The 128,833-nt window shown below is 40.8% G+C and overlaps 7 protein-coding genes across 14 annotated transcripts; 4 read left to right on the top strand and 3 right to left on the bottom strand.

Moving 5' to 3' along the window:
• The first annotated feature begins 22,536 nt into the window (after positions 1-22,536).
• LOC139638324 (carnitine O-palmitoyltransferase 1, liver isoform-like) lies at positions 22,537-32,255 on the top strand. Its single transcript, XM_071512434.1, has 7 exons — positions 22,537-22,575; positions 24,398-24,562; positions 26,568-26,696; positions 27,816-27,971; positions 28,349-28,462; positions 28,699-28,791; positions 29,253-32,255. The coding sequence occupies exons 1-7, from the start codon at positions 22,537-22,539 to the stop codon at positions 29,391-29,393; spliced, it is 837 nt and encodes a 278-aa protein (XP_071368535.1). The 3' UTR covers positions 29,394-32,255.
• A 3,340-nt stretch (positions 32,256-35,595) lies between these two features.
• LOC139638325 (mucin-2-like) lies at positions 35,596-55,483 on the top strand. Its single transcript, XM_071512435.1, has 15 exons — positions 35,596-35,611; positions 40,082-40,148; positions 41,089-41,154; positions 41,782-41,838; positions 41,967-42,071; positions 42,165-42,288; positions 42,934-42,948; positions 43,229-43,267; positions 44,232-44,375; positions 45,128-45,265; positions 46,366-46,380; positions 48,037-48,143; positions 48,794-48,844; positions 49,167-49,223; positions 50,660-55,483. The coding sequence occupies exons 2-15, from the start codon at positions 40,110-40,112 to the stop codon at positions 50,738-50,740; spliced, it is 1,038 nt and encodes a 345-aa protein (XP_071368536.1). The 5' UTR covers positions 35,596-35,611; positions 40,082-40,109; the 3' UTR covers positions 50,741-55,483.
• A 1,913-nt stretch (positions 55,484-57,396) lies between these two features.
• pih1d1 (PIH1 domain containing 1) lies at positions 57,397-64,741 on the top strand. 2 transcript variants are annotated; one of them, XM_071512436.1, is made up of 11 exons: positions 57,397-57,478; positions 58,395-58,477; positions 59,725-59,782; positions 59,955-60,143; positions 61,139-61,200; positions 61,433-61,514; positions 62,964-63,060; positions 63,612-63,638; positions 64,097-64,175; positions 64,309-64,452; positions 64,622-64,741. In XM_071512436.1, exons 2-11 carry the CDS (start codon positions 58,397-58,399, stop codon positions 64,655-64,657), a joined length of 855 nt encoding a protein of 284 aa, XP_071368537.1. In that variant the 5' UTR covers positions 57,397-57,478; positions 58,395-58,396; the 3' UTR covers positions 64,658-64,741. The 2 variants fall into 2 exon arrangements, with proteins under 2 accessions (XP_071368537.1, XP_071368538.1); XM_071512437.1 differs by lacking the exon at positions 57,397-57,478 and having other exon boundaries at positions 58,391-58,477.
• A 10,138-nt stretch (positions 64,742-74,879) lies between these two features.
• Positions 74,880-84,521, top strand: tnnt1 (troponin T type 1 (skeletal, slow)). Of its 7 annotated transcripts, XM_071512426.1 has the most exons (14): positions 74,880-74,905; positions 75,052-75,065; positions 75,230-75,310; positions 76,579-76,596; positions 79,028-79,048; positions 79,728-79,749; positions 79,892-79,952; positions 81,459-81,575; positions 81,898-81,975; positions 82,586-82,699; positions 82,968-83,077; positions 83,319-83,409; positions 84,087-84,127; positions 84,271-84,521. In XM_071512426.1, exons 1-14 carry the CDS (start codon positions 74,880-74,882, stop codon positions 84,314-84,316), a joined length of 840 nt encoding a protein of 279 aa, XP_071368527.1. In that variant the 3' UTR covers positions 84,317-84,521. The 7 variants fall into 7 exon arrangements, with proteins under 7 accessions (XP_071368527.1, XP_071368528.1, XP_071368530.1 ...); XM_071512427.1 differs by lacking the exon at positions 76,579-76,596 and having other exon boundaries at positions 75,052-75,058; positions 75,253-75,340; XM_071512429.1 differs by lacking the exon at positions 79,028-79,048.
• A 4,900-nt stretch (positions 84,522-89,421) lies between these two features.
• syt5a (synaptotagmin Va) lies at positions 89,422-108,866 on the bottom strand. The gene is made up of 10 exons (XM_071512425.1): positions 108,771-108,866; positions 98,264-98,436; positions 97,490-97,504; positions 95,932-96,107; positions 95,547-95,633; positions 95,005-95,172; positions 93,739-93,906; positions 93,441-93,558; positions 92,073-92,206; positions 89,422-91,046 (listed from the first exon to the last, which is right to left on the bottom strand). The coding sequence occupies exons 2-10, from the start codon at positions 98,427-98,429 to the stop codon at positions 90,837-90,839; spliced, it is 1,242 nt and encodes a 413-aa protein (XP_071368526.1). The 5' UTR covers positions 98,430-98,436; positions 108,771-108,866; the 3' UTR covers positions 89,422-90,836.
• A 1,705-nt stretch (positions 108,867-110,571) lies between these two features.
• Positions 110,572-112,827, bottom strand: fthl27 (ferritin, heavy polypeptide-like 27). Its single transcript, XM_071512424.1, has 4 exons — positions 112,516-112,827; positions 111,839-111,985; positions 111,302-111,427; positions 110,572-111,011 (listed from the first exon to the last, which is right to left on the bottom strand). Exons 1-4 carry the CDS (start codon positions 112,615-112,617, stop codon positions 110,856-110,858), a joined length of 531 nt encoding a protein of 176 aa, XP_071368525.1. The 5' UTR covers positions 112,618-112,827; the 3' UTR covers positions 110,572-110,855.
• A 7,826-nt stretch (positions 112,828-120,653) lies between these two features.
• On the bottom strand, positions 120,654-128,135 carry LOC139638320 (aldehyde dehydrogenase family 16 member A1-like; the record flags this gene model as incomplete). The annotated part of the gene is given in 12 exon segments (XM_071512423.1): positions 120,654-120,857; positions 121,023-121,148; positions 121,387-121,572; positions 121,693-121,897; positions 123,776-123,843; positions 123,845-123,932; positions 124,557-124,690; positions 124,792-124,897; positions 125,177-125,252; positions 125,368-125,524; positions 127,636-127,794; positions 127,977-128,135. Coding segments are annotated over 12 exon segments (1,638 nt in total), but the record flags the coding sequence as incomplete, so codon positions are not given.
• Between the last annotated feature and the right edge of the window lie 698 nt (positions 128,136-128,833).

Below are 128,833 nucleotides of genomic sequence, written 5' to 3'. Positions count from 1 at the left end.
CCCCTTTTATTGCTTTTATAAATGGAATCATGGTCAATAAAATGTGGCTTTTTTGACAAGAATTTACCAAAAATAACTCTTTAATGTCAAAGTGAAAACATGAACAGCCCTTTTCAAGTTCAGCCACAAATTCTCTATTGGATTGAGGTCTGGGCTTTGACTCGGCCACTCCAGAACATTCACCTTGTTGTCTTTAAACCATTTCTGCGTAGCTTTCGCTGTATGCTTCGGGTCATTGTCTTGCTGGAAAATAAATCTTCTCCCAAGTCGTAGTTCTCTTGCAGACTGAATCAGATTGTCCTCCAGGATTTCCCTATATATTGCTGCATTCATTCTACCCTCTACCTTTACAAGCCTTCCAGGGCCTGCTGCAGAGAAGCATCCCCACAGCATGATGCTGCCACCACCATGCTTCACGGTGGGGATGGTGTGTTTGTGGTGATGTGCAGTGTTTGGTGTCTGCCAAACATAGCGTCTAGTCTGATGGCCAAAAAGCTCCATTTTGGTCTCATCAGACCAAAGAACCTTCTTCCAGTTGACCTTGGAGTCTCCCACATGCCTTTGGGCGAACTCTAGTCGAGATTTAATATGAGCTTTCTTCAACAGTGGCTTTCTCTTTGCCACTCTCCCATAAAGCTTTGACTGGTGAAGAACCCGGGCAACAGTTGTTGTATGCAGAATCTCTCCCATCTCAGCTGCTGAAGCTTTTAACTCCTTCAGAGTAGTCATAGGTGTCTTGGTGGCCTCCCTCACTAGTCTCCTTCTTGCACAGTCAGGTTTGTGAGGACGGCCTGCTCTAGGCAGATTTACACATGTGCCATATTCCTTCCATCTCTTAATGATGGATTTAACTGAACTCCAGGGGATGTTCAATGACTTGGACATTTTTTTGTATCCATCCCCTGAATTATACTTTTCAATAACCTTTTCTCGGAGTTGCTTGGAGTGTTCTTTTGTCTTCATGGTGTAATTGTAGCCAGGAATACTGATTAACCAGTGACTGGACCTTCCAGACACAGGTGTCTTTATACTACAATCACTTGAGACACATTCACTGCACTGAGGTGATCTCCATTTCACTAATTGTGAGACTACTAGGACCAATTGGCTGGACCTCTGTTGAATTAGGTCAGTCACTTTAAAGGGGGTGAATATTTATGCAGTCACTTATTTTGCATTATATATTTTTAATTAATTGACATTACATTGTAGAAGGGTTTTCACTTTGACATTAAAGAGTTTTTTTTTTTAATTCTTGTCAAAAAAGCCACATTTTATTGACCATGATTCCATTTATAAAAGCAATAAAAGGGGAAAACATCCAAGGGGGTGAATACTTTTTATAGGCACTGTATATCTTGGCTAGTGCATCTTTCTCAGTCTACCATCTTTGTTATCTTAGACATTTTAGCTTTGTGAGTGTTCCTCGATTAGAGGAAGCCAGGTCCTCAAGTGTGCCTGTGGTTCCTTGACAGATCCAGTTCCCTGCACTCGACATTCGTCTGTCCTACAATGACATTCAGCTTTTCCTGGCCATCGCCAAGTCCATCCCTACTGCCGGTGCTCCGCTGCCCAGCAACTCTGCCAGCACTTCTACAGCCAGCACCGAGCCGCCTGCTACACCGAAAGACATCTTCAGGCACAAGACTGAGGCTCTGATAGGTATGTATAGTCTACCTCACCTAGTCCGTTTTTGTATCAGGGAACAGAGCGATATGCATCATTGCATAACTATTCCATTGCAGTCAGCAGGGTTAGACTGATATTGGGTTGCCTATAGATCAGACCACTATATTATTAAAAATTTTATATCGGCAAGTAATTGTCGTCCGCCTCTGATATAATGGATATGATGCAGTTTGTTTGATTTACACTTTTTTTAATCAATACTACACTGCCATTAAAACCCTTACAATACAATTTCATTAGATTCTGCATAATTATGCATGACTCTGTAAAACTTTGTCCTCCCCTACAAGAATAAAATTCATGAGAAAGACTGAATACTTGCAAGTTTTTGAAATTTTTTGGCACAAAATAGTTTCATTCCAAATATTGGCCATAACATATATATAATATAGGCCAATATACTGGCCTTCAAAAAACGACCAAACCCTGGAATCAGTCTGGATAAATCCTGAATTTTTTTTTTATTATTTTTAAATTTAATTTTACTTGGTAGTGAGTTAGAGTTGGTCAGTTTTTAAGCTACTCACTTATTAATCTATGTGTTGGGTTTGGGCAACGATGTTCATCGACTTCCATTCCTTTTGGATGTTCATTCACTTTCGATCGCTTATATCTGTGGCAGTTATCTCTACTGATCAGTAGATGGCGCTGTCTCCGTAGCATTTAGCATAATTCAGGTTGCTTTCCAAATTTTCACTGTTGTGTGTTTAGTGCTTGCTATTGTTGTTGGTCGCTTGGCTGACATACCTGTCATATGTCACAGCAAGCATTTCATCTCAGGTTAGATAGTACATATTATGGACATTATTATTACAGTTGTCAACTCTGACTCATCTTCCTTGACTAGGTTTTAACTTGGAGCTAAACACAGGTCTGTGTCAAAAGAAATAAAAAATGTATGATTACTAATTTCTACTAATGTCAGTGTCCATGATTCATTGACATTTTATTGTTGTCGCTGCTGTTGTCGGCATGATTGATTGATTGATTGATCTCTCTCGGATGATCAGGCGTCAGGGTTCCTTATGTGAAAAAGCTACTTGACAAGCTTTTCTGAATACAGGGATAGTTTTAATAGTAGCCTTAGCTAAACAGGACCTGGACACATCGGAATCTTTTACAAAATAGAGAACAAACGATATGTTTGTATGACTATGCGGGGCATGCAATCAGAGGTCCCATTTATGAGGGGTATGCTTTGTATCCACAGAGGGCCAGCTGACCTGCTTGCAGGACCTTGGCTTCAGGAAAGAGGACTGCAAGAGAGCTCTGCTGCACTGTAAAGGTGAGTCAAGCCTTGAAACACGACTGTCCACAGGTTACCACTACCACTTTCAGTTTACAGGTGCCTCCTATTTGGATATGTATTTTCTGATATGTTGAAATGTGATTGCCTTACATTTTTGGGGGTTTTGGGTGAACAATTAAGGCTTGATGATGAAGATAACATGAAACTTTAATGATTCCAATGGGGAAATTGGGTCGCTACAGCAGTAAATTGATTGTTGAATATCTTTGCGTCTTCTAAATTATCTTTAGCCCATGAATAAAAAAGGTTCTGCATTGATTGAATTGCTTTTTCATCCGCTGTATTACAGTCGGAAGTCAATAAACATTCTGTTGTGTATAATCTAGAACAGTGGTTCTCAACGTGGGGTCCGGGGACCACCACGGCTCCTTGAGGGCTTCCCAGGGGGTCCCCAGCAAATTGATGAATCGTTAAAATTTCATTATTTCATTTACAAGAACAATTATAGAATGTAGGAGACTGACTATTTTGATCATAGTTTCTCTGTTATCTCTCTACCTGCAATACAGATGGTCATGGAGTTCTGGACACAATCATATCTAACAATAAAAATATTCTCAGATTTGGGTCCGAGGGACAAAATCGCATCAAATGGGGGTCCGTGGCCCTAATGTGGACTAAATTAGGGCTCCTTGATATGAAAAGGGTTGAGAACCACTGATCTAGGAGATAATGAGGTGAATATTGGACTGGATTTTTGGGTGAACTATCCCCTTAAGACAGTCCTCGATATTTTCCTATTCTGAATCTATTCAAAAATCATTTTACTGTTTTGGTTGGTTTGGGTTAGCGTCATCAATAGGTTCTCCTTATCGCCCCTTTAGAAAGAAATATTGAAATTCTCTGATCTCATGTTTAGAGTGAATATCGGCCGATTTTGATGGCAGAAACGCGCGTGTGTGTGTGTGTGTGTGTCCACCAGGCCAGCTAGACCAGGCCGCCACATGGCTGCTGGAGAATGCCGAAACCATGGCGGGCCATCCCAGAGCCAGGGCCGACTCCGACTCCGGCAGCCACTCGGCACCTCTGTCCGGGGTGGAGGTCAAGGCCGAGAGCGTCTGCATCTGCTTCATCGACGACTGTCTGGACTGTGACATCCCATTGGCCGAGCTCACCTTCTCCAGTGAGTCTGAGATTCAGTTAGCCTAGAACTGTGTTATACAACAAATGACTTGGTAATGATATTGGTCTGATTTCCCCTTAAAACAAACTGTTTCCTGTGGCAGGGCTGTATGTGCTGCAGCGTATTGGTTCCACCCAGGAGGGCAACGCCAGCTTTACTCTGTCTGGAGACTACTACAACCGAGAGTTGTCAGGTAATGACATTTACTTGCAGCAGCTACAGCAATGGATCCTAGGCGCCACCTGCTGTTGAGAGCTTATGAACGTTCCCATTCAAGACCCCAAATGGCAAAAATGTTCATAATGTAGCCTGTCCCAGTAGGATTTAATCGTAATACTAAAAGAAAGAGTATTCTATCGTTAAAGTGAAAGCTCCAGTTCGACAGTTCTACTTTTCGACACATACATGAAGGAGATTTGTGGAATTTCCTGCAAAGATAGCTAGATTTTAGATTAGAAATAAAAAAAATAAAAAAATAAGCATCAGTTCATTCATTCATTGGCAAGAACGCAAAAATAAAGCAAATAGAAAGCACATATTCTGTGTGCTATATCTACCATATTACTCTGTAAAAACTACATATATATTGAAATTCCAGTATGAGCCGGGAAGTGAATTTGGAAAGCCAGAAATCTCAGCGCCTGGCCAAGGAATCAAAGAAATTTGGGTATTGATCAACAACCCTATCAACCCCGTAGAGATACAGTATTATGGTTATTTTGAGTTAAAAAAAAAATTGCTAATTACCCCTTTAATTTCAGTCTTAAAGGTCCCATATGGTGTAAAACAGGATTTCCCTTGCCTCTTTGATTATTAAGGAGTTGGATGGTCTATCTAAACATGGTGAAAGTATCAAAACGCACAGTCAGCAACTAAATCCACACAATCCAGAAAACCAAGCCTCTAAACGAGCCGTTTGGACTTCCGTAACTTTGTGGCGTCACAAAAGTTTGCCCATTATGATTTTTGTAAGAAATAATAGACTAACAAAGTGTTTTTTTCAAAGCGGTTGAGCAGTTGTCATTGTTTATTACCGGAGAGTTTTCCCTACCTGTAGCTGCCTGTAGCTGCGGTGTCTCACGTTTCACTCTTGAAACGGGCATTAATATTAATGAGCCTTAAAGACACAGCGACAGAAACAGCCTGTTCTTGGTAAGGCTCAGAGAGATGATGGAAAATGAACGTGGAAAAATGGATTGAGAGTGTTTTTGGTGCATGAAAATACAAAATAAAACACTGGAAAGTGGAGAATATGGACCTTTAAATTTGATTTTCTGAAACCCACAGATACCCTAGGTTCAGTTCTCTCTTTCTCACAGTTACCCCCCTCACCCTTATCCCATCTCATCCACTGGTGTGTCTCAGTAGAAATCATTGCTTTCTGTGTGTGTGTGTGTGTGTGTGTGTGTGTGTGTGTGTGTGTACCAGGCTGGGAGCCCTTCATCGAACCCTGGCCTTGTTTCCTGACGTGGCAACAGCAGGCCGCGGGCCGCCTCCACCCTCCACGTCTCAAGATGGGAATCCGCGCCAAGCAGAGACTGGACATCAACATCACTTCTGTCCTGTTGGGTAAGTCACAGAGCGTCTCCACCTGTATTCATTATGTACAGTACCGTGCAAATGTCAGAGACCACTCTGTCGTTTATTTAATTTCCAGTCAGAACGGTCATTAAGTGCAAGTTTTTTCTTTTTCAGTGTCAGAAAGAAATGCAGGAAACATACTGTATATTTAACATAAAATTGCATGAAAGCCTCCTCAGCTAAATATAATATCACATCTTTCAGTATTTACTGTGTCCACCTTTTGCCTTTAATACAGCTTCCATTCTTTTCGGGGGACTTTTTCAGATCTGGAGCAAGAGTGGAGCTTAATGTTTTTCCTATGTTTTCCTCTATTTTTATATCGAAGCTGCTGATAAGATAGGGCTGGGCAATATATCAATATTATATCGAAATCGTGATATGAGACAAGATATGGTCTTAGATTTTGGATATCGTAATATGGTGATATGGCATAAGTGTCTTTTCCTGGTTTTAAAGGCTGCATTACAGTAAAGTGATGTCATTTTCTGAACTTACCAGACGGTTCTAGCTGTTCTATTATTTGCCTTTACCCACTTAGTCATTATATCCATATTACTGATGATTATTTATCAAAAATCTCATTGTGTAAATATTTTGTGAAAGCACCAATAGTCATCCCTACAATATTGTCGCAATATCGATATCGAGGTATTTGGTCAAAAATATTGTGATATTTGATTTTGTCTATATCGCCCAGCCCTACGATGAGATATTTTGCGCAAATTTTCAAAATCTTTCCATTGTGCCATTTCCATGCCAAACAATTACAAGTATCGAGTGTTTCCCCCAGAATTTTAGACACTAAAACTCTCCATTGACTAAGGACATTCTTCTTCTTAGGATTTGCAGCTCTTTAAGGCAGAGCGACCCACCCCATTATATCCAACTGAAGGGGAAACTCCGGGATACATTACTGCCTTTAATTCATAAAGAATTGATTTACAAAAAAATATTATTGAAGAATTGAATTAAGGCTGGGTATTGGCAAGGACTTCACGATACATGGGTCACGATACGATTGTATCACGATACGTTGCGATACGATACATATTGCGATACATTGCAGTACACTACATAATTTACTGAAAATGTAAAAATGGAGCTGAAAATACAACTTGCTGTGTACCACCTGGGTAGTCTAATATGTACATCACATTATATTGATAGATTGATATGATTGATTTTTAATGTATCGATACGATGGGCTGGAAAATCGACACAGTATCATAAAAAAAAATATTGCAATACTCAGCTGTATCGATTTTTTTGCACTAAACTTGAATGAATGCTCAAAGAAAATAATGTTTAATTCATATCTACAGGCTTTTTACATAGCTGTGGTCTGGCAGAAACCTCCATCATATCGGATATCGACACTGACTGCTGATATCCAATAGTTAATAAAAAAGAAAACTTGCTTTCTGTGTATTGAAGTTCAAACCGTTTTAAACTCCAGTGTGTTTAAATGTCTCTTGATCTGCTGCTTCCAGAACAGTACAACACCACCAAAAGCTCCTGGCTGGCTGACTACTGTAAGGAGGAGGAACAAACTCCACAAGCGTCGCCCTCCATGCCCTGGATGGGCTCCTCGGTCGACCCGCCCACAGTCTTCGGGCAGAGTGAGTTCCACCTATGCAACACACACCAGCACACACACTCTCCACTGGGTAGTGAAGCGCTGTGGTAGCTGAATTTGCTATCATTTCTAACTAACATGCTAATGTGTCAGCGCAATCTGGATGACATTTCTAGATTTCTAAATTTATTAGGTTAGTGTTACAGTTAGTATGACTACATTTAAAAGAAAAAACCCTAATAATAAACAGCATGGAGAAGCCACAGTGTATCCCAAAATGTACCGCCATCTCTCACACTTTACCGGCCGACTAAGCTTTTATGGTTTTTATGGCTGGTAGAGGTTTGATAGGACAACCTTCTCATGCCAAAAGTTAGACATTGTTTGAATTTCGAAGAAAATGCGCTTCTTGAATTGACCGAATAGAAAGTGGATTGAACCCAGTTCTGCCCCACATCATCTCTGTAGCTTATTAATGTGACTACCTTGGTAGTCCAGCAACCATGTGTTCACACTGTGAGCAACTCGGTTGATTGGTCACTCTATGCTGACTGTTTTGCCTTTCATAACATTACATTGTTTTTATGAGTTAACATAGCTAGCAAGCACTAATTAGGTAGCATCATTTCAAACAGAAAACTCTCAATTCAAATTACTTAATTGACCCCAACATTGGATGCAACCATTCTCCAAGCATCAATTTTGAGATGTTTAATCCTCTAGTCTTTGAAATATAACTTGTGGAGAACTGGGAAGCTTTGAATGCCTGTGATCAACCTCTTGTCCATGTTCCACTTTTGCTCATGAAACAAAATATCAGTAAACAAAGTATCAGTAGGGAAATAAGCAAGCCCGGAAATCTGCTGTTGACAGCTGATGACCGCAAAATCTTAAGCCATGCCAAAGTTTTTCTCAGCCAACGAGCTTGTTGACCTTCCACACATCTGCTGAGCTTCCCTGGTCGCTCAGCTTTATAGGAAATGAATGCACTTCCAGTGGCGTGTTGATCATGTTGCTTGCAGTGTGAACACAAATTAATAGGGGGGCGAAACATCAATTACACTATCTATAAAGGTGTTTTTTTGCATCGGTCTGCTGATTGCCAACATAGTGTAACATAGAGTACAGATACCAGGATGTTGACCCTATAACCCTCTTGTGTGCTCCCTCTGCATGTGTATCTGTTCTGTAACTGTGTCTCTCTGCTGTCAGGTGCTCCTCTTGCCTACCTTAGAACTAGGAGCACAGCCAGCTTGACATGCCTTGAGCAGCAGATTCACTCCAGAGGTACAGTCCAGAGTTCAGTCACCCAGACAGGTCTCCTCCGGCAGCAGAGCCAATATCAAATCCTTCATTCATTCCTGATGAATTATTCCCCCAAGAGTGCTTATACAGGTGGCAATTTTGGGGGGGGGGCAATGTAGATCGGCAGCATACCTAGCAAGAGGCAATACAATGAGACCCAGTCAAAAATCTATTCAAATGTTTTCCTGGCAGCAAAATCTTCATATGTGATCAAAGCAGAGGTGTGACCAAGTCAACTTTGCTCGGGTCCCAAGTCAGTCTCAAGTCTTGAGGGACAAGTCTCAAGTCAAGTCCCAAGTCTAAATGTAGACTACAAAGTCCAAGTCAAGTCCATGTCATTAATGTCAAGTCTCAAGTCTAAATGTAGAACAGCAAGTCAAGTCAGAACAAATCAAGAGTCCAGTATCAATTTAATATCTTAAAGAAAACTAAATATCTAGGACTTTTCAATGCAATATGGTTTTAATAGCATAAGAACTTGGTAAGAGCATCATGAGTTTGATTTCTATAATCAGTTTCAACTTCAATAAATTCAATCATTCCATACAAATTTAGAAAACAGAATTTAAATTCAGTCGTCAACTGGAACAAATCTCATCACTTTCAGTCTAAGTCATTTACACAAACACAAGATCTCAAGTCACGACTTTATAAACCTTTTCAAGTCATCAAAGTCAACGTCAAGTCCCAAGTCACCAGAACCCAAGTCAAGTCTCAAGTCTTCTCTCCATGCATCAAGTCAAGTCTCAAGCAATTCAATTTGTGCCTCGAGTCTGACTCGAGTACAAGTCATGTGACTTGAGTCCCCACCTCTAGATCAAAGCATTAGATTTCAACTGATATGGGTTTTTAAAGGCTGAGATCAGTACCCATATTTTTGGATTGGAGCTGCTGATATTTGCCAATATTTTGTGCCAATATTCAATATCTTTACTTTATTTTTTACTTTTTTAAAAACACTTTTGGTCCTAACTGTTGCCTATGTTCACTAACTGAAAATGTTGTCAAAGCAGCAAGGGTTCATAAACCTTTTGAATTCAGGACCCAAAATTTAGACCCAGATTCACTAAACGTTTGCGCATGGAAGAGTGTGCTATATCGTCAAAATGACCAAATTAGAAAGCTGTGCTATTCGCTGACCATGCACGTTGGGCCTCATTCACAAAACATTTCTTAAATTTTTGTTCTTAATAAACACGCCTAGGAAAACAACAATGTGAGATTCATGAAACGTGCGCAGACAATCAATTTGTGTATCCATGTACTACTTACCAGCAGCACCCTGACCACACCGCAGTTCCGCAGCACCGAGTCATGGCTCCCTCCAGGCCAGTAAAAAAACACATTTAGGAGCTGTAGGTTGGTAATTGAATCCTATGGAGTGGTGTTGTTTGCGATCTAAATAGGGAAATGCTTTTGGAGACAGTGCTTTGACGCGCACATATGTAGCCTACAGTCTATTCCTCCTATGATGTTTGGCAGGCCAACAGTTACGGTGGCCAAGACGTGTGGAACGAGCTGCATATCCAAAACGCTTTGCAAATTTGAAAAGCACAAGTGCATTAACGGAAAACACAAATGCAAAAATCACAACACAAATGCAAAGGCCACAACATAACAACGGAAGTGAGCAACAACGGATGTTGACAATGAAACGGGCCAACTATTATTGCCGGTGGACTATTATTGCCTGCACATGTGGATTTGTGTTGTGGCTTTTGTGTTTGTGTTGTGGCTTTTGCATTTGTGTTTTCCTTTAATGCGCTTGTGTTTTTTGAATTTGCAAAGTGTTTTGGATATGCAGTTCATTCGACACATCTTGGCCACCGTAAACAATAGCATGGAAATCTCTTTTTATTTGAGTCTGTTCTACTGCAGAATATGGGACTGGTATATTATGGTCCTCAGGCTGCTCCAGTAACGGCAAATGTGCCATTGTTGGGGTTGGCTGCGCGCTCGTTGGTCTTTATATCATAATCAATCACTTTGGTCAATCGGCTAAATGTGTTTCCAATTGAATAGAATTGCCTATGAATTTGTTCAAATAGGCATAGCTTTGTTAATATGCGTATTATCAGTAAGCACATTTTGTTGTCAATATGAGGTCTGTAATGTTTTCGCCCTGAGCCATCTGTCTGTCTGTTAGCAGGATAACTAACGGATTTATGTGAAACTTTGTGGAAAGTTTGGTCATGGGGCAAGGAAGAACTGATTAACTTTTCACACCGATTGGCCACAGGGGGCTTCTCATAAAAAGGCATTTAACTTCCGAGTGGCTATACATAACACCATCAAACTTTGTGTACCTATCAGCAGACAGAAGAACAGGCAAGCTCTCCATTATTGGACCAATCAAACAATATGGAGGCATGGATGGCACTGGAGAGCTCATTTCCGGTTTAGACATAACCACTCTGACAATTTTTCCAAAACTTGGTCCAGTGGTAGAAGGGCAGCCCTAATGGCCACTGAAGAGATATAGAGCTGAATGGCCATGTGGTGTCGAGATAATCGGCTAAAATGCTTAAAAGAAGGCTAGAATTTGAACAGGCATATCTCATGTCCTATTTCAGGTCAAGAAAATGAAAAGTGCATCTCCTGATGTGAAACAAGTCGGTAATGTGGAATAAAAAAAATTATTAACTTTTGGCGGAGGTATGCGCTCTACTGAGTATGGAGGACCACAAGTGTCACGGAAATAGTAATAAAGCATTTAATTAATAACTAATAGTTCAATAAAAATAGGCATTAATACATTTGTTTGCAAATTAATTTATTAATCTATGAATAGACTAAATTACAAAGTAATTCATTATTTGATATTTTAATGGGCAATAAAAAGAGGAATTATAAAAATAATTTACAAATGAAATATTAATCCATCAATAAATAGTTCAAATTAAAAAGGGATTTACAAAAACAACCATAAAACAGTCAATAAGTACATCATTTAAAAATACATTAATGAATTTATAAATAAATAATGGAATTTAAAAATCTATTTGAAAATGCAGTTCAAAAAGAGAAATAAATAACTGGATTCACAAATTGAATTAAGAATACAGATTTTAATCAGGCATTTAAAAGGGTAATTTCCTTTCCCATATGCATTTCCATTTCCCCGCTGCTTTTCCTTTTCCTATTAGCGATTCGATTTGCTTAGTTTGCATACAGATTAAAATCTGTATTCTTAATTCAATTTGTGAATCCAGTTATTTATTTCTCTTTTTAAACTGCATTTTCAAATAGATTTTCAAATTCCATTATGAATTCATTAATGTATTTTTAAATGATGTACTTATTGACTGTTTTATGGTTGTTTTTGTAAATCCCTTTTTAATGTGAACTATTAATTGATGGATTAATATTTAATTTGCAAATTCTTTTTATAATTCCTCTTTTTATTGCCCATTAAAATATCAAATAATAATTACTTTTTTAATCTGTAGTCTATTTATTCATAGATTAATAAATTAATTTGTAAACTAAAAAAACTAAAAAAATGTATTAATGCCTATTTTTATTGTACAATTAGTTATTAATTAATGGAATGCTTTATTACTATTTCCGTGACACTTGTGGTCCTCCATAACTGAGTGCCATCTAGTTACTTAAAGTGACTTTGCATAAAGAATTAAACTTTCTGAGTAGAAACCTCTTCAGCTTATCTGCCCTCACGCATTTTACCAACCACACGTACATTTTGATCGTATCAAAATGCAATTCAGGTAAGAAAAAAAAAGATAAATGCCAAAATGTTCTTGGAAACATAAGTGCACTTTAAGATGAAATCTGATCGTGCTCATGTTTCGTGAATGAGTCCCAATGAGTGGAAAGCTACCTAACAGCGCTGGTCAAAAAATCCTCTTTGCATCTGTGGTCAAACATATGTAAATTGTACACATAATATTTATTTGTAGGTGAGGTGATGCAAATTGAGATTGCAGTCAATTCACCAACACTTTGCAACACCAACTCCCCCAGATCATTGTAGCATATATACAATCTTTTGAAAGGTGGCGTTAAGACTTTGTGCATAGAGTTTGCCTGTTCAGAATGGAGAAGTGGGGAGCAAATAAGGCAAATACTCCAATTATGAAGAGGCTTTAGGGTGTAAGGGTGTCAGTCTAGGTGGATTAGTCTCAAACCTGCAGCATACAGTTTATTCTTGCAATTGCTGATGAAGAGGGCTATTTGCTTGCACAGTGCTCATTTTAAGGGCTTGCTTGCACCACAGCTTGATTTTCAAAAATCACTGTGAATGAATAGAAAGATGAATAGGTGACAACTCTGCGCTCTTAACTTAAGCAACAGCGGTGCAAAAAAAATGCACAGATTTCCCTTGCAACACAGCCTCAGTGAATCTGGACCTTGGTTTTGAATGAGATCCTGGCTCATAAAAACAGACGCTTGTAGTTTTGGGACCCAACCGCAACAGGCCTGCCACCCATTTGGACCCTGACCCATAGTTTAAGAAATGCTGCTGTGAAGAATTCTTAAAACTGGAATGTAAAGGAATTGAAGGCAATACAGCAGGAGTCCTGTCTGGTGCTTGGGACTACAGTTTGTTTAAATCTGCTGCACAACTGAATGATGTTGTAGACTACAAGTCAAATGTTCTCCCATAATAATCAGCTCCCGAAAAATGTTTTGGTGACACCAAAACTAAGATAACGTAATTCTACCTCACTGGAACGTGATTTTGTTGGATTAAATGTTCAGTTGTGTTGCAGGTTTAACTGCCAATGACTGTAGTATTTAAAAGGTTATTAAGATAAGATAAGACAGTACTTCAATGTCTGTTTGCACAGAGATTTGTTCTGCATTTCATGCTCCAACAATCAGTTAAAACAACCTCATCCCACATGGACAAACAACATAGACATCTGAAGTTTTGTTAGATTTCAAGCTAGTGCTAGCATTTCCCGCCTTTTCCTCTTTTTCAAGTTCTGTTTCAAAAGACCTGTTTGAGTTTCTTTTCTATTTTGTCTTATCAAAGGCAAACGTGTCATAAGAGCATGGTTCACCATTGTCATTTGTTTCCACTACATGGCCACTTGCCTTGGTGTGTGAGTCTAAAATTCACTTGTAATAAAACTCAGCTAATTCAACTGATGAGCATATCATTATGGCACAATAGTTATGTTTTGACTGTTGTGCATTGTGCAGCATTTGATATTGTGCGTAGTGTTTTATTACGGTTTGATTTAATCAGTTAATTTTAGATTCCCATGGAATATAAAGGAATGCACATACTTTTTGTTGAGTTTACTGTCTTTATGTCCAGTATTTTTGTGCTATAATATATTTGGAATGATGCAAAACAAATGTTTGCCATCCACTAAACTTCTACTGTGTGCTAAAGGGTTAGCATAGCCAAATAAATTAATACTGGACACACAGAGGTAAAACTGCTACCAGTCTTTCTTTGCAGAATGGTAAGGAGTTCATATGGTATGGTAAGGAGGTAAAAAGTTCATATGCCAAAAAGTCATTGCATTCCTTTAATAATACCAGAATGCATAACATTTGTGTGTTTCGTTCAATAGCATTTGAAATACTATGTCAATGGTATATTATTTGGACATGACAATACATTCTGTTTTTATCTCCAAATTGCCATTTGTTTTTATATACATGTAATTCATAGTTGACTCCATATGTATTGATGGCTGCACATTGGTATAGAACATGCTAAGTGAGCCTTGGACCAAGCAAACCCAAAGACAAATGAATGGAAATTCACAAACATGCATTAGCAGTTTTCTCAATTCCAGAAAAGTTGCCTTTTTGGAAATACAGTTTTTTCAGGTCGCTCATGTCATGTTGGCTTGCATGTCTTGCAATCCAAGAAAAAAGCAAGCACATCACTGTTTACAGTTTGTAATCAACATTGCAAGTCATGAATTCTTTGATTTGATTTTTTCTTTTTTATGACTTTGACCATTTTCATTTCCAGCAGATGTCAAGCTGTCCAAGAGGAGGCAGCCCTTCGTGCCATACGCCCTGCGCAACCACACAGGATGTACCATGTGGTTTGCCACTCTGACTACCACCCCCACAAGGTAAGTGTACCCATCGCCATCTCTGCTGGTACCTGGAGATATCATGCATCGTTTTTTGTTGCTGTTGTTTTGAGGAACTTGCATCAATTCAAATTTACATTTAAGTTCAATGTAGTGAAGCGCTCCCCTGTTGACAGACCAAACAGCGCTTTCAGTGTGGAAATTTATGTCAGATGAGTGTCTAAACGCCACAGTCCCATGTAATGCCATGTCCCCCGCAGGGTGGCGCTGTCCCATAGCAGCAGTGCTGACTCCATCTCGGACGTCCACGGTACAGGAACAGACGACACTCACAACATCAGTCAGTGGAGGGAGGTGCTGCCTGGGGAGGAAATACCCTTTGAGTTTGAGGCCCGGGAGAAACTTCGCCACAGGTACAGCTTTGCTGCACATTAAAATGTCTGCTTTATTTTCTGGGTCCACAATTTCCTCATAATGTCCTAGAAAGGAACTGTTAATTTTGTAGGAAGTTTCCAGGAAAGAACCATGAAATGATGTAGTAGTTATACAGAAAATGTAAGCAGTCTGGTGGAGTCGATAAAATACTGTACATTTCTAAAAGAGTTTCCTGGAAAGAACTGCAACTATAAACTATTTATTGGAAAAGTAATAGGAAGAGGTCAATTATCAGAAGCTATTATTTATATATTATTCATTATATAATATAGTTATTTGTTGAATTCTTAATTTTAGTTAATTTCTAGTTTTCTATGTAACTACTACATAATTTCATGGTTCTGTCTTGGAAACAACAGAAGAAATCGCTTACCAACTACCATTGAACTTCTCTATTATCCCTGTAATTAGTACATAATGGTACATTATGGTTCTTTCCAGGAAACTTCCTAAGAAAATAACAGTTCCTTTTCTAGGAAATTATTAGGAAATTGCGGACCCGGAAAATAAAGCGTTACCAAATATCTTCGCTTAAACAGAGTTGCTCACACTCCCTTTTTTTTTTTTGCTAGCACTGGTAGGAAATTCAACTCTATAACTGGTAGTTGATACAACACTCCTTTTTTGTCTTCTCAATGTCAAACACAAATACATTTTTACTAAAAACATTTAAAAAAATTGTTTTAATTCATTAAAATCAATTTTGATCATGATTTCCTCCAGCAATTTTGATTATTATTATTTTTTTTATTTTTTTTTACAGTTTTGAGTCTGTTATAATTTTTTTTTTTTGTAATTAAATGTTTTTTATTTTTAGATTTTTAAGTTTCCCTTTTAGAGGGTGAATGACATACATAGGAGCATACAGAATAGTGCAGATTACATTACATTTCACCCCCTACCCCCCACCCCCCTCCCACCAACTGTCCCTCCCTTCAAGGGGCACACAAAACAGAGAGAACAGGTCCTAAAATAAAAGAAGCAATATCCAGTTAAATGTAAAATAATCAGGCTCAGGGTATTAAGTACATACAAAGTAAAATTGCAGTTATACAAAGAGGAAAAAGAAAAAGAAAAAGAAAAAGGGGGGGTGAAAATTCAAAAGGACACTTTAAATTCATGCCAATAACATAGTTTTAACATTCTCGGCAGCATTCCTCCACATGTCCAATGTTTGTGTTTTAACACTATTAACCCTTGCTGATGACAACTCCAAGTATATCACATCAAGGAGAGCTTGTAACCAATGCTTTAATGACAATTGGTGGGGAGGTAGCCAACGTAAAACTATGATTTTTTTTGCTGCCGTCATGCCAGCCAACCAAAGTTTGCGCTCTCTCTCTGAGATCTCGAACCTGGAGTTGTCACTCAACAGGAGGAGAACAGGGTCTAAGGGGAAGCGTTTTCCCACCAAGTTAGACACCTTTTTCACTACCTCAACCCAGAACCTTTGCACATCTGGACACTCCCATAAGACATGCATCAGAGTACCCAAAGTCCCCTGACCACAAAATGTACAGTATGGGTGGGGGGCCAAACCCATCAAGTGTCTTTTACGTGGAGTCAAGTATGTTCTGTGACAGATTTTATAGTGAATTAACTGATGATTTGGGTTTTTAGATGCGCAAAAGACATTATCCCATACAACACTCCAGTCTATGACCCCTTCACACTGGGGCAGATCGTTCTCCCACATCCTAAACCCAGATATTTTTGCAGAGGGATGTGACATAAGGCAGTCATAAATGTAAGAGACTATCCCCTTTTGTGGTGCTTTCTCTATCAAAGACACTATGGGGTGATTAGCTAAGTCTGGTCCCCAGGGAACTTTGTATGCCCTAAGAGCTGATCTCAGCCTAAAGTAGAAAAATAACGAGTTTCTTGAAATACCAAAGCGGGATATCAAGTCTGGGAAGTCAAGAATTGATTGCTGACCTGAAACATCATCCAATATTCTTATGCCTTTTTGGGCCCATGATTCCACAGCAAAGGGTTTGCCATCTGACAACAGATTTAAGTTATGCCAGATAGGTGAATGTTTGTGCCATTTTGACTTGAAGCCTAGGTATCTCTCCACATTTGCCATGGTTTGTATTGTGTACGATATTATTGGTCCATATTGTACAGTACATTTCCTATGATTTAGCCCAGAGAAGGCCACATCCCGGAGCCTTAAGGGTGAAACCAGCTCTTGTTCTAAGTATTTCCAAGGACAATGCATCTCTGTATCAAACCAGTAGTGTAAAGAGCGCAGCACAAAAGACCAATGATAAAGCTTAAAATTTGGGCAGGCCCACCCACCTTGAGACTTATTTCTTTGCAGGGTTGACCACTTAATGCGCGGTCGCTTTCCATTCCAAACAAAATTCTTTAACAATGAGTCAAGCCCACCCTTTTAAGTGGCAAGCTAATGCATCTTTATGGCATCGAGCCGAGATATGTACGCAGGTCCAGTCTAGTTCCAGTGTCGGGACGTGAGCGAGGAGAACATTGCTAAAACCCAAATATTATAAGCTGCCTATCCACCGTTTATTTTGACCAACAAAAAAACCGGTTCACGTGATGAAGATCCACGTCGGACTGGAAAATTGTTCGTTTTCGTCACAATAAATGGGCAAAAGTTGGCTAGTAGTGTGTGTGTAGTAGCGTTCCTAATAAGGTTTTATCATTTTGTTCTGGTGCTCTTATGGCCAGAATCATAATCAGTGGCACACAGCCATGGGGTAATGGCATTGACAAGAAACCACACACAGCTTCCTGTCATAATCACAATTGATGAGTCTAAATTAGCAGGAGTGTGGAGGGGGAATGAGGGTGCTCTGCTGATAAGAGGCAAAGAAAGTGAGGAGTCTGGAAAGATAACAGTCTCTTTTGTTCGGCACTTACGGTGTAATAGCACGAGTCATGGTGGAGCCCAACTCGGAGGGCCAGACCGCACACTGGGGCTTGTCGGACAGTATTTTATACAGTAGTTAGCTTGTGTCCTAGGGGCATTCATTTTCATAGGAAACGTGAAAAAGTGTATGAAGTATGAAGGATTATTGATTGCCGCTCTGATTGCGGTAATAAAAGCCACATTCCATCTGATATGACTCCATTTATCACGGCCGTCATTGCGATTGCAGCATTAGCAGTGCAAGGGTTAGGTTAGAAGATTCTGACACCACTATACGGCCCATTGTACTGACAGACAGGCGTAGACAAGTTGTTAAATATGTAAAAAAAAAAAATATGTGTATCTAAAAACGACTAGACCTATGTTATATATTTTGTTGAGTCGTGTACTTACATGATCCCAAATGTTTCCAACAATGTTCAAACCCAGAGAAACACGTAATTTTATGAAGTTGTATGAATGAGCCCCACAGTGTTTGGCATTCAGATTAGACCTGATAGATAGTTTATTCGTGTGTGCATGCGTCTGGGCGGTGGTACTCCTGAATTGAGGCAGGGTTAAGTGGTTTTCCCCTCCGTTGCCTCCCTACTGCATTTCATCAGGCTGTGAACTGACTTCCTGAAAGCTCAAACTGCAGACTCATAATTTAGCCTATGCCATTTCCCCTAACCCTGACAGTGTTAGTGCCATACTGTACACTGAACTACAGCTACTTTTTTTTTTTTTTTTTGCATTCTCTCTTTCCAGTGGCTTACATAACTGTTTGAGTCTTGCAACAAGTTCAGTACTGCAGATGTTGTGTTCATGCAGTTACCTTCACATAGATTTCTAAGTGAAAACAAAATCTGGAAAAAGTAAAGGTGTGTGTGCAAGCTTTGGCGTGGATGCATATATTGAACAGCTGTCGAAAGTAGGCAGGTAGGTAAAACATATTTGAGTACTGAAATTCAGTGATATTTAAAAGGGCCAACGACCTGGGAGAAAGAGGTGGATGGCGAGGGAACACACACACACACTCCTGGGAACTTATCTTGTTAAACACTGGGCATCTTCCCGGGATCGGATTGACGTTTAAACAGTGATTCAGTGGCACAGGACTAGTCGTTACAGAGGGAGAGGAACTGCTTGTTTACTTACCCCGCCCAGATTTTTTTTTTCCTGCTCCCCCTCGGCCCGCAACGGCCCCCGACGCTTCTTTTTTTTTTTTTCGGGTACGCTTTCTCCCTCGCAAGGAAAAGTACACTCAGGGATCGGCGTTTGCCCAAAAAGCGGCCAACTGCAGCCTCGACTCACCGAGCGCCGGCAGTAAACAAACTCATTTGCAAGGCCTTTACGGGGCACTCGGCGTCCAGGAATGCTCGGCGTTCAATTGAAGTGGGCTGTGTCATTACGGCCGGGCCTGAACCACAGTTCCATTTTCAACCCGAGGGAGAAAAAAAAAAAAAGTGCAGACAGCAGGAAGGAAGGAGCCTGTTGAGGGAGAAAAAACACAGAGAGACGGGGCAGCTGAGGAGGATGAGACCGAGATTGGAGGTGATTATCACATCCAAGAACGCCAAGAACAGAAGACTTGTTAGTACTAGTTTTAAGTCGATGTGTGCTTGAGGCCGCGTGATCAATTAAGTGACTCCGTGCTCTAGACCGGCGCACCGTTTGGGCGTGACGTCTCATTCTTGAAATGAATCTCGGGGGCTTCCCATTCAAACTCAAAAACTCAAAAACCTCAGCCAAGTCACCGCCCAATGCATCTGCGGTTGGCAAGTTAACTTCCAGGTGCCTACTATGCGACCTCCGTCCTTAGAGTTCTTTTTTTTGTTATCATACTGAGGCCATGAGATATTAAGCCAGATTTGTCATGGAAGACAAGAACGCATATGGAGAAAGGGCCATGGAACGTAAGGAGGAAACAACATGCCCGATAAATTAAAAGATATAAAGAGGGGTTTGGTGTCTTGCTCTAGGACGCTTTGATGGCTCATGTGGCTGTCGTGGGCATCAAACCAGCAATCATTCTGTTATGGGATAGGCTCTCTAACCACCAGTCCGACCTGCCATGCCCGAGCAAACCTCCCCAGCAAATCATTCGTTTTCCCCATCAAAGCTGGTTTGGCCGTATTTTTCTAGGTTGTATTTTTGCCGAGATAAATGAGCAGCTTACAAAGTTACACAGTACTTAGAGACCGTGCCAAGCATGTATTTTCTTACCAACTTTGCACATAGGCCTACTATACTTGAAATGAACATCTGACCCATACTACTGTGCACTGCGGGTATGAGCAGCAGACAATAATAGATCAGTGTTCATCCTCCCATTGAGTATGCAGGGTTTCTCACCCTGTAGAGGGTTTCACTATCTAACTCTGCACGAGAGCCTTCTCTTCCTTTCCTCCACGCCAATATAAACACCTGCGGGAAACTTTTCGATTGTTACAAGAAAAACATAATAATCAAAGATAACAATAGTGCAGGGTCAGGGTAGGAAAGGTATGCAGAAAGAATTTCACAATCAGACAGAGCCGAGCAGTCTGGTGATGCTTGTCTCCCAACTAAATAACTACATTAAAGCCGCAGTGTGTATCTTTTTGATGAAGAGAAATCAAGGGATGATTAAAGAGGGGAGGAATTAAAAAAAAAAAAAAAGGCTGGAGAGATGAAAGGGAGGGAGCACGAGGTAGGGAGGTGATATCGCCTTATCGGTAGCGGAATGCCAAAGAGTGACCCTGCTTGTTTCTCAAACTCTGCTTCTTGTCGCAAAGAGCGGATGTCCCCGTTTGCTCCGGCATGGGAAGCGTGGGGACGAGCGGTGAGAGATGGATAAAGGGAGGTAGAGACGGAGCACGCTGTACAGTGAGACAGAAAGAAATAAACAGAATGTGTGGGAGTAGAGGAAGGGCAGTCAAAGTGAGCGGGCAAAAGCATGCCATTTTGTTTCCACTAACCAGTTCAACAGAAACTGATGAGTACAGAAAAATCACTCAATGAAACGATACCCGTATCATACTGAACATTCCATCTCAGTTTTCCGGGCTAACCATTGATGAATGACCAAAGTCCAAAAAAAAACCCATGTCGACCTGATGGAGGGTGTGTAGGTGTGTGTGCATTTGTGTGTGTGTTTTTGTTTTGCATGTGGGTATAAGTGTTCATTTTTTATTTTTTATTTTTTATTCTTTTCGAAAGTGTGTGTTAATGTGTGTGGGCATGTGTACAGGTGTAACAGTTGCCTATCACCATCATTACAAAAAAGCAAATGGGGTCAAAAAGGGAAAAAGCCATTTCCGGGTTCCTGGAATATGGAATAATATGCATTTAAAAAGTCCATCATAACATGTTGTTTAGTGTCATATTCAAGTGTCAGTGGCTTGAAACAAGGCTAAATAGTATCAAGAATACGATAAGCTGATTTGCACTGGAAACAAGGCAAATTATCTCACTCCATTGGTAGATATTTTTCACCAGTTTAAGAAAAATTTGTCAATGGGATTAGATAATTTGATTTATTTATGCTTATACCGGATTAAAGGACTTCTTAAGATTGATATTTTTAGACTGCATGTCATCAAATCCAAAACCTAAAACAAGTCGCAATAATTTGAAATAAAGCAGATCGCTTGTTCTTCACTTGCTTTGAGGAAAAACAAGATTTAAGGGTTAGATACCAGATACACTAGATAAAATATTTTGTTGTGATATTTTTTTTTTTACAGTGCATGGATGCTCATAATTCAACGCGGTCGGTGTAAATATTAACCGTTGGAAGTAACTAACCAAACAAACCAAACCCGCGGTCTGAAATCTGAGGTGCTTTCCACCCTCGAAAGTCCCCCGGTGCCCCCCCCCCCCCCGCCCCCCCCCCCCCCGGCTCCCAAGCAGGGAGCTGCTTGGGACTTTGCACCCAGAAGATGTGCGCTGCGCTGTGGGGAGAGTCAGGGATTTTCCCCAGCACTCTCGCTCAGATCTGGCAGTTCGCCTGCCTAGCCGGTCGGTCGTGTATCAGAAACACATGACAACAAAGACACACGCACTCAAAGGAGGAAAATGTGTAGCTTTTTAAAGAGTTTGTTTGAAGACTGTGAAAGGAGAATAACAGCCCATCTACTAACTGTCTAGTTTACATTTCCCACGATCAATTTTGAAGCGCATGTAAAGTGTGTAATTAGATTCTTTAACGTTTATTATAACGTTGTTGTTTTTTTTTCTAAAATACAGAGTTTAGTGCCAAACCTTGCTTGAACTGCTGTCCCCGGGCCAACAAACACGACCCAAATAAGACACGGATGTGAGTGGGCTAATTAGACAAATAGAGGAAGGATGGATAGAGACGAAGGTCAAAGGAAGTTGGCATAGCCTTGTCTTCTGCCTCGTTCTTCTTTTCGCTCTGCTAGGCATTTCATGGGCGTCAGGGGGGGATTTCCTCGCCTGTTTTTCTGAATGAGTCTGATTGACAACCGTGATCCCGGCCTAAACTGTACAATACGAGGGCCATGCAACTGTGTGTGTGTGTGTGTGTGTGTGTGTTTGGGAGCTGGGATGTAGGGGAAACGCATCATCACACTGGCAACTGTTCCCACCCGCGAGGTTTCTTCTGTCTCGATGGAAAAAGGCAACGATGACGATAAACAGATCTGCCTAGTAAGGTTTTCTCTGGACCCTCTTGATGCCTTGGGCCTAATTCAGATCCTGAGTACTAACGTCAGTAGCTTGAGTTGAACTGTACTCTTTAGTATCAATCCATGTGACTCAGTAGACCTCAAAAACAAACACTTCTGCCATTCCTTCAGGGATTAAAGAGCCAGCTGAGGGGATTCGTCAGTGGAGCGATAAATTCACGTCCATTAATGCTACAGTATATATCTTTACTCTAATGTGTCTTCACTGGTCTTCATTCCAGTTAACAGGACATGAGGAAATAGCTGAATATGAAGAATATGAATCACAGTCTGGGCTGATGTTCAGACTGTGGTTTGCTCCCCACAGTTCTAGTAAATGCTAATAAAATACTCTCATGGAGTGTAATGGGCATTTGTTTGCACTGTGTCACTGTGGTTGTATTTGTTTTGAGATGTCAAAGCTACATGATTTAGCACATGGAAGTAGTTCAGTTTGTTCAGCGTTAAAAGAAATGGACTTGGCTCGCAGCGCAATGTCAACTTTTAAAGGAATAGTTCACCCAAAAATGAAAATTGTGTCATCATCTCCTCCCCCTCATGCCAGGTGAAACACAGGTGAAGTTTGTTCATATAACACACAGGGAGGTTGCAGCACAACTCCATAGCAGCCTTCTCCAAAACAACTGAAGTCAGTGGGGACCAGTTCTTCAGAGTTCCAAAAAGACCTACAGTATATTTACACCATCATTTAGTGCAAATCTGAACTACAGCTGATTGATTTGCAACAAATAATGGTGTATAGGTCTTTCTATTCACAGTGTGATTGTTTGGCTGTTTTTGTTGTGGAGCTCTAAAGAACAGGTCCCTATTGACTTCAGTTGTTTCGGAGAAGGCTGCTACCAAGGTGTGCTGGCAACCTCCCTGTGTGTTATATGGACTAACACATTTCACCTGTGTTTCATTTGGCATGAGGGGGAGTAGATGATGACAGAATTGTCGTTTTTGGGTGAGCTATTCCTTAAATTAATATCCTGGTGAACAATAGGCCTATTTCCTTTGTACTGCGGTCTGAACTTCCCTTTCCAACTCCAGCATGTTTACAGTACGCATGCAGAATTCCCAAGTCACCATGATGAGTGTGTGTGTGTTTGTGTGTGTGTGTGTCACTTAATACTCCAGTATTAGTGCCAGCACCACTAACCACAGGGCCACTTGTCCAGTGTGTCCCATCAAAGGAAGATTACATTTCCCAATTCAATTCACTGAATTAAAAAGAATAATAATTTATCCCCCCCCCCCCCCCATATCTGAAAATGTGGCTCGTTTTGTGAATGATAGGGAATCGCATGAATCTTTGACAAAGCATGTTACACCAGTGAGTATTACTCATAAATCTGTCTGGACATAGAGGAAGCAGAGCACAGAGTCTGTGTGTGTGTGTGTGTGTGTGTGTCCATTTTGTTTCCGGCTGCCAGATTGTTTGCCTGATATGCGGCGTACAGCACACAACTTGCATCAGCTTGCACGATTACCTCATCAGCTTGCATCTGGAGGCCTGGAAGGGAGCAAAGTCTAGATGGAGTGTGAGAACGGCCCAGTAGTACCCAGACCCACCACACACCGACCACGTTTGGAGCGGTTTAGTTTGGTTTGTTTGGCTCAGCTGAGAACAATGGCATTCAAGTTCCCACTCCAGCTTTTCCTCTATGGTTTGGGACAGCTAAACAAACCGTAGATACGATCGTTCCTTAAGGCAAATGTAACGCCAGTAAAAGCGCAATGTAGCTTGTTAACCACCTCGGTTCCAGTTGTTCTCACTGGTCCTCCCTGTCTCTCTCTGTCAGGTCCAGGCCCAGGTGTCCAGCTCCCTGGCTGTTGCCCAGGCGCTGGCAGACGATGTGGACTGCCACGTGTTCCCCTTCAGGGAGTTTGGAAAGGGCCGGATCAAGAAGCTCCGCATCAGCCCCGACGCATTCATACAGATCAGCTTACAGCTGGCATACTACAGGGTAAGACACACACACACACACACACATACATAGCGCACACTGGAGTCTTCGTTACACAAACATATATAACATTTGCCAACATTTTCCAATGTATCCACACATGCACACACAGTAGGGCTGCAGGATTATGGCTCAAATGGCATTATGATTATTAATCAAAAATATTGGTGTCATTGATTCAAGGAATAAATTATTTTAGTGAACTTTCATATCAACATTTTGACTATTTTCAGCTACAGTGGACGTTAAATGAAATGGTTCAATATTGTCTTATGCTAATATTCAACGATTTTTACTTGTGTAAAATACCGATATATGACTATAGGCGATTAATCGTGCGGTCAAACACTTGGGCAGCATACACAAACATTCACACACACACACACACACACACACACACACACACACACACACACACACACACACACACACACACAAACACACACAGGGAAACAATAGCAAAGGCGGAAGTGGAGATTAAACATTTACAAGATCCAAGATAAAATACTGTTTACTCTGGAAGTTTTGCTTTCGAAACATGCCACACATCTCACACAACAGTGGTGGACAATGTATCACCTTCACTTGTTCACAATATTCAAAGATCATCACAGTAAAGAACATGCTGCGGGGTATCATGGCTTTAATGCAACAGAAGTCAATGTCTGCGTGCTGTCCAGACATGGGAATAAACAGTACAGATTCTGTATAGACGCCACAAGCAATAAGGAGATCCATGGCGATGACATACACTTCTTTGTGAAGAGGAGGAGAGGATTGTGGGAGTAGTGTGAAAAGTCGCAGCCAAGGTGTGAACATTCATAGATAGTTAATCTTAGAAGAATTTGCGGAAAATCATTTTGCAGTAAGCCATGACAACAGATCCCTACCTAGCTCCCTAGTTACCACCGGTGTTGACATAGCACCGAACACGGGCTCATGGGAACAGTTAGAACACGTCTTCGACCAATCAGGTCGCTTGGCTGAAGCTACCAAATTGCGCAACACAGCACCCTGTCTTGTACACAAACCGATTACAGCAGCCAAATAGTCTCTGTGCACTCTCTTTTAAAGCAAATGAACTAAACCGCAGTGTCGATCACAAAGTCAAGTTGTTCACATTACACTCTCTCTGACTGTGAGCCAATCAAACGAAAGCAAAACGATGTTATTCCCATGTGGTGACGCACAGCAGCTGTGAGGACACCGAACAGCAATAACAGATCCATTGTATAAATGAGTGAAGGTTTTCTTGTTTCACACAGTATCCGGTTCTATGCGTAAAATATCATTGAAAACCGGCAGGGTGACATAATATGAAATGCATATTAATTATTTTGGCTGGTGAAACTGATTCTGCAGGATAAATGTCTGGAAATGGAGACTTCTTCGATAACTACTGTCGTACACTGACTGTTGGCAGACCCGCTCCCTGACCGCTAATATCAATCCTACTAATGGCGATGCCAACGCCATCGACAGAGTGAAACCGAAACCTTCCACTTCCTGTTGCCCTTACAATCGGTCTATTGTTGGCACATGACACCTCGCGTAATGGAAACCGTGGGCAAATCCGCAAATCAATGCAGTGACATTATCTAAACCTGCCAGTTTCCCATGTTTCCCCACCCACGAGGAAAACACTTTGGCTTTCTCTTCAGGAATGTTCTCAGTCCAGTGGGCTCAAACCCAGATTGTGTGTGTGTGTGTGTGTGTGTGTCCAGGAAACCGGGTTGAGATAAAGAGAGAAAACAGGGGGTGGAAAGTGCTGGAAAGACCGGCGGTTGTATTAAATCTGACACTTGGGTCTACTTGGCTGAGAACATAGACTCCAAAATCATCCTTGTGTCCCCGGCAGATGCTGTCATCCACCCTCCTCCTCCTCCTCCTCCTCGTCTCTCCTCCCGTTCTCTCTGCACTTGCCTGAGAGGTGAAGCGTTAACCAGACTCTCCTCCTCCTCCTCCTCCTCCTCCTCTTCCCTTCCTCCTCCTCCTCCTCCTCCAGGATCGCGGCGGCTTCTGCCTGACCTACGAGGCCTCCATGACCCGTCTGTTCAGGGAGGGCCGGACGGAGACGGTGCGCTCCTGCTCCAACGAGAGCTGCGACTTCGTCAAGGCCCTGGAGAGCGGAGAGGTACTGTGCTTTTTTTTTTTGAAGAAGAAGAAGAAGAACAGTTCAACCCCCCCCCCCCAAAAAAAAATTAAAAAAAATCACCAAGCTCCGTTGAGGCTCGTGCGACCATCAAAGACACAGTTTCCCCTCACAATTGCACTATGAGCCCAAAACTCCACTTGGCTAAAACACAAGGGGCTCAACAACACTGCAAAAAATAAAAATGAGTTGAAATTGAGCTAGTCATATCAGTTCAGTTCAACGAGTTATTTTAGTTCAGTTCAGGTCATTTTGGTTCTTTCAGTTATCAGTTTAGATTCAGTTTTTTCAATCCAGTTGTATCTTTGCTGGCCATTTTGAATTTGTTTTCTCATTGTTTTCTTTCTTTCATTCTCTTGTTTTATTTAAGGTTTTTAGAACCCTCATCACAATCACATTTTATCACTGTGTTTTTATCACTTTGCTTTTATGTTTTACCAGTGTGCAATTAAACTAAAGTAAAGTTTATTTCAGCTAATTCGGCTCAGGGTAATTTTTCAATGCAATCGATTCTGAACAGGACAATTGACTTCAATACTGTTTATTCAGCTTATTTAAGTTTCATTGATTCAGTTAAGCTCAATTTAGCTGATTCAGGCCAAGTCAGATCAATTTGTTTCAGCTCAGTTCATTTTGATGTATTCAGTTCAGCTGAGTTCACTTTCAGGTCTGTTCACTGACTGTGACTCACTGACTCATTTAGTTCTGAAAATTGAAATTTCTATTGCAAGAATGATATGCCAAGACCGCCATCACACTGGTTTTTGCATTCTAAATCACTCGGAAAAACCAGTTGTATGACCTCGGCTTTCACCTCAGGAAATCTGAATTGCTCAGAGGGCGTAATACATTTTCCCTTATTCATTCACATGCTTGGTAAATTGGCAGCAAGTTCCTGTGGCATTGCCAAAAGGTGAAACAATCTTATCTCCATTTCTGTTTATATCGGCTGCCTTACACACCCACCAGCCTGTATTCGTGCTGTCTTATGCTTGAATTCATTTCTATAGTGTCTTGTGCTGTTTCATCTGCATTCCACTGTCAAGAACCATTTTTTTTTTTTAAGCATGTCAAAGAGTTCGTTTGATTTTGGTTGGACAGGGGGCGGAACAATGCAGGCGGCTCTTCCGATTGGCCGCGGAGAAGCACCAGAACCTGTACCGACTGGCTATGACGGGCGCCGGAATTGACAGACACCTGTTCTGCCTGTATGTGGTCTCCAAATACCTGGGGGTGGACTCCGCCTTCCTCAAAGAGGTAAGCTGCTCGTATCTATTCTAGGTTGTAACCAGTTTCCAGTAGTAACAGTAACAAAAGTTTCACAAGCCTTGCATCTGGTTTTATTCCCAGGCTGCAGCTCCGATTTTCCTTAAGATTCAATTTATTGAAGTTAAATTGAGTTGAATTGACGCATTAAAAAAACTCCCTCTGCCTTCATCCTCTGCCTCGTTATCTTTATTTTTCCGTAACACCCTTCCTCATATCTCTCTCTCTCTCTTTAACCCTCTCTCTCCCTCTTTATCTATCTCTCTCTCTCTCTTTAACCCTCTCTCTCCCTGTTTATCTATCTCTCTCTCTCTCTTTATCTCCCTCCCTCTCTTCCTCTATGCCTCTCTCTCTCTCTCTCTCTCCAGGTTTTGTCGGAGCCGTGGCGTCTCTCCACCAGCCAGACTCCGGTTCAGCAGATGGAGCTTTTCGACCTGAAGAACCACCCCGAGTTCATATCGCTGGGCGGGGGGTTCGGACCTGTGAGTAACACACACACACACACACGCACACACACACACACACACTTTTGGTTGTAAGCCCCATTTGAGCAGAGGTTGAAGCGCTATGATTGCAAACACACTGTAGATGTTATATAGTTAATTCCTCTGGGGTAATGGTATTTACTTAGAAGCAGAAGACTCTCACACACACACACACACACACATTGTTGTATTAAGCTTACACTAATCTACTCTGATCCTTGTGGTCATGCCAGGTTGCAGACGACGGTTACGGCGTTTCCTACATCATCGTGGGCGAAGATATGATCAACTTCCACGTGTCTTCCAAACACTCCTGCAACGAGACCGTAAGCAACCCCGTTACTTTTTGATAATCACCTCCGTTTTTCACAGGACAGGGTTTGTGCGGTTTTCACACCAGCTCACTTCTCTAACCGCAGGAGCACACAGAACAGAGAAACGTCAAAGTCACAGATTGAGTTTCACTTCTGACGGATAGCGTTTGACTCTCACTTTCTTGTCTGTCAAAGAATTGTTTTTTCTTTTTTTTCTGTTTTCAGTTCCCTTCAGAGAATTCAACATGTCACAGCGTCATGTGTTTTTTTAATTGTATTGTCTATAACCTTACCTGCCTTTCCTCTGTTTCCCCTTCCTCTCTCCGCCCCCTCCTCTCGCGCTCTTATCGCCCCTTTATCTCCGTCTCGCCCTCTTCGTCTTCATCCCCCTCTTTTTCTCCCCCGCGCTCTTGTCTCTTCTCCCGCCGCCACGTCTCTCTCATTCTCTCTCTCTCTCTCTCTCTCTCTCTCAGGACTCCCACAGGTTCGGGGCCCAGATCAGCCGCGCCCTCCAGGACATCTTGGCTCTCCTCTCCTCCTCCGAAGCCAAAACCTCCACCTCCTCCTCTTCCTCCAAAGGTCCGGCCCAGCCTCAGTCCAAGAAGCTCCTCTGAGCACGGGTGAATGTCTCTTCCCGTGTGGACACCCCCCCCCCCCCCATCCTCCCCCTTAAACAGAAACACATCTCAACACATACGCATTGCTGAGTGTACAAAACATGAAGAACCCATTATGTTGAGTTGCGCAACCCGTGACTCACCTGTCTCGAGGTTTTTAAAAAGCGTTCTCATACTCTGACTGAGATGGATTTACAGAACCATCCCGGTGTCACGTATACTTGCCATTACTCCTGACCATTTTCCAAAGCATACCACACTTGCAGAGACTTGCTTGAGATAGGTAATCCACCACAAGGAACATCCCGCCCTAGTTTATCGTTTTTTCTTTTACGGTGATGTGTTCACACGCTGGTGGGAAGCTCCGACGTCCGGGACTTCAATGTCGGCCGCCACGTTTCAAACAACAACAAACGACGAGTAAACATTGGCACCGTGAAAAAGGATGATGTGGATTTGACTTCTTGCTTTTAAAAAAAACCTGGCGAGCTACCAAGTAGGAGATTTGCACCATTCCTCATGTAAGTCTCCAGGCAGAAAATAGTCCCAGAAGAAAAGCTTTTACGAACTAAATTCAAAGGTCAGCGACTTCCAAACCCGGGGGAAGGAAATGTTAGCCGGAGCAGCAGAGGATTTTAAACAGGGAAATCGAGTAAATATTCCAAAATCTGACACGGTATGGTATGCTTTGGAAAATGGTTGGTAGTGATGGTAGAGATGAGAACACCGGTATCGTCCTTTTTTAATTCGAGAAATCCATAAGGGATCGCAGCTTTCACCGGGATTCAGTGGAATTCACGGAAAGAGCAGGTGGTTCTGATTCTTTGTAAACTCAAGTGTATTTATGGACATTTACATTCATCCACACATCACCCATTTAAAGACGTTTCATATTAACAGATGTGTTTAGCATTAACGTATATGTTTTGACAGATATTTACCATTAACACGCAGACATTTGCTTATTCGCATCGAGGGACTGTTCATTTTCTGAGGTGCTTTTCACGTCGCGTGTCGTGCCAGATTGAGACCAATCTCACTGAGGAGCGAGGGGGAAAGAGTCGAGAGGCCCTTAAATCTGAATGAAACCGAAGTTAGTTTTTCAAGTCGTATGCAGACACCAGTGCGAAATGACGCTCCGGTGCTACTCGGCCCCTTCCAAAACAATTCCGAACAGTTTTATGTTCAGCTGGAGGAGAGAACGATGGATGAGGAGGAGGTAAATCTCAATAAACACGAAGGGAAAGAGCGGGACGACACGTTGAAAAGCTAGATGACGAAAATGCCAGTCTGAAAATGCCAGTTTCCCCTCCCCCCCCCGGTTAATTTTCATGTTTACTTTTATCCCAGCTACCAGAACCTGGGTCATTTATTAACTACTTACTGCCTTTTCAATAATATGTTTAGTTCCACAGAGGGTGTTTTTGTACAGTAATTATGGGAACGATGGTGATGCAGCAAGTAAAGCACGTCCTAAAGGGTGTTATGGCTTTTATACAACAGTTACCAATGTATGTGCATTCAAGCAATTTCTTCATATTAGTAACAGGACAGATCACCAACTAGCTCCCTGGCTGCCAGCCACCATTAAAACACAGCTTGGAATTTGAATTTGTTGTAATTCGTTGAAACCCTGTTGCATAAAAGCCCATTGATCTTTTAGTGTTTTCTTCTGGAGTGCAGGAGGTTTTGGAGGAGTGTAGTGACCCCCAGATAAATCTGATCTGAGGACAGTTCTTTTGTTCACACTAATGAAAAGCAGACTGACCCAGAGTTCTGCATGACCATTGACCCAGGCAAGACTACACCGTGGAAAGAGATTAGTACCCGGACAGATTGTATTTCCGTTGCATGAATTTGAATTTGTCATACTCATGTTGAACTGTTGAATTTCAAATAATGCATTTGTTTTTTGATTTTTTCATCAATTATTTCTTGATGAAAGAATACAAAATAGGATTCAGCATACAAGACGGTGAAGAAAGGGTTAAAAGGATTATGGAGAATAATAAAAGATATCGCTAAATAAAAGGGAGAAAATAAAGATTTCAAAATGACTTGAAATTGAAAGCGATCGCAGTTGAATTGAACGTTTAACTATCATTTCGGATTATTTTTTAATGAAAAAACACACTGAATTTGAAATGAGCTGAAAGTTAAATTCAGTAGTTATCGCATCCAATTTCAAATACCGTCTCTGCTGGCACTAATCTCTCGCCATACTTAACAACCCGAGAGAATGTATTCTTCAAGTTGGATTCGGACCCAGATCTGGCGATACTCCCAATATAACACTAGTGTTTTATGTATGCCATGCATAGGGAGGAAGAAAGAAAGGGAGGGAGGAAAAAGAAGAGAAGAAATAACTGTTTTTTTTTTTTTTTTATTATTATTTTTTGTCGTTACTGCTCTTTTTTTTTACTCTTGAATGTCAGCTCAGCTAATTGTTTTACTGTGGTATGTGTTTGACATGGCTGAACTGCACTGTGTATTCAACTCGGGTCTGATGTGGACTACTGCTGTTCGGTATGCAGTGTTGTTGCTTTGTCAGTTTATTTATGTAAGTGAGTCATCATTCAACCTCAACCATTTAAGAGGGAAAATCCATCGCAAAACAGAATTCACTCGTTAACATTTCAGAAACATTTGTTAACTGCTTTGATGTCCGGACCGCTTGGATGATTTATTGAACAAGAAACTAAAGAAACGGGATTTACAGATCTTTACATCATAAAAACCATCTGTTCCTCTGGGAGACGTTCCTTCATCCTCCGAGGTGGACGCTCTTCCACCGAGAAGAGAAATCGAAGCGAAGTCTGTTTCGCATTGGGATTTCCCGGAAAGCTCTGCAGACGGGGGGGAAAAAGAGGACAGCAGCGTGGGGGGGGAGGGGGGTGGGGCCGGTCTGGAGAGAGAAAGTAAGAGAGCAGAGGAGAGAGAGAGAAAGAGGGAGAAGAGTCTGCTGATGACTCTGCCTTTCCCCCCTGCAGCACACACATCTATTTCCACTCTACATTGTATTAAAAGCAATAGAACAACGGACTTGGCAAACAGCAGGAACTATTTTTGTCTGTTTTTTTTTTTTTTTAAAAGTCCGAGGCCGTGACAGTTATACCAATAAACGCATAGCTTTTAAATCGGTGTAGTTTGGAAAAAACCCGTGTGGCCGGATTCAAGTATTCATTCAGTACGACTTCTTCAATGCAAAATTTGAAATCAATGCAATTCCTTAAGGAAATCTTGTAGCCCCTGGCTCTCGAACTGTCTTTTTCTCTGTGTGTTTAATACGAATGTACAGCTGTCGGCCAGTTAGCATCATCAGGAGAGATGCCCATGTGCAGCGATGTAGCGGTAAAACAAAAAGCATACAACCACCAATACGTATTAAAAACCATACTTCTGAAATATTCTCCTAAAAAGACCAAAATGTTCATGTAACACGCGTCAGCCTCATCTACGATTTTTTTTTTTTTTTTTTTTTTTTTTTGTCGGAATATGTTTAGATCATGAAAACGGTTCCCTTTTCCACTACACCTCTGCTCATGTATGGCCGCTATACTCTTAACTGTATTGTATCTCTTTGTGGAGAGACTGTTAGGAAATTGTTGGCTTCATATCTCCATAAGCTCAGAACTCACTGCCGCTTGTGTTCCTGTCTCAGGTTGAACATTTAGCCGCTCATTTCCCAAACTGCCGACTGCCAAAGCTGTGATTCGTTTCTCGAGATATTAAAAACGCGATGTCTACAGTTGCAGCGACTCACAATAACAACCTTTTCTACCTCTCTCCTCAGCTCTTATTTCTTTTCCGAACACTTCTAGCGTTGCACTCTGAACGGGAGTGTCAGTTAAATGCCTAACTCGTGCTGCAAAAGTCATTTAATTCTCACTATTCAGCATTTTCTCTTGCTTTAGCCTACATCATAGACACCAGTCGAACCAATCCTGTGCCTCAATCTGCTCCACTGTGACGCTCCGTATTATCTTTGCTGCACCTGCATCTTTTCCAAACGGAGACACTAAAACAAATGAGATGTGACCGAATGAGGAAAAGTTAAAAAAAAAAAAAAAAAAAAAAGTGGCTTTAGGCGTTTGAACATTTTGGGAAATGAGCTCCATATAAATTGCCACTAACATTTAGTAGCAGCTTCAGAATTTGCCTTGTTTTTAGGGCTACAGGTTAAGACTCTGACATTTCTTGTTTGTTGTTTTGCTTTTGGGAGAGTTTGCTTTTTTTTTTTATCATCACTTTCCTAGTAACCTGGTACAACTGCTGTTTTTACTCTGTACATGTGATGCTTGAGTATATTTTGATGGATCTATGGGTATTGTAGTTAAACTCCTGTATTGAAATGATCTAATAACCCATGTTTACTGATTTTACACTCCACAAGATGCTTATTATTACTGTGTCATTGTCAATCATTTGCATTTTAAAACTTCTTTAAATGTAAATTGTGGACCGTGCGATAAAATGCCTTTTATTAATGGTGATGGTGGGCTATATAAATTAAAATACTTAAAGACCTACGGTGCATATGGCTATGGTTGATCATTTGGCGTGCGTCTGGTCTGCGTTTCCATGACGATGTGGAAAAGTATGACTTTAGTGGGGAAAGCGCATAGGCTACTGAAGGTGTGGGATGTGGAAAAGTCTAAAATTTCCACGGCGGGTAGTCGACCATGTATGATGTGGAAATGTATATAGGCAAAGTAACATTTTGACTGTCCCCTAGCACGAAGGGAGGGGGAGAACTGTGTAGGAGGAAACACGTTCGATCACTGTTGCGTTTCCTACTGGTCACCAACAGAACAACAAAGGTCACAGATTACTTAATGCGACAAGCCCTTAAGACGGGTTTCAAGGGGTTTCCCGAGCAAGATGAGGAATGGTTCACTTTCATTACTGTTTCCATTCACAAGACATACATGCACTTACAGAATGTATAAAAATAACTGTTTTTGTTCATAGGCTCCCCTCTCCCTCTGTGGTTTTCTCTGCAACTACAAAATAAACTGCTCTTATTCTTAAAGAAGTCTTAAAAAAACAGGGGTCTAGCCTATATAGGCTGTATACATGTCTCATTGTTTCCTCTTTTTCATCCCCTCAGTTATAGTTCATTTATCTTATTTAGTTGTTTTGTAAAGCTCTTTGGAAAGTTTTTTTTTTTTTGTTAAAGCGCTATATAAATTAAGTTTATGCGTAGGGGAGAGCGGGGCAAGTTGTCACATGGGGAAGTCGTCTCAGTGGCTTTGTTTCTGAAACGAAATATTTTAGAGCCAAAAGTACAATTACGCAATTACACACCATGTTTACTCTCTTAATAAGAGGTTACCTATATCTTTACAACAGTCCAAGTCAAAACCTAAGAACAATTTTGGTTTTTGATACCTGAAAGTAAAGTTTTTCTTCTCATTTTTTTTTCTTTACTAAGGAATCCAAATAATTCAAATCCAATTCTGTAAGCGACTAAGAAGCCATTTTGCATCATAAAACATCAGATTAAATGTACATTAATATATCATACTGTTAGAAATTGTATTAGAATTTATATCTGTGTATCCCAGGATGGTTAAGGGGTTATTTTACCTGGTGTGTGTTGATTTCTGAGATGAAATTTCTCATGTTATTATACTATTTATACTTCAAAGGAGATGAACACAGCACACTTATCTATGTGACAACATGCCCTGACCTGGGGTAAGTTGTCACGTGCTATTTCACCAGTAATAACTTTTGCTTCAGGTAAGTTATTCAAAATGTAAAAAAATGCCATCTAGCTAGAAAAAATATAGGTAGTGAGGCACTGCTGAGAAATACACCAATGAGTAAAATGGGTGACAACATGCCCTAGTCTCCCGTATTATTAGGCTACACAGCCCGCAGTGACCCGCAGTGGGGAAGGGCTGAAGAAAGGACGGAGCATTACAGCTGCGCCCCTCCTTTGCTCCATCCCCAGCTCTGTTAGTCACTTGAAAGTCTATCCATGCCTGTTATTACTTTCACCCAACCGGTGAGGTGGGAACTCCCTGTGTGAGATGATGATGATGATGATGATGATGGTGAGGTGGAGGAGGAGGAGGAGGAGGAGGAGGGTGTTCGCCCCAGGAAGCGTCGGCGAAGGACGAAAAGTGAAACTAAAATAAAGAATGGTTGCACGCCCCGGAGCGCAGCAGCCACACACACCGCGCCACCACCGCCGCCGCTGCTGCACGGTAGGTCCCTTTGCTTTCATATTTTTCATCCCACCCAGCTGGAGAATTGAATGCGTTCTCATACGAAATGGAGCTAATCCTCTCATAGACTGTAGGGGAACTATGAAAATAGCCATAGGGGTATTATAGTAATACCGCAGGAGATATAAGTTAGCATAAAGTCAGTGTGAAGTCACTACGGAGCACCGCGGACGCGCTTCATACAGGCTGCTGTTGGAACGTGAGCGTGCCTCTTCACTCGGAGCGTAACCGACGCCGTGGAAAGTTTTTTTTTTTTTTTTTGCGGGACCACGGGCAGGCTCGGTTGGAACATAGGAGCACATGTATGAAACTGTGTAGATTCGAGACTTAAAAAAAAAAAGTCGGTGCGTGGACAACACTGGAAACATGCACAGCCTACTCGGTCTTTAGAAAGCCCTGCTTATGTGGTATTCACTCGGTTTCGTCGCGCGCTCACACAAGTGGGCACTTGATGGATGTGGACATAACGCTTCGGAACGTGCTTTGGAGATAACCGTTGGTCATCGTCACATTGGAATATTGGCAACGCCCTCGAGCCAAGCCAAAGCAGCTGCTGTATTACTACGCACCGCTGTATATTGTCACGCGCCATAATATCCTATTGATTGACCCGGTGTGTGCGTCCGAACATTTTGCATCTGTTTAAGCTGCTACACTAGCTCCGTTACACCGTCGTGTGCTGGCTGTGTTGAGTCTATCTACATTTTACCTATGGGTAAGTGAACACACTTCTCTAGTTTTGCGTGTTTCTGTCTTTCATTCATGTAGGCTCCTGCTCTACTTAATGTTATCAGTGTGTCTAATGTAGCCAGGCAGAAGGCTTCTCAGCGGCTCCATCGATAACCTCGTCTCCAACATGTGCAACGTTAGTTAGGCTACTGCACGATTTGGGTGACAAGATGTTTGGTTATCTGTTTGTTATGTTTATTTACTGACCTGCGCTTTACTTCTTACTGTGAGTCCTGGTATTTTATTTTATTTTTTCTTCTCAGTCAAATAGTGGTGTCTTGTTTGCTTATGACATCTACAGTGAATAACTTACCATTATCCACTAGTATTTAGTAGTATTTAGAGTAACACTTTATCTAACCCTTAATTAACAGTTAACTAATGTGTCATTTACTAATGATGTTCATGTATAAATGAATACCTTAGTTAATATGAACACCATTAGTAAATAACACATTAGTTAACTTAATTAAGGGTTAGTTAATGATTATTAAGCATTAACTAACCCTTATTAAGCATTAACTAACCCATAAGTTAGTGACCCTTATTGTAAAGTGTTACCTTATTTAGTTATTTCAATGCATTTTTTTTTTTTGGCAGTAATTTGCAACTTGAAACAAGATATTTTAGGCATGAAGTCGGAGGGTAAATCCACCATAGCTCAGTTTACCCACCTTTTAATGGGCAGGCTTGACTGGGCTGCTGATGTGATACAAATACATTTGATTTACTACCCACTTTTTAAGCTGACAGAAAAATCAATATATAAATTCACAGTACAACTCATATTACACAGTATCCAACTGTTGTAAGTTATGTGAGGATCAGGCTCTTTTAAGGAAAAAGTTTGGTTGTTCTGCCTGCAGGTCACAGTTTACTCACCGTCTAATTTACCACAGAGTCATGACTAAACTTCCTCTTCTCTCTCTCTCCCTCGCGCTCTCTTTATCTGCCGGTACATTGCTAACCATCATTGAACTCTTACCAAACCACTGAATGGCTTTAATGAGTGGACTGGTGTGATATGAGAGGAAAACCACCAGGCCAAGACACAGAAGCTAAGTGGCCATGGCACTGATTAGGAAGTTGGTTTGCAAGTCTGCCACAACACAGTGAGAAATGATTGGCACCACAGGTGAATAGGACAAAAAAATTCCCATTATCCTATGAGAGTGAAATTTTACCTGATGAATAAGGACACAAATACAAACACTTTTTGTATTAGGACTTTTATATATTTTGTTATTACCTATGGAAATTAGAGATAGTTCCTTAAAAATACGCAAAATTTTATGTTACTTAAAGCATTTTTTTTTGTCAATGGATTAGATTAAATTTGATGACTCATGTACAAAACCCTGTAAATGTGATGATTTGTACCTATTTTTTCATACAGAGTATCTCATAAAAAAAGGAATGACAAAAGAATTTAAAGAAAGCTTCTGTGTGCGCATCTGGTATAAAACGAGTGAACTATCTATTCGTAGCTATTTTCTATTATTGTTTTGTACAACTTATGAAACTCTATTGGAAGCAAAATATGACAACATCTCAAAATTGACCAATTCAGCCAAAATCACCATTTTCCCCTGTGGTGCACTGGCAAAAATCTGCAATTCTGAACACAATCCCAGTTATTCTGACAAAATTTTAGATTTATCTTGAATAATATTATTATGACCACAAAAGTAAATTATGGGCAGATACAGTATATGGATATCTGCTGGGTTGGAAATATGAGCGTTTACTGACTTCACGTCACATGATTGCCAACATGTGAAAATTGCATAGAGCAGCTATAAGATGACACTATTTAATAACTACTAACTATTTGAATGACTGTAATGTATTATAATGAAATGTATACTGTGTTGTAATGGGTATCATGTCAGTTTTATGCACTCTTCTCTCCTCTCCTCTCCTCTAATCTTCTGTCCAGTCCTGTTGATTCTTATAACCTCAATGATTCTAATAACCATAATCGTTTTATTCCGCAAATGCAGTACATGCACAGGAATGTGCTGTGGTGGTGTTGCTGCAGGAGCATATTGACCTCTCCTGCAGCAACATGACAGTGCACATATCACACATGTCCGAGCGGTGCTTCAGTGGTTGTACTGTGTAGGGTTGCAATGCATAGTATCAGTCAGGAGCCTGGCATGGGGGATTTGATCATAAGTCACGGTTTTACCGAGGTGGAATGTGACTTTCACTCTCCCTGTTCGGAGTCTTGTGCCAAAATATGTTTCCCGTAAGGAATATCCCTGGCAGGGCTCCATCGTTTGTTCTCGTTTGGTGTGTGTTGTTGTTTTGCCTGAGTAAGTGATCGTGGGGAAAGTGCACTTGATAAATCACATACAAGCACGATCTCTGGTCATTAGGAGTCAACTAGGGTTACGTTTCTGTAGGCTGCTTCTTTGTAATCCCATGAAACATTTTTTCAAACATCGTTGTACCATTTGAAAAGCCAGCCATGGGTACACAATCCACAAAAATTTAAATTACTATTTTTTCTTCCCTGGTATGAAATTGCGGCTGAGACACAACAGGGGAAACACAATTTTGGGAGGGACACAAATTACGCCTGGTGGCAAAGAGACAAGGAGTGTCTTAGGCCTTGAGCGTGAGATACCAAAACAATAGGACAGGTCCTAACCCTTACCTCAGACACACAATGAACAACACATTCCGCCTTCATGTCCTAATCTTATCTGTTGACTGTGTTGACCTTTACTCAACTGCTGCATGACTCTAGTCTTTAACTTGGCTGGAGGACAACAGATGGTCGGTTCATGAATGCTGCGATCACTATGTCAATGGTTTGGTCCAAAATGCTGGAAATCAGAGGTGTGACCGAGTCTACTTTGCTTGAGTCCCAAGTCAGTCTCAAGTCTTGAGGCACAAGTCTCAAATCAAGTCTCAAGTCTAAATGTAGAACAGCAAGTCAAGTCAGAACAAATCAAGAGTCCAGTATCAATTTAATATCTTAAAGAAAACTAAATATCTAGGACTTTTCAATGCAATATGGTTTTAATAGGATAAAAACTTGGTAAGAGCATCATGAGTTTGATTTCTAGAATCAGTTTCAACTTCAGTAAATTCAATCATTCCATACAAATTCAGAAAACAGAATTTAAATTCAGTCGTCTGCTGGAACAAATCTCATCACTTTCAATCTAAGTCATTTACACAAACACAAGATCTCAAGTCAAGACTTTAGAAACCTTTTCAAGTCATCAGAGTACAAGTCAGAGTCAAGTCCCAAGTCACCAGAACCCAAGTCAAGTCAAGTCTCAAGTCTGCTCTTCCCGCATCAAGTCAAGTGTCAAGCTGGAAATACAGTAGTTCATGCCTTCTGTTTTTGTTTTTTGTTTTTGGATATGGATCAGCCTCTGTCCTTCCGTTTGTTTGTACGTGCGCCCATTTGTTTACTTGTTCGTTCATTTGCTTGTTTTTTGCTTATCCGTTCAATTGTTCGTTCATCCGCTTCACTCTTCACACAAAATATCTCGCACACCACTGATTGTGTTCGGACAGAACTTGGGGAAATGATGCATCTCACTGCTGCTGCTTTGTTCAAACGGTGGATATCTGGTTTTGGAATAGAGATTGCTATGGTATTATATTGCACCTTGTGTGTGTGTGTGTGTGACCTGACAACACACCCCGATGCTATTGTATAATGTGCCTCCCTCTTCCTCTCTCTGCCTCTCTCCCCAGTGAGAATCTGGATGGTCGCGATAGCAACATGATGTCATCGAGATGCTTAACCTTGCCCTTTCTCATTGTAAGTCTCACTTAATGGAGTTTCCAGTATATTAGGTAGTGTATTAGGTAGTATATTATATATTATTTACTTCCCAATAGTGAGTTACAACAGGTGTTCCTCAATGTTTTGCATACTCAGTATGTATCCAATTACAAAACAGGGGCTGGATTCACAAAACCTTTGTAGGAACAAAATATCTTCTTGAGCGCTATTTTAAAAAGCGCTTTTATTAAAAAGTTAAGACAAGTGTCTATACATGAAAATAGTTCTTAAGTATTTTCTTCCTATTTTGCTTTCTAAGAAACAACTTACAAATAAATGGGATTCCTGGAAGCAAAATTATCAGTTTTTTTCTTAACTTTAATATAACTTTCCACTTGTGTTAAAATAGTTGCAGTGAAAAAGTAAGCCTCTAAATTCATTCATTTAAACACACATTCTATACAATTAAGTAGGTATTCACTGTTTTGCATTTTAAACTCAACATTTCAATACCATTTATACCATTTACAACAGACAGAATGCATTAATGTCGTCAAACATGTCTATTTAAATTACTGAAAATACATTTGCGGTCTTTTTATGTTTGTTTACACCGCAGTTGCAGCCCTATTTAAAAAGTTTGTACGTTAAGAAACCAAGAGAAGTTCAAATGACACATTAACTTCATCATTCACTATCTCAAATGATCTAGAAAATCCAATGTCTATATACGGTATTTTATTTTATTTTTTCTGGGGGTAGTTTATTTTATTTCTTCCAAATTACATCAAATTTCTAGGCTATAACAATAATAATTATTATTAACAGTCTAGAAATTTGGTCTTACTATTCAAGCATTGGAGGAAACAATGGCCAATTGGTATAATTTGCTCATTCCTGCTATTTCAAGGAAAAACGGGCTGATTGTTTTTTCACTTCATGTATGATTATTTTTGTTTTTTTATTATCCTACCAGGTGTTCCTGTGGAGGATTCATCGTTCGGAAGAGGGATGTTATGATCATCTCTTCAAGAAGGAGATGGTATGTTCTTCCATCATTTTTCATTTGAGGAGATTTTTGATTTTACGTGGGGAGATAACAACAGCGAGTATGTTGAAATCAAACTAAGATCACCACAAAGTACAGATGGGACGATACATCGAAATTCAATATATCCTGCTACAAAAATGTGCCGATACATATCGCGGGGCAGAAAAATATTTCACATTATTAGCTCCATTTTATTCTGCTGTAGTAATCACAAATGAGACGCTTGACCATCCCAATTTCACAAGCTCTCCATCCAAATTATATTATTTACACTTTGTAATGACACTTTGAAATTGTTTACATTCTAGCAAACCAATGCCATCGCTAGAAAGATTTGTGGCTCAGAAATAAACAAAATTCAGCACAGTCAGACTTTGTCGTCATTTTATATATTACATTGTATCGTGGTTGTATCAAATCATGAATCCCATATGTATCGTCTCGTATCGTGAGATAAGCATATCATCCCATACCTACTATAAAGTATATCAAAACAGTCATCCTTGTGCATTCTCTCACTGTGCCAACTTCGAAATGAAATTAAAATGAAACCACTCTTCTAGTTCGCTGTGATTGGAAATGAATTTGACTTTTGTTCATTTGCCTTTTCGTTTCAAGATGTCAAATCTGTCCGTAAACCATATGATTCGGCTGGAAAGAACAAACAGTACGCAAGTAAGTATGAGGATACTGTCTAGAATCTATGTGAATATACCTAACATGCATGTGGCTACATAGAGACGGGATTGGTGGCTTTAAACTGAATTACATTTGACTCAGCGCACGTCCTCTTTCCCATGCAGGACGATGCCGTGGTGGTCGAGTGCACCCTAAAGAGATGGTGCGATGGAACCAGTCGTGAGAGCCACATATGCCATATTTTGGAAGACTGCTTTGACCCGCAATTGGTGAGTAGAGAGAGAGAGAGAGAGAGTAATTTTGCACTGTCCATCAGTGTTTTTAACGGACTGACCTCTGTTTGTTTCTCCTCTGCACCGCAGCCAGAAGGAATGTGTAACAGCAATGCTCTCAACGCAGTGGGACATTCTCCATCTGGCCCTGAGATGATCTCTGTCTCAGACTTCAACTGCTTGACTGGCCAAGTAAAAGGCATTCCTTTAGAAGGTAATGCATAGAATACTGAAACTGATACTGATAATACCACTACTACTACTACTACTACAAGTAATAGTAACACTAACACTATTACTTCTACTAATAGTACTACAATTACCACTACTATTGTTAATACTACAACTACTACTACTGCTACTAATGATACTACTAATACTACCGCTACTACTACTCATGCTAGTACAACTACTACTACTAATGATATTACTACTACTACTACTACTACTACTACTACTACTACTATTAGTACTATTAATACCACTACTACCACTACTACTACTAATACTACTACAACTACCATTACCACTACTACTAAAATAACAACAGAAACTGTTTTGGCCTCCCAGCAAACAAGCTCTATAACTACAAGAAGTAAAAGTAAATTCTCTGTTAAATGCAAATACAGTACGTGGGTTCTCAGTTGTGTTACCATATTACTGTCACCCATTCATTTTGTGGTGTTGTGATCACGGATAAGGGAAGCAAGATCTGTCAGGTGCTTGAATTCAGGGGTTAACTGGACAAAACGAAAAATTCAGCTAGACCCTCATCTTGCTCAAAAATCAATTTCCATCTGTGACTGTAATCTTTGTGTTTTATTTCATCATTTTCTTTTCTTCCCTTCTTGCATTACAGACTGCCCCAAGAACGGTGAGTACGGATGCTGTGGAGTGAGTGTCAATGTTATGGATGTGACGAAGAGGATGGGGATATTAAGAGTTGAAGTGTGTGTGTATGTGTGTGTGTTTGTGTGTGTACATGCTGTTGGTAATAAATTAGTTAATGGGATCAGTGCATCTACACACATTCATTGTTTTTTTCTATAATACAAATATTGTATATATTTTTATAGAACAAAAAACTAAAGTACTTTACTGTAGCTTGGTTCTGCAATTGACTTTTGATGTAACACTGATCTAATCTTTTTCAGAAACTTTTTATCAATGTTATCAAAAAGCACCAATCACCAGTGAGTCCACCTTCTGTTATTTATAACCGCTCTCTAACTAAACACTAACTATAACTCTATTTATCTAACAACAAAATCTAAAAATAACCAAGCTGTGAGAGTATGCTAACGCTCTACATTTCAAATCCCAGAAATCATCTATTTTACAAGAACCCAATGTCATTTTTGCTATTGCATAATTGCATTATTTTGTTTCATTTTCTGAATGAGCCTGAATGACAGAAATGTTCATCCATTTGTAACCTCATTCCAGTCGCCTGCCAAGTCTGCGCTTTAATGATCTTATTAAGCAACAGATTTTCCTGGAGGGCTTTCTCTCTCAGTAAACAAAATCAAAGACTGTCAAATCTTAGATGAATTATAAATCATAATAATTACATAATATAATTATTATAATGTGTTACTGTGATTTATAGTTACTAATTATTATGAATATAATCATAAAATGGCATCATAAATAATTGTACCTGATTGTTATTGTTATATTTTTACTATAATTCTAATAATTTTAATTCTAAATAATCACTACAATAATACAAAAGATAATCAGAGGTCAAATGAGCAGTTGAGTGATGAGTGTTGAGGGTTTTTCTTTTCTGTAACTTTTAATTTATATCTTTTTCTGTAACTTTTCCTAAGTTCTCCAGATAATTAACCGTCTAAACACTAAGGCCTGTTTTTTAGGGTGTGTGTGCTGACTTCCATTGGGATGTGATGCTTGGGAAAATCTCACTCAGATTTGTGTGATAGCATGTCTTTTTTTGTATTGTCTTGTGCATCGTGTTCGCCTGTTAACTCAGTTTAACCAAGGATCTAATGGCGATAATAATTCCTACCACTACCACGACTACTGCTGCTATCACCAAAGCTTCTACTGCTACTTCTACTAAAACTACTACTAGTGCCTACCAGGCCTACACTGTAAGTAAGATTTTGCTCTTGACTGAATTGCCTGCTGTTTTAGCTCCACCTCCCACAACTGCATCCAACCAGCCACAGTTAACAACAACGACAACACTGGCTCCAGTGAAAGAACCAACAACAGCAATGGCAGCTACATCACTTCTAACATCGACCGGCACACAAACAGCATCTGAAATCGGCCAGGGTGAGCAATGTTAAAGGCGCATTGTTAATGAATCATTCATTTACACATAGAGGTTACTATTATTATTATATTGCTATTTAAAGGATAGTATCAGTGTTTTTTTTAAGTTTGTGCCAATCATCCAGGTTGCCCCTCTCCGTTCATTTTTGCTATTGCATAATTGCATTATTTTGATTCATTTTCTGAATGAGCCTGAATGACAGAAATGTTCATCCATTTGTAACCTCATTCCAGTCGCCTGCCAAGTCTGCGCTTTAATGATCTTATTAGGCAACAGATTTTCCTGGAGGGCTTTCTCTCTCAATAAACAAAATCAAAGACTGTCAAATCTTAGATGAATTATAAATCATAATAATTACATAATATAATTATTATAATGTGTTACTGTGATTTATAGTTACTCATTATTATGAATATAATCATAAAATGGCATCATAAATAATTGTACCTGATTGTTATTGTTATATTTTTGCTATAATTCTAATAATTTTAATTCTAAATAATCACTGCAATAATACAAAAGATAATCAGAGGTCAAATGAGCAGTTGAGTGATGAGTGTTGAGGGTTTTTGTTTTCTGTAACTTTAATTTATATCCTTTTCTGTAACTTTTCCAAAGTTCTCCAGATAATTAACCGTCTAAACACTAAGGCCTGCTTCTATCACCAAAGCTTCTACTACTACTACTAGTGCCTACCAGGCCCACACTGTATGTAAGGTTTTGCTCTTGACTGAATTGCCTGCTGTTTTAGATCCACCTCTCACAACTGCGTCCAACCAGCCACAGTTAACAACACTGACAACAACACTGGCTCCAATAACAACAGCAATGGCAGCTACATCACTTCTAACATCGACCCGTAAACAAACAGCATCTGCAAACGTCCGGGGTGAGCAATGTTAAAGGCGCATTATTAATGAATAATGCATTTACACATAAAGGTTACTATTATTATTATATTGCTATTTAAAGGATAGTATCAGTGTTTTTTTTAGGTTCGTGCCAATCGTCCAGGTTGCCCCTCTCCTTTACATTATTCCCGCTGGCATCTGCACACAGTCAGTGTAGTTGAAGATTTCAGGTTTCCACCCTTCAGAAGAAGCCATTTGCTGCCGTTCATTCTTGCACAGTATGAAAAATAACTTCCACAGAGCGAGAGAATGCGTCACAGTAATCTTGAACCATTCATTTGGTTTGGTCAAACTTCATGTTTTCTCCTTATTTCATTGTGCTGAGTTGAGTGTTTTCATATCAGTGCGGCGTTACGTAACGCTCTGGTCCCAGGAAATAATCCCTCAAAAACATGTTGCAATCTTTACTGTCACATCCATGTCTTTTTTATTCCGGGTGTCTTTGTTAGCAGGGAGAGCAGTTAACTTCAAGCTAGGTTTGACACCGTAAAGTTTGCATTAAAACATCTTATTACATACAGTGCGGCATGTGGCAAGTGACTGGGGGAAATGTAAACTAGACGTGGACAGAAGAAAAATGGGCTAGGACTCTAAATGACATCGGAATTCTCCTTTAAAAGTTGCCATAAACTATTGTTCCACTTAAGTGGTTTGTCCCACTTTTGGGTCAGAGCCCACTGACTGAATAACGCAGTTTATTCTCTCGATCACGTTATCATTACTGAGGTGATATTTTCACATGTAAATTCAGCTGCATGATGGGAACGCGCATGTGCATGACCTACGTGTGTTGCTGTGATCACCCCAGATGTGTGAATTCATTGCTCTCTAATTGAAGTTTTCTACTTTATTTTGTTGAACTTCTCAAATAGACAGAAACCAGCAGACATCCTATGATTGACATGGTTCACGTAGCTCAGAGTGAAGTTAATCAAACATGTTGGCTGTGTCTTTCTCATTTGTTACAATTGGCAATATTGAATGAGATTGTCAAACATTACCATGTATCCTATATATGTTGTCTTACATTGTAAGTCTGCAGTTACACTGACATCATTTTTTTTTTATCTTTCCCTAGACAAACGCACTCAAGGTAAGCATTTTAAAATTCCCTCATAACATTTGCAGATTTGAGTTTCAGTTATTCAAATATTTCTCACAGGCAGAGCTGCTCTTGAGGCAGAAAGTTTTTTTTATTATAAAATGGAAATTACTTTTTCTTTCATTACCATGGCATTCATGATGTTGGAAGGTCAGCAGCTAGATAACTAGCTTACCTTCATAGCTACAGGCTAGTTTGAACATGGAAGGTCAGCTAGGCTAACTAGCTAGCCTAGATAACTTTCATTATTTCCATTCGTAGCAAGAGCTCTAGCCTTCATAATATTAGCTTCTTCCTCCTTTACCTTTTGCCTTTTTCCACTGGACTTCAGTCTGTCACAACCCCGGCTCAGGGGAAGGACAAAAATGGGAGACCACGCATTGAATCAAATGTTTAACATAAGATTTATTACTCAAAATATATAATTAACCAAATACGTATGCCAATCAGTAACATCAGTAGTGTATGCAGTGCATGGATGAGTGAAAGATGTAATGTAAGTGGTAAAAAAGAAACCAAAAGAAAAACCCAAAGCAACAGCCAACCACCTAACGGCCAAGGGAGAGAGAATGACTGAGTCAGTCAGCCTATGTAGATAAAGAGCTGGCCAGCACAGGTGTCAGATATTACACTGACGATCCAGTCACCTATAGGAGGAACATCGGAGCAAGTCTAATGGTGCATTCCACTGGAAGTCGGAGGTCGGTAGTTCCGAGTTGGAATTTCCGATCTAAATGCGTTCCAGTGCGTCTTCTCAGGAAAACATGGACGCAACAGCCTTTGCCCATTAACGTTAACGGCGGCCATTAATGCTCTAGTAATACTAGCAAAGACTTCTATCTCCTAACGAAGTACAAGTCAACTGAATTACGTTACAAATGAAAACTACCAAGTCATTACAACACATTTTCCTAAGGCAAAAACTACATATCAAGTAAAATTACGTTTTATGAACTACAAATTGATTTTGTGACGTCAGCTGTGTTTATGTCGGAGAACTCGGGCGGAAAGAATCTTGCCCGAATTTCCGACTGGGAATTCCGACTTGAACGACCGTTCTGTTGCATTTTTCCGTGTTGGAAGTCGTTTTTCTCCGAGTTCCGAGCACAATGGAATGCACCGTAACACCGCTTATCCAGAAAGAAAACAAAAAACATTGCAGCTTAACTCAACCAATGACATTAATTCTGCCTCCAGAGGAGCTCTGCCCCTAAAAGATTCAAATTCCAATCTGCCTTATTGTCATTTCCTTTCCTTTTTGAATTTTCAATTTTCAGTTTCAATTCTAAAATGACTTGTCAGTCAGATCCAGATGAAACGCTGAGATATAGCTCAGAGTTAATGCATCCTTATGTTACATTATGTAAGTTTATATCTCTAATGATAACAGTCAGAAAAATGAGTATTTCATAGAGACAGAAAAATATTATATTTTCCAAAATTACTATTTTGGATTTAGTGTCTCTGCTGTACCTCAACTAATCTAGCCTGATACATGCCTGTAACAGCAAAGTTCAAATAAAAAAGCTATCCAGCTTGGGGCTTTCCGTACTCATTGATTGGGATATACATAATTCTGATTTATTACATATTCTTTACTTGGTGGGATGATGTCGGCTAATGGGAGTTGTCTCTGGTCTTTTCTAGAGGTGACCATGCCAACAGCACTGGGCATCTCGCTGATAGTCAATGTGATCCTTTGCCTCGTTTGCCTTTACCTACTATACTCGAGGAGGACATACAACAGACAGTGGGTGAGTGTGAGCGCATGCATGTGTGTTTGTTTGCTTGTGTGTGTGTGTGCGCGCACGATTGCATAATGTACAGCACATGCATCGTTCCATGTGTCCAGCTAACACAACATCCATATTAACGCTTCAAGGTTTTAGGCCCAACTGTCCTACACACGCACTATTTCTGTTATCAGCATCAGTGACACTGTTGCTGGACTGGTTTGAGGACTCTTGGGAGTGCATGTCCACCCTTGTCCAGTCAAAGCTGCTGTGATATTGTGAAATTTGAACCTCAGAAATATCAGAAAAAATGAACATGGCTGAATAAATACATTGCTGAAGTAGGGAAAATGGATGGCTGTGGTGCCTTTACCTTCCCGCCACATTTACAGTGAAGCGTCTTTTAGGCTTACTGTTGGTTCACTTTGATTCCAAGGGACATTTGTTGGCTATGTGATTTGCAATAGGTTTGAGGCTATTACTTGCAAATAAGAGTCTTTTTTTTTCTTCTGCCAAACCCTCATAGGGCAGCATTAAAGCAACATTCCACTTAGATTTAACATGGGGGTTATTCGGCACTTGACCGCCATGAAAACCAGAATATAAACCAATCTGGAATATTGCTTTAAAGTAAAGTTGAAGCATCTTTTCAACCCTCTTGTCTCTTTCAGCAGCCACCTCCAGCGCTGGATGAAACCTCACTAACTGGGGTTGAGGTGCAGGTACGGTAATATTGCTTTTATACAATTTCACAGCAGTAGGTATTTCACAAGCTCTCCATCCAAATTATATTAGTCACTTTGTAATGACATTTTAAAATTGTTGTTTACATTCTAACAAGCCAATGCCATCGCTGGAAAGACTTGTGGCGCAGAAATAAACAGAATTCTGCACAGTCAGACTTTGTCGTCATTGAACTTTTAATTATTAAATCGCATCGTGGTTGTATTGAATCGTGAACCCCATATCGCATATTGTGAGATAAGCATATCGTCCCATCCCTGCTGTTAAGTGATGAGAACTTCACACTCTTCTCTCTTCCAGCCAACCACAGCGTTGCCTGCAGGAGGGACCACAGCAGAGACCACACAATTGGTGCAGGTAATTTGAACCAACATCTAATATATGAAAAGTATCCTGCCCAAAACGATGCCTTTATATGAAGTTTAAAATAAATTTCACAGCGTAGTGTATCTTGCCTCATACTCATTGAGTTATAGTATCAGAATGCTAGGATAATGGAGTTACCTAATGAATGCATAGGACTTACACTCCACACAGCAACCACATTCAAGAGCAAGCCAATACACTGTGGCTCCCAAAAGCTATTGGAAACGGTATCAAGCAGTTGACCTCTGCTAAAGGCTCTGGGTGTCTTGACACCAGAGAACAGTGTTTCGTTGTGGGCAGGAAAACATGGGTGTGAAGTGGCTTTGACAAAGCTTTCTGTTATTCACTCGATGATAGTCAATTCAGTTATCGTATATACAGTCGTATACAATATACAATACAATCTTAACAGCCTCCAGCCGAGAGTCTTGTCACGCACGCGTTTCAAAACAAGGCTCATTCAAACAAGGGGCTCCTTTGAGTCGGCGTCACTCCTATGGCAGCGCTCTGGATAGACAGCATGCTGGAATGAAACATCACATGTTCGTATCACACTTTTAAGACCGGTGGTTCTCAACGTGGGGTCCGGGGACCACCAGCGGTCCTTGAGGGGGTTCCAGGGGGTCCCCGGAAAAATTTGTAACTTGTTAAACTCACTATTCTTAAGTTAACACTATTATAGAATGTAGAAGAATGACTGTTTTGATCATAGTGTCACTGTTATCGCTCTACCTACAATACAGATAGTCATGGAATTCTTGACAAAATCATATCTATCAATAAAAATATTCTCAGATTTGGGTCCGAGAGACAAAATTTCCTCAAAGGGGGGTCTAAATTAGGGCTCCTTGATATGAAAAAGGTTGCGAAATCACTGCTTTAGACTACTAAAGGTTATTCTACACTCCCAAAAAGGATGTGTGATGCTTTCTGACAAACCTACCAGTCAAACCCTGGTAACCACCTACAAATTCTGCACGGTAAATCAATGAACAAGGCAACAATCCAACCTATGGATTAGTGCAGTGTGTGTGTAGGCTACTCTTCACACAATCTCAGTACTAATTAGGTTTGGGCGATATCCAAAAATGGAATATTGCGATACTCTCCCGCCAAAATATCGCAGGATTGCCGTTTCCAGAAAAAACGGGCTGATCGTGGAAAACGGGAACTTGCTTGAATTCAAGAGACACATTTTTCACTTCAAGTATGGATATTTTTTTTTTTTTTTTTTACTATCCTACCATTCGTAGATTTAAAAGCTTGTACAACTGTGATCGAAGCAACACATGGCGCCATATTCGGTATCGCGGGAAATCGGATATCCTAGCCAAGCCTAGTTCTGATATGCCTTTAGGAGCTGGACTCTGATCGTTTTATACATGGTTTACATGCTAATCTCTTTCTCTCCCTCCCTGTTTTGCCAGCGCAGTCACGCGTCCAACGGTGAGGCTCGCCACTGCAGCTTTGAGACCGGCGCCAGCGACGGCGACGACACCTATGTCTGACCGGCCTGCCGTCACCTCTCTCTCTCTCCTCCTGTTTCCCCAACACGCTCCGTCCCTCATCCCCCCTTCGCCGCCACTCCATCCATCAGACCTCATGCCTCTGACGGTTACGGACGCGTTCAAGAGCCTCAAGAGGGACGCGCGTTCGCCTCCGCTCCGTGGGCAGCGCAAAGCCGGATTAAGGAGACTTACCCACTAACCAGCTTTCAGTATTATTATATCATCGCTCGTTCTGCTGTACGCGCTGAATGCAACACGGGTCGCTGGACGGAGCGAAATTGGAACACGCCTGTCGCATAGGAGGACACGCTGTTGGATTTAAGGGACGAGCGCGCTATATCGCCGCGAGTGCGAAAGCGCATGAGGGGGATGGATGCACCCGAAGGCGAGGCTCGGGGAGAACAAGCCGCGGCGCGTTCCCTCCGGGGATCAAGACGGAGTATGGCGCTTCACCGCAGCACTAAAACAAAGTGAATCGAAGTGTATCGAGATCATCGGGGCATAAGAGAGACGTAATGCGCCTGGGCCGAGTCTTGAGGAATTTGTCTCTCTCTCTCTCTCTCTCTCTCTCTCTCTCCCTCCCACGGCCCTTCTCGGATGTGTTTTTTTTGTTGGGGTTTTTTCCGCGGTCCCCCGGAGCTGACACGACAGGAATAGACTTGGACAGCGTAGATGAAAGGTCAAATGGGAATCTAGTGTTCGGAGCTATCCACCAGGCGGATCAAGGTATTTTCCAGTAAGCAGTGAACAACGGGTGTCATTGAGGGTGTCATTCTGTATGTCTTGCGATGTTAAACTCCCGATCCAGAATGTAGAAATATTAAGTCGATTCTTCACGAGTCTTAAGTCTGGCAAAATAAGCTTTCGGCAACTTTCATCATAACCCACTGTAACTCCAATAGCACGTTTAGGTGTAACAGACAAATGAAGCACTAAGACCGGGCCGGACCACACTCAGACGGTCGATGCCTGCCAGAAGTTTTTAAGGACTCTCCACTATCATGTTGAGATGTTTTCAATTTCATGTTGTTAGCTCTTCTCTGTACAGACTTTTCCTGTGCCTTGTGTAGTAAATGTGATTTCTCTGTGAATTTGCTCACACACAGTAGTTGCTCAGCAGAATCGACTGACATGTTTTCGGGTAAAGAGAGGATATTTTCTCCAATATGTTTCGGACAAGTGAGAAGAAGTCCCATTACACACTCACGTATGTACTTACTATTTATCGACATTATCGAAATTATAACGTATTGGGCGCATTAATAACGAGATCATGCTGTGCTGACAAAAGGAGAGGAAAGGTGGATATTGAGGAAGTGGGCGACGTTTGGTTTAAGAGTCTGTTATTGGAGGTGTCAGTTTCAGTACTGGCAACCGAAGGGGCAAGACAGTAGGAATACCAAACCAATGACTGTAAAAAAAATGAACTATTGTCAACTCCAAACTTCACAAGAGCCCCATTATAATCACCAAAGACATTTCAAAATGTAAATAGTTTAGGCCTTAATAGGGATGGGACCCTAACCCTAACCCTAACCATATTGAAATTCAATATATCGCGATACAAAAATGTGACAATACGTATCGTGGGGCAGAAAAATGCATCGTGATATCAGCTCCATTATATTCTGCTGTAGTAATCACAAATGAGACGCTTGCCCGTCACGATTTCATTAGCTCTCCATCCAAATTCTATTGTTTACACTTTGTAATGACATTTTTTACATTGTTGTTTACATTCTGGCAAGCCAATGCCATGGCTAGAAAGATCTGTGAACAGAATTCTGCAGTCAGACCTATGTGACACGATCTGATTACTTTTCCCTGTGATTAAGTTCTTTTCTTAACCACACGGTCCTCCCACTGGCCAAGGATTTCACACCCTTTATCTCCCGTGACTCACCTGTTCTGTCTCCTTGCGTCCCGCCAACTGTCCGAATGCATAATAAAACAATACACAAGTGGAGTAGATTGCCGCTCTCTCCCGTTTTCAAGAAGGCAAACAGCTGTAGCAGCAACAACTGTAGCCATTACCAGACCTTTCCTCATGCATCTGTTCAGCGCTTCTAGCTAAAAAACCAAAGGGAGTTCATGGACACAGGGGCTGTAACAGGGTCTGACAATAATTGGAGTTTTACCTTGGGCCATTTGCAGCTGTTTGGCAGCATACTTCATACTGTATGAAATGAAGATTTCTCATGCTTCAGCCTAACCCACAGCGGGACCGGTGCTCTCAGCGGGACAGATCTCTGGGCCGCTTGTCCAAAGAAGGCACTGGAGCAGAGTTTATTTATTCAGTACAAGGATTAAAGTTTAGTCACTTGGACTTAGTGCTGAAACAATTAGTTGATTGATTAGTCAATCATCAGAAATGTAATCGAGTACAATTTTGATAACTGATTAGTCATTTTACAGCTTCTAAAGTTTTTTTGGTTTTTTTTGCTTTTCTACGTTTCATATCACTGTAAATGAATACTTTCCTTTTTTTTTGGCTGCTGGTCAGACTAAACAATTTAATAACTTGCATTTGTCATTTTTGACATTTTAATGACTGAATTGAAACAGTCTTTGCACCAAATAAATCAAATTTGAACTATGCGTGTGCTCCAGTGCCTTCTTTGCATAGCTGCCCAGACCTTCTCATTCATCGTACTGGGTTAGGGTTGGGTTGTAGCCAACATTGTCATTAAGGAGTAATGAACAAGTATAATAATAAGCTACCTGTGGTGCTGAAATGTGTTTTTAATACAATCCGTCCCATACCATTGCAGCCAGCTGTGACAGTTTTTTTCACATGCTGTGAAAATTCAAGCTAAGCTGGTTCGTGGTTCTGGATCAGTTCTCCTATTCTGGCAAGCTTCATGAATACTTGTCCCATACACTCTGTGTTTAGTGAGGGAAAGATAATAGGGATGCACTAATAGCACTTTTTCACTGAATCTGATTAATATACAGTCATTTTTCTTTCAATGGAAGAAAATCAAGCAGTTTTGATTTTAACGTTACATACGGCTCTCCTACACAGATAACCTTTTACAGCCTTGAATAATGTTATTGGAATATTATAATAATATTGGAATCAGTGTCTCCCTAAAGATATATGTTGCGTGCCTTGTTCTGCCATGCATTTTCTGGTTATGGCTTAATGGTGGTGGTAAAGTCAAGTCAAGTCAAGTTGGTAACACTTTACAATAAGGGTCACTAAGTTAAGGGTTAGTTAATGCTTAATAAGCATTAACTAACCCTTAATTAACAGTTAACTAATGTGTCTGGTAATAATTTACTAATGGTGTTCATGTTAACTAAGGTATTAATTTATACATTATTTAATAGTCATCTTTATAAGCAATTAAATAATGTATAAATTAATACCTTAGTTAACATGAACACCATTAGTAAATTACACATTAGTTAACTGTTAATTAAGGGTTATATTAACCCTTATTAACCCTTAACTTAGTGACCCTTATTGTAAAGTGTTACCGTCAAGTTTATTTATAGTGCGCTTTAAAAAAACAATAGGATTGCCACAGTATGTGTGTATATGTGTGTGTGCGTGTTCAGGGGTAGTTCTGTAACTATAACCAGGAATACTGTACATGGTGACTGGTGTTGAATGCAAAACTACACTAGTGGTTCTCAAACTTTTTGACCCCTTAAGATGAACCACAGTTTTTCTGGCTAAGTAAAGTTAGGCGGCATTCACACGGGACATTTGGCTTCCGTCATATTGACGGACAGGAATGTGTTGAAACCCCCTAGGTTGTGTTGTTGTGGGCGGGTCTTGCAACCTTTTGACGCAGTGTAAAAATTTCATTGGATGAAGTTCGTTAGCGGATGACGTTTACCGGCCGGTTGTGATATTTTCATGCACAATGCTCTGTCAATTCATGTCATCCGTCAACACAAGGCAAGGAGGAAGCTAATATTATGAAGCTTAGCATTCTAATCACAAAAATGCAATCTACCTATACTAAGTTTTTAATAAGGTTAGGTTAGCTAGTTAGCCTAGCTGACCTTCCTATTTCAAACAAGCTATACGAGCTTGTAGCTATCTAGGTAAGCTAGTTAGCTACCTGCTGACCTTCCAGCATCATGAATACCATGTTCATGAACGAATGAAAATAGAAGCTATGTCTATTTACATTTTTTATGTATATTTTTGACCAGAATCTTCTTTGCCATTCATGTCTTCCAGTTAGCTAACTTGTGCTCTGAAGGTGGATCTTTGGCTCCGCCCACTGAGGTTTAACTCAACCAATGAGATTATTTCTGCCTCCAGAACAGCTCTGCCTCTGAAAAATGTTTGTAGAACTAAAACTCCCATCTGCCATACTTGAGATGAAGATTCAAAGTTAAGCATAGGAAAGGGTGATTGTTTTGTATTTATCATTTAGGCAGCACAATGCACATCTAAAAGGGAATTTATTCCATCATTTTTGAGCAAAGACAGTTGTTGTTGAGAAGTAACCTATGTATGCCTGTTTCATGAAGAATATGGGTAAAGCAGGAATATTGTACTTATTCCTGCTCCCAAACTAATTTGGGAGCAGATTTTGAGTTTGCTCCTTTGCTATGGTAAGTTATCATGCTAGCAGGCATAGGACTCATGGGTCGGAGAGTTGGATTTGTATTATGTGACTGTGGTGGCATTGTTTGTATTATATTATTTTTGTAAAATGTGAAAAAATGTCCTCCTACTGATTTGTTATGCCATATTGCCTGACAAATAAAATTGTTCTATAGGCCTATCTGCTGCTGTTTCTTTTGTGACCATAGAGTTTTAAAAAAAAAAGCATATTCCAAACAATATTTGCTTGAATATTTCTCTCTGTCTTTATTTAGGGGGACCAGCTCCCTGCCAATCCCTCTTGTATTCCTATGTAGGCCTATTATTATTATTCTATCTTTCATTCTTTCTTTCTTACTAAAACTGCCTTAGCTCCAGTCCCATGCCAAACAACACTCACTGACACTCACTCACTGTCTTCTTACTGTATTATTTCTTCATATTTCCAATCACAAACACATAATTGAGTAGGACAAACATTTCAACACATCACCCATTCACCCTCCCCACCCCAACCTGTGGCAACCCCCCATCCCACCCCTAAAGAAAAGTAACATAGACAAACATTATATATAAATTACAAAACAGTAGGAATCTATAAAGTATAGTCTATTGTCCTCTCAGCCTGTGACCATGAATTCTAAGTTGCTGCTCCAGCTCCATCAATTTCCACTAGTTCCATATATAAAACTTAAGCGAACAATTTAGTCCAGTGAGACGTTGACAGCTCATGTGGTTTCCAACATTTCCAACACAGAGCTAGCAATGTTTTGGCTTGTAAGACCTGCCAACCACACAATTTTTCCTTTAGTGACAAGTTTAATTCAGAATCATCCAGCAAGAGTAGCAAAACCATTTAATATTTATGTCTCCCCTTTGAACTCCATACACGACTTTTCCTTTTTTTTCTGCATGAAAGTCGAGTGATCTTACAATTAGAAAAAGTGAAACATTTTTATATCAGCTTTACACTATCAGGGTACAAAGATTGTTTTCTTGCAATAAAGAGAGTCAGGGGTGGTTCAGTACTTGTCCACTTATGATGTACATTTTACAGTAAAACCGTAAAGCAGTTGTTGTTGATACGTGACAGGTTGTTTCTTCATCCATTTTGGGTTAAAAATTAAATGAAGAGGCTTTATAGGCCTACTAGGAGTGAGACCGGGTTCGTAAGTATGGAAGCCCATTTCCGCCAGTGTGATGAAAAAAAAAAGATCCTGTAAGTCATTATAATGAGAAACTTTCTCAAAATAATGACTTAGTATCTCAAAATAATGACTTAATATCTCAAAATATTGAGAAACTTTCTCAAAATAATGACTTGGTATCTCAAAATAATGATCTCAAAATAATGAAAAACTTTCTCAAAATAATGAGTTAGTACGGAAGCCGAGAACAGCCGTGTTTACAATTATTTTTTTAATGCCGTTATCTCGAGATCACGAGTTAATCAACCCGTTATCACGAGAAAACAAAATGTCGTTTCCTTCTATTACTTATAATGTTTATCAGAGATCAGGAGTGCCATGCCAGCATGCATAGGGCGTTTTGACAACTGTAGCAACTGATTTTTAAGCTGGAAGTGTAACTGCAGCAAACAAAACTACACATTTATGCTTCCTGTTCAGTTCTGAATCCTCCCCGACAGTCATGACAGTGATCTTGAAGGCTGACATCAGGTGTGATCAAATGAACCAGACACTCTTTCGAGTTCTCCATATTATCCCGTGATCTCGAGAAAACAAAAGTTGTTTTCTCGTGATAAATTATCTCGTTATCTCGAGAAAACAAGCTTTGTTATCTCGAGATAACGAGATAATTAACTCGTGATCTCGACATAACGGCATTAAAAAAAATAATTGCAAGCACGGCTGTTCTCGGCATCCGTAAGTTAGTATCTTTGAGATACTAACTCATTATTAAGTCAGAGATACTAAGTCATTATAATGAGAAAGTTTCTCATTATAATGACTTACAGGACCGTTTTTTCATCACACTGGCGGAAATGGGCTTCCATACATATGACCCAGATATCTCAAGGGTTAATGGTAGTTGGGACTTTTATTTTGAAAACGCAGCGTCAGGGACTTCGACGTCAGAGCGACCAGGAAGTTGTGGATTCAACGTCTAGCTGGAACAAGGAGGTTGGAAGCTGTGCTTGTGGAAAGGTAAACAACCGTTTTTTTGTACAGTGTGTTGAGAATAGGGAGGAGAGAGTGAAATGATTTGACTTAAGACAAAGCGCAGGCAGCCAGCTGAGGTGTGCACTCCCAGTGAGCTAATGTTAGCCTAGCTTACGTTAGCTCCTGTAGCAACGTCCATAGCAACACATGCTCTTTCAGCCAAAGCCTTGTGTACAAACCTGTATGCTGTCTGTAAAGTGAAGTCTAGAGGTGGCTTCTGAGCTGAACGTTACACCGTGCATGTATTAAACTACATTAACATTGCAATGTCATTATACTTCACCATAATTCACTAAAATTACCCCTGGTAGTGAAGGTGTAAGAATAACTGTTGTACTCTCAATACTAAATCAACAATACCAAAATCCATTTGTATCCCTGGGACAATTTCTTATCACATGCCTGTCTATTTGTCATGAAAACGTTGAAGAGCCTCTGAAAAGCGAGGAAACCGGTGTTACACCGAATTTGGTGACCCATCAGTTTCTGTGACCTGCCCTGATATTCTTACCCTAACCCCAACCATCTCACTCCTCATGCCTAAACCTAACCAACCTAACCAACACTGCAGGTCACAGAATCTGATGGGTCACCAAATACGGTAGAACACCGGGACTTTACAACCATAAATACTGCTGACAGCTACGTTTAGCTATTGTTAGAGTTCATGACCATGTAGAGTTAGGCTGATGTTGGATATCAGTAACGTTAGACCACCAGTAAATGAGCTTGGGTTACAGAGAGAATCCCAATTTACTCAATTTGGCTCCCAGGCTGAAAAAGTTACAGAATATGTAATACAACATGGCACTGCAGCACTATACCTGTATCTTATTATATATTATTTATGGTGTAATTATTTTACAATATCATTGATTCACTGACTGATTTGTGTCCGTAGCCATGGCGACAGACTCCTCCCTCCTCAGCTCGGAGCTGGAGCTGCAGCAGCAAGAGGAGCTGTATCAACAGCTGCTGCTACAGGTGGGTTAGCTGCTAAATGAAAGGGTTTAAAGGGAAACCATGACACGTGTAATTTCAGTCTGTTATATTTTCCTCACTTGGCACCAAAAAGCTTTAGCAATACTTGGGGATGGGACAATATGCTTACAATTCGATACACGATATGTGCTTCACGATTCAATACAACCACGATACGATGTCATAAATAAAAGTTCAATGACAACAAAGTATGACATTGGCATGTCGTTACAAAGTGATAATAATATAATTTGGATGGAGAGCTTGTGAAACTGTGATGGGCAAGCCGTCTCGTTTGTGATTACTACAGCAGAATAGGGCTGGGCGATAATTCAATATTATCTATATCTTTCAGTGGAATCATATTGTGATGATATGAAGATATTTTGATATCATGACACACATTTCTGCTGTCTGAATTGATGATGACAAGGAAATTTGACTTAAAAACTCTGATAAAATGAGGTATGGTAGGAACATTATTTGAAAATGTCACCATTCGGTTCAATGAGATGAACATTAATTTGATTATTTAACGTGATTTTGCATACATGAACCATATTGTGATATATATTGATATCGAGAAAAATCCTTACGATTATCATGATATTGATTTCAACCATATCGCCCAGCCCTACAGCAGAATAATTTTTCTGCACCTTTGGTAAGACTCTAAGTGGCTCTACCAGCCACTTTGGCAGTTAACCAACTATTGTTCTATTCAATTCTAAAATCCCATGGCTTGTAAAAAAAAAAAAAAGAATTGTGGAATTTACCAGGCAGCCTGGCCAGTGGGCCGAAACTGTAACTTTCTTTCCTGCTAGGGGAAATTTCCAGCACAGATTGTACTGTAGCCTGGCTCTGCCAAGACTGTTGCAGCTGGTGGTGACATGCAGATGCCTCAAGAATGTTAAACCGAGCCTTAATAGGGACAAATAACAGTGTAGCAATAGAGGCTCTGTCTCCTTAGGCCAAATGTAAACTCTGCCAAGAAACATACTGTATCAGTCATTTGTCTTCTGTTGCGTTCTAATAGAGGCTTGACATGGCAAGGTCTGTCTCTCTCTCCTCATTCTCTTTCCCTCTGCTCCCTCATGCTTAATATACACTCTCTGGCACTCAAGCGTTTTACCGTTCCGTGCTATTTCATTGACATGCGTGAAGTTATTGCCTCTGTGTAAAGTGTGCCAACGGCTCTCTCCACTGGGAACCATTAATGAACTGAAATAAACTGTCCTTTCTGTTTGTAGACAATGGGAAAGATGCAAAGTGAAAGTCCAGACTCCAAAGTGATCCGACCACAGCCTGGTTAGTGTCTCTGCAAAACACGTTCTAATCAACCGATCTGAAACACACAAGCACACAATTACGCAGCAGAGTTTCATTTGGAAGACTCCGGTACCCATTTAGTTCGTAAACATGAATCAATCTCTCTCTCTCTCTCTCTCACACACTCACTCACTCCCCCTCATCTCCGCAGGCATGTGTGTGAAGACCGTGTCCCAGCCGGACCAGCAGAAGATCTTCGTCAACGTCTGTCAGTCGACCTCGGTCCCGCCCCCGCCCGAGCTTTCCAAGGAGGCGCTGGTGGAGCTGCTCCAGTCAGAGGACCCCACCGGCTACAGAGTTCCCATGAGCCTCGGCGAGCCGCACACAGAACTAGACAACAGTAAGTAGCCGAAGTGGCCGAAGATGTTGTTTTCACTCAGGGGATAATAAGAGATATTTTCATGACGTGTGGTCCGGGTGATTAATAGAAGGCGGATCTCAACACCACATCCACTGATAAGGAAGATGAAAACCAGGTTATATTCAGCAGGGTTGAGCAGGGTTACACTATGGATTTTTGGACAGCTGCAACTCACAAATGTTTGGATTTGGTGGTTCCCATGTTTATTTTGTTGGACTTGAATCCCCATTTTCCCATGACCAGAACATCCCTTGTATCTAAAGAGCTCTTAATCCTTTTGAAACTACACTTAACGTTGTATAAACTAAATAGGAACCCAGCTTATCAAATCATACTTATTTATAAAGCACTTTTCTTTACAAAACAAGAGCAAAAACACAAGCATTTCAATGACGAACAAAAGAGAAGCAAACCTAAAAATTCTAGAATATGAGGTGTGGGTCATCAACCCAGGACCTGACTTATCTAGTACAGTGATTCTCAAACGTTTTCATATCAAGGACCCCTAATTTAGTCACATTAGAGCCACGGACCCCCATTTGATGAGATTTTGTCTCTCGGACCCAAATCTGTGAATATTTTTATTTATTTATTTATAGATATGATTTTGTCCAGAATTCCATGACTATCTGTATTGTAGGTAGAGAGATAACAGTGAAACTATGATCAAAACAGTCATTCTTCTACATTCTCTAATTGTGTTCACCCAAGGAACCCCCTCAAGGACCCGTGGTGGTCCCCGGACCCCACGTTGAGAACCGCTGATCTAGTATACTTTAAAAAAGTGACCATAAGTTCTTGCTGAGAACTCAAGCAGCCAAGGCAGACTCAGTTTCTGCAACATCACTGTTTTTTATTGAAAGCAGAACATCATACTTCCTCATCCCCCTATCTTGACTCCTCATCTCATCACTTTCTCATTCCCCCCGTGATCTCTCTCTCTCTCTCTCTCTCTCTTTCTCTCTCTCTCTCAGACTCACAGGGTTGCACAGCTTATGACGTGGTCGTCAGCCAAGAGTTCTTCCAAAAGTGCCAGGTGTGTGTGTGTGTGTGTGTGTGTGTGTGGTCTTGTAACTCCACACTTAATCAACAGAATGTCTCACAAAACCATATTAGGAAAAATATTTTTAAATGAGGAGATTCTGTTAGTCCTCAGTTTGGAAAAGCCCTTTTTAAAAAAAAAAATGTTAATGTTGAATGCAAGACAGTGGAATATCCTCACAGGTAGTCTATAGTAATACGTGTGTGTGTGTGTGTGTGTGTTACAGAAGGATCCCCTGTTCCAGCAGTTCCTTATCCTGGTATGTCTGGAGGGTTTAGAGAACAAATACAGCCTGGAGCTGAGCAGAGGTAGGTGTTTTCGGGAATGCTGATTTGTGCACAAACATCATTGCAAGCCACATATTTCCTGATGAGATGAATTATGAGAGTGTCTACCAGTGGCACAACCAGTTACAACCCCAGAATTCTGAACTGTTTTCCTGTCGTGACTGGGAGACCGTTTAAATATAAAAGATCTAAGGTTGATCATAGTGTTGGGACTTAACGAGGCATATATAAGTCTCGGCTTACGGTATTGGTGGGTGGGTTGGTTGGTTTTTAAACCTTATTTTAAGCTTTATTGGTTCTACTGCACTGGAGCAGTTAGAGGTTGAGTGTATTGGTCCAGGGGCCTACACTACGAAGCATGTTCAACATATCCAGGATGTCTTAACAACCGCTATCATCGGTCTCACGAAGGTGGTCATCAACTCGTTAACTCAATCCAGGCTTTCCCACTTGAGCTATGTGCGCGTTCACATAAAAGAGGCGGATTTTTTTGGAACAAACAGCCAATCACATGCGACACGGACAGATCCAGAGCGGCGGATTCAAGATGAAATGAAATATAATCGAGCCCCGTGAGGAAATTAGATCGTCGTAGCAGCAAAAGTAAAGTTATTCAGCAGGGAAAATCAAATAGAATACAAGCACACATGTAGAATCTAAAAGTAGTATCAAAAATAAAATAAAACAATAAAAGCAATAGCCTAAACTAGACTGAACAATTGTGGGGTTACGTAAATATAATGCTGCCGACAGTTTCAACACATTAAGTAGACTGTAGAAGTGGGAAGTATGTGAAAGAAATGGATTAGGCTACTAACATTGTTTTTTCTCTCGATAAGAACATATTATTATAATGAATAAATATGAGCAATACAAAAATACAACAGCGAAAAGTATATGTGTAATGTGTCGGTAAATAGACTTATCACTGCCTGTCACATGCAATAGTAAATTGAATTCACTATTGATAACTATAGCCAGCTATTGTAAGCTACCCGCTATTTGATAGAAGCCCTCTTTTATAGCCAGAGTGGGCAAATCGCCTGGAATTATTATCTCTCGAATATAATAAATCCTTCTGGAAATCCTTACCTTCTTACTTACTTCAATAGAATCCCTTTGTACAGTTATTTTTTCATTTGAATGCAATGATTTTATTCATATCTGGTTTTGTTAATCTTGTTAAAGATTGTTTAAAACGATGACGCCAAATTGTCCAGGAAGCTGATTGGTGAGGAGGCTTTTTATCCGTTTCGACCCGGTATCCTGAACATAACCTGCTCCGGAGCGGGTTAGCCGTTCAGCATAAGTTGCTATGGCGACATACAAAAAGTAAGAAGTAAACCACCTTCGTGACACCGAAAACCCTGGATTAAACCTGAAGTTACCTCGCTAACGCCAAACCCTGCTTCGTAGTACAGGCCTCTGGTCACCTCGTCAGTTTGTGTGTGTGTGTGTGTGTGTCCGCAGACTGGAAGGTGCTGAAGAACAGAAAGTTCTTCGGCTCCGTGAGCGAGCAGAACATCCGGACCAAGAGCAGGCCGGTCATTCAAGAGCTGCAACCCGAGTACGTCCCCGTCCCGTCTCTCTCTCTCTCTTCCTGCGTCTCTCTCTCTCCCTCACCCTTTCTCTCTCTGGCTCGCTTACATGGCTGCGTGCGTGTCTTCCCCAGCTTCACCACAAGATGGCGCTTCAGACTCTTCAACTGAAATCACCAAACCAAAGACAGTTTTTGTTATTGCCTCCATGTACTGACATTCTGCTGTGCTCTTCCTGCCATATTGGTGGCATCATAGATATATGAGGGAGGAGCCTGTAGTCAGCTCCACCAATCAGAGGCAACGCATTTTTAAACCTCGATATATCATGGTCATACCTTGGTACAATTACCGTAAACAAACGAGACCACAGTCGGCCTCTGTCTCACAGTTAGTGCAAGTGATTCTCAAAATTAAGACTACATTTCCCATAAACCCCACTGCTTCCCGTCAGACGTTTTCTCTTAGGCTTTTGCTTTGAGCTTTGAGCATGTTTAATGGTCTTCAGCTGCCACGAAAGGAAAGTCTGGAAAACTTTGGAACTTTAAAAAACGGTTGTGTTCCTCTTTTTCCTTCTTAGGGAGAGCTCCACTGCTGCCGCCAAAAGGTAAATCCTCTTTTCTGCATTTTTTTTAAATTTTTTTTTACGCAAAATCAAAGCCACTTGTCAGATACGTTTTAGATATTTCTCTCGCTTTCTCTCCATCCCTCTCTTCCTCCTTTGTCCCTCACTGTTTTTCCCCTTCCATCTCTAAAATAACTTTCTACTTTCTCCTCTTTCTTCATCACTTATCTCTCGTCATTCTCTTCGCTTTCATCTGTCCCCCCCGTCTTCCTTTCTTCTACCCTTGTCATTCCCTCTTTCCCCCCCGTTGCATCCCTTTCCCCTGTCTTGCATCTCTCCTCCTCCTTTCTCGGCGGCCTTCCTCTCATTTCCCCCCCCCTCCCTTTTCCTTCCTTTACTCCCTTTCATTTTCCCTCTGCCTTCCGTCTCTTCCAACCTTCTCCCCCCTCCCTCTCTCTTTTTCCTGTCTCTACTTCCTCTCGTCCCTCTTGTGCCCCCAGACCAGAGTTCAGTCTGCTTGTGGAGCCCCCTGCTGGTGACCCTGAGTACCTCATAGCAGAAATACAACTACCTGGCGTGGTGAGACATACATACATTTTTGAAGGCTGATACCGATATTATATAATATTTTGAAGCTGCCGATCGCGAATATTTTGTGCTGATATTCAATATCTTTTCAAATTTGACCATATTCGCTGTGTCTCCTGTCCAGCCGTCGTCTCGCTCTCTGGTTCTGGACGTAGGAGAGGACCGGCTGGTGCTGACGGCCCGGCCCTCGCTCTTCCACCTCGACGTCTTCCACCCCTTCCTCATCGACCAGGAGAACAGCGTGGCACAGTACAACACCAACACACAGGTACACAACACACCTAACATGTAATACACACACACATATACATACACACACTTTGAGCAGCAAAAAGCAAACACAAATACACTAATGCACACGTATTGTACCACATACAGATACCAGCGCATGATACGCTACATCCTCTTTGTCTCTGGTTTCTTGTGCTCTCTTTCAGATTCTTACAGTGACCATGCCTGTGGTGTCTTCATGAAGCAACAGAGTCAACGTCCAACTCCATTTTTGTTCTGTTAAAGAATGATGTTATGAAAATAAATGTTATTTTTATAAGGTAGAATTACTGTGTGTGATGTGATTCATGAATTGAACCCCAACTACCGTATTTCCTCTAATAGTGGCCGGTAGTCAATTAAAAGCCGGGTCTCCGATAATGGCCGGGGCCGTGGTCGACACGAACAAATAAAGGCCGGCCCCAAATACAGGCCGGGGGAAAAAAACAAAGGAAAAAACAACGGTGGATACCGGTAAACTCCTGGTGCCTGTTATATAATGTAACTGTAGTTTGTAGTAACGTACAAGTGCCACAAGATGGCAGTATGCCACAAGATGGCTAGGCCGGCGGAAGTCTCTGGAGCATGCCGTCGTCGATTACCGTAATTGCAGTAACAAAAAAACGGCTACCTAACGTACCCCAACAGAAGCAGATCAGAAAACAAGGAGGCGTCGTACTAAAATATGAGCAAATATACTTATCAAACAGAGGGAATTAGAAATAAAGGCCTGTCTCTAATATAAGCCTGCTTCCAATAAAGGCCTGGTACCCTCTGCAGAGGTAAATAAAGGCCCGGACCAATATTAGAGGAAATACAGTATCTGGCATTCCATCCAGGTTAAAACAGGGTGTTTGCGGGTCCTGGAAAAGTCTGAAAGAAGTCTGTCAAAGAGATCACCCCCCCATCACCTTAGCCACCTTTATTCTTTTTTGCGCAATCATGTCAAATGATTAGCCTATTCTAAGCAAGATAATGTACATTGTTGGCTGTACATTGGCTTTAAGGATAACAAATTATTTTTCTTTTGTATCACTAATGAGTTTAATACTATCTGCTTCAAAACACGGATGCCAAAATTACCTAAATCTGTCTGTCGCACCTTGCTAGCTAACTTCACTGATCTGGGGAATGTTAGCTAGTGATGGAGACCTTAATTAGCCAAACACACTGCTATAAACAGCTGGGCTAGCTTATCTTAGAGCTCTCCATCTAGTAAAAGCTAGCCTAATGTTGCTACTAGTTTCTCCTCTTTCTTTGTCTGAGAGCTTTTTAGACAGAACGAGGCTTTTTTGGTTAGTAACTAACGGAATCTAATTTCTCGAATCTCGAACCAGAGATGTTTCGTCCCCATGTTATTGTTAGGGAGTCATTCCTATGTTCCCAGGGTCCTATGTTCCCCAGTTCTACATATGTGCTCTCCCAGGGTCCTATGTTCCCAAGATCCTATTCCCAAGGTCCTATGTTACCAGGGTCCTATGTTCCCCAGCTCTATATGGCACATAATGGCAACCTGAAAAAGATGTTCCCCACCTCTGTATTTGCTTAATATGGTTAGTTAGGGGTTAGGGTTAGGGTTAGGGTTCGCGTTAAACATAGGACCCTGGGAACATAGGACCCTGAGAGAGCACATCTGTAGAACTGGGAAACATAGGACCCTGGAAACATAGGACCCTTTGTCATGTTCCCATTATGTGCCTTATAAATCTGGGGAACATAGGACCCTGGGAACATAGATACACTCCCATTGTTAACACTTTTGAAGAAAGCAACAGCAATTTAGTGAATTCCGAGCTTGTAGAGATGGTTGGAGCTAGGAATTGTAAACACCAAGAAAATAGCCTAGCAGACTGGCTGCGGTGCTGGTTTTCCAGTGCAGGCAACTAGCCCATACAAAAAAGTTCCATGGTAATACTATCAAAACTACCTTTTATAGTACAACGCCATGGTAAAACCATGATATACCAGGGTACTGTACTATCATGGTTGTAACCAAAAAACCATTCCACTGTACCACCATGGTATACCTGTATGGTACAGTGGTAGGCTACCGCAAATAGTACATACTGTAGGTCAGTGGTTGTCAACATGGTCCGGGGACCACCAGGGGTCCTTGAGGGGGGTCCCCAGCAAATTGATGAATTGTTAAACTTCACCATTATTTAATTTACAAGAAGTTAACACAATTAGAGAATGTAGAAGAATGACTGTTTTGATCATAGTTTCATGGAATTCTGGACAAAATCATATCTAACCATAAAAATATTCTCAGATTTGGGTCAGAGAGACAAAATCTCATCAAATAGGGGTCCGTGACCCTATAGTGTGCTAAGTTATGGGTCCTTGCTATGAAAAAGGTTGAGAATCACTGTTTTATAGAGTACAACGGGTAGTGACATCCCCTGGCACAAAGACCAGCCAGTAGCAGATGGTTGGGTTTGTGTCAGACAGGTTTGGGTTTGGTGGAACTCTTTGGTGTAGCCATGAACAGCACAATGACTTCCACAACAGACCTAAGTTAAGACCCTCACTCCAATCAATGAACAGGATTTATTGCAGCCTAAACTACTGTAGTCCCATTTAGTCGCAGAGGATTTTTCTGTGGCTTCTCTCTGTCTACATGGGGATCTCTCTGTGAAATGGAAACCTCCCCTTTCACGGAAAAAGAAACTGAATAAAGCTGTCACTCCTCTATTTCTGGATCTGCTCAGCTCATCCCTCTGTCTGCCTGTCTGCAGTCTCCTCCCTCCCTCGCTCCTCTTTTATCTCTCTTTTCCTACTGTTGCTGAGCATCCATTCCCTCTCTCTTCTCCCTCTCTGTGGTTGCTCACCATACCTGTTTCATTTTTTCCCCTTTCTCTGTCCATCCTTTTCTCTCTCTTCCCCCCTTCCCTTGTGGTTGGTGATCATCCTCCACCTTTTTCCACTCTCTCTCATTCTCTCTCTCAGTCTATCAGCCTGTATACCTCTGCCGCTTCCTCTTCCTCACTCACCTTCCTCTTTCCTGCTGTGGTTATTCATCTCTTCTTTCACTGTCCCGCCGCTGTCTTACTTTTCCAGCTCTCTCTGCCCCTCCCTCTCGCTCTCTCTGCCTCTATTTCTCTCTCTTCTCGTTTGATTTTCTCTCACTCTTTCTTTCACTCGTTCATTTTACTGTCTATCTTTACTGTGATCTGCAGCTATGAATGAACGAATGCGAAAAAAGAAACGGTCGTGTCTCTCCGTCTCTCTTTACCAACTGCCTCTTCTCTATCTCTCAGGCTCTCGTCTGCCATCTCTCTCTCTCTCTCTGTCTCTCTCTCCATCTATCTGTCACACCCTCCCTCTTCCCTTTGTCATCCCCCTCTCCACCTGCCCTGTTTGCACCCCTCCATTTGTCCGGTGAGGTCAGCCCCTCCGTTCTCCCTAATCCTGCGAGGTGCTCGTCTTTCTGCCTCCGCTTAATCCGCCTGTGGCCCCCTGCCCTGGACACACACACACACACACACACACACACACACACACACACAAATCTGCACATTTGTGCACACACAGACTCACAGTTATTCTTGTAGTGCACACTCCAACACTCAGTAATTCTCACAGCATGCATACACACATACAACACACACCAACACGGTGCCGGCCCCCCTCCCTGTATAAAACTGCCATTGTCTCCCTCTTCTATTGCCATTCTCTTGCCTGTCTCTCTATCCCTCTGTCTGTCTATCTGTCTGTCTGTCTGTCTGTCTTTCTTTCTCTCAGCCGGTAAAACCCCCACCTTCATACAGGTACGTTTGTCTCTCTGCCATTTTGTCTCTCTTTCTTTCTGAGTTCTCAAGGTTTTGGTTCTCGCAGGATGACAGCAAGGATAATCTCAAAATGGTCATTTTTCTTACTGAAAGCTGATAGGAAGAGGGCTTTCCTGATATTCAGTTGCACAATCCTTCTTTACGCTGCCTCCCTCCCTCCCTTCATGACTGAAGTGGATTTAACAGGGGAACATCAGATCAGCAAGAGAGCTGGATTCAACTGTGTCAGTGTATTTCAAGGGGGAAAAAGCAAGAGTTTCTAGTATTTTACACCACAGTTTCTATATTACCAGCATCATGTGCTTAAACCGAGCCAAAATGTCATATGCCATTCCCATCTATCTATCTGTGCTTACTTTTACTTTTCGTGGCGCTTAAAGGAATAGTTCACCCCAAAAATGAAAATTCTGTCATCATCTCCTCCCCCTCATGCCAGTTGAAACACAGGTGAAGTTTGTCCATATAACACACAGGGAGGTTTCCAGCACAACTCCATAGCAGCCTTCTCCAAAACAACTGAAGTCAGTGGGGACCAGTTCTTCAGAGTTCCAAAAAGACCTACAGTATATTTACACCATCATTTAGTGCAAATCTTAACTACAGCTGATTTTTGTTTTGGAACTCTAAAGAACAGGTCCCCATTGACTTCAGTTGTTTTGGAGAAGGCTGCTACCAAGTTGTGCTGGCAGCCTCCCTGTGTGTTATATGGACTAACAAATTTCACCTGTGTTGTTGGCATGAGGGTGAGGAGATGATGACAGGATTTTCATTTTTGGGTGAACTATTCCTTTAAGTGAGACAGACGAGCGTCCAGCTTGAGCGAACCTCTTACCCGCTTCCATCTGCATCTGCAGTGTGTGACACTGGTGTGTTTGTACTTTCACACATTTAGAAAACCATGGCCACCCTGTGTATCTTTGTAGGTGGACATACTGTATATTTATATTTATGTGCATTGTGGTCCTTTATAGCATGTCGCTAACACTGCCAAAAATGAAATGTATATTCTTAGTACTGAAAGGCACTTTGGATAACAGCATCCAGAAAATGGCACATATGATATGGTATTTTTGGTGTTTTGATCCAGTTCAGGTGTGGATTCAGTAGTTATGACCCATTATGTGCTATATAGAGCTGGGGAACTTAGGACCCTGGGAGAAAACATATGTAGAACTGGGGAACATAGGACTCTGGGAACATAGGACCCTTTGTCATGTTCCCATTATGTGCCATATAAATCTGGGGAGCATAGGACCCTGGGAACATAGGACCCTGGGAACATAGGAATGACTCCCTTTAGATCTAGCTGTGAACCGGCCGTGCCTGACAGCTAGTTAGGGGTGTGTGTGCTTATGTGTGAGCATGCCACCCTTCACATTGTTCCTTAACCCCCGTTGCTCTTTGATAACCACATATACACACATGCTAGCACTCTGATGTCAGGCTAGCTAACTTTAGCCCTCAAAGAGGAGAGAGGAGGGTACTTAACAGGTGTCTGCATGCACAAATGTGATCTATGCAGTTGGTAATGTGTGTGTGTGTGTGTGTGTGTGTGTGTGTGTGGTACAGTAACAGTGGCTGGTTGAGGTCGCTGCCCTCTGACAGAGGTTCCTAGTTGTCGCTGTAGTTAATGAATGAATGAGTCTTTTCTCTTGTAGCTTAGTGAGTGTCACATTTTCACATCCCTCCCACTCCTTTAATGCCATAAGCTCTCATTTGAAAAGCAAACACACACTTGACACACACACACACACTTGCTTTTTTTTTTAAGGTGGTTTCTCTTATGCCTCTGGACTCCATTGCAGTGTCATTTGCTACAGAGACGTAAAGTGACTACTGCTCGAAATGGGACGCTGGATATCTGGCCTCCAAATGTCTTCAATTTGAGGAGTTTTGTTGCAAAATGCGATATCCAACGTTTTAAAAAAAAAAAAAGACAAATGCTCATACAAAAACGATTATTGCCATGGAAGTCAAGCACATTATGGGTGACTATTACTAATTCTGTGTGATTTTAAGGCCTTCGCTCAAAATAATAGCTGTCATTTGTTATACACAAAAACATTTCATTTTCATTTTCATTTCATTTTCCTATGGTCCAGATAGGATTATTAGCATCTATTAGAAGAGAGGAGAGTTGGCACTTTAACTATGAACATTAACTTTAATTTATCACCTCTTGCAGCACTTCAGCACAACAACAGCAACGTTCACATTTGCGAAATACATTTATGAACAGGTTGAAATTTTGATGAATTTTCTGAAGGGATTTTATTGATCTGTAGAATTTCTTTTAGCAAAAGGCTGTAAGATAAAATCACGTAATCATTTCTATTTCTGCTCTTCTTTGTATTCCTCTTCCTCTTCTCTTTCCTCTCAAACTTTCCTCTTAGTTCCTTCTCTCCATTTTTTCCTCATTCTCTCCTCCCGTCCTTCTATTTCTCCTTCCATCCCCCATCTTCCTCTTTGTTCCTCCCCTCCTCTCCTTTCCTCTCCTCCTTTCTCTTCGTCTCTACTCTCCTTGTTTCCTCTCCTCATCTCTTCTCTCCTTGTTTCCTCTCCTCTCTTCTCCTCTCCTCTCCTCTACCCTCATCTCCTTCTCTCCTTGTTCTATCTAGAAACTATGAATACAATAGGCGCTCTTTAACGCTAATGAGGTATTGTGACTCACCCGATCTCCTCTACGGCACACACACACACACACACACACACACACACACACACACACACACACACACACATCGCCCTTGACTAAAATTAACCCCTCAGAATTCCCCAGCTAATCCGGGTGTAACTCGACTCTTCTCCCAAATCCCCTCGTTCTTTCTTTCTCTGTTTAGCTCCGAATGGGATGGTTTCCCGTTGCCCCGCCCGGCCCCACCCCGCCCCGCCCCGTCCGTCCCACCCCGCCCCGTCCCGACGGAGGTGTCGAAATGCGCACCTCTCATCCCTCCGTCCCTCCATCCATCCATTCTTTCCTTCCTCCCTCTCACCCTCTGTCCATATTCCTTACCCTTTCCTCCCTTGAGGTTACAGAGCCTTTCCGCTCCCTTTTTAAAGCTGCGCTCTCACCGCCTTTGAATAAGGCACTAAACCCCCAGTGGCTCCTGTGAAGTCAATGTGTGTCAATGGAAAAGTGCCTGGGTAAATACAAGGGTTAAAAATGATTCATGAGGCTCAATATTTAGATTTCACTCATTTTTGTTCATGTGGCAAAACACTTTTAAAAGGGATTTCACTTGTTTCTCTAAGTGGAGTTTTCATTCTGTCATTTATGTTTTTTATAGTTATTTTTTAGCTGTTTTTTTTTTTTCATGCTTTGTGTGAACTACTGTTACTCTTTTTCCTATTTTTTACTCATTTTCATTTGTACGTCAATTTCATTTTAATTCTTATTTGTAAGTTCATTATTTGTAAGTTCATTTGTCATCTCACAATCCTTATGGGGTTTTTTCAACTCGACAATCTTAATTCATTCTTTCTATTGACATTTTATATTTTACTTTCTCGCACAAATAAACTAAACTAAATGGATTTTTTCCTAAAGGAATCAGGAGTGTCTGGTCTTGTTAGCTTCCAGGTCGAGATAAGTTTGGAAATTGCATAAAAAGTTTGGAAAAATATGAAAAAGTGTTATTTACCGTCCCAAAATACATTTGCCTACACAATTCCTGTGGTATTAGAGCCACATCATCTCACACACTCTTGATATTTGGGGCAAATCATACTCAACACCAACCAAAATCTTCAAATCAGAAGAAATGAATGTGGAAAAGTCCATTTTGACTCCATTTTGACTCCATTTTAACTGTAGGAAACCTGGAATTCATGACTGCATCAAGTTAAAAAAACAGACAGAGGAAGAGACAGAGTGGAGAGACAGACATATAATTCACTTACATATGATGATGGACAAAAGCAGAGAGTTGGGACAGACGGACAGAGGGTCAGTGGGAGGGCATGGGAGATGAGGGGCTGATTGATCTGCCACTGAAAGGCCTGGCCGGTGTCCGGTTGGGCGGCCGGGCACGACAACAGAGAGGAGAGAGAGAGAAGGCGGAACGTCCGATGACAGTTACCGCCTCTATAAATTCCCCCCCCCCCCCCCCCCCAATGACAGCACCCCCTATAAATTGCTCCCGATGACAGAAAGATGGAGAGAGAGAGAGTGAGTGGAGGGAGAGGGGGGAGGGGGGGGGGGGTATGGAGGGATGATGGACGAAGGACTGACATGAGAATTTTTCTCTCTCGAATCACTGTGATTTTGTCTCTCGGACCCAAATCTGAGAATATTATTTAATGTCAGATATGATTTTGTCCAGATTTCCATGACTATCTGTATTGTAGGTAGAGAGATAACAGAGAAACTATGATCAAAACAGTCATTCTTCTACATTCTCTAATGGTGTTAACTTCTTGTAAATGAAATAATACTGAAGTTTACCAATTCACAAATTTGCTGGGGACCCCCTGGAACCCCCTCAAGGACCCCTGGCGGTCCCCGGACCCCACGTTGAGAACCACTGAGCTAGACAGTCTAATTAGCAGTTATCTTTTAACACACTTTTAATATAAAATCAAAATACCTTTGCAAGGAAATGTGTATCTATACCCTTTCTTTTGTTCTGATGCTTTGTGTTCATCAGTCAGTTCCTAAATCATCCCATCTAGTTTGTCAGAAACAGGAGGATAAAGAGAGAGAGAGAGAGAGAGAGAGAGAGAGGGAAACTGTAGAAAGTGACAGAAACTCGATCTCTCTCTCCGTCTTTCTGCGTTTAACCCCTTGTCACATTCTCACCTGTTGACGCTCCATCAATCTCGCCGAGTCCCTGCCAGGAGGGTGTCAGCACCCACTCGTGTGTGTGTGTGTGTGTGTGTGTGTATGTGTGTGTGTGTGTGCATTTGTGTCAGAACAATGGCAGCTCAGAGAGGCAATTTATAGCCAAAAGCATCCCAGCGTGCATTGTCTCTCTCTGAGCTGGTGTGTCTGTGTGTATATTTCTATCTCCAAAGTGATTAATCACAGGAAAATAGTGACTGTGGCCACCTGTGGTTTGGTGATGATGACTCACTCACTTACTTAAGTACAGACAACACAAAAACACATGATATATCGTCTAAGACAGTGATTCTCAACCTTTTTCATATCAAGGACCCTAATGTAGTCCACATTAGGGGCCACGGACCCCCATGTGATGAGATTTTGTCTCTCAGACCCGAATCTGAGAATATTTTTATTGTTAGATATGATTTTGTCCAGAATTCCATGAATATCTGTATTGTGGGTAGAGTGAAGTGAAACTATGATCAAAAGTTTCATAATTCATCAATTTGCTGGGGACCCCCTGGAATCCCCTCAAGGACCCCTGGTGGTCCCCGGACCCCACGTTGAGAACCACTGGTCTAAGATGTAGGCAGAGTTTAGAGAGTGAGGAAAAATAACTTCAAATGTGATATTCACATTATTGATGTTTCATGCTATTTCAATCAGGTCCAGTCAAGTAATGTTGGGAAAACCATGACCTCCAATTGGTGATCATCATAAGGCAAACAAAACAGAAACAAAAATAAATTATACTGTATTTTCAGAAAAAATTAAATATAAGAAAATTAGATTTAAAATTATATATAAGTATTTTTTCTTTGAGAACCCCTATCTTCATACAACTTACATCAGTTTGATACTATTCACTGTGATTCCTGCATATAAAAAGCTGGGTAAACCGAGTTACCCTATACTACATTCATGATTATGAAGTACAAGCTTACATTTATGTATCACCAACTTTACAAGCATCCCAAACTAAGTGCAAAAGTTCCTGCTACTTGTTATGTTAATAGTCATTTTCAATTTCATTTTCAATTTCTCAGTATTGCAGTCTTCAAAATTCATGATGTAGTAAATAAAGTATGTCTGTGCAGAATTAGGTTTATTTCTGGCATTGGTTTGCTAGAATGTAAACAACAATTTAAAAATGTCATTGCAAAGTGACAATAATATAATTTGGATGGAGAGCTTGTGAAATTGTGATGGTCAAGCGTTTCATTTGTGATTACTAGTTAATATCACCATTCATTTTTCTGCCCCACGATACGTATTGTCACATTTTTGTATCGCGATATATTGATATATCGATATATCATCCCATCACTACTTGCTATTGAAATTGCCTTCAAGTTTATGTAGTCACACTCTTATGCAAATTCACACCTGGGAGCTGCCCAGTACAACCGCTGGCTTCAACGGTTGGTCACTGAGCTGTTCCACTGGAGCAGCTGGGTGTTACATGCCATGCTCAAGGGCACCTTGAGCATGGCTGTAGGTACTGAGGAAGGGGAACGTTTCAGTCATTCAGTTTTCCTGGCCAGGTTTTCCCAGCTGATCCTGGGATTGGAACGGGCAACTTTCCAGTCCCAATCCTTCATCTCTAACCTTTAGGCCTCTACTGCTCCCACTGCCTCATTTATCCAAAACTTCATGAATCGTGCTAGAAATGTTGGAATCAAACTTCACTGGTTCAAACTTCTGGTCCTAATAAGTTTGTTGCACTTCAGTTTGCTGCATTCTAGGTCTTTATCAATGATCATCTCTTCTTATTGATTTGATCAATTATTGTTTCTCTTTACTGCAGTCATGTCAGATGTAGAAGAGGAGTACGAGTGAGTAGAACTACATGTATCACTGTTTGTCATTTGGTGTCCTTTCTCACTTGTTAATTCCAATGTAAATGCACAGCATAGCTAATAACTTAGTGGTAATGTTAACTGTCATATTTCTCTTTATCTTCCTTTTCCTCTTTCTGTAGGGAGCAGGCAGAGGGTAAGTTGAGTGGCATATGACATGAAACTATTCATTGAATCTGAAGGAGACTTCAAATTTCTATCTCATTGGTCACTTTGTGTCCTATTTCTCTCCCTGTTTTGGTGTCTTTCTTTTCTCTCTCTCTCTCTCTCTCTCTCTCTTCTTTTCTCTGTCTCTCTCAGAGGCTGAGGAGGTGGAGGTGGAGGCGGAGGCGGAGGTTGAGCAGGAGGAGGAGACCGAGCAGGCGGAGGAGGATGGGGGAGGTAAGGACAGAGTAGACTCCCACATGTACAGTAGACTTCCCAAAGACGGGCCCGATGAATTTACATGTCTGCACGTTTTCTGCAAGCTCAGCTATAGGTCAACTTTATTATCCCAACAGGAGTAAGACAACAAGATTTATTTATAGGGAACAAAGGAGCTTTTGTACATGTCTCTGTGTGAGCACCACCACAGCGATTAAAGGGATTCTGGTTCGGTCCCCTGAGATTTTCGTGAAATAAGCACGAATTCTTAAAATGCGAATATGTGCTCCGTGCACTTAAAATGAGAGAATTACGTTTTCCCACCACAAAAGGGTCTTGTGAAGGAGGCAGAAGTTGACATTGTGCGGAGGGAGCGTTGACATTGAAAACAGCTGACACTGAAAACCAAAAGTCATGGTTGAGGGGGCGGGGCTATTTTTTTCTCCAACTAGGGCTGGACGCAAACAACTCCGGAGAACCGATGACAATGTTGAATTCTCCAAGTGGGGAGACTTGGGGTTAGTAATGGGACATTGAAATAGCGTTGCGGTGGATGGGCGTAATTCGCCTTCGATTCTGACAACCTGGGTTTGATTCCCAGCTTCTAGCAGGAAGATCTTTACTGTGAGTGAAGTTTTGATTTTTAGCTAAAGTTTTTCTTATTTAAAGAGTAACTATACCAAACCCAAATCTTTGGTGCCAGGTGATGTCACCTTCAATAGAGTACAACAGGTGGTGACATCACCTGGTACCAAAGATCAGCCAATAGCAGATGGCCAGTTCAGTTCCCTACCATTACCTACACCACTAGGTGTCAGGCTTCACCACAGATTTAGGTTTGGTGTTTAGTTACTCTTTAACCATGACCAAAGCATTGCCCTAACTTTAAGTTGTTTTATGCTGCTTTTCCACCGCATGGTACCGGCTCAACTCTCCTCGACTCGACTCTACTCACTTTTGGTAGTACCACTTTGGTTTTCCACTGCAGATAGTACCCCCTCAATGTGCTCTTCACATAATTTGTGTCCACAACACCTAATCTGCGTTTCAGAGTTCGTGCTCATTTCACAAAATTTTATGAGATTACGTTGTTCAGGTTTTTGATAAAAGACATAAATGCCATTGCGTCTTGTTTGAAGAAACTCTCAAACAGACCACCGGTGTTCCCCCTTTTCCTTCTTCGTAACGGTGTGAGTAATGTGTGAGGCTGCACTAACTCTGACCTGTCAACTTCCCCTCGATCCTGCTTTCCCATTGGCTGAAACTGTGCTGGCCCGGGGTATCAGAGCAGCAAGATTATCAAGGTAGGGTGAGAGCACACCATCATGTATCACACTTTAAGACACCATTTACTGCTGGTGTTAAAACCCAATGCAGATGAAGTTACCTGCATTGCAATTTTAATACCAAATCTAAATGGTGTTTTGCATTTGTAGGCTATTACTGGCACATACAGTACAGTATTTCTTTAAGACCTTTCCACATGTAAGGATAAAATCATATATAATATCATTGCATATTCCCACGGACATATTCATCAAGAGTTGTAGTATTGTCGACATTTCACTGTTTTTCTCTTTGCTCGCTGTTGCTTCTAATCTTTTAAAGGGGAAATTCACTCAAAACAGAATTCAAATATGATATTCTATGGTATGATCTTGGTCATTTCAGTCAATATTTAAAGAGTCAATAGTTTGTTTTTTGTAATTTCATCTCTAAAATACAGAGGGTTCACTCTGAGTCACTGTCAAACAAGAGCTTAAGTAGACCTAATTTTGTTTAAATCTGTACTATCAATAATTTTGTAAGGGTAAGTTACTTTTTTCAAATAGTATATGCATCATTTTGGAACAAATCTCTTTATTTTATGAACATGAATTGAGCTCTGGTTTGAGCTTTTACAAATCAGCTTTATTTCATTGTAATGAACCATTACAAACCAGGAAATGTGCCAACAGCACAATGGCACCATCTCTGGTACTGTCACTGCATTGACAGTGTTGGTTTCAAATAGTCAATGGGGCAGCTTCAGGATTTGACTCAGTGATATCAGACAGTCATGGCTGACCAATTCAAGATCATAGAAATAGTTCTGTTATGGAACATATTTTGCTTTTAAAAGCTATACATTTTATTCATATCTACATTTGCAATTACATGTATGTTGTATGCTGACATTCATAATTATACACATGAACATAGCAGATGGAAGTTTTAGTTCTAAAAACATAGCTGCTCTGGAGGCAGAAATAATCTCATTGGCTGAGTTAAACCTGAATGGGCGGGGCTAAAGAACCACAGTTTTTCAGAGCTACTTTAACTGGGAAATTTCAATGGCAAAGAAGGAACACTGGTCAAAATCTAAATAAAAAATGGAAATGGAAAGGACTTTTTTTTTCATTCATTCATGATGTTGGAAGGTCAGCAGGCTAGCTAACTAGCTTGTAGGCTAGTACGGCTAGTTTGAACTTGGAAAGTCAGCTAGGCTAACTAGCTAAACTTAGTATGACTAGCATTTTTTCAGTTAGTAGGAAAAGCGCTAGGCTTCATAATATTAGCTTCCCCCTCCCTTACCTCTTTGGCTCCACCCATTGAAGTTGAACTCAACCAATGAGATTATTTCTGCCTCAGAGAAAAGCTTGTATAACTAGAACTCCAATCTGCATGTAGATAAGTACATGTGCATCATGTAATAATGAATGTTCTGAGTTTCACAAAACTACATTTCCCTGCAGCCACAGTGGATGCTACACGTTAGTGCCAGTCAATGGTGTGGCTCTTGTTGCATGATGGGAAATGGTAGTTTTTTTTTAAGCTTGCTGACTATACAGCAACAGATATTAACTTTCCTTTCAATCATTCCACATGTCTTTCCTCTTCTCCTCTGCTTTATTCTCTCTACCTTTATCTTTCCACTTTGTTTCCCCCTTTCTTTCAATCATATGCCTCCAATTCTCCTGGTGTGTTGATTCCTTCCTTCCTTCCTTCCTTCCTTCCTACCCTCCTTCCTTTCTTCCTACCTTCCTTCAATCCATCCTTCCTACCCTCCTTACTTTCTTCCTATTTTCCTTCCATCCATCATTCCTTCTTTTCTACCCTCCTTACTTTTCCTATCTTCCTTCCTTCACTCCTTCCTCACATCCTTCCTTCTTTTCTACTTTATTCCTGCTCTCCTTTCCTTCCTTCCTTCATTTCTCTCCCCCTTTCCTTCCCTTTTGCCTTCCTTCCCTCCTTCCTTCCTCCCTCTCTCCCTTCCTTCCTTCCTTCCTTCCATCCATTTTGTTTCCTTTCTTCCATTGCTTGCCCCCCACTTCCTTTTGATCCACTAATCCAATCCTTTGATTCCCTTTTCCTTCCATTTTGTATTTTGCTCCCTCCATCTTTCATTCTATTTTTATGTGGCTGGTCCATCAGATCAAGACGACCAGGAGGAAGGTGAGAAAACAAAAACGAAGGAAGGACCCTTCCTTTTTGTTTCCCTCCCTCTCCCTCCTTTCCTTCCTTCCTCCCTCTCTCCTTTCCTTCCTTCCCTCCTTCCTTCCTTCCTTTTTGTCTCCCTCCCTCTCTCCCTCCTTTCCTTCCTTCCTTTTTGCCTTCCTTCCTTCCTTCCTTCCATTTCTCCTTTCTTCCTTTGCTTGCCCCTCCCTTCCCTTTTCATCCACTAATCCAATTCTTTGATTCCTTTGTTCCCTTCCCTCCATCTTTCATTCTGTCTTTATGTGGCTGGTCCATCAGATCAAGACGCCCAGGAGGAAGGTGAGAAATTGCAGAAGTGTGGTTTTACATCGGGGTAAAACTCACACTACAAGATTTTCTCCTCGAATTCAGCACCATATTGGCCAACTCAGATGAAATTTGAAGAGTGTCTTTCCTAAATGAAATATCCTCCAAGACCAACACCTAAAAAAATAGACCTAGTCTTGAAAATCCTACTTAAAACCATTATGGAATTTCTTCAAATTCTCCAAGAAAGACTGAAATCACCCATACCTTCTGACATTGTTTGGGAATGGCCTTATAGGTGCTAAATGTGGTCAAAATCTAGTAGTGTATAAATCCAGAGTAACCAAGGATTGGTAAGGAAGGAACTAGACTGACGTTTTACAGACTCAAATATGGGGATACAAACACTGTTTTTATTTCAGTTTAGTGTTACACAAAGTTTATGTTTTTTTAATGTCACATTTGCACATTAAACCGAATATTGCCACTTCCTACTCTGCTTAGTTTAGTATTTGTTTATCACATGCTTGCTGTGCTTTCAGTCACGATCATAGCTTTACTAACCACTTTTAGATTTTGTTTGTCCTTTTCTCTCACGGCCAAAGAGGGATGGATGAAGCAGTCGTCTTCACACAGTTGAGGGAAAGGTCATATGATAATCCATATTCTCTTTCTCTTTTTGCTTGTCTTTCTTTCTCTCTCTCATTAACAGAGGAAGAGCGCCCCAAACCCAAGTACGTTCTCTCCTCCTCGTTGCTTATATGTTTGATTGTCGTGGTCTCTAATTGACCAGGACCAAAATGGTAGATTCTCCTAGTCATTCTTCAATCTTAACATGTCATTTTTTAAAAGTTTTGTGTTCCCCTCTTTCTCCAGACCCATGGCTCCTCAGCTCGCCCCACCCAAGATTCCCGAGGGGGAGAGGGTGGATTTTGATGTAAGTTACACAAAGGGGATCGAGTCAAGTTAGGTTTACTCACAGAGGCTTTGAGGCTGCGTCACAAATCACCTGGAGACCACGGCTGACGCATCATGGAGTTCCACTGGAGAATTGGCTAAAGAGCAATCAGATAAAAGAGATACCTGAAAAACACTGTTTTGATGTGTGTGTAGATCAATTCAGTAATGTTATAAGTAAAAGTGAATAGCCAGATGAGGTAGATTTGTTTCCAAATGGAGCTCACTGTGACACAGTAAACTGTCTTGTCTTTAGCCCTAGTCTCTACTCCAAAACACTCTGAGTTGTAGCTTGAGAAGTAGGGCTGCAACTAACGATTATTTTCATTGTCGATTAATCTGTTGATTATTTTCTCGATGAATCGATTAGTTGTTTGGTCTATAAAATGTCAGAAAATGGTGAAAAATGTGGATCAGTGTTTCCCAAAGCCCAAGATGACGTCCTCAAATGTCTTGTTTTGTCCACAACCCAAAGATATTCAGTTTACTGTCATAGAGGAGGAAAGAAACCAGAAAATATTCACATTTAAGAAGCTGGAATCAGAGAATTTTGACTTATTTTTCTTAAAAAATTACTCAAACCGATTAATCGATTATTAAAATAGTTGCAGATGAATTTAATAGTTGACAACTAATCGATTAATCATTGCAGCTCTATTGAGAAGAGTCAGCTCAGTTAACCTGAACAAACTGTTAGCTAGCTAAGTGGCTATTTTAGCAAAGCAACCAATTGTTAATGCTAGCATGGAACTACTAGCCACTATGTTAACAATAAGACAGTGATGGTTAGCTGACCAGACTATGGTTAGCTAGCTGACAAGCTGAGATTATCTAAACTGAATGAGAGAAATAATGTAAGCAGAAATCACATATGAAGTTATTACATATTTTAACATTTACTGAATTTTAAAACTATTTTGCTAACAACCGTGATGTGGATGTTGTGTTATCGTCGCTTCACAAAGCCACGAAATGCTGGAATGCTAAGCTAAGTATGGCTAGAGATTTTTTCCTTTGTTTCTTTTCAGCTTCAGAACCATCAGAATCCACCTCAACAAATAAAGAAATACAGAAAAAGAGGAACCCCCGAAGCAAAAATAGTCAATATTAGCGTTAAAAGCAGTCATTTTAGTCACTTTATTCATTTTCACGTTATGCTGAAAGGGGGCGGAATCCGGAATACCTTATTTGGGCGGGAAATGATGTCATGCTTGAGAGGTTTATGGAGCGTTATGTCACCTGAAAGCACTCTATAGAGCACTTTTAACAGTTTTTTAACAAAGTGCTGTACAGGAAACACTATCTGTCCTTCTCTACTAGCGTGCAAAAAATCCTACAAAATCTCTTCTTTCTTGTCTTCCTTTCCGCTCCATCTCAACCTCTCTCCTATTTCATCTCTTCATTCCCTCCATCCTCTCTACCTCGCTCCCGCCCCCTACCCATCTTCCCCCCCCCCCCTCACCGCCTCCCTCCCTCCCTCCACCAGGACATCCACAGAAAGCGTATGGAGAAGGACTTGCTGGAGCTCCAGACTCTGATCGACGTCCACTTCGAGCAGAGGAAGAAGGAGGAGGAGGAGCTTATCGGCCTCAAGGACCGAATCGTAGGTCCACTTCCTGGTTTGATACTTGATTGACAGGTTTGAATCCCTGGATTGGCTGGAGAAATCTGGGTGGGGAAAGTGAATGAGAAAATTGCATATTTCTTAGGTATCTTGATTTTTACTTGTGTTTAATTTGTTTTTGTCGATATATTATATATTCTCATGTTCCATTCCTTCTTTGGTTCCCTTCCTTTCCATCCTTTCATCCTCCCGCCCCTCCTTCCTTCCCTCCCTCTTTTCTTCTTTCCTTCATTTTTTACTCCCTCCATCTTTTCTCCTTCATCTCATCCACACTCTCCTCCCCTCTCTCTCCCTCTGTCAGGAGCATCGTCGTTCAGAGAGAGCAGAGATCCAGAGGGTCAGGACAGAGAAGGAGAAGGACAGACAGAACAGGATTGCGGTACCACACACACACACACACACACACACACACACAGACACAAATGTACATTAATCTCCCGGTCAGGCAGATTGATATCATACTGTGATGCTTAAATAGGCTTAATGTTAAAATATGCAATGAAAAATATACTTTTTTTTTTTTTTTTGCCCATTTGACCTCAAATAACCAGCAAAAAAACAAACATCAATATTTTTCTTTTTTTTTCTAAATGATTTTATTATCTTATTATCGTATACAAATTGGCCAAATCAAAAATGTTCATATTTGATGAATTAAATGAAATAAAATTTGGTTTCTCTATTTTGTCATGTTATCTCAAAACACCACAGGTCTATTTATTCATGGATAAAAATCCACCCAAGCCCTATCAAGTAGGCACCAACAAAACATAAACATAAAATTAACATAAAATTAACATAAAATCTCCCCCTCCAGTAACAGGAAATGAAAACATTCAACATACAAAGCTTTGAAATCTAGCTTTCAGCTTTTTTTCAGCTTTTCATGCCTTTCATTTTAGAGAGTGAATATTAATATCATGCAGATACTGAAATAAATATGATTTGCTTATAACCCCCCCCCCCCTTCCCCCAACTCCATCCCTCAGGAGGAACGGCAGAGGAAGGAGGAAGAGGAAGCCAAGAGGAAGGCTGATGATGACGCCAAGAAGAAGAAGGTGCTGTCCGGCATGGGAGCCAACTTTGGAGGCTTCCTGGCCAAGGTCAGTCTGTTATTGTTGTTGTTGGTGATGATGATGATGATGATGATGATGATGTTGAAGATGATGATTCTCATGATGACATTGACGGTGGCATTGGTGATGACGATAATGGTGGTGATGGTGGTTCTATTGATGGGTTTGTGTGCGTATGTGTGTGTGTCTGTATGTTTGTCTGTGTGTGTGTGTGTGTGTGTGTGTGTGTGTGTGTGTGTGTGTGTGTGTGTGTGTGTGTGTGTGTGTGTGTGTGTGTGCGCGCGTCCCGTCCCAGGCTGAGTCGAGGAAGGGCAAGCGTCTGACAGGCAGAGAAATCAAGAGGAAGACTCTTGTCGAGAGACGACAACCGCTGGCCATCGACAACATGAGGGAGGACGGACTCAAGTGAGTCTCGTCCAATCGTATTACAGATTCTCCTGACAGCTAACCAATGACGTTACAGCAATTAAACTGTGCATTGACAGCTTGAAAGAGGATGGACTCAAGGAGGGCACTGACAAGAGAACGTATCTCTTAATAAATAAAGTGAATTTCATCAAGCCCCAATAGACAATAACATTCACCCAAAGTAAAAAAAAAAAAAAAAAGTTCAAAGCCCTAAAACTTTCCTCATTGTGTTGTCTAGGCAACGGGCCCAGGAGATGTGGAACTGCATCTACCAGCTGGAGTCTGAGAAGTTTGACTTCATGGAGCACATGAAGCACCAGAAATATGAGGTATTACAACAGATGTAGAAAGTAATGGACAAAATGACATGTGACGTCACCCATTGGTGCCCATTTTGCCTTATAAATAACCGATAATTTTGCTGCTTGTGTTAACACTCTTCCACAATTCGTGACACCAAGTGGGAGAAATCGGAGCCCGCAAAAATGTCCCATTCATCCTACTTGTAATCACCACTAGGAATTTGACGTGAAAGTTTTTTCCCAGTCGGCAGCTCGTATTTACCGTAAATCCGATGTTACATGAACGCAGCATTAGCTAGCTAACCAGTTTCCTTGGATTACAGCTAATTTGGTACCGAAGGTACAGCAGGGCAGAATCCTTTGAGGGTGCATTAGGCCCCCACGGACCCCCGTTTGATGAGATTTTGTCTCTCAAACCTGAGAATATTTTTATTGTTAGATATGATTTTATCCAGAATTCCATGACTATCTGTATTGTAGGTAGAGAGATAACAGAGAAACTATGATCAAAGTAGTCATTCTTATACATTCTCTAATTGTGTTAACTTCTTGTAAATTAAATAATGATGAAGTTTAACAATTCATCAATTTGCTGGGGACCCCCTGCAACCCTCTCAAGGACCCCTGGTGGTCCCCGGACCCCATGTTGAGAACCACTGCATTAGGCAGATTTTCCCTAAATTCTCTCTGTATCCTTCCTGCAGATCATTGTGTTGCTGAACAGAATCTCACACGCTCAGAAATTGTGAGTAGTTACAGGTTTATACACAGTTTAATATGCTTCATACCTCTGTTTTCTGTATAATCACTCTTTTTTCATTTTTTATTTTCCTTCCTTCCTATCTCCTCCATCGTTCCTTCTCTTACCTCCTCTCCCCCCTCTCGCAGCAAAAAAGGCCATGGCAAAGGGAAGGTGGGCGGCCGCTGGAAGTAAAGACGTACAAGGAGAAAAAAAAAAAGAAGAGAACAAATAAAAAAAAGAAAAACAGAGAAGCAGTGGACGGCTGGAGATGGAGGGATCGCGCCTTTTCCTCTCCACGCTCATCCAGTACCAGAGTCACTTCTGTGGCCGTTTTCTGTGTGTGTCTGAGTGAACAATATCGGATGTTTCATGATAATATGTATTGATAATAAAACTCAAGTGGCAGTTTTCAGTTTGATTTCTTAGTACGCGCCGATTCTTCGGGTTGGGATTTTGGAGTTGAGGATACAGATCATGCTCTCTGACCCAAATCTGAGAATACTTTTATTGTCAGATATGATTTTGTCCAGAATTCCATGACTATCTGTATTGTAGGTAGAGAGATAACAGAGAAACTATGATCAAAACAGTCATTCTTCTACATTCTCTAACTGTGTTAACTTCTTGTAAATTAAATAATGGTGAAGTTTAACAATTCATCAATTTGCTGGGGGACTCCCTGGAACCCCGTCAAGGACCCCTGGTGGTCCCCGGACCCGACGTTGAGAACCACTGGCTTAAACCATGTGGATCATGACCCAAGATCGGATATAAAGCTGTGTATCTCAGCTTTCAAAATAAAAGTCCCCCCATGACTTAGGCTAAAACAAAAATCAACGCCTGCTTCAGATATTGGTCCTTCTTCCTGGGGACTCTACACAATACTGTAGATGTTAAATAGCTTTGGTGTTAGCATTTGAAGAATACTTTATTAAAGTGCATCCAACAGTTTCAGAGTGCTGTGTCCTTGCTGTCAGGTCAGGTTAGGTTTTATGGGAGGAATTATTCAACTTCAGCATCTCACTTTAAGACAGCGCTCCATTCTGTGAGGTTGAATCCGACACTTTCAGAGGACTGAGCCTTTAATGAGTTAGAGTCAGCTCGGTTACAATGCTACTTTAAAGTGTTACAATACGTTAATGATACAAACAAGATGAAAGATCCAAAATGAAAGATAGTTAACATGAACGCTAACATTTGCTATGTTGCATCAACCCCAAACAGGAGTCATTCGTATGTTCCCAGGGTCCTATGTTTCCCAGATTTATATAGCACATAATGGGAACATGACAATGGGTCCTATGTTCCCAGGGTCCTATGTCCCCCAGTTCTAGGGTTAGGGTTACCGTTAGAGACCTTCAAAATCAAATAAAATGATAACCATTGGTTTTGTTGTGTTTATATAGCTGTTTTGAAGCCTTGTTCCAATAAAAAAAACTGGATAATATTTATGAAATATTTTAACTTGAAACGGGTCAAATTTGACCCGAACACAAAAGGAGGGTCAATGTGTGTTAACAGAATATTGAACTGGGGAACATAGGACCCTGGGAACATAGATACGCCCCCATGCTACACCAATGTTCACTTGGGTTTTGGAGCGAGATTTGTCATTGGCCTTTTCGGCTTTAGAACAAGGCTTTTTAGGCTTTGTTGCAATTGGTCGCTGTACAATGAATGAGTGCTGTGGTTTTTTTCTTTGGGGAATTCATGCCTTTATTTTTTCTCATATGTTTCTACGTGACTGGCAAGGAATATCCCTAGTATATTTTATACTAGGGATATTGTTGGTGGGTATTGTACCCGCCAACCACTGAGCACCCATTTATGCCGTGTTCTACCTCAGATTATTCGTTATTTGTTTATTATTCGTTTATTCGGATCCCCATTAGCTGCCACTAACATAGCAGCTACTCTTTTCCTGGGGTCCACACACAACAAAACATAACATATATAACAAGACATATAACACATGTAACAAGTCTCAATAAAAACATATTCAAGAAATAAAAGAAATAAAAACTAAAAATCACAACACATCAAACTTGATCCAAGAAGTGCTCCTTCCTCATTCTTTTTTTCAAGATGAAACTGAAAGAAGTTCCGACCAGACTGCTTGTTTAGAAAGCTTGAAATCTCAGCAGCCATTGAGGTAACAGTGGAGTTACTGGCATTGATCAACAACACTTGCAAACCCCCGCCGATATATTATGGTCGTATTGTGCAACGAGCCAGTAAAATATTACTAATTGTTCCTTTAAAGTTTGAAGGACTTCATTACCCAGACATCATGTACTGTAACATAAGTAAACTGCACACTCCTCTGAGCTAAACTTCTTATTTTTAGTGGCTGGTAAGACGGATGTATTTTTACATAAAAATCTTGCCTAGTGCAGCTTTAACATATAGTGATGATCCTGCCATCGGCTTTCTGTTTGTTCATTCAGTTGTGCATTTTTTGGTTTTGCTGTGTTGTTGGTTGCTGATGCTCTTAGTATCTGTGTGGGTGTTGTTTTTGTACAGCAGGTTCAGCAGTTCAGATGTTAATTACAGCATATTATCTGCAGTGGTCCATAAGAAAACATGAAAGACATATGTGGGAAATTAGCTTTCAGTGTTTGTTTTGTGATGGACTTCAGGTTTATCATGGCATTCTCAACCTGCTGCACCACACAAGCTGAGGCAGAGAGGAATTTTGATTGGAGGGATAACAGAGGAACAGATGAATGAGGAGGAATAAACAGAGAGATGGAAGGATAACAGAGAGAGAGTGCGATGGGGGAAATGTGGCCTGATTTTCAGAGCTTTATCAGATCTGACATGAGAAACCTTCCCATAGTAAACACGTACAGAGAGAAGACAAGAAAGAGACAAGAGTTTGAGGCAGTTTGGAAGTGGGATATATCGTGCTGTGCGATGTTAAAGGGTAACTTCGGTATTCGGTATATAACAATTACAATTACAATTTCACATTTGGCAGATGCTTTTATCCAAAGCGACATACACATGAGATTTTCATACAACACAAGCAAGGTTCTAGTTAGGAGAGAACAATGAGAGTAAGTGCTATAAAGCTAAGTTCCGGTCCAACAGGACATAGGTGCTACGAGGCAGTGCTACAAGGCAGTGCTATGAGGCAATGCATAGAGTGCATAGAGTGCATAGAGTGTGTTTGGTTACCCTGGCCATTAGGTGAGAAGGTATTGGCTAAAGAGCTGGGCCTTTTCTTAAGGATAGAGAGGGACTCTGCGGATCGAATGGAGTTTGGTAACTCGTTCCACCACCGGGGAACCACAGAAGAGAAGAGTCTGGCTAGAGACTTAGGGCCTTGCTGTGGTCGCAGCATCAGGCGCCGCTCCTTGGCAGAGCGTAGTGAGCGGGAGGGAGCGTAGACCTGAATGAGGGAGTTCAGGTAGGTCGGAGCCGTTTTGGTTATTGTTTTGTAGGCGAGCATCAAGGACTTGAACTTGATGCGGGCAGCAACTGGGAGCCAGTGGAGGGAGATGAACAGTGGAGTGACATGTGCTCTTTTGGGCTGGTTGAAGACCAGACGCGCCGTCGCGTTCTGGATCATCTGCAGAGGTTTGAGCGTACATGCCGGGAGCCCTGCCAGTAAGGAGTTGCAGTAGTCAAGGCGTGATATTACAAGAGCCTGTACCAGGAGTTGTGCTGCATGCTCAGACAGGTAGGGTCTGATTTTCCTGATATTGTACAGAGCAAATCGGCATGACCGAGCAACAGAAGCCACATGCTCCTTGAAGGTTAGTTGGTCATCAATCATGACACCCAAGTTTCTGGCAGACTTTGTTGGCATGAGCTGAGTTGATTCGAGTTGGATACTGATCTGTTGTTGTACAGAGGGACTGGCTGGGATGACAAGGAGCTCAGTCTTTGACAAGGATGAATGTTATTGATAGCTGATGGGAAATTGGGTGTTAATTACAACACCATTCAATATTCATGAGTTATCATTTGAAATAACACCTCTAAGGTTGGAAGGAAGAAGTGCCTACTGCCAGAAACTACTGTGACCTCTCCTCTCTCTCTTAGAGCCTGACTGCAGTAAAGAGCTCCCTCTGGTGGTAAAAATACTGTAATAACACTGTACTCCAATCAGGTACAGGGATTGTTTTCAGTTTCTTCATGCAGGGATCTACTTTTGTGGACTATTGCATAGACAAATTTAACAGCATTTACCCTTTAGGTTTTTGATTAGATAAAAATGTACCAATAATTTATCAAATCTACCTCAGTTTGCAGATACTTTTTTGAGGTAGAGTTACTAACCTTTCTTGTAAAAATAGGTTATTTATGCGATTAACAAAAAACTTCCAAGATAAGAGCAAAAATATGATAACTCGAAAAAAAATAGTAAACCTGAACCTCATTATGGAATATTATTGGGATTATTAGCTACTGTAAGGCCATTGTTTTTGGAAACATCTTAAAGCAGGTTATTGTCATTTCATATATTTGCTAAATAAGTTTTGAAATTTGGATTTTGCCACTTTTGCAACCTCCTGCCTACCTCCTGCCTGTCTGTTGTAATTATGTTCCCTGTGCCCCCCAACCCCTCTCTCTCTTTCTCTCTCTCTCCTCTCTAATTCCTGCCTCACATGTTTGGCTCGCTGCGTGAGGCGAGGACTAAAGAGGACACACTGATAATCCAGCCTTTCGCTCGCCACGTCAAATCCAGACACACACACACACACACACACACACACACACACACACACTGACCTCCCTAATATCAAGAAAAAAAAATACAATGATCAGAAAACGCCTCGATTCGCCTCTGCCTTTGAAATCCAGAAAAGACTCCACGTTCATAATTGGATTACTTGGATAAATGGCAACAATAATCACATGGGGAAGGATTAGTCATGTTTGCTAAAACTACAGTAAAAGGTTTGATTTTTTCTGACCAATACTATTGATTGCATTAGGGGTTAATCTCATTCTGAAGCATGATATGAGAAATCATACAATCAACATTTTTTTAAGGACTGTGATCTCTTTAAGTTTGATTTTGAATGTTTATGTGTTCAAAAAGTTAATGCTGCACACTCTCTGAACCACTAACTGATGCTGGTGGTGTATGTATGTGGGCTGCAGATGTGTGTGTGTGTGTGTGTGTGTGTGTGTGTGTGTTTGTGTCCATGACTTTGTGCTTGCGTGCGAATGAAAGGATATCATGTTTGAATATGAGGGTATTATACCGTGTGTGTGTGTGTGTGTGTGTGTAAGTAAATCCATCCATCCGCCCAGCCATCTGTTGGTGTTTGGAAAATGTTTTATTTATTCAGCTATTTATTTACAGTCACATTGTACGTATCAAGAGGTAAACCACAGACAGCTTTCCATTTACTATGGTATACAACACACACACACACACACACACACACACCATTAAACACTCATACACAAGCATTAGAATCTCCTTTCATTCAAACACAAGCACAACAAAATCACAGAGACAAACCAATAAGCAGTAAAAACATGTAACTAAATGCTATTACACTGGAAAAAAAAAAGGGGGTGGAAAGAAAGAAAAACAAAAGGAAAGGTAAAAGAAAGTAAATGAAGAAACAGCCGAGCTCGACAGAGAGAGAAAGAGCCGACTGTTGTATCTGGAGTTTTGATTTCATCCTCGCTGAGTGGACAAAATATTAGGAACACCTTCTTTTTCCAGACTGACTTTGATTTTACCGTTTTAAAGGAGCCATGTGTGGAATTCTAACATCAATAAATCATTACCACATTCATTTTGAGACATTAGTATCATTACTGTAAACAAACGAGACCATCGCTGAGAAGACTGTCGGTCTCTACTGGCCTCTACACTACATTTTACATTGTGAGCCACCAGGTCAGATTTGGAGGGAAATCTGCTGGATCGCTTTACGGCACAAAACAGGTAGAGGGCGCTGTTCTTCCAGAGCTAACAAAGATAAAGCTTTCACAGTTTTTGGCAGATGGTGAAAAGAATGAAAGACTGATGGAGAAATCACTTCCAACAGGTTTATCCTCTTCAGTAAATGCAAATGCGATCAGAGACAGGAGAGGGGGGGGGGACAGGACGCAACAGGTTTTCTGGGAAATGTAGTTTTCATTTTGAGAAACACTAACAATACCACTGGCGTGAGATAGAGGCGTCCAATCGTCTCCACCGTGGTCTCATTTGTTTACAGTAATTATACCAAAGTATCACAATTAATTTGACAATTGATGTTTAAAATGCATGAAGGCATGAAGAAGAGAGGAAACTGGTTATCGGTCGAAAAAGGATTTTTCAGCTTCGAGACAACTGAGGCACGGATTGTGCGACGAATAAAATGAAGGTGGTCCTAATATTATAGACACTCATCTTAGATCTAAATGTATTATGCGTAAGATAGTTTGCTGGTATGTCAGTAAGCATGTACATGTGTAAACGCATTTGAATGTATGTGTATGCAGGTGCAAATGCGCAAATACATGCATTTGCCTCCATTGTGTGTATGCTTGTGTGTGTGTGTGTGTGTGTGTGTGTGTGTGTGTGTGTGTGTGTGTATGTGTTTGTGTGCAGTACACATTTGCTGTATATATAAAGTGTTTCATTCCATCATTTCAAACACTTACAAAATGGTTGCTGGCTTGAAAGCGAAGCACATTATGTGTTACTTAAAGTTGTATGCAGATGATGTGCCGATGTATGTGTGTGTGTGTGTGTTTAGCGGATGGGGGCTTTCAGGGCGGCGTCCACCTCCTCCTCCGGCTGCAGCGTGTGCCACTGGGCCACCGGGCGCCGGGGGTTGGCCAGCATGTCGGACCAGTGGCGCAAGCCGACGCCCGAGGCGCCGAAGCCGATCCAGCACTTGCCAATGGCGTCGTTGCTGCCCAGCTTGTCGTAGTCGTACACGGTGATCAGCACCTGGACTTTCTGCGTTGGGGGGGGGGGGGGGGAGAGGAAGAGAAGCCACCATTAGACAAAAACTCTGCTGGATGGTTCCAATCCCACAACTGACTGGGGAAATTAATGGGTGTAATTCTCTCCCCTACCATACTTTTGCTTGAAGATGGCCTTAGAACTCTTTTTTTTTTCATTTTAAGCAACAACCCCAAACCAAAAAGGGTGGAAGAGGTCACATGTGAAAAAATTTATTTGAGTTATGAGATTAAAAGTCAGAATTCTGACTATTAATTCTGACTCATAATTCTGAGATTAAGCTCAGAACTCAAACGTTTCACGTGGCCCACCTTCAACAAATGCCTCCACACAAAAAAACCCCAAATAATCCAAGCACTCTCCATTCTCTCTTCTTTGACTTCTAAATAATAATACATTTAATTTATAACCGCCTTTTAAAACACCCAAGGACACTGTACATGATAAAAAACTATAAGCGAAAAAGAAAAACACAAAGTGGCACTAAATCAGTCAATACATACTGTAGTGAAAATTGAAATTGATCTTAGACTGTAGTTGTATTGGGCAGCTCCCATATGGGAATGTATATAACTGTATGAATGTAGAATAGAGCAGTGATTCTCAACCGTTTTCATATCAAGGACCCTAATTTAGTCCACATTTAGAGCCACGGACCCCCCATTTGATGAGATTTTGTCTCTCTGACCCAAATCTGAGAATATTTTTATTGTCAGATATGATTTTGTCCAGAATTCCATAACTATCTGTATTGTAGGTAGAGAGATAACAGAGAAACTATGATCAAAACAGTCATTCTTCTACATTCTATAAGTGTGTTGACTTATTTTAAATGAAATAATGGTTGAAGTTTAACAATTCATCAATTTTCTGGGGACCCCCTGGAACCCCCTGAAGGACCCCTGGTGGTCCCCGGACCCCACGTTGAGAACCACTGGAATAGAGCGAGCTTACTCACTCTTTTCCATGGACAAATAAAGGATGTAAAGAATAAAAATAATAACTGAGGAGTTTCCATACCTGGATCTGGGAGAAGGGGATCTCGAAGCTGAAGCTCTCGTTGAAGTACGGATTCAGAGTGTTTTGCTTGACTGACGTCTTCTTCTTCTTCAGGCGCTTCCCGTTGTGCTGCAGTACCACCTTGACGAAGGGATCTGAGAGACAGAGAGAGAGAGCGAGAGAGAAAGAGATGGAGAGAGAGAGAGAGAGAGAGAGAGAGAGAGAGAGAGAGATTGCATCAGACAGACCAACAGAAAAGGAGAAAAAGACAGGGACGGACAATCAGAAGAGTCAGAAGGGATAACTGTAAGCTTGCCATTTGCAGGTTCAACGGTATGTGTGTGTGTGTGTTAGGGCTGTCAATCTTCCTCTGTAATTCCATTTGAATTTCAATGCTTTAATATTTTTAATATTCGAATATATTCGAATTTTTAATGCTCAAATTTAGCCTATTATCCTGTACCTAATATAGGCTTATGCCAATTCCTACACTATCAGCATGTGGTTGTTATCTACGTTCTGTCCACTAGAGGGCATTCCAACCACTCAAAGCTATTGTTTTGTTGTAACATTACAAATAAACATTTGGAATTACCAACAGGTGATAGCTTTCTTGCTAAGTAATAATTAAGCTTAGGCACAAAACGAATAACGTTAACTTCTAGAAGGAACGTCTAGAATATTTAAAATAGGATATCAGAAATAGTCCAGCAATGATGTTTAATAAAGAAGCAAACATATGGTTTGTACATTGCACAGTCAACTTTAATGAACATTTTAATTAAATCTCTTCAACAAGTATTTTGTCACTGTTGGTCAAAAACAACAGTCCACTCGCAGTCAACTCACTGGTCCACTCGCCAAACAAATTAAATGAAATGTCATACAAAATAAATCAAAGTGCGCTTACTGCGCTATTAGTAACATTAGATAAATAATAAATTTTCAAACAACATTGCCGAGATTTGGTCCTAAAGGTTGTTGGCCAAAAACACAAGGCGATCCACGTTTTCTGAATCTAGTGCAGAGCGTTTTTTATTTACTATAATCCCAGCCGTGGAGAAAAACCTTTCTGCTCTAACCGAGGTGCCCGGGATGCTCAAGTAGCGCCGTGCCAGCTGGGCAAGGTGGGGGTACTTGGACCTTGACGTCTTCCACCACGACAATGGGTTGCTGTCGGTGGGTAGTGGGGTCTTACTCTCGTACATCAGCATTTCTTGCTGTAGCACAGCTCCAATAGCTCTACCACCCGATGCGTCTGCGCCTTGGCGCACACACATTCGAATGGCAATTTCAGCATTCGAATAGTATTATTTTTTTTAATATTCGAATTATATTCGAATCCCGAAATTCGTTCCAACAGCCCTAGTGTGTGTGTGTTATGCTCACCTGACAGTCCTCCGACGTCCATCTTCTTCAGGTTCTTGGCCTCCATGATGTTAACGGTTAGCTTACCGGCCGTGGGGACGTAACGCAGGGAGATGCAGACATCACCCAGCTTCTCTTGCTGTCGGGGACAACACACACACACACACACACACACACACACACACACACACACACAATGAAATACTCAAGAAGAACCTACGTCAACCTCAACCCACTACTTCATTTCTCCTCCCCTTTACTTACTCTACTTCCTACTTCTACTTCTTCTCCCTTTTTGGTGCAGACAAAAGTCACTCACCTCCTCTTTCTCTCCTCCCACCAGATCCTTCCATTCGTGTATCGGCTGTGCCAGGTCGATGCTGTTCATGGGGATCTTGAGGTCGCCGATCACGTCGTGTTTACCGAAACGGTCAAAGTCAAAGACCTGCAGCACCAGAGTTTGACCGGCCAAGTCATTGAATGGGATCTGGAAAGGGAGAGAGAGAGAGAGAGAGAGAGAGAGAGAGAGAGAGAGAAAGAGAGAATACGAAGACAATTTATTGTTAAAATCTCAATGGTAAAAAGGTTTCATCCAAGGTGCTGTAGATACATTTTGGGGGAAAAAAACATACCTGATGTTCAATATTTAAAAAACGTAAGTCATCATACCATCAAACCTGTTGCTATTTTGTAAGCAAATGTGTTAAAATTAATAAAACTAATAATGTTGGAAGGTAATGCTTAAATGTTTAAAACAAGAACTGAAAAATACTGAAAAAATACATCCCTGGCCATTGCAAGCCTCACATAGTCACTAATAAAACTTTGTTTTATCATTGCAAGGACAGTCTTTGATCATATATAATTAATGTGATTATTAGGTCAACTTTATGTCTATTTTCATGCATGTAATTTCTTTGTTGTAAAGCACTTTGAGCTGCATTTCTTGTATGAAAGGTGCTATACAAATAAAGTTTATTATTAAGGATTTTGGTGTCTGCAAAAGTGACAGCACTTCCACTGTTTTTTTTGTAGAATGACCCAAGATCGTTTTCTCAGCTACAGTGGTAAGCAAAACATTATGATGTCACAGTGAAGTTGACCTTTGAACTTTTGGATATAAAATGTCATCACTTCATCATTTTATCCTATTAGACATTTGTGTGAAATTTTGTCATAATTAGCGTATGAATTCTTGACTTATGGCCAAAAACGTCTTTTGTGAGGTCACAGTGACCTTGACCTTTGACCTTTGACCACCAAAATCTAATCAATTCATCCTTGAGTCTAAGTGGACGTTTGAGCCAGATGTAGTGAAATTCCCTCCAGGCGTTCCTGAGATATCGCGTTCATGAGAATGGGACGGATGTGAGGTCACAGTGACCTTGACCTTTGACCTTTGACCACCAAAATCGAATCAGTTCATCCTTGAGTCCAAGTGGACGTTTGTGCCAAATTTGAAGAAATTCCTTCAAGGCGTTCCTGAGATATCGCGTTCATGAGAATAGAGGCATAAAAATGATAGTACTAATAGTAGGTAATGCAAATCTTTGGTTGAAAGGCCTCTACAGACTGATATACAGACCTTAAAGGTGAAGGTCTCGTTGAAGACGGGGCAGAGGTTCTTGCGCTGGACTTTGGTCTCAAACTTCTTCTTCTTGTCCGGCAGCATGTAGACTTTGACGTAGGGGTCTGACGTCCCGCCCAGGTCCATCGCCGCCAGGTCCTGAGCCTGGAGGATGCCGACTATCAGCTAGAGGGAGGGGGGGAGGAGAGGGGGAGATAGGTTCAGCTATTATGAAACTATGAAGACTGTTATGAGTGAGGATGGGACGAGATACGATTCAATACGCAATATGGGGTTCAAGATTCAATACAACCACGATATGATGTAATAAATAAAAGTTCAATGACAACAAAGTCTGACTGTACAGAATGAAAGAATAAAATGTTGCTAATATCACAATTTATTTTTCTGCCCTGCGATACGTATTGTCACATTTTTGTATCGCAATATATTGAATTTCGATATATCGTCCCATCTCTATGAGTGTGTGTCAGAGGTGAGGTGAGGTATTGGTGTGCTTTCAAAGTTGTGTTTGTACGTGTGTGTGTGTGTGTGGGTACCTGGTTCTCAGTGAAGTTATAGTCCAGTGTGTACTCCAGTTTGCCAAAGTACTCCTTTTCTTCCTCCTCCTTCCCTGGCTCTCCTTCCTGGAAGACACACAGCATGGTTAGCAGGTAACAGACAATGTGATTCAGCTCATAGCTTTTTGAATTTTTTATGTCAAATAGGTATATGGTATGATAGGTAGAATGAGTTAAAAAGGCAGAAAAAGTGTGACTTTAATCTCACCATGCCAAGATATATTGCAATGAATAGAAAGCCTGGAAAGGTTAAATTCTTTCAGTTCGTTTTTACAACCCAATATCGACTTTATTCATTATCGTTTTTGCTGACAGGTCAGCGTTTTCCCTCTTCCCTCCCTCCCATTTTCCCATCCTTCCTCACCTTGGTCTCCCCCTCCTCTCCCTCCTCCTTCTTCCTGCGCCCTCGTCCTCCCTTCCTCTCGCGGACCTTCTTGGGCTTCTTGGTCTTGCTGATGCACTTCTTGTAGATGCAGAAGCACAGGCAGCCGACCAGGGCGAGGACCACGAACACGATGGCGCCCACGGCCCACATGGGCACTGGGGGAAAGGAGAGAGAGAGAGAGGAGATAGACAAAGGTTGGTCCTGTGTACGTCAGTGGAGAAGAGCATTGAGACTGGGTGTTGACATTAGCTGGGTGAGGGGTTTGATTCCTACTAAGAACATTCATTAAGAAGCGTATCATCAGCATATTGTATAATCCTGTGGAAACATCCTAACTCCAATTTTGGTGATTTGCATGTTTTCACATCAGTTTTATTTTTTAATTATTTCTCCTTTACGTAGCCAGGAAGGTGAGACACAATATCTCTTCTTCCAGATTTCACATAAAACAATTTCTCACATAAACACAGGCTACAAACCGTAAAAACATCACAATAGACAAAAATATACAGTCCAAATCGATGAGAAAAAAGCTTAAAATCTCAAAGAAGGGCACATAAAATGGTGACGATCATAAGCCTAGATTAAATGAACCAGTGACAAGTCTCTTTAGTAGTTAGTAAGATACTTTTAAAAGCATGCAAAGGATTACACATTCTTCTGTGAGCTGAGAAAATAGACCTCTTTCAAAACCCATTGGAAAATGTTTTTCCTAGTTCCTGAAAAGTTGACATTTTGGAGATACAATTGTCACTATTATTATAGAATTATCCATCATGTATATTGTGTATATTGCACTGTGCTATTATTGCACTACTATTAGTATTATATTAGTATCATAATGGGTATAGCTTATTTTTGCACTGTATGCCATACAATGCATACCTCTAAATCAGCACTTTTGCACTGTATGTTATGTGTGTTTATTTATTTATTTTTTTGTTTCTTGTTACTTGATAATTGTTTCTTGTAAATTGTACTACTCTACGTGCCTCTGCAATTGCCCCTCGGGGACAAATAAAGTGAATTGAATTGAATTTAACTGAATTCACCAAAGGCTAGATGTAATGTGCTAGAGGAGAGAGTTTCATTTCTGTTAGAGAGAGAGACATTTGGTTTAGTTTAGTTTAATTTTGTGTAGAAAGTATTTACAACTATGAGCATTTTTACTCTGGTAAAAAGACAATGTGAATACAATAAGGAGTCAAAACAAAGTGTTCAAGTCTGTGAAGGATGTGTCTCCCAGAAACATCTACTGTATTAATACTATCCTCTTCACAACAGCTGCAAAGAGGATAGTATTCATGTTTATTTGCTCAAGGCATTTAAAACTCAAATGCTCAATGCTCAGAGCTGCTCAGTGGCCACCAGTAGGAGACTGTGGTTTTACTGGGCAGCTCCCAGTGTGAATTCATGCAAGTAATGAGTATGAAGCATGGCGGTGCTGGAAAGGGGCATGTGTGCTCAGAAAAACCCTTCTCTGGGTAAATAAAGGCTCAAAACAGCACAAACCAAATGGTACAAGAGATGGACTTACTTCTGAGTTTATGATCTTGAAGAGCGGAGAAGTCACATGAAGAGATGAGAGAGAGCAGAATAAACAAATGAAAGTTGCATATGGTGAAACAGATGAGATGAGATGATATCATGATGTATTCAATTCAGGATGTGGGGATATAATTGATAAAAATGGATCACAGATTGATACTTGGTGGTGTGTGTGTGGTTAAATGGCTGGCTGCCTGTCTCTGCATGCATACATATGTGTTTGTATGCATGCATGCATGCCTATATACACAACTGTATGTATTTGTGCAATTGGGAATGTGTGCATGTTCACATCTACATCACATGTGCATAGGTGTGTGTGCACATGTCTGTATACTATATGTATTTTGTGTACATGTGTGTTTTTGTACATACAATGTATATGTGCAGGACTGCAACTAAATTATTTTCATTATTGATTAATCTATCGATTGATTTTTCAATAAAATGTCATGTAATAATGACAAATGGCCCAGAACCAGAGCCCAAAGTGATTCTTAAAATGTTCTTAGTCTGACCGGCAGCCAATGAAACCCCAAAGTATTCATTTTATAATGATATGAAACAGAGAAAAGCAGAAAATCTTAGCATTTCTGAAGCTGTAACCAGCAAATGTTTGGTATTTTTAAATAAATGATAAATGACTAAAACTATTAATCGATTATCAAAGTGATAATTCATTTTCTGTCATTTTTATGTACATGTGTGTGCGTGTGCGTGTGCGTGTGCGTGTGCGTGTGTGTGTGCGTGTGCGTGTGCTCACTTGGCAGGTGTGTGAGCTCGTTGAAGAACTTCTTATGCATGCTGTTGAACTGGTGGTTGGAGTGGTGGGAGGGGATGTGATGGGGAGGGGGCTCTCTCTCCTCCTCCTCCTCCTCCTCCTCGGCCGCCCTGCGGAGCCGCGCCCCCGCCAAGCTGACCAATCGCATCGCTGCTCTGGAAAACAAGGGGGGGGGGAGACAGCAAACGGTCAGCAATCCAGCTTTCCACGTGGTACCATAGCATAACATATAAAACATCATCAAATAGATAGATCCAGTCCTCACTTCTGATTGGCTGATTCACATTGAAGCTGTTGTAAAATACACAATAAAAACACACCCATGGCCGCATAATTTAAACTGACTGAAGTGTAAATAGATTTGTTTGTTTAAATATTAATGAGTTAATGAAAATGACCTCTCATACCAGTAGGGGGGAGCGGGGTAAGATGAACCAATTTTTACTCAAAATGTTATCTTGGTCTTGAAAATAAAAGATTTTGAGCCCTTTGTGTACACTCTAGGCTATTAAACAGGCAATTCAATATTCCCCAGCAACTCAATATTGCTATATATACTCAATATGCTACTTTATACTTCTACTCCACTACATTTCAGAGGGAAATATTGTACTTTTTACTCCACTACCTTTATTATTTTGCAGATTTGGGTTATTAATACAAAATATAATCAACTAATAAATTGTGATGTATTATTATAGATTACTGTAAGCTACCCAGCAGTATATAAAGTAGTGGAAATCAGCCCCACCTTTTCCAGCTGCAACATTAAAGTGATGCTTACACATTAATGCATCAATAATTGTAATTCAAGTAATATAATATATACTGTATTATTCTGAAATGGGCCATTCTGCATAATGAGTACTTTTACTTTTGTTGCTTTAAGTACATTTTGATGCTAATACTTTTGTACTTTTACTTAAGTAGCATTTTGAATGCAGGACTTTTACTTGTAACAGAGTATTTTTATACTGTGGTATTTCTACTTTTACTTAAGTAAAAGATCTGAGTACTTCTTCCACCACTGGAAATAAGTGATGAAATTTTGAGCACAATCAGTCGTCATGATGGCGAAAACTAGGAAAACTTTGAAAACTTTGAAAAGATTGAAAATAACTGGAATTATCCTGCAATTATGGGTAGAGACTAAACCAGTTTTAAAATTTTTACAGGGTTTACAGCACATCTGTGAAGTGTGTTCACTGTTTAGTGAAGTGCTGCCCAGGCTGTTGTTGGAGCCCTGCGCTTAAACAGACTTAATGGATTATAATGTGTCTGCCCATCTCTCTGTTTGTTTTCTCTGTCTGTTGCTGTCTGTCTCTGTCTTCCCTTTCTCTCTCTCTACATGAAAGAGGCCAGCAATTAACCTCTGCCTTAACATCTGTCCCTGTATTGTCTCTGTCATTCTATTTCTCGCTCATACTCGTAAAAATATTTGTTTCTTTCTCTCTGAAATGTTACTTGTCAAATTTTCATCCCTTTTCGCTCGCTTCTCCCTCTGTTTCACCTTTTTTTTTCTTTCTTTCACCTTCCTGTTTGACCTTTCGTCTGACTGTAATCTGTTTTTCCTCCCCCGCTTGCTTCGCTCTACTCCCTCAATCTGTCACCATCCCATTCACACTTTAGTTTGAAGCATCTCCTCTCGTAGCCTATGAATTATCAGGGGTGGAAAGAATACAAAACTCTCGGTAACACTTTACAATAAGGGTACACAAGTTAAGGGTTAGTTAATGCTTAATAAGCATTAACTAACCCTTAATTAAGGGTAACTAAGGTATTAATATATACATTATTTAATAGTTTATAAAGATGACTATTAAATAATGTATAAATTAATACCTTAGTTAACATGAACACCATTAGTAAATGATTACCCGACACATTAGTTAACTGTTAATTAAGGGTTAGTTAATGCTTATTAAGCATTAACTCACCCTTAATTAATGTACCCTTATTGTAAAGTGTTACCAAACTATCTTACTCAAGTAGAAGTGCTGCTACTTTACTAATGTTTTACGTAAGTAGAAGTAAAATTACTGGTGTAAAAATCCACATTGGTAAACGTAAAAGCTGCTCATGTAATTGGTAGCCTACTCAGTGTAAGTTAGACTTGAGAAAAACAGACGTTGCTACATATGATCTTTCCCATGCAATGCAAAAAGGATGAGAGGACCAAGTTTAATATGCGATGTTGCTTGTGGTCTTGACTCTGTTGAGCAGTGTAAATAATAGTGTAAAAAATAATTAAAATGACCATAAAGTTACATTGTTTTTTCTTGTGCTATTAGCTACCCAACTAGCTAGCAAAGTTAGCAAACTATATCTAGAAAACATCACTAGGCAAAACCAAACTTTGGCTGGTTGAATGGCTTTTTTGGCCAATGTTAACTATTATCATGGATAACTTTGAGCATCCAGTGTTACAGTTAGCGTGCGTAACATTTCCTCTACATGCGTGTGCACGTTTGATGCAGATGCTCTTTAGCATTAGCCAGATTCTGATGCAAAGGTAATGGAAAGAGTACATAAAAGTAGATAAAAGTACCTAATTACAGCAATGAGAGTGAATGTAACTTCTATTATATTATTACCAAGTAAAAGTAAAAGCTGCTTGTGTAAAATGTAGGCTACTCAGCGTAAACATTAGTTAAAACAGACATTGTTACATAATCTTTCCCACGCAATTCAAAAAGGATGTGAGGACTGATTCAATATGTTATGTTACTCATGTTCTTGACTACGTTGAGCAATGTAAAAATAAGACAAGACAGAAATCCATGTCATTGTGCGATCTATGATGTAAATTCTTTTTTAAAATGCCCCATTATTCAAAGTTATAGTTATCGATTTTTCTTGCGCTATTAGCTACCCAAATAGCTAGCAAAGTTAGCAAACTAGCTAGAAAACATAGGCAAAACCAAACTTTGGCTGGTTGAATTTTTTTTGACCAATGTTAACTACTATCATGGATAACTTTGAGCATTCATTGTTACAGTTAGTATACTTAACATTTCCTCTACATTCTTGTGCAGGTTTGATGCTCTTTAGCATTAGCCAGATTCTGATGCAAAGGTAATAAAAGTAGAATAATACACTCAATTACAGCAATGGGAGTAAATGTAATTTCTGTTACTTTATTATTATTAATATTAAGTTTATTTAGAGAGGGACAATGCACAACACAACATAAGAAATAAAAAATATGAGAGATGATATGTTGTACCAGATTTAGCTAATAGCTAATTTCCATCTGTTGTCTCTGGACAGGTAGACATAGAAGACATAGTAGAAAAGAAACAATAAAATACACAGTTAAAAACATACAATTACAGCATAACTAATTCACACAGGATACATAAAATTTCATAACATACGTGGGAGCATGTAGACACTGGTATTGGATTAAAATGAATACGTACACGTCTGGTTACACATAATCCATAGATTTACTTTACATGAGAAAATTTGAACGTTTATGCAAAAGAATTGCATGTAACACGAAATTCTCACGAAATATGACAGTGATTCTAATGGTTTCATGGTTTTCTTGCCTGCTTAAGACCATGTGATGAAATATGAAAAGTCCTAAAAAATCATAACCCATAAAAATGTCCCAGATGCCTCAAAGGTAAGAGAGTTTTTAAATGTATTGAAAATTGGCTGCATTCTATTTTTATGTGTGAACCATGTTTTGATATGCTTTTTAAAACAAAGTGTAAGAAAGTAAAGGTGTACTTCCATCTTTGTAAATTATTTGGATTATTGTACAATGTTTCTGTTTTGCATAATATGGGAATATGGAAAACAGGGAATATGTGGATCTTCCAAATTTTACTTCCTCCTCTCCTCTCATCCATCCTCCCTCCCTGCATCCTCTCTCCTTTCCCTCCCTCCTCCACTTGCCCTCTCTCTCCTGTGTTCATCCCTCTTTCCTCCACATCCTCATTCTCCGCTCTTCCTCCTCCTCTCCCTCCTTCCTCACACACCCCCCTCCGTCCCTCATTCCTGTGTTTGATGGCATGTCATGAAAGAGTAAAAACTGTCTCACTCTGTGCATAATAATCCTCCTGACTGCAGTGGACACACACACACACACACACACACACACACACACATACAAACATTCATACATTGAGATTCTACCGTTCTTTCATTTGCTTTCATTCGTCATCATAAGGCAAGCGACCTAATATAAAATATCAATTATGTTTTCAGAAAAGCATTAATTTCTGTTTTTTTTTTTTCAATTTCCAGACCCTGTTTTCATACAATTTACATCAGTTTGATACTACTGACTATGAGTTACACTATGAATTTACCCCATTCAGGTTTAAGTCAGCGTGAAAGGTGGATAAACTGAATGTAGATGGTCAGTTTCTGGTAATCATGGCATTCTTTTTAGGACTTATGGACCTTGCAAGTTCAGTTCAACCTATCACACACACACACACACACACACACACACACACACACACACGCTCCACCCACATGGGCCGTCGCTCTGTCACTCAGTGCGGCGACGTAACAAGATTAATTGCCAAAGGTAATCCAAAAATCCCCCCGGCTTAACCAAATGAAGGACAGCTCGCCTCTCTCCGGTGGCTCCGCCCCTTTCTCCTCCCTCCCACCCCTCCCTCCCTCTTTTCTCTCTCTCTTTTCTCCCTCCTTCAATCCCTTCCCTCTTCTCCTGCTGCTCATCTCTCCTTCCCATCATTCCCCTCTCTCTCTCGCTCTCCCTGTCCGTCATTAACCCTCTTTGGTCTCAGCTGAAATGGAGACAAACCCCTCCACACACACGCGCATACACACACACACACACACACACATCATATTTCCATAACGAGATCTGATTTAGGTGGCTAGCTGTGTCACATTAACCCTTTTAGCCCTCAGGATTGTGTAAGCAGAGGATTAGAGAGGCAGACCTCATTTTGTTTGTGTGTGTGTGTTTGTAGATAGATAGATAGATAGATAGATAGATAGATAGATAGATAGAGAGAGAGAGAGAGAGAGAGAGAGACATGCTGTGGGTCAGTGGCCATGTTGAAGTGTTTATACTCCCGCTGGTTAATAGGCTTCTGACATCACTAGGCAAGGTCAGTGTGTGTGTGTGTGTGTGTGTTGGCAGGGGTCAGCAGCTAGCGTGACCTGTCACTCTTTTCAGCTGAGTTGAAGTTAAGCTCCTCTGCAGCTACACACACGCCCCCCCCCCCCCCCCCAACCACACACACACACACACACACACACGCACACGCACACACAGACCTACAGAGAAATCTTGCTGATTAAAAATGTCAGATCAGTGGGTCATCAGATGAGAAGCTCTCCTCTGATCGTGAAACTACTGCTGGCATATGGTGAATATTGACTCTCTCTCTCGTTCTCTTTCTCCCTCTCATTCAGAATGAATGTCTTTGATTGTAATGCGCTATGGCAAGTCACATTCAAAACAGACAATGCATGCAAAATAATTCTTATTTCCAAAATGCTGGAAATGTTCAGTCATAACGTGAACTCATTTTAAATTCTCTGTCTTCTTATTAGAAGTTATTGGAGGTAATTCATATTGCACACATTGATTAGATTATTAACACGTACTTAATACCATCAATACAGCCAGTGATGCTGAAAATATATGTAGTGGTAAATAAAAAGACAGATAAACTATAATCTTCATTTGGTGATCATCATCATCAAACAAAAATCCATTCAGATTTCAGAAAAGCATGAATTTATGCTTATCCAGCATTCAACCAATTTTTTTGAGGCTGATACTGAAATTTTTAGCTTGAAATCGTATTTTGTGCTGGTATAGAATACAATATCATTAAATTTGATCATTTTCATACCCAGAGATTGCAAGTATTCAGTGTTTCCGCCAGAATTGTATTCTTATCAGGGTGGAGAAGCCTCTGAAGCAGCATTTATTCCATCATGGGACACTTAAAACTCTCCACTGAAACCCAGACTGATGAAATTCTTTTAGGGGTAACAGAGTGACCCACAACACCTATTCAATGGAGGGGAAACTCTGGGACACATTACTGCCTTTAAATGAAGGATTAATGCACAAGAAACATAGGTACACAATTAATTAAATAAATAAATCAAATGCAAAGAAAATAGACTTTTGTGTTTTTCTACAGCTGTGGTCAGGGAGGAACCTCCATCATATCAGAGGTGGATGACATTGACTGATAATTAATAAAAGCTCCTATATATCAGTCTAAGCGTATTATTCTGCTGTTTCTGCCAGAACTCTGCACATTGCATAATGACATTTTAGACTCCAGAGTATGATTTACTTTCTGGGCCACGGCAGATTTAGGCGGGAGCGCTCCCAAAACATTACATCAGACGGTCTGACACTTGGTCAGCCTGGGACCCGAATGAGGAATTAGAGATCCCAGGTTGATGAAAACATGTTGCTACTCTTTGACATGAGGACATCCCCCCACATGTGGGTCAGTGGCCCCATTTAGGGTCCCCGACCCACACGTTGAGAAACTATAAATTGAATGAATGAGATTCTGTTGGAAGAATTTGTGGTGAGGCCTGAGCAACAAATATTTCTAGCGATGGCATTGGCTGCTAGAATGTAAACAATTTAAAAATGTCATTACAAAGAGCAAATAATATAATTTGGATGGAGAGCTTGTGAAATTGTGATGGTCAATCGTCTCATTTGTGATTACTACAGCAGAATAAAATGGAGCTGATATGATTAATTTTTCTGCCCTACGATACGTATTGTCACATTATTGTATCGCGATATATTGAATTTCAATATATCGTCCCATCCCTAGAAGGAATACTATAAATCTATTCAGAAATTCTGGGTAACTTGGTATCAATGTCTCTATCAGTGAAATTCTCTATAATATGTCATGACAAAGACAGTGGCCAAAGCTTTCACAAATGATCACAGTTTTATCACAAACTAGAAAATAAAGCCAATTGCTATAGTTTTTCAGAAGATCCATTTTTGTTTCCAATAATCCCACAGAAACTATATGGAACCCTGGAAGGATTCATTATAAAAAGGAGAAAACAAGTTATGGGAGCAGCTTGGAGAAGTGGAGAAGCAGGAAGTGCTTTTCACCTCACAGGAAGTGATGTCATATTTTGCCTCGCCCATTGTCTTGTCTGTTGCTAATACTGTATATTATCAAAAAAATAGTTCCAGGGAGTTAAATTGTCTCTCTAGAGGCTCGAAAATGATGGATGGCAAAAGGCAGGTGGTGGGAAAGTTCAACGTCAACTCAAACAAGCACAACATTTTCACAATATGGTATTATGGCAAGGTAAAAAAATGTATAATAAAACTTTAGAGCTTTGGAAACCAATATTGAGCCGATATCAGAAAGACAAACAGGTTCCAATTTCACAAAACGATGCAGGCAGCAACAGACGTTTCAATCAACATCAGTAACATAAAATTGTTTCAATGAAAGGACCCAGTCCACACTTTAACTAATTAACAGCCAATTCATAGAACAATAGCTTTCCTATTTATTACAGCCTTGGAAGGTTTGAAGGTTGGAAAAATACTTCCCATGTTGACGTTTCCAACAGTTTCAGGGTCATGTGCCTTTGCTGAGAAGGGTCTGGAAATGTAATATTCCACTGTAATGATACATGTTGATAGATATAGATAAGCGCTAACTAAGTGCAAAGTGATAGACAACTGATGCCACAGAGAACAAGTCGATAGAAGTCTTGTCAGCAGAAAAACCTCCTGCCAGTCAGAACGAGACAAGGGCCTTTTGTGTGAGCAAGGGGAAGAACAAAAGTCCTACGTATTAAGGAGGGATGTCAAAACAACACACACATTATGAACAATGAACTGTGTGACAGTCATTGTATTGGAAGGAGCCACCAACGCACGAGGTGTAACGGGACAAAAAGTGAACATAGAAGGTTTTCCTCGATCCTCAATTCAATTCAGTTGAGAAAAATGTGGTCCTTTGGTAGACCTGGGAGGGAGTGAATAGGTCGATACAGTGGGAAAAATAATATAAAAAGAGATTCATCAGTGCAGAATACACAGCTTAGCTACAGACACAAGAGGCTACATCCAGTGATGTGCAATTGAAGCCATCTAATTACAGTGGAGATAAATCCCTGGTTCTTTTAGAGACTTAAGGCATCAACTCAGTAAAGAAACAGCATTCGCCTTCCTCACCTCCTGCATCTGAAGGATTTCAATTAGTTGTGTGCCTGGTTTACACCAAGTAACTTTATTGGCCTTCTTCTGCCTCATTGTAAGAAACCAGTAAAGATCATTAATCACAGAGAAACTCCCTAAAGTCTCAGATAAAAAGGTCTGAGTCCTTGCCTCAGTGGAAGAAATTGTGACTGGAGCTGAACTATAGCAATACAGTTAAGAGTACATGTTTCTCAATGGGTAAAACCACTAAACTTGATGTGAATTCTTATACCTGCTGTCAGCAACAGGATTTACTTTGTACATGGAAGTTAAGAAAAAGAACTTCCTTCTCAGACACAATGTTTTTTTTTTAATTGTACATTGTATTGTTTTGAGTGGGTTTCCCTTGGTAAAGATACAGAAAGTAACAACTGAAGGTTTAAAGTGGTAATTGTGAGATTTTTTATTTTGGCATATAAGTCAATAAATTAAATAAATAAAGAGATTGGAAGCAGCTTAGATGCGAAAGGTAAACATTCATTCCAGCTGAATAAGCGCAAATAAACAAAAGTGCACAAAACCAGCAAAAGACGAACACATAGGCTTCTATAATACATGCAGCTATGTGCAATGTGTTTCAGTTTTTCTCAGGAAAGAGCTACCAGACACCAGGTGTTTAGAAGCTTTCATGAACTGAATATAGCTATTAATTATACAATTATTGATAGAGAGTAGCAAAATGGACATATTTATATGAAGATGTTGTGAGACTTTCATCCCAATCATCGAACTTTGAGTGCCCAAATGGAAATATAATGCCATATATTTTATAATACCTCACCAAAAAATGTATTCTGGCCATTTGTAATATTTTTGACATGTATATGCATATTATGAAATATATTACTTTGATCAACATATTAATTAAGGACTACGTTTACATATACTCTTGTGACAATATAGTATTAGTAGAACAGTAAACACATTCCTCAAATATATGTATCAAATAAATTTACTCATGTGCACATATGTGATCAACATTGAAATTAATCATAATTGAATATTTAAATATGTTTTTGGAATATATCTGAACTTATATGCATATAAGGTGTCATGTCACTTATTATATTTCAGGCAGATATTGCAGTTGGGGCTCTTGGTGTTTTTCCATGTACAGACTCTCTCCCCTGGCTGCTTCAGACAGATTGTAGGTGAACAGCCGGCAGTGGGATTTTGCGAGGCTAAAAGCTTAATAACCCTGAGCTGAACCCACTGGGTATTTACATGCATACGCCACGCCAATAACTTTTTAGCATTTTAAAGGCAGCTTGAAAAATCAACGGTTAGAGTATAACATCACGATCAAATCATTACAATCGAATCGTTAATTAATCGGTATTCATTCAAATAAGAGATTCCACTTTTTCTTTTTTTTTTTTTTTTTTTTTAGATAATGGAGACAGTGGAGCCAATTATAATATTCAAGCATTAATCTAGGTCAATATTCCTATAATACTCCTATAGTGACTTTAGTGTGTCTATGGTACTCAATAGTGACTTTATCATGCTTTTTTGTATTTTTATCTCCTATGGTATCACCGCTACTATTTCTATAATATTCCTATGATAACTTATACCGTTTATTTAGTGAGTTTATAGTGACCTTATCGTTTTTAATTATCTCCTATGGCGTTACTGTGGGATTGTCTGTGGTATAATCCTTTGAGCTGCTATGATATTTGTATAGTATCCGTCTAAAATGCATTATATCATCACTATAGTTCTTCCAAAAGTGTGACCGGGATCTTATATTTTGATAAAAATCCAGATATTTCATGCTGGCTAAACTACAGCTGCCAGGAAAAGCAACAGAAGGCAGAGAGTTTGCCTGCAGATAGAGAAGTCCAATAGAAACCTAATATACACAGGTAGCCTATACATCAGTGTTATGAAGTTGTTTTGCAGGTGATTCACGTGAAGACAGAGATGCTGCAAATAGACGTGCATTACTAAGCCACTTAAACTAATCGTAGCCAACTTTGGAAACGCACTTCACCATTGTGCGTAAAAGCAAAGCTCAAGCGCATAAACTTTCTCAATAAAGTGCATTCGTTCAAAGACGCAGAATGGTTTTTGCGCAAATATTCACCTTCTAAGTAAGAAAGACACTAAATTACCACTATTCTCTCTCCGTCTGTGACTTTCACAGTGCGCAATGGCCGCTCCTGAACGGATTTACCAAGCAAGGTTTAAGATTAAAATTCCACCTGGAGAAAGACAAAGGTGACTTTAAAGAGAATAAACATTAGAAAACAGCAAAGCAGCAACACAACTCACCCTGTTTAGTCTCTGTCCTTATGGGTTCTGTGTCCTTTCTTAGTATTTTTTTTTTCCTGTAGTATCCAAAGGTATTCTGGACACATCCACAACGGCTGGAGATGAGTAGTTGCGCGCAAGCCTCTCTCTCTCTCTCTCTCTCTCTCTCTCTCTCTCTCTCTCTCTCTTTCTCTCTCCCTCCCCCTCTCTTGTTAATCTCCCCCAGCATCCCTCTATGCCACCTACGCTGCAAAAAAATGTCTCAAGCTCAGTATTAAAATCGGATTTTTCTTAAAACAAGTGAAAAGTGGGGTGAGACAATTCCATTATTTGTTCACTTGTTTCAGGATTTTTTTTTTTTTTTTTTTTTTAGGTATCAGTATCTTGAAACAAGGCAAAATAAGGCAGCTGAAAGTTTTGATTCATGGTGTAAATCTGTGGAAAACATGGTCGTGGGGTCGTGCAGCTTCATTTTATGTGTATACAAGTCGCTTTCTGGTGTGTAAAGTGAGTTTCAGCGTTTCAACAGTTAAGCCGCTTTGCGAGAGTTCAGCACCCTGGACAGCGACGCTTCACTGTAGCAGACCGACCGGAGCTGTCAATCATCTGGAAACCTATCACTTCCTGACTTGTAGGGTCTTATTTGTCCTTTTTGCGGTTTTCTATGGCTGATTGTAAAGACTCAACCAGTTCATGAAACCTTTTACATTCGCTGTGTGTTGGGGTACAAGGAGTTTTTAGGTGTTTCTTGGGGAAAACGGGAGTGATGCGTTTTTACATTTCTGGCAGCACCAACTAAACAGCGCTTTGTTTGAAATAAATAGAAGAACTGTTTGATTGACAGGTGATCTCTGGGTAGTGTACTGCAAAAAAAACCCCACAGCAATGATGCTTAAAGATGTTGCAAAAAATACATAAATAAAAATGATGGTATCACAGTTTGGATAAAAGTATCATGGTAACACTTTACAATAAGGGTCACTAAGTTAGTTAAGTTACACATTATTTAATAGTTTATAAAGATGACTATTAAATAATGTATAAATTAATACCTTAGTTAACATGAACACCATTAGTAAATGATTACCAGACACAGTTAACCCTTAACTTAGTGACCCTTATTGTAAAGTGTTACCAGTATCATTAAACAATGTTAGACATTGACAGTTAATTGACCCGTTGTAGGCCTGTGTAATAGTGTAGTTATACTTCATGACCTAACAGGCTGAAAATAGCCAATGTCTACAACCATAATCATACTACAACTTTAAGCTGTTAAATATAAGATACATTGTAAGGCCACTCCTCCCAGGTGGCTTACACAGATTGAACAAAGGGTAACGCTGAACAGGTCACAGAACAGGTTTCTACACTCCTTTCAACCTGCAAAGAAAATACAGCATGTGCAAGTGAAAAACTGTGCAAGCAAGATGAATATCCCTTCTCTTGGTCCAGAGAGGAGCACAGGACAGTTATGTGATTAGAAATGTCGCCATCTTGTGGTTAGAGAAGGAAAAGACTCTGGTTCTGTCGACTGGGTTGATAGATAAGACACCTTCCAGTCAGCGATTAAGATGTTGGATATTGCGGTAGTTACTGATTGTCCCATTTGCTATCTATTCCTTTTTTGCTTTGCATTCCAGGATAGGGAATGGCGATTGGAATGGTTATGTAACAGCTGCACGGATATACTCCAGTCAACAAGATTTACAGGCTCACTTGTATACTCATTTAATATTTACTCATTTTTTATTGAAAGGCATGTTACTAAAGTAGTGTCAGCAAGTGAAACTGCTTGTCAAAGACGCAGACAGACACAAGACCAGCTCAAAACGTTTATTCAGATTAAGAACAGAGCAGAAACATTTAGTCACAACCTCTTTGTTCAAAATATGACACAAGGAGGAGGCTTAGGTGATTGAGAGCAAAGCGCCATAACCTGATAAAAACATCCACAACACTGACAATGCCTGAACATTCACGGCACGGTTAAGCAGATCGCATATAGAGACGCTCAGTGAATGAATGGCTGAAGACACAGGCGGGGGGGGGGGTGGAGTTAAAGCCCCCGGGTGAACGCCTGGTTCCTGGGGCCTTTTGGGGCGTTTAGCTCTTGCCCCCCAGGGTGTGCTTGTCGAACAGGTACTCGGCCATCTTGTTGTTGTGGGCGTCCATGCGGGTCAGGTTGCTGATGTAGTCGCCCAGCTTCTTGATGGCCTCCACCTGCTCGTTCAGGTAGTGGGTCTCCAGGAAGTCGCACAGCTGGGGACAGAGAAACAGTCCGTTATGATCGGTTTGGTAATGGGAAACTCGAGGTTTAGAAAGTTACCAGTTATCTTCAAAGACTAGTATGAATTTGCATGTGTGAACGTGGAAGAGGAGAGACAGACTGAAAATGCTGAAGACTTATCTAGACACTTGTTAAAATTATGTGATTGCAGACAAAATGACAACACCGAGACTGGACCCTCTCATTTTTAAGATGTCCAATGATGAATTTCAGGTGACGTTTTCCTTCTCCCAAACTGCGATGGGACTCTTCAGACACTTACATGAGGGTCTGTGTGGTCGGAGGCCAGCTTGTGCAGATCCAGCAGAGCCTGGTTGACGTTCTTCTCCAGCTGCAGGGCGCGCTGCATGGCCTCCAGTCCGCTTCCCCACTCGTCAAGCTCTGGTTTCTACAAAAAGGAAGAACATTCAAATTATACTGGGCTGAATACTCTTGAATACTCTACGCTTTTAAGGGAATACGATTCAATTAAACTAGGTCTAGTCATCGAACAAAAGCAGTAGGAGCCAAGTTACAGGATTTTAAAGACAATGGAATGAGTCAGAGAGAGTCAGAGCAGCAAGTCTAACTGACATACCACAACCTCATATCTCTGCTAGACAGTCAGGGGTTGATAAGACATAACATGTTCCCTCAACCCCTCATTTAAAAGCAGACACTATCAATTTAGAAGAGGTCTTATGCAGTTAGTCCTATAGAACAGGTGCCTGCTTTCAAGATGGTGGCTAACGGCTCATAACAGCCATCTTTACTAGACACACTGGGTGCCGTCTCGTCTCGCCCTGCAGTCCAAACTGACCTTGATGTCCTGGAGGAAGATGCGTCCTCCCCTGTTGTTCTGGAAGGCCAGCAGCTTCTCGGCGTGCTCCCTCTCCTCATGGCTGTTCTCCTTGAAGAAATGGGAGAAGCCGGGAAGGGCCACGTCGTCCCGGGAGAAATAGAAGGCCTGAGAGAGAGAGAGAGGGAGGAAGGGACAGGATAAACACAGTGATTAGGGAGACATTACCCATCATTATTTGGCAAAAACGAGGCAGCTGCGACACAAATAGTAGTTAAGAAGCGAGTCAGCGGTCAGAAACATGAGTCATGACTTCTTCGGCCAGTCTAGTCAGTTTTACACTTCGTCGAGCATTGGTGTTAGAAGACGATGAAGGGAAAAAAACAAGCAGCCTAAGCATGACACAGCATTTTTATTCTGGCTGCGGGTGGAGGTTAGTCCACTCCCTATCTGGCAACCTACCAGTCAGAGATAAACAACAGGAGACGTTACTCCCCTTAACTGCTCATTTTCAAGTACTATTTGTAATGAATTGTAACGAATAAGGAGATTATTCAAGAAAATATAGGTAGACACAAGTTATTTCTGTTGTTTTCCTTATTTAACCCTAACGTTAATTTACAGCCAGTCATTCGGCCAACTTTTGGTTGCACCAAACTGTTAAAATGCCATTCGTTTTAAAATGTTATTTTTCTTACCATTGAAGTGTAGGTGTAGGAAGCAAACAGCTCCATGTTGACCATCCGGTTGATAGCGGCCTCGCAGTCGCGGTGGTAGTTCTGACGGACCTGGGACTCCATTTTGGCTGGCGTTTTTTTTTTTAGGTTTTTGTTATCAAAACGGTACAAAAATAGAGCTTCACGTTGGCTTTGTCAGTAGTGTTCAAGTAGAAAATGTCGAGTTTATCAAGTCCGGAATGCAAAATAGTAGTAATACAGCGGGACGAAGGTAGAAGTTCCGTTCAAACACTGTTGAAGCAAGAACTCCTTGTTGTCTCTTCCCTGCGGTGTGAAATGGCAGGCGGTGCTCTCTGTATTTATACGCCAAGACGGACCTTGTGAGAGACACGCGACTGCTGGCGATGTAACCAATCAAGTCACACGTGTAGCAGGAAATGGGCGGGCTGTTTGGACAAGACGGCCAATCAATGACCTCACATAAGCACATGACTCGAGGAGAATTGTGAAATATGATATGGAGCTTCTGTAATCGTGACTCAAGGAAATTAAACGTAACATTGTTTTATTCAGGCGGTGAATGGCACTTACAATGACGAAGCAGTTTTGCAGGTTGAATAAGGAATTGAACTGAATCGCAAAATGTACAGTTTTTAGTGTGTCATTTAAATTTACACAGGAATGGGCATGCTGTGAAATCGTCATCGTCCAACTATTGACAGGCCTACAATTCAGTAGCCTAGTAAATATATATATTTAATCATATGAATTGTTGTTTATCTCACATTCAACATATAAAAAGGTCGAAAAACACATACAAGCAAGTCTTATGATATGAAAATACAATTGAAAGACATGGTGGAAAGGTCTTACTGCCCCTCTGAACATGTGTATTTAGATTTACCTTTAGGCCTCGGAATAAACATTTCCTTTACTGAGTTTAAAGTTTTAATTGAGTCCTCCATAAACCTCACCTGTACCTGCAATGGTTAAATTTGAGTGATTGGCATCTTAGTATTTTTTTTGCCCCAAATTCTTGTATCTAATTCTGTCTTGACTCCCTTGTCTTGTTTTTATTTAGCCTATTTGCTCTAATATGCATTGTAAAAGAGAAGCTCTCATTGGACCACCTTGTATAAAGGTTAATGAATGAATGAATGAATGAATAAATGAATGAATGAAAAGATTATATAAGCCAAGTTATTCATTGTTCCTCATTGAATTACAACTGTTCTCTATATCTCTCTCTCTGTCACACACACACACACACACACACACTGCACAGAAATAATCTTATGGTGGACTAAATGAAGGATAACCCAACAAAATACAAAGATACAGACAATAGTTCCAGAGTTCTATGGGGGTTCTAGCTCCAATTCTATGTAAAGTTCTAGATCCTTGACAGTTCTACTGAGTTCTAGAGAGTTCTGTTCTTGCCTTGTAGTGCATTGTGCTTGACTGTAGACTACCATACATTTATTGGGCAGTCTCATGAACTAGGTTAGATATATCATGGCTGACTTTTGGCCTGCCACACCATACAGCCGCCATAAACTAAACTAAACTCATTTTACCTCTTAAATACAGCACATGATCTCAAAACTGCTGATAAGGTGTTTTCAACCAGGGTGGCTTTTATGGTATTACTCAATAGTGCAGTACTGTTGCGAGACTACTGAGTCTGAATAGCTGGTCTCCCATGTGCGGCTTGTTAGGACCAAGGACCAATGTGTTTATAGCAAAAGTACCGTTTTGTTTCTATGAATCTTATACTACAAAAAGAACGACAAGTCCTTGGTTCGATTCCCACTGGGGTCAGTCTGCACTCCTGCTACTTGTAAGGCGCTTTGGATAAAAGGATCCACATGGTTTATGGGGGAGAATGAGACACATGAATAATGAATGAGCCTTTCATAGTTAGACATATAGTTACTGAAACTGTAATAAGGAAAACCAGACGTTTATCATTACCTCCGCCAACGGGGTTATGTTTTTGGTGCCGTTTGTTTGTCTGTCTGTTAGCAGGATTACGGAAAAACTACTGGCCCGATTTTCATGAAACTTGGTGGAAGGGTGTAGCATGGGCCAAGGAAGAACCCATTAAATTTTGGAGCGGATCCGGATCCGACTCACGAACGAGCAATAATAGCACAAACCTTGGCGGAGGTCTTCGCTCTCCGAGTGCCTTCTACTTACAGTCTATCTTTAATCCACAACAACGCAGAGTACCTTTGACCAATAAATGAGGTTTGAAAACAGTCTTATCAGATGATGATAGAGTTCCAACCATAAGTCACTGTGGCTATTATTATTCCAGGGTCCTTTTGCAACATTACTGAAAAAACCACAGTAATGTTGCAAAACTAGTGAGAGTGAGGAAAGAGGCTTTAGGTTGATAGTTGAAAACAAAAGAGTTTTTTTTTTAACCAGAGTACAAACATAGGTGGTTCTATACATCTCAGTTGGTAAACCATTGGCCCCTGTTGAATTGGGGTTTCAAGTCTTATTGTGACTACCCATGCTAGAAAATATGATGCACTCACAACACTGTGAGGCTCTCTGGTTTAAAGCATCTACCAAATGGAATATGTTCATCCAGTGTTAGCAGATACTTCTGCGTGTTTGTTTCAATCGGCTTTGAGAACCAGAGTGAGTGAGGTTCAGCCCATCAGGATGATTCAGGAAGTTATACTGTAAGTTGTCAGTCACAGCAAATTAATTGACTTTCAAATGGTCTGAGTCACAGAACTTGAATGGATAGAACGGTCATTCCCATTCAAATCAACGCTCCAGGATGGTCGGAGTGGCGGCCATTTTTACGTGAACCGTTGGAGCTTCCATATAAACCGACTTACGGCAAGTGGCTGAGAGAAGAGGTTTTACAGCAAGAACCAAAGCAGCTTCTCTGTCTCCTTGCTGCCATGGATTGCTAACATGCTAATGTTGACTAGAAGAGCTAGAGAGAGGAGTCCAGTCTGTGATAAAGCTACGTTAGCCTCATCGCTAACGTTAGCTTTCAGCTGAGTTTTGAGTTTTCTAACAGACACATCTGCACAGTTCTCAAGCAAGTGTGACAGACTTTACGGCCTTAATGCCCAGACTTGTGTTGCCACCATAGCAACCAACCCTTACAATTCCATAGTCGCCATTTTATGATGCACTAGCCAAATTACCATGACAAACAGTGGAAGGACCGCTCTATCCATTCAAGTTCTGTGGTCTGAATGTTCTGCTAGTCATTGTTTTGTCCTCTGTGGCAAATCCCACCCATCTGTTCTCCAAGAAGGTTAAAACAAGTTTAGTTGCGGGTTGAGGTTGGGTGCAATTCTCCTCATTTCCCCTTGCTTATGCCTCTAGAACGGTAGGGGAAAACCTCGCTATCATTGCCTTTGTGAGGTTGTAACAGTATGACACAACATGGTGACTTCCAGCCAGGCATTTTCCACTTGTTTGGCCCTGGTAGACCTTTCACCTCCAGGTGTCACACCCACCGCCTGACCTCTTGAGGACCTGTCAGTCTGGGCGGGTGCGGAACAAAGCACTGGTGTATGATGGTGAACTCTTGCAGTGCGCTTCACATGGCTGCTGTAGAATTTTGACAGATAATGTTGCCATGGAAATGAAAATGAATGAGACAAGTTATAGTTCATGTTTATCAGTTGTACTTCCACACGGCGATCGATAACGTTTCGTCATATCTTGACTGGAACTAATATTCCTTGAAAAGATATAGTTTGCATTGTCATCATAGATTCCGTTTCACAAGAATGACTCATATTGAACTTGGGGTCATTCGAATGCTTTCTGCTGACTATGAAGGAAAAAAAAACGGATGTCAGACAGTCACTGTCATCCACTGCTCTTATGAATGTGAGGATATGATTTTACTTTAACTTCAGGAGTCTGTAAAACCTGGAAATAAAACCAGCTTCAACCTGGCTTAAAGACCTGCTAACCCTAAAAGAACTCCATTTGTTTGGGTTTCAATGAAGAGTTTTAGTGTCCCATGATGGTCTAAATGCTTTCAGAGGCTTTTCCACCTAAACAAGAGTAAAAATCTGTGGGGAAGACTCAATCCCTCCAGTGCTTTGGAACTATTTTGCATGAAAATGGCCATATTTAAACGTTTTGGCACAAAATTTCACATATCGGCAGCTTCAATCTGAAAGCATCGGTATCGACTTTCAAACAGGTCGCTCAACCCTAAAGCCCTAAACTTGTCCCACCAGAGACTTGCCACTATGGTATACCTCCATGTCAAGACTTATTTGTTCATATGTTTTCATTTTAACAACAGCGGCTTGAACTCAGGTCAGAAATAGTGGACTCCTCACAGTCTCTAGTCCCTCGCTTTAACCGCTCAGCCACGACCAATCAGAAGGCTAAGCATCACACTCCCTATCCAAATATTTGAGGGCAAAACAAACACTCGATTCAGTTAAGCTTCCGAACTATGCATCCACTCTGCAGGCTGCTCAAGAGTCCTGGCAAGTAAATCAAGCACTTCAAATATTTAACAATTCTCAATATAAGCAGTGGGCTGTTTTATGAAGCAGGGTTACTCAGGGTTAGGAACTGTCAAGAAATAACTTCAGGTGTCGTACCTTTAATTTGACAAATGATTAAAAAACTCAAAAATTACATGTTTCTCTTTCAAAATGACCTAGGTTACTCCATATTGTAATAACTCCCTGGTACTCTTACCCATCTTTTATGCATTAGTTAGAAATTAGAAATTTCTGGAAGCCCTCCCATGGTCGCTGGCTTCAGAAGCAGATGGCCTTGCTCTCCCAGGGGAGACAACACATCACTCCAAAAAACAAACAAAAAAAGCTTTTAATCGACATGGAAAATTTGTTAATGTTCAGCTAAGGACCGGTCCACTGTACACAAGGCATAAACAGGCGACCATGTGAAAATACTTGATATACTGTATACCTTGCCTTACTTTTTAACTTTTCATCTCTGCTTTATAAAATAGTGTACACAACATAGAAGAATGTAAGGAAAGACTGCTGATGCTTTAAACTGTATGTTCCATAAAACAAGCCGACGGAAAGGACTTTTGCACTTTAACAAGATAAAGACAGGACATTACAGCATGACACATGTGGGTTATATGAGGGTAATGCTGCTCAGGACTGTTCCCCTGCACATTCTTTCTCCAATTTACAAAAAAGTGAGTTGGCAGTTTAGACCGTGACCTCCTCTCTACCTCTCTACCTTCTTTTTTTGCTTTGTCACAAGTCATGCGTTCTTGTACAAAAGTCGAGTCAGGGTTTGCCTAAGGATTCTGCTGTGTCATGGTTGTGACTCAGCACTCTGCAGTACCAAGGCCGTCCTGTTTGTTCCTTTATCGCCGGGGGGGGTGGGAGTCTTGCGGTCGTGGAAACGGCTGACTGGGAGCTTATTGCAGCGCTCTCCTCTCTGGGAACAGTTATGGAAAAAGGAACTAGGGAGTGAAAACAGGAACTACCGACTGAAAGTGTTACATGTGTAAGACATTTACTGTAAAATATGTCTGATATGAATGGATCATATTACCCCACTGCTTAAGACATTGCACTGGCTACCTGTATCTTTTAGAATTGATTTTAAAGTTCTTTCACTTGTTTATAAAGCTTTAAATGACCTTGCTCCTCCCTACATCAGAGATGTTCTTTCATTTTATGTTCCAGCCAGATCACTAAGGTCCTCCACCGCTCTTTTAAATGTTCCTTATGTGTCCCATAAAAGTCCCGGTGAGAGCGGCTTCTGTTTTTATGGCCCTGAACTCACTGCCTCTGGATATTAGAATGGCAAGCTCTCTCTGTGTTTTTAAAAGGAAATTAAAGACCTATCTTTTTAATCTGGCTTTTAATTTGGAGTAATGTTATAGCCTTAGTTTTTAAGTTCTAATCATTGGTTTTTACTTTATTTTTATCCCTGGTGTTTATTTTATTGTATTTTTATTTTATTTTATTGACTCTTATTTATTGATTTTTTTTTAACATTGCATTGTTTTATTGTTGTAATTTTGCTATGTGAAGCACTTTGGGCTGCATGCCTGTATGAAAGGTGCTATATAAATAAAGTTGAGTTGAGTTGAGTTGATATAACTCAATTCAGAGAAAAAATAATAATAATAATACATGACATTTATATAGCGCTTTTCTCGGTGCTCAAAGACGCTTTACAAACACAGGATAAAACAAATTTAATAGAGATATATATAAAGATAGAAATAGATTAGAAAAGGACGTATACATAGGGAGGAACGGGGGAGGGGGGAGGAGAAGAAGATTAGAGGTCAAAAGCAAGAGTAAAGAAAAAACATAAGAAATATAAAGAGAACAAGAGAGTACAAGTTTATGAACTGATAATCTTTTAATTATGGCTTTGCAGACAGTGAGACCCACATTGACATCCTCTAAATCATACACATTCAGATTTGAACAACACATGACATTTGAAGACATGGACTTTAATGGCTGTTAAGTTTGGAAACAGAATCTGAGTGCGATCCTAGACTTCATTGGGAATGTTAACGCCTTCTGTATGGGCAAAAAGCTACAGTATCACATTGTACAGTATTGAAGATCTATAGTAGCACGGTGGGATTAAGTTCACACATGACAGACAAACTCTTCACTGACAGAAGCTCAAGGCAGATGAGGTTGTTATCATTGTATATTGATAAAAACTATTGGAAAATATTGAAAAAAAAAGAGGAATGTTCTGTGGTAGAAAAAAATGCATCTTTACTTCTACGCTACGACAATCGAACAGTACTGGTTTCTACCACGACTCTCTGGTACTTCGAGATGTCTCATACAAATACCCAAAGTATTGCTTCTGAAAACTTTTTGATCCAAGGCTACGTCGACTAAAACTAATCTGAGCGCAGAAAACGTTGAGTGTGTTCGCCTGCAAACGAAACAGTGATGACCTTAGAGCTACCATACTTGGAGAAAGCCCAGCAGAGGTCCGATGACCAAGCAGTAAGCCGTTGCGTAAGGAGGTAGAAAGTCAATGGTCTTGTGACGGTGAAGACGGCAATAGCGTCTCTCCATGCGTTTGATCCAGAGGCCTAGTTTCCAGACGCATCGAGTCAAGTCGAGAGAGTCCTTCTCCTTTCAGAGGGACAGCTGTTCTCGAGTTCAATTTTGCCCCCTGACCTGATTGTTTTAGCTTCGACAGTTCTTGGACATATCAGAAAAAGAGCTGTAATATCCTTCAAAAATACTTAATTACAGCCATGAGGGGGTTTTACTGTGTAATGTTTACATTCTTCACCCATCTTTTCTCAGTTATCCCCCTTTCATCCAACATCCAAAGCAGATTTCCACATTGATACAATTGCTAATTAAATAGCTCAAGGCGATAGTCGCATTAGATCCTGTGTATTGGTAAATGTATTGCCGATTTTAAAAGGAAAATCCAACAGTTTTATGAGAGCCGAGATTGTTTCGGTTTCAGTCAACAAGAAATCCTAGAGCTGCAAATATTGACTTAACCTTTTGAATAGGAGGATTAGCATGACTAAATTCTGTTTTAAGGTGGATATTCACTTTTTAAATATCAGTGAGTGTTTTTTATACTGTGTCACTCCAAAGCCCATCCCATACACTGGCAGCGGGTGGTAACATGTGACCTTAATGAAAGCAGTAAGTATTTTTAAGATTTTGGCAAACATCCTGCCAAATCCCCAGTCTGCCTGTTTTAAGTGCATTACGTAAGTTTTTTTATTCAAAAATTGAAAAAAAAAAAAGGAATGACCCTTGATACCCTCTGCATCCCTAAACCCCCCCCAAAATAAATCCTTCAATATATTTAATCTCTTGTTTTCTCGTTCTCTCTCTCTCATAACCTCTCTGTCGCCAAATCCCTGACGTCTGGCTATTTTCTTTCCTTCCTTCCCTCCCTCCCTTCCTCCCAAAGTCTCACATCTACACTATCCTTCCCCCCCCCCCCCCCCTCCCCGATGCACTTTTGTAATTCTGGCAAAGACAGACAGAGCCATATTGTTTACCCCTGGGGTAAGAAATTAAACTTTCCGATCAGATCAAGAGGGCGGTTTTTTGCGTCCCTCTAAAGATTAAGGTTGAAACGGTGGATATCTATCACTCTTTCCCCTACCTCCATCTCTCTCTCTCTCTCCCCCCCCCCTCCTCTCTCTCTCTCTCTCTCTCTCTCTCTCTCTCTCTCTAGGCGGTAGGGATCCAGACGCTCTTCCACTGGACGGCGTTCCTCCACATCTCCTCCAGGAGGGCGGGACGGGGGCGAGCCCAGTCCGTCCCGCCGTCCTTCCCCTCCTTCTGGCGGTGCAGCCACAGGGTCTTCAGGGGGTTGGTGCAGGTGTACCGCAGGTACTGACAGCCCTGAGGGAGGAGAGAGAGAGAGAGAAGAAGGGATGAAAGGTAAAGTAACAGAAGAGAGAATGATAACAATGTGTGGAGTGATACGTATTGTCACATTTTCGTATCGCGATATATCGAATTTCCATATATATCGCTGATTTCCATAAACTGTCCTTTTGTCTTTACCTCAGCGCTGCCCCAGTACCAGATGGCCTTGATGACGCTGTGATTGGCCAGAGCCGCCGTCAGCTGATCTCTACTTCCTGTCACGATGTTTACCAAGCCTGCGGGCAGGTCGGAGGACTGGAGCACCTAGAGGAGAAGAAGAGGAGGAGGAGATTAGACGGATAAAATCAATGTTTATAGACACTAACCCATGCATGCACACAGACAGGTACACACATGCTCATACACATATATAAACAGATAAACACACAGACACATAGAGTATATTTACACAAGCACACACAAACTTTGTCATTTTAACACTAATTTAAATATAGATCATTTACTTAAGCTTGAACCAATAAGCAGTTACCCCCCCCCCCACCTGGATGAACGCCAAGGCCGGCAGCGGGTGCTTCTGACCGGGCACCGCGACGACGGCGTTGCCCACGGCGACGGCCGCCCCGAGCAGCGTCGCCATGGAGAGGAGGGGCCTGTCGTCGGGGAGGACGAGCCCCACCACGCCCAGGGCCTCGGGGAGGGCGAGGGCCGAGCCGGACTGGGGGACGGGCTGACGGGGAGAGAGAGAGAGAGGGGGTAAAAGTAAGGAATTAGGAGATAGGCAGAAATTTCTAAAACTTCAAATCGACATCGTATAAACACAAAAAAAAAAAAAAAAAAAATGTCTCACCGGCGCTCCTCCGTGGATTTTGTCGCAGCAAGCCGCCCAGTCGCTGAGCCGGGCGACGCTAAGCTCCACCTCTTTGTCGGCCTCCTCCAATGAGAGGCCGGTCTGGGCGTTGATGGACGCCGCCACGTCCCGCCTCTTCGCTTCTAAACCCTTGGCCAGGGAGTAGAGCGACTGAGCGCGTGCGGACGGGCTCTTTTTCATCCAGCTAGAAGAAGAGCGAAAGAATGTTAAGAGAAGACGGGGGATTTATGGAACAAGCTTTTGCTACAGACACCGACAACCGTGATCATCGTGTGTGTTTACGTTCTTAAGCTCGTTTCCTGGTTATAGTGTAGTAATTCAAGATAAATTGTTTATGTGTAGCTCTCATATCCTGCTTTGGGAAATCCCTGTGTATACATGGAGATTCTGAATAAACCTTGTATAATTCAACGGCTTGAATCCGAGTATTAGTGAGGATGTGCGTGTTCTCAGTGGTTCACACTGCAGCGACATGGGAAAGCTGTGTACAGTGTGATTCCAGTGTAATCACATTATGAAATGGTAATGAGACACTGGCAGTGGTGGAAGAAGTACTCTGATCCTTTACTTAAGTAAAAGTACCAATACAGCAATGTAAAAATACTCCATTACAAGTAAAAGTCCTGCATGAAAAATCCCACTTAAGTAAAAGTACATAAGTATTAGCAGCAAAATGTAGTTAAAGTATTAAAGTAAAAGTAGTGGTTTGGTCCCTCTGACTGATATTTTATTATATATGACATCATTAGATTATTAATACTGAAGCATCAGTGTGTAAGCAGCATGTTACTGTTGTAGCTGCTGGAGGTGGAGCTAGTTTGAGCTACTTTATATACAGTTAGCTAGTTTAGTCCAGTGGTTCCCAACCTAGGGGTCGGGCCCCTCCAAAGGGTCACCAGATAAATCTGAGGGGTCGTGAGATGATTAATGGGAGAGGAAAGAAGAAAAAACAAAGTTCTGATACATAAATCTGTTTTCAGTTTTTGGACTTTTTCTCTAATCTTTGATTTTGCTGAAATATTGGATCATTTGAACATTTATTGAAATGAAACCATGTGAGGTTTAGAGGGGAAAAATCACTATTTGGTGGAGCTGTTAACAACTCATAGACATCTGAAATGTGACCCGACTACACACTGCTTTTTGTAAGACGTCAGAAGCCAAAAAGGTTGGAAACCACTGGTTTCATCTTTAACAATGTGTTTGTATTTTAAAAGCTTGTTATATTATCCATTGTGTCAAATCTCCATCTGAAAAGTAACTAAAGCTGTCAAATAAATGTAGTGGAGTAGAAAGTACAATATTTCCCTCTGAAATGTAGTGGAGTGGAAGTATAAAGTAGCATCAAATGGAAACACTCAAGTAAAGTACAAGTATCTCAAAATTGTACTTAAGTACAGTACTTGAGTAAATGTACTTAGTTACTTTCCACCACTGGACACTGGTCTCCTAAAATGTTGCAATGGTCCATCTTAAACTTGACCAGAGCAAGAGTGTTTGTTTGTATACTCTGCTGTGTACGGCTGATAACTGGTCTAGACAACTATAGACTTTATCAGCTCACAAAGTCAAGTTGGACTTTGATTGTTGATAAAATGAAAGCCCATGTGTTGCAAAATACTTTCCACCCCTTGTCTGGATACTGTGTATGTGTGCACTCGTACTTCTACCCTTGTGAGAGCCTCATTTTCCCACAAGAATAGAGGAAAGCCTGAAATCATCCCATTTGCGAGGCCAAATCTCACTTCTAAAAGGTTTTTTCTTTGGTACAGAGGTCAAGTTTAAGGTAAAAAAAAAAGATGTTTTCTTGAAGTTAGTGTAGGGTTTGAGTGCTGGGCTTAAGGTGTTAAAGCGTAACTCCGGCCATTTCCCCATCATATCAATTGATTCTGACCAAAATCTCATCAATGGCTTCTCTATAAAGCTACTTGTGTCCTTATGTTTGTGTTTTCAGGTTGGACTTTCCACTGTGCTGCAAACATGCTTGTGTGTGTGTGTGTGTGTGTGTGTGTGTGTGTGTGTGTGTCTATTTGTCCGGCAGCAGCATCTCACCCGGCTGGACTTTGCAGCGGCCTCCACGGCGTTGCGGACGTCCTTCCTGCCCCCGTCCGGGCAGTAGGCCAGCACGCTTCGCCCCCGGTGGCCGCACCGCCACGCTGCAGCCCGACTCCGACTTGCACGCCTTGCCTCCGACGAACTGCGGGTAGGACTTAGGGGCACTGAGGAGAGAGGGGGGGGGGGGGGGAGGAGAAGAGAGGAGGAGGGGGCAGAAGTCAAGAGAGGTAGGGACAGAGAGAGAGGCAGAGAAAGGAGAGACAGAAAGAGAGGGATTAAATTCACTAAGCTTACCTCAGAGTTCACCAGTAGCTGCCATAAAATATACAGCTGCCCCATAAATGTTTATCACACTGCATTTATTATATCATGCTCTGATTATAATAATCACCATGCATTCATAATGTGCTTATGCTTTATAACAGTGGTTCTCAACGTAGGGTCTGGGGACCACCAGGGGTCCTTGGGTGGGTTCCAGGGGGTCCCCAGCAAATTGATGAATTTGTTAAACTTCACCATAGAAGAATGACTGTTTTCATCATATTTTCTCTGTTATCTCTCCACCTACAATACAGATAGTCATGGAATTCTGGACAAAATCATATATAACAAAAAAAAAATTCTCAGATTTGGGTCTGACACAAAAAAATCTCATCTAATGGGGGTCCGTGGCCCTAATGTGGACTAAATTAGGGGTCCTTGATATGAAAAAGGTTGAGAATCACTGCTTTATAATGCCTTATGATCTTGCATTACATATGCATATCAATGCATACACACACACACACCTGGCAGGGTCAGAGCCATCAGGGATGACAGCTGGGGATGCTGCTGTTCCAAACTTGGCGTAGTCCAGAGAGGCGGAGGAGGAGCGAGGAAGAGGAGGAGAGGAGGAGGAGGGGCGCAGGAACTGGTACAGACCCTGGTAGAGAGCAGAGAGGATCCTGATTCTTTTGCACTATGCTACCAGTACTTGTGCCACTTTAACCTGCTTACTGTATGAGAAAATAGTGAAAAGTTTACCTCCTGTCCTCCATCGGTGCAGGTGCCGCTGTCTTTGTGACCGGACACAGGCAGACTGGGGTCAGAGACGGAGTGGGAGTTCACCCACACCGAGCCTACGGACAGACTGGGTGAGAGAAGAGGGATATATAAGTGGAGAGAAAAAGAGGGATGGGAGAGGGTGACAGGAAAAGGAGAGAAAGGATAGGAGGAGTCAGACACAGGATGGAAGTTCACCAGAAAGAAAGAGGAAGAAATGAAAAGAGCCAGAGTGGTTTGGAGGAAAGAGAAAGGCAAAGAAAGGTACAAGGAGAGAAAGCGTATACATACAGTACAGTGAGAAGAAGAGGAAAGAAAGGGACTGGGGAGAAGAAGAAGAAGAGGGGTAAGAAGGAGGTCGGTGTACCTCTTTGCGGTCTCCAGAGCCAGGGTGAGGTCTTCGGTCCAGATGGAGGCCGCCTGGCCGTGCGGACTGTGGTTTCCTGTGGAGAACGGGACGGTTCGGTGTCTTAGCGTTTTGCAATCATGTGAGCATCCGATCATAGAATCCATAAAATCCATAGAATCATAGCATCCATAAAAAGATGCTTCCTTTACCCAGAGCCACGGCCTCCGTGTTGCTCCTGAAGGACATGAGAGGCAGCAGCGGGCCGGGAGCGGGGGTGAACACGCACGCAGAGGAGGGGGCCGCCCCGCACAGCACCGTGGGGGGGTACTGGGCACCGGAGGGGGGGGCGGCGCACGGCTGAACCAACTGAAGAGAGAGAGAGAGAGAGACAACAGCAGACTATGGGAATCTGACAGCTGCCAATGGAAATTTTTGCTTCACATTTATTTTGAGTGCAAAGCTGCTGTTCAAACTCTGACTTCGGCATTTCTCATCTATATGTAAAATATAAAAACACTTTATTTATGCTTTATTTTATGCTGTCGAGAAGTGAAAGGATGCTAGTGAGCTACAATGACCACACATGTTGATCAAACAGTCAGTCCTCCTTCAAGTCACGTGTGTGTGCAGATGTCCTTTACTCCTCTATTCAGTCCATTCAAATAATAATGGATTTAAAGTAGGGCTGAACAATTAATCAAAATTTTATTGAAATCGCAATATGGCCTACTGCAATTTTCAAATCGCAGGAGGCGCAATATTTGTTAAAGGCGAAATGTGTGTATATTAATATTAATATTGTGGTGCTGCAGAGATGTCCTGGCCTACACATCATATTCTACAGACTTAAGAAAACATCTTTGTTTGGTACAGATCCCCGCACAAATCACACCATGATCATTTGAATATGTTTTTCAATGAAAATGAGAATAATGATGTAAAAATGATCATTCCCTCTAATATCGCAAATCATATCGCAATTGCAATATCAGTCAAAATAATCGCAATTAGATATTTTTTCAAAATCGTTCAGCCCTAATTTAATTTTTCTCCATTTGTCTGCGTACATATCTAAGTGGGTTAGCTCTTGGCTGCATTATTGACATTTAATTTAGCAAGCTTAGTATCTAAACTAAGCTAAAATAAGCTAATGAGGCTAGCATTGCTAACTAACTACTGCAACATCAGTTTACTATTCTACTCCCATTTGATTACAGCTTATTACAAATAGGTTACACTCTAGGGCTGGGTGATATCGTTGAAATCAATATCATGATAATCATAAGGATTTTTCTCGATATCAATATATATCACGATATGGTATGTATGCAAAATCACGTTAAATAAACAAATTAATGTTCATCTCATTGAACCGAATGGTGATGTTAGGTGTGGTGTCAAACAAAACAGAAATATTCAAATAATATTCCTACCATACCTTATTTTATGAGTTTTTAAGTAAAATTGGCTTGTCATCATCAATTTAGACAGCAGAAATGTGTGTCACGATATCAAAATATCTTCATATCATTACAATATGATTCCACTGAAAGACGATAAACAATAATACTGAATTATCGCCCAGCCCTAGGTTACACTCCTCAACACCAAGTCATCATCATTCCCACTGCCAAACTGTGGGAAAACACTGTATACTGTGATACCATCATGAACTAGAACTTAGGCAACCACCAGGGTGCAGGATAACAGCTGTCCATGCATTTACAGGCAGATTTCAAACTAGTGTCAAATATTCAGTATTCAAGACAAAATTCTGAGAATTTGCATACTTCATCTAGACAACATAGAGATGTCTGTAATTTATTTTTTACAAAGATTGATTGCTTCATAAGTGAAAAACTGATGTTTAAAGATGCACTATTTCCATTGACTGCAATAGTTTACATGAGGGCAGAATTCAAAATACTGTCAAAAATTCAGTTTTTGAGATAAAATTCTGAAGTTTTACACACTTCATCTACCATGACTGGAAAACGTTGGTATTTATTTTCATGAACATTGGAGATGTATTTTGCGAGAATTTGCAGTAGCTGTTTACAGTACTGTTTACAGTAAAACATGTTGATGCACTGTGGGCTCAATTTTTGATAATTCAAAAATCTGGCTGGATCGTTCGTGGAGGACAGTCTGAAGATGCAGTGTAGCAAGTTTGGTGTCAATTGAGCAAAAAAATGTGGGAGGAGATAGGTTTAATTAGTTTTACAGTTTTTGCAAAAAACAGAGTGATGGACTTCATAATTCCTGGCAGCTTGAAGCATCTGAACATTTCTGCTTTTCAAAGTTTTAAAATTTAGACGGTTGCTGTAGCGCCACCATCAGGACTATTGACCCCCGAAGCCGGTTGAGGAAGTTTGGCATGGGACTGGACCTGTGTGCAAAGTTTGGTTTATTTTCATGCATGGGAAGGCAGATTTCCTTGTAGGAAGAAGAAGAAGGAGCAGAATAGTGCGACTGACCGTGGCCCCCTGCTGCTGAGCCTCCTGTACTGCGGCGTCCACCTGGGCCCGGTCTCCGTCTCCGGCCAGAGCCACGCACTTCATCCCGGCCGTGCGCAGCCTGAGACGGGACACCACGGGGTCCAGCACGCTCTCCTGCACACACAGCACCCACTGGACCTGAGGGGGGAGAGGAGGAAGACAAAAAAAGAAGACCTTTAAAAAAAAAACTGTCCCGTCTTGTGACTTTTAGCTTGTTCTGTATCCCGTTTGAAGCAGAAAACATCTTTGAGGACTTGAAGGCACCGTTAGGGGTCTGAAGGAATATTTTTTTTTTTTCATAATGCTGGATGAGTTTTGACCTCTTTCTTCGTCTTGAAGGCCGCCTCGATCGCCCCGTCGACGGCGCTGTCGATGTCGGCCGACTCGAAGACGATGAAGGGACAGGTGGCGCCGACGGAGGGGGAGAGAGAGACGGGGACGCCCAGCCCCGCCGTGGCCTTGCACAGCATCCCTCCATCCTGAGAGAGAGAGAGGGAGAGAGAGGGAGAGAGAGAGGGAGAGAGAGTGAGAGAGAGAGAGGGAGAGAGAGAGAAAGAGAGCAAGAGAGAGGGAGAGAGAGAGAGGGGGGGGGGGGGAGAGAGAGGAGAGAGAGAGTGAGCGAGAGAGAGAGAGGGAGAGAGAGAGTAATTGTAATTGTAATTTTATTTTACTGTATTTTTTATATTATCATATCTCTCCGGTTAATACAAAACATTTGATTGCATTGAATCTAATTGCCTAATTGTATCTTTTACAAATTTTATGTTTGTGTATGTATGTATGTATGTGCATGTATATAATAATAATAATAATAATAGTAACTTTATTTATATAGCACCTCTCAAAACTACCGTTACAAAGTGCTTCACAAAAAGACAAATAAAAGAAAGCAAGAATTAAATCACAATCAACAAAATAAAATAAAGTAACAAATAAAACAGTTAAAAATAAAGATGACATTGTGGATAAAAAGTAACACATAAAAGAAACAGATAAAAACAAGTACAGATAAAACAATATATGTATACTATATATATAATTGTTTATTGTTCTGCTTTGGCAATAACGGTTGAATTACCATTCATGCCAATAAAGCTTATTTGAATTTGAATTTGAGGGAGAGAGAAAGAGAGTGAGAGAGAGAGGGAGAGAGAGAGAGAGTGAGAGAGAGAGAGGG

Source organism: Centroberyx affinis, unplaced genomic scaffold, assembly GCF_046629955.1.
Source record: "Centroberyx affinis isolate AG114_WGS23_722 - 3 ecotype Tasmania unplaced genomic scaffold, CSIRO-AGI_Caff_v1 ptg006282l_1, whole genome shotgun sequence".
Taxonomy (NCBI): Eukaryota; Metazoa; Chordata; class Actinopteri; order Beryciformes; family Berycidae; genus Centroberyx; species Centroberyx affinis.
This window is presented reverse-complemented; position numbering and strand designations above follow the sequence as displayed.

Coding starts and splice junctions, on each gene's coding strand:
- fthl27 (XM_071512424.1), bottom strand. CDS start 112,617: ATGGAGTCCCAGGTCCGTCAGAACTACCACCGCGACTGCGAGGCCGCT. Junction 111,986..112,515: donor CCTACACCTACACTTCAATG/GTAAGAAAAATA, acceptor TCTCTCTCTCAG/GCCTTCTATTTCTCCCGGGA. Junction 111,428..111,838: donor TCTTCCTCCAGGACATCAAG/GTCAGTTTGGAC, acceptor TCCTTTTTGTAG/AAACCAGAGCTTGACGAGTG.
- pih1d1 (XM_071512436.1), top strand. CDS start 58,397: ATGGCGACAGACTCCTCCCTCCTCAGCTCGGAGCTGGAGCTGCAGCAG. Junction 63,061..63,611: donor ATTCAAGAGCTGCAACCCGA/GTACGTCCCCGT, acceptor TTTCCTTCTTAG/GGAGAGCTCCACTGCTGCCG. Junction 64,453..64,621: donor AGTACAACACCAACACACAG/GTACACAACACA, acceptor GCTCTCTTTCAG/ATTCTTACAGTGACCATGCC.
- syt5a (XM_071512425.1), bottom strand. CDS start 98,429: ATGCGATTGGTCAGCTTGGCGGGGGCGCGGCTCCGCAGGGCGGCCGAG. Junction 95,634..95,931: donor GAGAGGAGGGGGAGACCAAG/GTGAGGAAGGAT, acceptor TGTGTCTTCCAG/GAAGGAGAGCCAGGGAAGGA. Junction 95,173..95,546: donor ATAACTTCACTGAGAACCAG/GTACCCACACAC, acceptor CCCTCCCTCTAG/CTGATAGTCGGCATCCTCCA.
- LOC139638325 (XM_071512435.1), top strand. CDS start 40,110: ATGATGTCATCGAGATGCTTAACCTTGCCCTTTCTCATT. Junction 41,839..41,966: donor AAAGAACAAACAGTACGCAA/GTAAGTATGAGG, acceptor TTTCCCATGCAG/GACGATGCCGTGGTGGTCGA. Junction 49,224..50,659: donor AGACCACACAATTGGTGCAG/GTAATTTGAACC, acceptor CTGTTTTGCCAG/CGCAGTCACGCGTCCAACGG.
- tnnt1 (XM_071512426.1), top strand. CDS start 74,880: ATGTCAGATGTAGAAGAGGAGTACGA. Junction 81,576..81,897: donor TCGGCCTCAAGGACCGAATC/GTAGGTCCACTT, acceptor TCCCTCTGTCAG/GAGCATCGTCGTTCAGAGAG. Junction 82,700..82,967: donor TTGGAGGCTTCCTGGCCAAG/GTCAGTCTGTTA, acceptor GTCCCGTCCCAG/GCTGAGTCGAGGAAGGGCAA.
- LOC139638324 (XM_071512434.1), top strand. CDS start 22,537: ATGGAAAAAGGCAACGATGACGATAAACAGATCTGCCTA. Junction 22,576..24,397: donor ACGATAAACAGATCTGCCTA/GTAAGGTTTTCT, acceptor TCTCTCTGTCAG/GTCCAGGCCCAGGTGTCCAG. Junction 26,697..27,815: donor AGGCCCTGGAGAGCGGAGAG/GTACTGTGCTTT, acceptor TTGGTTGGACAG/GGGGCGGAACAATGCAGGCG.